Source organism: Xenopus laevis, chromosome 9_10L (assembly GCF_017654675.1).
Source record: "Xenopus laevis strain J_2021 chromosome 9_10L, Xenopus_laevis_v10.1, whole genome shotgun sequence".
Classification (NCBI taxonomy): domain Eukaryota; kingdom Metazoa; phylum Chordata; class Amphibia; order Anura; family Pipidae; genus Xenopus; species Xenopus laevis.
The window spans coordinates 77,233,885-77,348,884 of NC_054387.1; the positions used below are offsets into that span (position 1 = coordinate 77,233,885).

The window sequence follows — 115,000 nt, forward strand, 5'->3', positions numbered from 1 at the left end:
TATGATGCACCCTGGAGATAATAATAAAATTGTAGCTAGACTTAGTGGCCCCAAAAAGAAACCAACATAATAATATCCTTCCTGGTTGAGTATGTGATGTGCTATAGGTAACTGGGACTCACTAGTGCTATCATTGATGGATGGTAAAATGAAAACTTGCTGTACCCATAAAGAGGAAAATAAGCTAATGGCGGTCTGAAAAAGGACACTATCAGTAGTACCTTAATGGACCTGTTGTAAGTGCCTGTTAAGGAAGACACTCTAAATGGTACCCTAAGGACATAGGATAAGTGTGGGCCTTTGTGACCTGCTCGGTGACCTGCAGGTTGAAAATTGGTTGAGTGGGTTTGGGTTGAAATTCGGCCAATCATAGCGGGTTCAGGTTGGTTGCTGGTCAGACCGGGGAAGTACAATTGTCCTCGCCTCGCGAAGATTCCATGTTTTGGAACCAGAGGTACGCAAAGACGTAGCGTACAGAATGAGAAGACGTGGGTACAGGTCCAGTGTGGGTTCTACAATGGCAACATTTTGCAGGATAGGGTCGGGTGCAGGTTAAGATTTTGTGTGTTAGGGTTGGGTTCGGGTTGAGTTTTTCCTGACACTCACATCACTACTGGGGAGGACACTCTCAGTGTTATCTTATTGAGTCTGCTGTAAGTTCTGGTCTGAGGAGAGGTACTCTGAGTACAACCTTAAGGGCCTACTGTAAGTACCTGCCTGGGACGGAAAACTCTTAGGGGCAGATTTATCAAGGGTCGAATTTTGAATAAAAAAACTTTGAAGCAGTAAAAAAAGACCAACCGAAATTTATTTAAAAAATCAAAAAAAATTTCGGGTGAATAGGCCGTTCTCATTCAAATTCGAATCGTACTAATCGAAGTAACATCGTATTCGATTGAATTCTTCGATTTTTCAAAGTCCACCAATTGACTCCAAATGGGTTGTAGGAGGTCCCCCCATAGGCTAAAACAGCAATTGTGGAGCTTCTTATTAGTTTTCTACTAGTGACTTATAAAAATTTAGATGGTGAACGGTCAAAGTCAAATTTTTAAAGAGACAGTACATGATAAATTTCGATATTCGAATTTGAAAAATTCCCTAGTCGTACACAAAATTACACAAAAAATGGCTCGAAATTTTAATTTTTTTAATTCGAATTTTCACTTCGACCCTTGATAAATCTGCCCCATAATATTACCTAAAGGGACCAAAAAATGTGACTTTGAACGTTCACATCTAAATTTTTATAAGTCACTAGTAGAAAACTAATAAGAAGCTCCACAATTTCTGGAGCTTCAGCAACATGGTACATACTAACGATGGATGAATATCTTTTATATTTGAAATCTTTTTTTTATTGCTTTTAATACAAACAGTAACAAAAATATGGGAAAAAAATACATAAAGAAAAAAAAAACAGGTGGGCATGCATGGTTCATTGCTTTGTTTGTTTTTACACGCTGTTATCAATAAAAGGCACAATGAAGAATAGCATTGCAGTAGTAATAACAGTAAAATATCGGTCTTAATGTGGGATGTCCTCCAGGACATCTTAATTCCAACACCTGCTTAAATAGGATTTCTACTTTTGCCAAGCAAATCCCGTGATGAAGGGGCCCTATCAGTTTTTCTTCTTGTCCTTGAACCTATTCTTAAGTGTCTCCTTGTGTTTATATGTAGCTAGCCTAGTCCCTTGGTTTTGACCTTCAAATCTTTGTGAACAAACAAGGGCAGGAAAGAGGTTAATGTCCTTGGAAAATGAGGCATATAGATCTCCTCTGTTTCCCAATTGCTATTTGCTTATTGAAGGAGCAGCGTATGAAACTTGCTTCAATCAAGGCTAGCGGATACTAAGAAGATTTCTCTTTAAAGTAGTTAACTACCTTCTAGGTTATAACTGGCTCCTTGTTATCCTTGTGATTGCATTCCGTATGCTCTCTGTAATTTCAATTTTCCTTCATAAGTTTTTACCTGTGATCAGCGGTGAGCGAAGATACACAGCACTCATTTCAGCTACCAAAAAAAGACATGTCATTTAGTAGCTTAAAATATTCTATTGTGGATTTGGAGTCTCTTTTTTTTCCCCTTAAGGTATAGGTTTGTGTTTATTATCTCTCTCTCCTGCTAGACGAGTTTAGATTTAACACATAAATGAACATTTGAGCAGCTGACATTCAAAGAATAACCTTTAAATAAGTGCATTTGTTGGTAAAAACAGTAAATGATTTCTTAGAAATCATTCCAGTTTGGGAGTTTTAAGGGTGACATTTGCCTTTGTCACTGAAGAAAATGTAAATACAAAAAAAATTATCCTTTTCCCTGCACACTAATGGCAGCATTTAAAATGGAACTGTGTGTGTACATGTGTGTGTATGGATGTCAGTATATGACTGTGTTTGTTTCTTCATATGTATACGTGTATGCCTTAGAGTGACTGTGTGTGTGTATATTGGTGTATACTCAGCAGAGTACAGGTATCTGGAATTTCCAAAAGCCCTACTAACTCCCCTTTCCAAGGCAGTGAGATTCATAGACTTTCCCCAGACTTACAAATTCTGTTTGTTACATACCGGGGGAAATTGTAGCTCAAGCATGTACAAACATTGTGATGAAACGCGGCAGTGAAATCCCCCTCTCTGATTGCCTGTGGCTTGTGTGCGTTTATCAGATTTTCACAGGCATTTCTTTTTGAGCTCTTTACATTTTAACGTTACTATTTTTAACTGCTTTTATGCCATTTTTTTTCCCTGTTCAAGTTACACTTTCTCTTAAATGCATTTAAAGCAGTACATTTTGGGTGGAACAAAATTACTTCTGGCACAGGCTACATCTCTTATACTGTATGTTTGATTTTGTTTGTAAAAATTGCTAGTGACAAAATGTTGTATAAAATGACAATTAAAAGCTGCGATAATTATACTGACATATTTTGTTGATGCACATAAAACCCATCCTTCATTTCAGTGGGAATGGCATAAAATGTGTGTGCCAGATGCTTCAGTTAAGCTGCAGAGTAGGAGTTCTACATGGTACAGGTATAGGATCAGTTATCTGGAAACCGATAATCCAAAAATCTTAGAATTATAGAAAGGCCATCTCCCATAGACTCCATTTTATCCAAATTTTAAAAAGTGTTTCCTTTTTCTCTGTAATAATAAAACGGTGCCTTGAACTTGAGCCAAACTAAGATATTATCAATCCTTATTGGAAGCAAACCCAGCCTATTGGCTTTTTCTTAATGTTTGCATTAAGGTTTGAAGATTCAAATTATGGAAAGATCCGTTATCCAGAAAACCCTAAGTCCAGAGCATTCTGGATAACAGATCCCATACCTGTACAACAGCTACGGTGTCAATAAGTCCTCATTTCTCGCGTGTCTGTGTTCCAAAGGGACGAAGGAAAGACTTATATTGGCTGAATTATGGATATTAAAAGGTAGGTGATATTTAGTTATTATATTTGGGGAAGTTTGAGAGTCAAGAGTTTTCTACATGATTGTTATGCTGCAGGATGGTAGAAGGATCTTATGGTCTCTCTGAGGCTGAGCCACGCAGTTGTCCAAGTACACACAACAATTTATGGTGCACAGCCTACTAGAAATGACAAGGAAAGTTAGGAGGAACTGCACAATTCCAGAATATGAGGTTTAGGGTACATGGGGATAACTTACATCTCCAGTATAGCTTGCTGGCTGAAGATTATGTACAGTGTTATTGCAGTTCTTATCTTTAAGCATTGAGTATCTTTATAGCATTTCGAGTCATCTGTAATTCTATCAAGGCATATTCTAATTTATTCTACATATTATTCATATATAACAACCAGGTCTCACTACTGGCAATATTTCTGCTAAAATGGATGTCTGCAAACAACACATAAGTTATAGAAAGAATATTGTATCCACTATTGCATGTCATAGGGAAATTAGAAGTAGTGACCTACCAAAAAAGCAAGAATGTGGAGAAAGTGATTTTTTTCATCAAGAACTAATAAAACTGGCATTGGATACATCTTCCCATTAGTGTTCCTTTCCATTCTGTTGAAGGAATGACACATCAGATTCATTTGGAAAAATACTTTCCAGATAGGCAGTTGGATCTGCACATGCCATATATGTGTTTCACTTTGATCAGTTTATGTCTCTTCCTGCTTTAAATAGAAGCCATGCTGATTTAGACTTTATCATGAAAAGGAAAATGCTTTGTTGTTTGCTAATCAGCATACACAGTCCACCTTCCAAATTCAGCGCCTCTGTGACCCCACTTTGTTCTTCCACAGAGATGCTTATGTCAAGCCTATGATTTGGTGGTTAGACTATTTAAACTGATTCCCAATTGGCGCTGCACTCCAGCAACAGGGGAAAGGAAGAGTCCAACTTTGGGGATCATTTTCTTACATTAGGGAGAGGGTGTATTTATCAGAATACAAGGTGGAAGATATTAGAAACCCTTTATGGGCCTTTGCCAGGTACAGTTGTTAAACGGGTTGTTCACCTTTAAATTAACTTTTAGTATGTTGTAGAGAGGGATATTCTGAGACAATTTGCAATTGTTTTTTATTTATTTATTATATTTGAATAAGAGACTGGACTGTGAGTGGACCAGAATAGAAAAATAAGTAATAAATAGTAACAATAAGAATACATTTATAACCTTACAGAGAATTTGTTTTTAAATGGGGTCAGTGACCCCCATTTGAAAGGTGGAAAGAGACAGAAAAAAAAGGAAAATAATTAAAAAACTATAAAAAAAGAAAAAATGAAGGCCAATTGAAAAATTGCTTAGAATTAGCCATTCTGTAACATAAAAAAGTTAACTTAAAGATGAACCACCCCTTTAACACAATACTATATAAGGTTTCCAGTCCAACCTGGCCCCTACCCGTTTTGGTAATGGCATCATAAATAGGGACTTTTGTAATAATTTAGTTGAAGAAGGAAAATATGATCATGACAACATTATCATGTTGTGCATTTCATCCTGTTGTAAATAAAACTCCCTATGAAATTGCCCTGTGTGTTTGTGTATGGAAGAAATGCACCACTGGTGGGGCGCATGGTTTTTATCTATGACAAGTACTAGGGTGACAGGCCTGACCTTTCCAGCTTTCTGATACCCTCCTCCTAGAGGAATTAAGCTACAATATACATGATGTAGCTAAAACTATTCAACTACCCCATTTAATGAGTGGAATGGATTGTAAGCCAAACACATTGCTGATACTGCCATATAATTAATCATACAGCAATAAAACTTCAACTCTAAAATGGGTCTTGCTGAAGAATTCAATGACTTTCTATAGTTAGTATAGATATGGGTATATATCATTTATGTGCAGGTATGGAGGTGTGTGTGTAGGGATGCTGGGTTTCATTTGGAGAGGTTGAACTTGATGGACTTTGTCTTTTTTTAACCCAATTTAACTATGTAACTATGTATGGTGCCATCCTAGGATGTCATCTTTTTTAGCAAATCAGTTCTTTAAATTTCTGCCCTGTCAACTGTAAGTGAGGCTACTGTACAATGGAAGTGTCTAAGCTGTATATTCATAGAGAAATAAGACACCTGAGTTTGCAGAAGTATACAGGGTCAGATTGGGATCAGTGGGACACCAGGTAAAAACTTGTGGGCCCTGCTGTTTTAGACCCACGCCTTTCTGAGACCCATGATCCCCCACCCCCAGCCCTGATTGGGCCCACAACTAGAGAACAGGTACGTGCAGGTGTGGGGGGTCGGCTTGTGGCTGGGGCAAGAGGCAAGGAGCGAGCAATGAGGAACCCTGTAGGTGGGCCTTGGACCCTCCAATCCGATGCTGGATATATATCCAGTGTTGATATATGTTGTATGTAAAAATCATAAGTTTTTAGCTGAATCACTCAGTTTTATTGGTGGGCAGCCATACACCAGCCTGCCATCACAATGTGCAGTGCCAAGTGTTGATTGGAGTGGTTCAGTAGTCACTGCTGCTGTTGAACCTTGAAGCAGAACAAATGTATTTTGTAGAGTGACCATCTGGCTGTTTGATGCACACTGATTTGTTGGAACATGAACACTTTCTGTGTAATGGCAACAGTAAACTTCAGTGTAGGAGGAAAGAGTAATATAGACTGTAGCAATTGATGGATCTTGGTTTGTGGTTGTTTAAAGGGATACTGTCATGGGAAAAAAAAAATGTTCAAAATGAATCAGTTAATAGTGCTGCTCCAGCATAATTCTGCACTGGAATCCATTTCTCAAAAGAGCAAACAGATTTTTTTATATTCAATTTTGAAATCTGACATGGGGCTAGACATTTTGTCAATTACCCAGCTGCCCCAAGTCATGTGACTTGTGCTCTGATAAACTTCAATCACTCTTTACTGCTGTACTGCAAGTTGGAGTGATATCACCCCCTCCCTTTCCCCCCCCCCAGCAGCCAAACAAAAGAACAATGGGAAGGTAACCAGATAACAGCTCCCTAACACAAGATAACAGCTGCCTGGTAGATCTAAGAACAACACTCAATAGTAAAAACCCATGTCCCACTGAGACTCCTTCAGTTACATTGAGAAGGAAAAACAGCAGCCTGCCAGAAAGCATTTCTCTCCTAAAGTGCAGGCACAAGTCACATGACCAGGGGCAGCTGGGAAATTGACAAAATGTCTAGCCCCATTTCAGATTTCAAAATTGAATATAAAAAAATCTGTTTGCTCTTTTGAGAAATGGATTTCAGTGGAGAATTCTGCTGGAGCTGCACTATTATCTGATTTATTTTGAATTTTTTTTTTTTTCCCATGACAGTATCCCTTTAAGGAATGGTTAGGAGAATGTGGTAAATCTGGTATTCTTTAATGTATGGATACTTTTATTGTACTCTCATTTCTAATATTTTGCAAGCAAAAGTAATACTTTATTTTGTATAGTTGTGACCAGCCAGAAAAACAACATTTAAATGCCAGTAACACTATAATGTGAACTGTTTTAATTTCTATTGAACCCTTTATGTGCTGGCTGACTATGATCTTTGTCTGGTAACACACATCACAGTACTGATGAAAGAGAAACCCAGAAACGTAGAATCTGCAGTGCCGGCATGCTGGTAACATTCTATGATCCTTAGATCATAAAAGGTGTCTGTTTGCTCAGCCCCTGCAAATAAAATATTTATTGGCAGCAACAGTCTCATTTTATATGAGAAGGTGTTTCATGCTTCACGTGTGTGCAGAGCAATGTATGGCATTTTATTTCCTTTATCACTAACACCGTTACGGCTCATTTAACAACATAAAGGCTAACTTGTACAAGTGCAGTTGCTCATAATAACCAATCAGCAATTAGGTTTAATATATCTAGTATCAGAAAATTAAAGCAAAGGTATCATTGGTTGCAATGGGCAGCTGCACTTGTGCAAGTTACTGGCAATCTTTGTAAATCCGACCCCATATTTGTTATCCACTGTAAATGCGGATTCTTTTGGAGCTGAAACTGGCATTGATCATACTACACCCTGATGCTATTACTTTAAGCTCTGTGCTGCCATCTTAAAATCTATTAAAACGTTTCATATTTGTTTACCCACCAATGAGGGGATATGTAGATCAGTTTTTACCTATTGTTTAAAAAATGTTTCCTTTTACACTGACTTCATCTCTGGCACTCTGCAGGGTAGGATATCAAAGTGTTTTGTTCTGCTGTACTTACAAGTTAATTACCCGGTATGCCTGTATTCTCTCTATTCCAAAATCCTCTTTAATTATAATGTGTGAGGCCACTGGTGGCACCAAAGCAGGGAGTTTATGGTCCTTTTTTGTCCTGTAAAGGACACCTGGATATTCCTCCATAGATTTAGGGAGGCTTAATCTTTCCAAGAAATAGATCAACCACTATATGTTCGTATATCATTATGAATTCCCCAACCTTCCACATGAGTTCCAGCAATGATTCTGGACAATCCTGAAGGGGACATGAGAGAATCTATCTGCATTGTGTAATAAATATAATAACTTACCCATGTTGAACACATGTATAATTCAGCTCTAATATCTAGTACAGCCATCAGACAGTGTTTCTAGAAACAATCAACACCTTTAACTTGGAGTCCAAGATGGTCTGTCCTCAAATTGCCACTTCAGTAGCAATCACATGTAACTGCAAACAGTTGTACGAATCAATTCAAATCAATTTGTGAATCCATTTTAATATAGCAAATCACATTGATTCCTCCCTAATTCAAGTTTTACTGAAATCATTTGCTCATCTGTCATTATCACCTGACACTGTGTTTGTCCTCAGCTGATTTAACCTTAATAACGCTACAGCAGTGGCTCTAATAGAATTCCACGATGCATGGTGGTCCTTTATTCTGAGCTTGCACAATGACATTTTCATATATCATGCCCTGTACAGGAATATTTATGTGTGCAGTGACTCCTGTAACTTTATTTTTCATGTGTGTAACACAATGTAATAATTGTAGAAATTATGGAGAAAATGCAATGCTTTGAATTGGTCACAAAGGAAAAAAAATTGTGCCACATGGAGTTTCCATTTACACTTTACTCTCTAGCTACTATAGTACATTAATACAGGTTTGGGATCTGTTCTCCAGAAACCCATTAACATTTTCTCTGTAATAATAAAACAGTACCTTCTACTTGATCCAAACTAAGATATAATTAATCCTTATTGGAAGCAAAACCAGCCTATTCAGTTTATTTAAGTTTTACATGATTTTCTAGTAAACTTAAGGTATGTAGATCAAAATTACGTAAAGATCCGTTATCTGGAAAACCCCAGGTCCCAAGCATTCTAGATAACAGGTCCCATTTTATTGTGAAAAAGAACACATGCAAATTACCAATGTTCAAAAAAATAGCATTTGATTTTTTTAAACTTGAAATCAAATTAGTAAAAAAGTAAAAGTGCTGATTTACGAAAATTGTGATTTCTTTTATTCAGTTTTTTCTCTAAAAATAGTTTTTCTTTATTTCTTTAAAACTCAAAAAAAATTTCAGTGAAAAAACCATGAAAAACTCTAATGCAAAACTTTGCCAAGTAAAAGCAGCCGAGGTCCCATGGAAGTCAGTGGGAGCTGCGATTATCCTATTGGACTTTTTTAACCATTCACGCTTTCAGAGGTTTTCAGATTTTTTTTTTCCACTACTAATTGTCCAAAAAGGGGTTTTAGAGATCTTTATATTTGTTTCCAATCGTTCAGCATTGTTTTTCATTTGTGCTTTTTATATTAGGATCTTTTTATAACTTTCATGGCTTTTGTGGTTTTAGAGAAATAGGGGGAAATGCAAGAAAATTCTCAAAATGCAACACCTGCTCTGGAGTTTCGTTAAATATTATTTTGCAAAAAATGGTCTGCGATTGCAAAATGTTATTACCGTATATACTCGAGTATAAGCTGAGTTTTTCAGCCCCCAAAATATGCTGAAAAACTCTACCTCGGCTTATACTCGGGTCAAGCTCAAAAACGGTCGCCGGCGTCTAAGAATAGTCGCCGGCGCCTACGAATAGTCCAAGAATGGTCGCCGGCATCCAAAAACAAGATGCCGGCACCTCCGATGGGAGCAGAAACCCTCAATTTTTTGATTGAAACTTACCAGAAGCTGCTGCATTTCTCACCCTCGGCTTATACTCGAGTCAATAAGCTTTCCCAGTTTTTGGAGGTAAAATTAGGAACCTCGGTTTATACTAGGGACGGCTTATACTCCAGTATATACGGTACATACACTGCGCAAACTATAAAACTTGCAATCGCTATTCTATTGTCACATGAGAGGCAAAGTGTTTGCAAAGCCAAAATTTCCCACTCTAATACCACTAAAATTCGAACTTTACACACATGAAAGTTTGCCTGCTGTGTCTGCTTACCTTGTGTAAATTTAAAAGTTATCACTACAGAGATTAACTGGCCCCTGCATAGTTTACACCTCAAATTCAGATAAAATCCTGCATTGTTCATACGTGTAATCCCACTGCATTGTTCACACCTGTGACACATCTATTGTTCACACCACTAAAGCCCTGCACTGTTCACACCTCAGACACAGACTGAAAGTGCCCTCATTGTTCACCTGTTCACACCTCACACAAAATGCTGAAGCGGCACCAACACTGTGTCACTGTATGTAGTACCAGTGGCGGAACTACCGGGGGAGCAGGAGGTGCTAGCGGGCCAGGGCCCGCACCCCCTCAGGGCCCCCCAGCAGTCCGTACGCCAAATGCGGCCAAATGCGGTCGTACGGAGGGGGCGGGCCCGGTTGCGCGTCACGCACCAGGGCCTGCCCCCCTCTAGGATCGCTACTGTGTAGTACAGTATGAACTGTTCATCTTAGAGTTGTCCTGATAGGTTTCCCTGTCTCCTGCTCTATACATTCTTCCACATGCTCCCTGTGTGAGTGCCAGAATCTGCCTGCCCTATGCCCCCTGTGTGCCATATTCTGCCTGCCCTATGCTCCCTGTATGTGTTATACTCTGCCTGTCCTATGCTCTCAGTGTGCAATATTCTAGTAAGTAAGTAAGTAAAAGTTTATTTACATAGCACCTTTCAAAGCATATCTACAAAGTGCTTTACAACAAAATTAAAATATACACAGAGAAATAAACATCCAATACATTATAAAAACATCATTACATTCCCATAATCCATACCAACAACACTACATTGCAATCACCTTTCCCTTTCAATATTGTTCTAGGAATCTTCAAAAATCCTTGTCCAGAGGACCGTAGTGACCTACTGCAATTATAAACAGTCAACAACTCTGAAATATATTCTGGAGCCTTATTATGTAATGCTTGATAAGTTAATAGAAACATTTTAAAATCAATCCTAAACTTCACCGGAAGCCAGTGAAGGTCAGCCAATACTGGACTAATTTGATTAAATCGGCTGGATTTTGTTAATAGCTGAGCCGCTGCATTTTGAACTAGCTGCAGCCAAGCCAAAGATTTTTGACTCAAACACGTAAATAATGAATTACAATAATCTAGGCGAGAGGAAACAAAAGCATGAATAATCCTTTCTAAATCCTGGAAAGAAAGAGCATGTCTAATTTTTGCAATATTTCTTAGCTAGAAAAAACATGACTGAACTAGTTTATTTGTATGTAAACCAAAATCTAAATGTGAATCAAAAATAACACCCAGGTTCCTTACTGACATACTCACTCTAGATCCAGGAGACCAAGGTCCACATGCAGAGCATTAGAACGCTGTTCATGGCCAATGTCATCACCTCAGTTTTATTTCCATTTAAGATCAAAAAATTACAATCCATCCAGGTCTTAATAGCAGTTAAACATTAAACTAAATTATTTACTGTATAACATTCTGATCATTCCTCTTAAAAGACAGATAAAGCTGTGTATCATCTGCATAAAAGTGAAAAGCAATATTGAAACGTTGGATTAAAAAACCAAGGGGCAGCATATAAAATGAAAATAGATGTGGGCCAAGAATAGACCCCTGAGGAACCCCACAGGAAAGGTCATAAATTGATTGAGTATCATTGACTGGCATTAAAAATTTTCAGTATACTAAATAAGATTCAAACCAACCTATGGCCAACCCAGATAACCCCACCCAATTTCTCAATCTCTCTAATAGAATACCATGATCCAAATTATCAAACGCTTCTGTTAAATCCAGCAAAATTAAAACAGAGACATTTCCAGAGTCAGCCTCCATTAATAAATCATTTAAAATTCTCAAAAGAGCAGACTCAGTACTATGTTTGTGCCGAAAGCCTGATTGAAATTTTTCAAAAATATTATTATTCTCCAAGGCCTGCATCAATTGATTCAAAACTGCCTTCTCTACAATCTTTGACAAAAATGGTAGTTTTGAAATTGGTCTAAAATTATTAAGATTATTTGGGTGTCCTATGCTCCCTGATATTCTGCCTGCCCTATGCTCCCTGTGTGTGCCATACTCTGCCTGCCCTATGCTCCCTGTGTGCCATACTCTGCTGGCCCTATGCTCCCTGTGTGTGTCATACTCTGCCTGCCCTATGCTCCCTGTGTGCCATACTCTGCCTGCCCTATGTTCCCTGTGTGTGCCATACGCTGCCTGCCCTATGCTCCCTGTGTGCCATACTCTGCCTGCCCTATGCTCCCTGTGTGCCATACTCTGTCTGCCCTATGCTCCCTGTGTGCCATACTCTGCCTGCCCTATGCTGCCTGTGTGCCATACTCTGTCTGCCCTATGCTCCCTGTGTGCCATACTCTGCTTGCCCTATGCTTCCTATGTGCGCCATACTCTGCATGCCCTATGCTCCCTGTGTGTGCCCTACTCTGCCTGCCCTAAGCTCCCTATGTCCCTATGCTTCCACCATTAGTGTGGGCATGGTCTTAAAAGTTCTTGTGGTAACATGGGTGCAGTTTAAAGTAGGTGTGGTTTAAAAACAAGGAGTGGTCAACATTGGCTTCCATTATCGTCCCTCCTCCATGGAAACCAGAAAAATTCCATTGCTCGATATTACAGCAGTTGGACAACACTGGCCTAGGGCAAATGCTCATTAGTCCAGCCAAGTAAATGAATTGGAGACAATTTGATGGCATTTGTGCCTGGCTTAAAGGGGACAGAAATCCCCAAATGTTACCTGTGTAATTCATGCACATACTATTAGGCATTTACCTATACTGAAGAGTTGTTTAAAATAACTTTTTTTTTTTTATTTGGCAAAATTACATTTTTCAGTTTATATGCCCTTTATTGGTTCCTAAAAAGTAAAGTAAATCACCTGTATGTAAAACATTGTATTATCTTACAGAAGTAGCAGCAGATATAATAATACACGTGAGAAGGGGAGTTTGGGAGACTTAGAACCAGTACAGCCATGTACCATTATCATTAGGATATTTCTTTTTGATTAAATCTTTATTTTTTATTTATTAATTATTTTAAAGTTCTCTGTAAAATATAATTGTTGTTAAATAAAGAATACTTTTGACATGTATTTTCTGCACTGCTGGTTCTGACTACATGTACCATTGAAACAGCATAGAAGTAGGAAACTCTCCACCAGTCATAATTTATTTTTCCACAATATTTTGCACACTTCTGCTATTCTCATTCATTATAGGTCTGTGAATTACAAATTATAGTGGTGCTATTGTTGCCACCTTTTTTAGAATCATTTTACAGTGGGCATGCCATGATATCAATGAGAATGGCTATGATATCATAGGTTAGGGTGTGAGTCCATGACATCTGTCAAGCATAGGACTGTGACCTGAGTTTTATCAGATTGACTGCTGAATTAGAAAGTAGGGAGGGGAAAAATGGGTGAAATGGAGGCAGGCCGGGGGCAGATTTGAAGTGGGCCGGGAGAGGATTGAGTACTTATTTGAAATTAACTGGCTAATATATTGCCAGCTAGACCAGATAGCAACCCTTTGTGGTCCCCCAACTTATGGTGTATGTTCCCAGCTAGTTAAGCCACTGGCATTGTGGGAATTGGTGTCTGCAGAACAGAAGAAGGACAGCTCATTTAAAGCTGACCATACACGGGCAACTAAAAGCTACCAACCTGGCCCTTTCAGACTGAGTCAGCAACTTACTAGCTCATCTATGGGGGGCTCAGGTCTACCTGCTTGACCAATAACTGCCCCAAAATCAGCCAGCTATCTATCAGACAGACACAGAAAGAAATTGTCAGTGCTTGGTCTAACTCTTGTTGTGACGTTGACCAGCTGCCGTAGACACCATTGTCCCAGTGCTTGGTCTAACCCGCATTCTGGACCAGCTGCCAAAAACGATAAAAAGCCAATATTTGTACAAAAAGAGAACGAGAAAATTTGCCAGTGCTCGGTTTGCCTTTAAAAAATAATTACAAAAAATGAGGTGTTAGTACCACACTTTGGCCAAAATATGTAAGCTCACGTGCCATGTCAAGGCCCCTCATTGTACGAAATTGTGAAATAGCAAAGAGCTTTTTAGCCCCAACCAATTTGGCTGGGGCTAAAAAGCTCTTAGCTATTTCACTATAGCCCCTGAGTTAAGGGGAAGTGCAACAGGGTCTTATTACTCAGTCACATGTTTACTGGGGGACTTGATTTTTAAATGCACTACAAACGTATAATGCTCACAAACAGTGTAGGACTCATGTACAATGAGGGGCCTTGACGTGGCACGTGAGCTTACATATTTTGGCCAAAGTATGGTAATTACACCTCATTTTTTGTAATTAATTTTTTAAATGAAAACTGAGCACTGGCAAATATACTCTTTATCTATCAGACAGGTTTGAAAATCCCCTAGTGACCAAACAGAGTTACTAAAGGATTCTAGCATGCCAGAATGTGTTATTTATTAGATATATAGCTCTGTATCCAAGACTGTAGCTATAGGTTTGAAAATCCCATCACACAAGGACTGCCAAGTGCATTGGTCCTTATTTGATAGACCCTCATAGACCTGATGTGACTTGGTGGGAATGTGGCTGCTTGTTTCCTGATCAAGACAAGGTAGTGGGTCTGGTCTCCGCCTTAAACTTAATTTAAATGGCTCTGGTTTTTCAGCTTATGACTTGTTAAATGACTTGGCTATGAGCTGGAAATTCTGTACCAAAGAGCTTGTGGTCTAGTGGCAGAAGGTACAGTAAACTGTAATATAGGGTTGGTGTACCAATCTCTGCAGCAGACCTATATTAAGTCTCCCTGAGAGCCAAAATTGGGAGAAAGATTGATGGGCAAATAGGTTATATGAATCACGGGATCTGCTCCTCAATGTGTATGGAGATGGGGACAATGTGTTCACAATATATTATCTATCACGCAATAAAAGTGAGCCCACAGTGGGATATCTGCATAAGAAAGAGAGATCCTTTTAGCACCAGTCTGGGAGCCCAGCCCCTCCATCTGCATGTTAGCTTTCTAAATAGCTAAATGTCCACATTAATCAACTGCTCCTCTTGTTTACAGGAGTGATGAATGTATGAGCGAGTTCAGGCTGGCTTCTAGAACATTACAATGGGTGTTAGTGGGACTTTTCCTAGTCCAGTGCCATATAAATCATCTGTATTGTTTAAGGTACATTGATCAGTCTAATGGCTTGTAATAGGCTTCTAATTGCCTCTAGGAGAGGGCTGTAAACTGCCAATTCAATGTGAAATGCTTCATGGCCTGAGTTGAAAATCCCTTTAATCATGAGATCCCAATATCCTGTGGAAGTTAGAGATCAAGGTGGGGTCTGGTCGCTTTTCTTAAACTTTATGGATGAGACCTGTTGGTGTTGGACTTCTTCTAATATCCTAAAGTCAATATATATAATGATCTGGATGTGGTTTCGTTTCCTCAGACCTTATACATGAAACGTTTTGGACCTTGTCAAGATACTGTATCTATAAAGCTAGGTGTGGGTTGGTTTACTCAGACTGGATGCTGGACCATGTCTTATATCCTAATGTCAGGATAACTAGAGATGTAGTTGTGAGTTGGTGGCCTTAGACTTTATGCATTAGACCTGCTGGACTTTGTCAAATATCCAAATATCATGTTATCTTGAGTTAGTTCACTCTTCCCAAAACCACATAAAGAAACTGATTTTTCCCCAAGACTTTAGGTTCCATCTGTATTTGGATACTCGCCTTCTCTAATGTCACACATTTTCTGCAACAAGTGTAGGGGAGGGGAGTCACCTGGGCATGTTCAAAAAAAACACTTTATCAAATGAGCTCTTTCAGTGCCATGGAAGATGCATACTACTCAACTCAACTCAATTACTAACCTGATCCTTTATCTTTTTCCATGGAAGCCCTCATTGTTATTCTCCTGTTGTACAACTGCTCAAAACTTCCCTACAAAATGGCAGGTTTTGGAGATGTTGTGGTGGGGAAGAGTCAGAGAGAGCAGAAACATAGTCGGGAGAGACATTTTAGGGCAACGATACACAACTTTCCACACAAGGACACTTTGGGTAACTTGTTGCTTCATATGTAATAATCAGCTGCCATTAGAGATCCTATAATGTGACACTTGTATGGTTATGGTTGGCCTGAATTAATAATATCATTAGCAGGAGCTAACTGATAACATCAGAGAGTTCTGATACCCATACTGTACATCCTTGGGCTCCAGCACCACTGTCCCTGTATAACTATCCCAGTCATTTCTCCTGCTGTAACCAAATTCACCTGGGCTTTAGTTTCACTGTCACAACTTAACTATTCCAGTGATGGTAGCTCAATGGGTAGCAGTGCTGCCTTGACATGGGGTTCTGAGTTTGAATCCAGCCATGCCACTAATTGGGAGAATGTTTTGTGTGTTCTCACTGTGTCTGTGTGGATTTTCTCTGGGTACTCCACTTTCCTCCCACACTCCAAATACATACAGGCAGGTTAATTGTCTCCTGATAAAATAGCCCCTATTGTGTCTAAATGTGATGGAACAAATGATTGTAAGCACCACTGATGCAGGGACTGATATATTACCTCTGTAAATGACTGCAGATTTTTGTCAGAACTATATAAATGCTAGGAAAGAAATCCTGCTGTGGTCAAATTCCCAAACTTCCCAGGGCCCCAGCACCAATGATTCTCCTGCAATTATTTGATATGCTCCTCTGGGTTTGAGCCCCACTGTCCCAATATAACTTTCCCAGCCTGATTCCCCTGGGTTTTAGCTCCACTGTCACAATGTAACTATCTCAGTGATTCTTCTCCAATGTTCTGATACTGGCGAAGATTTTGGCTCCTCTGTCTCAGTAATTCACCTGCAATAATCTGATACCCATACTCCCCTATGCTCCAACTCCACTGTCACAATATTACTATCCCAGTGATTTCTCCTGCTGCTGAATGATTCCCCTGGGCACCAGTTGCACTGTCACCATATAACTATCTCAGTGATTCTTTTGCAATGGTCTGATACCCAGCAATGGTGTGGGCTCCAGCACCTCTATCCCAGTGACTCGCCTGCATTAATCTTATACCCTTACTCCCCTGGGCTCCAGCACTGTCACAGTGTAACTGCCCCAGTGTTCTGATGTTCTGGAAGATAAGATAAACTTTTTATTTTTTTAATTTTTTTATTCCTCTCCTAGAAAACAAGCTGAAAGCCTTCTCAATAATTGCAGTCATTAAAATCATCAAACACTGTGGATTTGCTATGTGTATATCTCCATATACAATTACAGTTTGTCTGTGTTTAAGATTACATTAGGCTGGATGCAGCTCATCCATTCGGGCTAAATATGCGAATCAACAAACTGTATCTGTGTGTGTAAATATGTCTGTGTAGGTAACTATATATATACATATAGTACAGATATATATATATATATAGATATATATATTTATATATATAGATAGATATAGATATATATATATATACTGTATATGTATATATATATATATATATATATATATATATATATATATATATATATATATATATATATATATATATATATATATATATTTATATATATATCTTTAAACAAGACAACAGAGGGGCGGTTAAGCCTTTATGAATTTACATTTTTGAATGTGAAATCAAATATGAATTTATTTTTTAATATTTCTATTTGGTGACATTTCGTTTAGGGACTATTTCCACTAACACCAGTAGAAGGGGGGAAATGATCACCGGTCCACAACATATTTAATATATAATCGGTAATTTCCATCTAAACAGTCCCTGAGAGATCTGAATAAACAGTCCCATCCGATTGTATTTAGAGATCCCCCTCCCTCCTTTTCCTACAGAGAAGGTACAGGGGCTGGCTCCCTTCCCTGAAGGTGTTATTTTATCAGCATCAGTTGATTTGATAATAACCAGTCGATTATATAAAATGTAAATGAATGTATAATTATAAAATATGGTGTCTTAAGGTGCCCTGCTGCTGATGAATGGCAGGATACTTATTATTGTTGCCTGATGTGACTCTGCCTTACGGACCCCAAACACCAGGCTCCTTCTGTCTGTTGCCTGAAACAAGATATTCTGTATGTTTCTTTCATTTTTAAAGAAGAACTTTGTTTTATTATACACATTTGCCGCCTTTATTCCACTGGGAAATAAACTGGACGAATATCTGCAAATGATCTGCTGTCCAGTGACAAGAGAACTGATACAATATTAACTTATCCCCAACAATGGCAACTGATTAGCCAGCACTAACAAATGCTAATTATTTTTACTTTTTTTTTTAAACTAGGAATTACAATTATTTAACCATCTGTGCGCCTGCAAGCACATATCCTCTGTCCAGGGATGTCATTCATACACGTATGAATATGTAGAACAAAACAACTTTTCATTCAATATTTAAAAAAAAAAGAAGAAAAAAAAAAGAATATGATGATTTTTCTCAATTGTTTCCATTAATATTATTTAACCGTTTGTGTGCCGGAAAGCATACATCCACTGGCAAATATACATCGATATCTGGTCTCGCACAATCTGAGAACAAAAAGGGAAACATTTAATTTAATATCAAAAAAAGATATAAAAAAAAAATAAATACATATAAAAGGAAAGGAAGGCGTGTTTCAATTGTTTCCAATTTGTTGCTGTAAAAGAAAAAGAAATCATTTCAACTCAGTAACTCACTAGAGGCTTTTTTTTTCTCCCCACATTCTCGTCTTAGTCAAATTTGTTTATGCAGAATCGACATTTAATAGGGCTAATTGCATTGCAGTTAAATTGCCCTGATTGCAGCAAAGGGAAGCAATTTGTGAGCTCTCTGTCTGGCTTTGCAAGAAATTGTTCTATATTCACCTCTTTATAAAGGAGTGGAGGTTTAAGGCACAGACTCAGGCACAAATTGCACTTGGCTTGACTGGTTGCATTCAGCTACTATAATAGAAGTATTATTTGACCGCTTTGAATAATGTAAAAACGTCGGATGAAAGCTATTCTCTCCCCCCAAATTGCTTTTAACTTTTAAAAGGACGATGATTCTCTCCAAACCAGGCTTTTGTTATGCTGTCATTATCCCCCAAATGTTTTAACAGCCATCTCCCCACTTTAGCATAATACCCCGAGCTTTGTTTTAGCAACTGCACTGGCAGACAGGGGAGAAATTCAGCTCAACCATCGACTTGCTTGGAATAGTCTTCCCCAATATTTCGTACAAAGCTCCTTCTAAAATGCGAATAAACGCGAAATAAAATTAGCAGTTAAGTGGCACAATTAATCCAGAGTTGAAGGCAACAAAATTACATTAAAAACTGTATACAGCAATGGGATGAATGAGAAAATATTCTAAATGATAAGCAGAGTAATGATATATTTAATAATATATATATAATAATATATATATAATATATATAATATATATATATAGATATAGATATATATATATAGATAGATAGATATATACACACACACACAATTATATATGCGCATAAATATTGTTAAAAAATGTGCAAATCTCTTTGTGTTAATAGATCCAGGGACCCTTAGGGCACCCCCCTGTTGGAAATAGGATTCGATTTTGTAACCAGATTCACCTGTTGTGGGCTGCTCAATTCCTCGCATTTAGATCACTGATATTTCGATTTATTTTCCTTCTTGACGACAAATACAGAAGGCTTTGTAATTTCCAGACTCGTCTGTGACAATTCCCCAGCACCTTACATGACAAGGGGCACCATTGTGATTTCAGTCTCCCCTGGGGATCTTTCAAGAGCGATTAGATATGAAGCTGGAACCTGTCAAAGAGAAAAATAAAACATTTGGAGTAGGGGAAAGCTTCAGAGAGGGGTGTAGAGAATTAACTTCTAAGAGATGACGCCTTCAAACGTAATGGGGAAAGCATAATCAAATATCCTGCAGGAAAGTGTCATCCCTGGTAGGTCTCCAGCCTGACTCTGCTCAGGTGGCAGTTGCACTCGGGGTGTTTTTTTGGGGTTAAAGTGGGATCTGTGAAACAAATGTGAAACCACCAGCCAGGCGTGCGATACCAGCTCTGCTCTCTTTTCGCTTATGCGGTTTCTCCATTAACTTGGACCTGCTAGAAAAAAAGTAGATTGTGACATCACTTTTTTTTCAGCTGCAAAACGTATTATTGATCGGCAATGGGATGGAGACAAATATTTATAACAAGCTCAGAAGAAAGAATTAAATTGACCAGCTACTGATTTGTAATTAACCGCCCCAGCCCCCCCCCCCTTCCCTTCTCCATCAGATCTGTCAGCACAGAAACTGCGCACAGTCAGGACATATCCCAATCAATCCCTATAGGTTTCACTGAGAAAGAAATGGCATCTTGATTTCAATGGGTTGCTGCCCTTTTTTGCAGCCACAGGAGCCCACAACGCATCTCCCTGCTGAGCATTGCAGGCCCCTTTGGCAGGGGAGGGGTGAAAGTCGGATTTCTGGAGCCCAAAGCAATAGAAATTCCAGACCCGTTCCCTGCCCTCAATGCACAGATGTCTTGCATCTCCTCCGTTCTGATTGGCTGCGACGCGCCTCCTGTCGGCGTTCCGTCCTACCTGATTGGTGGAGAGCTGCAGGCAGCGGTACTTCAAAGCAGCGGCTGGCAGGGTTTAGCGTTGAGTGGAGCAGCGCGTTGGAGGCAGTAGGAGGAACCTTAGTCTGCGCAAGTTGTGTGCGGAGACGGGAGCACCCTGCCTGGCAGCACCTCATCCCACCCAGGCACCCTGATCTCTGCCCAGGGCCAAGGGACGGGCTATGGCTACGTCTATACTTGGGGTAAGTTTGATTCCACTCTCTCCCAGTACAAGGGCAGCACAGCAGGAGCAGGATAGAAAGTTGCAGGGTATCCGAGAAGGGTCACAATCTTTTACATAATCTTTTTATTATCATTTTTGTATTGCTGTGACAGTTCTGCCATTATCCAAGTACCAAAATCAACTGTTGCATTACTCCTGCCATTTATCTGCTTGGCTGCATCTCTGCCATTCTGTTATTTCTTTTAGTCGATTCCCTAGGTGGATTGGCACTGCCAAAACTACCGCCATTACTTGGAATTGTCATTAAACCAGATAATACCATGCGCCCTACATACCGTTATACCGCCTGGTATTAACAGTGCCACAGCCTGTAATTATTTGCCTGGCACTTGTATAAACTTATATTGCCTAGAACTGCTGCTTATCCGGATCAAACCCCTACCCTGGTATTATAATAATGCTGTCATTGGGTGGAAGTTACAGTCATACTGCCTGACACTATCTCTAACACAGATATTGACTGGCACTACCAACATCTCCAATATTCACTGGTGAATTCATTGTAATTCTACTAAAACTCAGTTTGTTCTATTGGCATTGTCAATAATGCTGTTCTAGCTTGGCACTGCTATAAATACTTGTATTGCTTGGCATTGCCATTAACACGGGCATTGCCTGGCACTGTATGGTCTGGCACTAGCATGGGTATTGCCTGGCACTCCTGCCCATCTGTTTGGTATTTACATATAAGCGCCTGGTTTGAATTAGCCAAAGCCCCGAGCTGTCTCCTTCCTTCCCTTGTCCGCAAGTAGAAACATTTCGCTCTCAGTTTCATTGCAGCCACTTTGGCTAAAATCGCTTTTAGTTTGTGTCGCTAAAAATGTCTGAGCGTGGGAGGACAAATCGCTTTACTGCCTGGTTCCTTCCATAAAGACACAAATCACAGAGCAAACGAAAATATACGAAATAATCAATAATGTCAAGTTTCTCTTGAAACTGTTTTTTTGGAAGGAATTTATTGTAGTCGCTCCCTCGCTGCGATTAGATCGCTATCCTGAATAAATCGCTCAGTTTGGTTCGTTTTATTCAGAATTTATATGCAATCGGAAATTATAATCGAGTCTTTATTTTACACCTGAACCCAAAGAAAAGGGGAATCGCAGCCATTAAATGTTTTTATTGGCATTATAATTTCAAACATTATATTAGTGACTTTTTAGAATGGGTAATCTAACTCCTATTAACAAAAAAGGAGATTCCTGCCACAATGAACCCCATTTGCAAGAAATGGTATGTCAGCTGGCAGGATACCCAATACATACTCACTGACATTAGATTAGTCAGTAGATTAGACTATTGATTGGGACAGTCGGGCAACAGGAGTGCCAGTGAGGGATTCAGGATGGCAAATCCCTGTGCCCCTATTAATTATGGATCTCACCAGCAGGGTTAATTCTAAGGCTGGGAATATCACTCTTGGGGTGTGCGCTGGATGTGACATTGGTTCCAATCAGCAGGAATTGAGGGGGTTGAAATGGGCCCTAATTCTGTAATGATCACATGAAAGGTTTGGTGATGTGGAGGAGGGTATATCTGTGGCAGGTATCAGAATGCTATTAATTAAGAGTCAGGAGCTCGGATTATGGGTCACAGGTGAAGCTAAATTGGCTGAACTTGGAGGGGACGTTGGAGTCAGTAGATGTGGCAGTGATCACACATTGTGGAGTTTGTCCCACTGGGGTTGGGGTACTGAAGCACAGTTAAACGAGGTTTGGGGAGAATAAATAAGAGGCTTGGATGAGCCCAGTTTGAATGTCAGTTAGGGTCACACTTGGGATGTTTATTTAAGCTCCTGCATGTTCTGGAACTAGAAATGATGACATAGCAGAGATGTATCTGTAACTTTATGAGCTAAATGGGGATCCCGACTAAATGCTACATCTCAAAGAGGTTTAAATAAAGCAAGTCGGGCACCTGTAACGTGTTTATGAGTAACAGGGTGAGTCTTAGGGGGTTTAGATGTGGAGTACACCTGCTAATGATGATGATTTTTTTTGTCCTCTTCAGGAAGAACCGAGATTTGGTACCACTCCCCTAGCCATGTTGGCCGCCACCTGCAATAAGATCGGAAACACCAGCCCCCTGAGTAGTCTGCCAGAGTCCAGCGCCTTTGCCAAAGGGGGATTTCACCCCTGGAAACGCTCCTCATCCAGCTGCAGCCTGGGCTCCAGCCTCGGGGGATTCGCAGTAGCCACTAGCAGGGCCTCCAATGCCCTAACCGGAGGAACCGCCACAGCCAACAGCGCTTTCTGCCTGGCCTCCACCTCCCCAACCTCGTCTGCCTTCAGCAGTGACTACAGTGGACTCTTTTCCAGCGCCTCGGGGGTGTCCCCGCAGGAATCAGCCGGCCAGTCTGCTTTCATTTCCAAGGTGCACGCCTCTGCGGAAGGTCTGTACCCGCGCGTGGGTATGGCTCATCCCTATGAGTCCTGGTATAAGTCTGGCTTCCACTCAGATGTGTCTGGCGGGGCATCGGCCTGGTGGGACGTTCATGCTGCTGGTCCCAGCACTTGGCTGGAGGTGCAGAACACTCAAGGGGCCCTTCACTCTGGGGCTGCCGCACATGGGCAACTCGGAGCTTACAGCCCGGACTTCAGTTCTTTGACCCACTCGGCTTTCAGCTCCACCGGCGCCTCCCACCTGCTCCCAGGGGGTCAGCACCTACTCACCCAAGACGCCTTCAAGCCGGTGCTTCCCTCCTATGCTGACTCTGGGGCCCCCATGCTCTCCGGGGCAGCAGGGGCGGTAGCAGGGGGGTCAGGGCGCTCAGCCAGAAGGTACTCAGGCCGGGCCACCTGCGACTGCCCCAACTGCCAAGAGGCAGAAAGACTGGGACCAGCTGGGGCGAGCCTGAGGAGGAAGGGGCTGCACAGCTGTCATATCCCCGGCTGCGGGAAAGTTTACGGCAAAACGTCTCACCTGAAGGCACATCTGCGTTGGCACACCGGGGAGAGGCCCTTCGTCTGCAACTGGCTCTTCTGCGGCAAGCGATTCACTCGCTCCGACGAACTTCAGCGGCACCTGCGCACCCACACTGGAGAGAAGCGCTTTGCCTGCCCTGTCTGCAACAAACGCTTCATGCGCAGCGACCACCTGAGCAAACACATCAAGACGCACAATGGGGGCGGAGGTGGCAAAAAGGGAAGTGACAGCGACACAGACGCCAGCAACTTGGAGACCCCGAGATCTGAATCCCCCGAACTCATTCTGGAAGGGGTTAGGCCTGGAAAGGACGCTGGGAATGAGTCCTAGGAGGGGGACAGACACCCTTGGGGGCGCATAGACTTCATCCCGGGGGTGCAGCCTGCTTGTGGCGACTTAAACGCATAAGGACGCCTTAGAATTGCGATTGGTTTTTTGGGGGTTTCATAGTTACTTGTTGCTCGTGTGCACTGGACTCTTTGTACTGGCAAAGGCAAACTGAAACTAGAAAATATCGCACTTCGAACTTCTAGATTCAGAGCAATAGACGCAATTCTTGGGGCTCAGAGACTAGGCACCACCTTGTTCTTATTAAAAACACCAGAAAACCCTCCTGATTCCTTTGTGGATTACGACACTCAACCCCATCCACTGAAATCTAGTAACTGTTGTTTTTTTTATGATCCCAAATACCAATTCATCTTTAATGGCAGATTAAGGTGAGAGGATGAAAGAAACTGAGGGAAATATTTGGGACGATTTCTCTGCATTTCCTATACTCTGTATAAAAAAAACTAGACTTCAGCAAGGTCCTGTTGCTTTTTATTCATTTTATTTCCTCCCATTGTAAGCGTTTATGCCAATAGTTTATTTTCTGTGGATTCCTGAAATTCAGGATATTTTATTTTCCTTTCTTTTCTGATGCACTTTGTGAAAGTCAATATATATATATATGTAAGAGATATTTAAAATGTTGATTTAACATTTCACACGCGTAAATTAAAAAAAAAAAGAAAAAAAAGAAAAGAAAATCAAATCTAAATGCGTTTATCTGTATTATATAAAAAAAACAACAACAACAAAATCCTGGTAATATTTTGATTTTCGTATTAAAGACTTCTGATCATGAAATTCCTTGTTTTTTTTTTTTTAAATCTAATTATTCTGAAACATTATCAGGGACCTCTGTCAACCGAGATATTTGTAACACTATATATATCTATCTATCTATCTATCTATCTATATATATATATATATATATATATATATATATATATATATATATATATATAGATAGATAGATATATGAATATATATATCTATGAATATAGATATATATATGTGTGTGTGTATGTGTTTTGAACTAGAAACAACCGAGATATTTGTAACATTATATATATATATATATATATATATATATATATATATATATATATATATATATATATATATATATATATATAAATGTGTGTGTGTTTTGAACTAGAAACAATTTTCAGAGAACTGTACCTGAAACGAAATGTAACATTACAAATCCAGAATTGTTTCAATTGATACAAAAAAAAAAAGGGTAATAATAATTAGAAAATCTCGGTTTACAGATGATCCCAGTGGAAATCCTTACAATAAATACCCCACAGCAGACATTCCAAGCTCTAATAGAAATCTTGTTCCCTGTTATTAATTTTGACTTTGAACACAGAGCAACCCCATGTGTGTTGTATTCCCTCATTAGAGATTCATGTCTTATCAAATATCTAATTAATCTGCTAGACATCATTTGTCCTGACCAACTTTATCTCAGCTAGTCCAGGGGGAAAAAAAGGAAAATCTTCCCTGGGACAAAACAGCCCTTGAAGATCGCTTTTAATTGTCCAAATTAACTGCACACAATTTGCATGTCAAACGGTAAAGGGCAAGTGGAGATAAAATGTAAACGATTTGAAAGCTTCTAAAATAAGCACTTAATTTGATAACTGAGCCTTTTAATGCCAGGAAAGCACCCTCTGCCTTTTATTATTCTACTTTTCTTTTTATATATATATTTTTTTTTTCAAAGGCAAGCCATCTATGCAAATATTCTGTGGACGCTATTGAAAGGGTTCAAGGATATTCTGGACTTCTTTGTGATTATCCAGTGCAGCGTCTTATGCAGAGAGAGAGAGAGAGAGAGAGAGAGAGAGAGAGAGAAAGGAGTCAGGAATAATTAAAGTCTGTGGATCAGGCCTGGGAACACACTAGGAAGAGGAATCTCATTTAGACAGCTTCTTTCAAAATAAGGCACTGTTAAATTGACCAGAAGGCAATTATTGAAATGAAAATTATTTTAACTGGTGTTTGTCTTGTTTCCAGCCACTAAAGGGAAAAAAAATGCTAAATTAAAGTCATTTGGGTTTCTTAAAAAAAAAAAGAGAGACAGACATTGTGTGCTGGAGACAAGGCCAGTTGTTGAAGCCTAGCAAGAGAACAGATAAAGAAGGGAAAAGAAAAGGAGGTGACAGTTGTTCATTTCTGTACAAGTCGCAAATACACGTGCTTGGGGGGGGGTAATAATTAATATTGCATCCACACATTTACCCTAACACTTTAGATTTGCCTGTAAAGTGAAAACGTGGAAGTAACAAGAAGAGTTTCTATTTTGTCATGCTGATCATTAGCAATGCCTAAGTGTAATTGGCTTATTATTCATCGCTCATCCTTTAGTAAATATATGCCATTCATCCTTTTGACGTTTTTCTACTTGTTTTCGTCTCTGAGGTTTAGTTCCCTTTTTTAACCCCTTCAGTGCAGAAGAAGGGAAGGAAGAAATTCAGACTTGTGATGAGTTGTAGAAGCGCTGGAGAGAGTCGCAGCCTGCAGACTATGGGAATGACAGCTTGGGGGTATTAGTGGTGCCCATGGGTATAAGGCTGGGTATTTATCAAGTGAATCCTGGTGCTGGCTGGCTTGCAGTGACCTTTGTTCCTGTACAGAGAGGGAATGAATGAGATCAGGAGCTGTGACAGGCTTTGGGTGGCAGGACTCAGTTGAGTGATCAAGAAGAAACTGGGGAGGGGGGCAATAGCTCTGCCCCGGGGGTCAGACAAATGTCTATCAACGGAGCCTCCCCAGCAAAAAAGGAAAGGGGCTGGGCGTGTCCCAAAATAGAAGGTTTCAATAGTCAGCAATGAGTAACTCCATAAAGGGCTGTCATTAGGCCTACTAATACCCCCTGTAACTAGAGCTTAGCTCATCTGTCTGATCCTCGGATGCAACTAAATAATAGGCACTTGCAGAGAGAATGCAGAAGTAATGAACACACACGAGCATGGACTTGTGCCTGTACAAATACTTGTATATCTTGTCTTTATATATATACATATATATATATATATATATATATATATATATATATATATATATATATATATATATATATATATATATATATATATACATATATATATATATACATATATACATATATACATATATATATATATATATATATATATATATATATATATATATACAGCGCTTTTTCTTAGTGTTTTATGCCTAGAGTAGATCTTATGCATTATTCTTTCGCTCTCTCTTTAAATGCTTTGTACATCTTTATATGAAGAGTTACTTGGGCTTTAGGAAATACAGTAGGATCCCCATATTAAACTATTGGCTCTTTTCTGCCATCTTGCGGTCATGAGGGGCACTGCTTTGGTTTTCCTCAACACCATAATCACTGACTTGATCTCATTTCACTTCATACCAAATATTCGAATTCACAAACAGCCCCAATACCACGTTACTGATAGCGAATGTATCTTCTGTGTTCCCAGGGGAACTTTTCCTATTCTGCCATAAACCTTACCTACAGGGATTACGTTGTTTAGGAAAACATCTTCACTACTAAGTGGAACTGGCAGTTGGGTTATTATAGGAAGGCTAAGGCTAGACAGTCAGTCGGCTCTGGAGGTTTCCTGCTAAACCCTCTCTTGTTTCTGTTCAATGATTTGGCGACCTCCGCACCCCTCTGCTCTCTACTATACACACTGTGTATTATTCTTATGAGATGTACAGTTCTGTATTTATTAATCTGCCACTTGAATTTGACTCTCTCTCTCTATATATATATGTATGTTACTAACCGGGGTACTCTATGTTTTTTAAATACATATATTGATTGTATATCATTAATTCATCTATCTACCTTATTATAAGATCTATCTTTCTAATCTTTATATATCTTTTTATCTAACCTTTATATATCTAATCTATCTATTTTTCTTTCTTTCTTCATCATATAGCTCTCTCTCTCTGTGTTTCTGAAGTCTATTATCGAACAGTCACATTATTATTATGATCTGCAACATTCAACTTCCTACATATATAGGATATTTTGTTTTAAAATATATTTTTTATGACACAGATCCTATCTATCTATCTATCTATCTATCTATCTATCTATCTATCTATCTATCTATCTTTATATCGATCTATCTATTCTAATCTAATAAAATGAACTTGATTGGCAGGACTAAATATATTTAGAATTGCCAAAGCAGGTAGGGGGATTGGGGAGGGGCAGTTTATGGGAATAGGGGAAATAACTGTTTATCTCAGTCTCTTACATATTATGCTGCTATCTATCTATCTATCTATCTATCTATCTATCTATCTATCTATCTATCTATATATCATCTATCTATCTATCTATCTATCTATCTATCTATCTATCTATCTATCTATCTATCTATCTATCTATATATCATCTATCTATCTATCATCTATCTATCTATCTATCTATCTATCTATCTATCTATCTATCTATCTATCTATCTATCTATCTATCTATCTATCTCTGCGTGTGTTTGTGTCAAGCAATGGAGTTATAAGTGAGCGCGGGGTAGAATGCTGGGATAGGCTGGGAGTTCTATAGGAGCTTCTCTGTCGGAGTATTTTCAGCACCTCGGAGAGCAGTCGGTTGGTCCCAGATCCTGGCTCCGTCCATTGGTTGGCGCTGAACTGACCGACTATCCAATTTTTGGTATCAAGAACCCGCGTCAATTTAAGCCGCACCTGGGGGACTAGGACTGATTTTAATAAAGCGTTCGTGGCGTTTTGCTCTCTTACGAATTCACGTTTCTCTTTAAACATCATTATTAATGTTTAACAGGAATAAGCGGTGCAGCTACTGTGGGAACAAAGCGATGCTAAGAAATAACAAGGTGTAGTAGACTGAAGAGACAGAGGCAGACCCCGGCTTTTCATTTACACCCCCTGCGATTCCCTCAAAGCCAAATCTCTCCTCCTCACACCCAGGAGCCCTGGCCTTTTGTCTATAACGCAATGCGCTAATTAGCGGCAGCATTATCAGGGCAAGAAGCCCTTGTCCATTCCCCTCGCAAGGAGATGCTGCCTGGTAAATGGGAAATTGCCTTTCAGCCTAAAGCAGCCTTACCTGAACGTCATAATTATAGTAATTATACACATTCAAATTATATGCTAATTAAATTAGAATCAAATCGCTCTAAATCGAAACCAAATGAAGTAGTGAGGAATTAATCAATGACAACATAAATACAGAACTTAATAGATATTTATTTCTGAGGATCCTAAGGTCTATTTGAAGTTTTTCTTTTTACAAAAGTGCCTGTAAGGAAAGAGCAAGTGGGAATGAGCAGCCCCCCCGCGTTGTTCCAATTGGGATGAACTCAGGGATGCAGTTTCATTTTCGGCAAATGACAAATCAAGCAAGTTATTAACGAGCTGTAATGTTTTGATTACCATTTAAATAAATTAAATTCTGATGAATTAATTCCCAGTTTTCAGGGAGTTTTAGGGTTTGTGATCAAAGCTATCTGTAAGGGGGGATTGCCCTGGGCCCCACACATACCGGGGTCTCACAGCAACAGCTGTAATTGGAAAAGGTTTCAGAAAGTGCAGTGCAACTTATTCTCCCCTTTACTACCAGGAAGCTACACTATGACACCACTACAATAGCTCCTAGCAGCAGCATTATGGTCTCTGTGAAGGGACTGTGGCTGTGAGATAGCAGGTATAGTAGGGAGAGATGGTGCCTATAGTAGCAGTGGGGATAATAGTCTCTGGGAAGGGACTGTGACTGTGGGATAGCAGGTATAGTAGGGAGTGATGGTGCCTATAGTAGCAGTGGGGATAATAGTCTCTGGGAAGGGACTGTGACTGTGGGAAAGCAGGTATAGTAGGGAGTGATGGTGCCTATAGTAGCAGTGGGGATAATAGTCTCTGGGAAGGGATTGTGGCTGTGGGATAGCAGGTATAGTAGGGAGAGAATTTTATTAAAATATTAAACAATAACAACAGAAATACAATTACATTTCAATCAGATCAGAAGTAAGCAATAAATCAATAATATATCAAAAAGGTATATGAACATTCCTGCAAAGCATCATGTTTCCAACAGATTTCTCACTTTCCATTGTCTTAATGAAAAGCAGTTCATTCACAATAACTTTTGAGACATGTTCTGTGGGATCCTTTGTCTGTCCAAGAGTCCATTTGAATCTCATGTGCCAGAGATAATACTTTATCACCATTACAATTATATACAAGGTTTCCCTTTCCACACCATTTCCCTCCCTACACCCACCAGCCATAAACAAGATATAACATTCTGGTTATGGTCATAAAATGCATATAACTTTTGCCACTTGATCTTTTTACCTGAATCCTTACACCTGCCTCATTGCTTACCATCCCTCCTTCCTCCTCCAGTGACTCCCAATCTGCTTCCTGGGATTCAGAAGCCTCTTCCCTCTTACTCTTTTTCCTACTGGAGATCATCATCATCATTTATTTATATAGCGCCGACAAGATACGCAGTGCTTTGGAGATAAAAGAAGAGAGAATTTTCCTTTTTACATTTGCTTCCTCTTCCTCCATTCTCGCCTTTTCTTACTCTGCCAATTCCCACCATTATTTCCCCCCTGGCAAAACAAACCTATTTTTCATTTCAATGGTAATTACAGAAGGGCTCTTATTTTCCTTAACTTTCTTCTTTGATTTGATGCCCAACATTTTCCAATCATCCCTTCCTCCCCCTTCTCATGGGACATCAGAACCTTTGTCTTTTTATTCCCTTCATTCCTCCCCATGTCACTCTTCCTTCCATCTTTCTCTCTCTTCTTCCCTCTCACCTCTGTTTGGTGCCCCCTAGTGGTTTCTCTTACCCCTTCTGCCCTCCCCCCTTGTCTCAGTCTGTGGCAGCTTCTCCCCTGGCATTGGGGTGATCATCTCCTGTGCCAAATTCGGATACGCTCGCTGAATGTTACGCTAGGCTTCGGGCATGATCTATAAGCATGGCCTGACTTCATGCACAGGTTACATTTTATTGCTTAGACACATTCTTTGCTCGAGTGCCCAGTCTCCCCACACAACGCACATTTTTGTAAATTGCACTTCATAGCATAAATCCTGTTGGACCCACGTTTATAGCATAGTCTTGGCGGATCCATGTAGAAGCAGACAAATGAAAAAAGAATTTGGGTGACCAATCTCCCCGAACGCCTTCCCTCTTTCTTGCGCTGGCTAAAATGAAAAATCGACTGCGCTAAAGCACACGCGCCAATTCGTTTTCTGAAGTCCTCACGAGGAAACTTCGGATGACTTTGGAAAACAAATCTACGTATGTGCTTTAGCGCAGTCGATTTTTCATTTTAGCCAGCGCAAGAAAGAGGGAAGGTGTTCGGGGAGATTGGTCACCGCAAAGATAAGGCGATTAGTCACCAGGTCACCAAATCTCCAAGAATAGCCCAGTGTGCCCCTACCCTAAACGCCTCCCACTCATTGGCCTCTTTACTTTGATTATACCTTCTCCAAAATTCCTATAACCCTTGAGATAATTTAAAACTGACGTCAAATTCAGTATCTGTGACACGCAATAAAGCATAAATATCTTGTGGGGTGAAATCCAGCAACTGTTTTATTATGTTTCTGACAACAAACCTGTGCCCCGGGAAATCCTCTCTCTCATTCACCCACTTATTTTTAACTACATTTATTCTCTTATTAATCTGATCATCAGAGTCATCATTCCTTTCACATGCAAAGAACCTCCTCTCTTCCCAAACATTACCCCCAGCAGCCCCACCAACCCTCACACTCCCACCTTGCACATTGTTCTCCCCAGCAGAATGAACACCATTTTTTCCCATCCCCTCACTCACTTGCATTGCATCAACCACATGCACCTCTCAGCAACTTGCTCCACGCTGCCCCCAGCACTCACAGCATTCATTCCACTCACTCCTCCTCAGCCAAATCAGCCCCATCACTCAGATGAATTGCATTAATTGCACTCACCTGCACCACACTCACAGCAGCTGCACACACATTATCAGTATTGTGATTATCAGTATTTTTCTCAACACTATTACTCTGTGTAATGTCTGTAGCACTGCTACATTCAGCAACAGTTTTGAACCTTCAGTTTCTTTAAGAAGTTCAGCAACTTGTAGCAGTCTCTCGGCAGTCATTTTGCCTTCCTGCATCTCCTTAAACCTCTGCCGGTTGCCATATAGCTCCTTCCATGGCTCAATAACAGTCAGAATGTCTTTAATGTAAGTCTCTGTCTGCTCCAATTCCTTATTGAGGAAAGCCAACTCCCGTATAAGCTTTCCTCTCTCCTCAGCAGCTTCAGTTCTTTTATCAGTTCATCAATGTCTCTGTTTAAACGGTTCTGTTTATGTTCCAAACACCTCAGCTCCTTCAGTGCATTAATAATAGTGTCATACTGTATCACAGTCTCAGTCACTTTGTGAACATTCCCTTCACTAACTTCTGCCTTCCCCATCGAGGCCACAGCCATTACCTGCTTTGTCTTCAGAGCCACACAGCTTCCATTCTCCTCACTGGCAGCAGCCATTTCAAGGTCACTCAGAGCACTTTCTGCAAACTCCAGGGCCACACTGCACTCAGGCACCTCACTGTCTGTAGCCATCTCCTGGTTAGTCAGGGCACTTTCTATAAATTTTCAGGGCCACACTGCTCCCAGGTTCCTCACTGTCAGGAGTCACCAGACTCTGCTCTCTCCTCCTGGCTTGCCTCTGTTGTAGCTCTGCAACTCCCTGCAGTCACCCCAACACCAGCCTCCAGTTCCACAGAGTCAGAGTCACTCTCCATGCCATATGGAATATGCTTATGGAACAACTTTTACATTTCTTTTTATTTCCTTTAATGAAGCAGATAACATTGCCCTTTGCTGCACGCTCAACAGTCACCACCATGCTAGCATACCTCCCAACTGTCCCGTTTTTAGAGGGACAGTCCCTCTTTTGACAGCTCAACCTGCAGTCCCTCATTTATACTGGAAAGTCCCGTTTTTCTCTGCACTGAACAGCCAGAAAAAGAAACGTTTCTAACTTAATTGGCTTTTGGCAGAGAGCCCAGAACAGCCAAAACAGAAGATAAAATACATTTGTAACAATTCAAATGTATGTAGACGAGCAAATAAGTAATTGTAACAATATAAGATAACAGGTCCCTTGGAAAAAGTTAGGCTCACAGCTTAAATTCATCTTCATTAGCAAAACTGTAATAACTGAAAAAAAACACAGAAATATATTCAAACTTTTATAACCTGCGAAATTTTGTAAAATTAACATGGTAATTATGGGGTGTGGCCACAAAAATGGGGGTGGTCAAAAAAAATTTGTCACGCTACGGTGGCAACTTTTTTGTCCCTCTTTTCATTTTCAAAATGTTGGGAGGTATGTGCTAGGGCCAGTTTCCCTCCTGCTGCCATCTAAACTGGTCTTTACTGCATGACTTGCAGGCATGATCACTTTCTTCCCCATGGAGTGGGGAGAGGCAATAAAAATAAAACAAAAGTGTCCACAAAACTAACCCCCAGACCCAGTCAGCCCTGGCAGAAAGTCAGAACTCCACAGAGCTCTCGAAACACATCCTTGCAGTATTGATTAGGAAATGGCCTCTGGGAATGGGTATGGCTGTTGGATAGCAGGTATAGTAGGGAGAGATGTTTATAGTAGTAGTGGGGATAAAAGTCTCTGGGATAGGACTGTGGCTGTGGAATAGCAGGTGTAGTAGGGAGAGATGATATCTATAGTAGCAGTGAGATAAGAGACTCTGGAAAGGGATAGCAGGTATAGAAGTGAGAAATGGTGCATATAGTAGCAGTGGGGATAATTTTCTCTGGGAAGGGACTGGGGCTGTTGGATAGCAGATATAGTAGGGAGAGATGGAGCACCATTAAAGAGGATCTTAACCAAACCATGAATCAGTCCCACTGTGCCCATAATTGCCGCAAGATGAAAGATTTTATTATACATGCAGAATTCTACTGACCAAAAACGAAATAAAGAGACACAGAAGAATTCACCAATAAGAACACTGATTCACAGCACTACGAGAGGCATCTTGCTGTTTTCTTACATTCAGTGCTTAGTATGTCATTTTTGACTACAGCTTTCAGTATGATTTAACCTTGAAAATATATAAATTTATTCTTGGATTTGTAGTGCAACAACAACGGTGTAATTTGTAGTTCATTGAGCAGTGCAGGGCAGCAGTGTTAAGATCCCTTTAAGAATCCTGACAATGAGGACTACACTACTAAGCTTCTGTAAAAGCTCAGAGAAAAATATTCTAAGGGCGGTGGCAGTCAGGGAAATTAGAAAATTCTCCTCTACTGCAGGTGACTAATCTCTCCAAATGCCTTCCCGCTGGCAAGAATACGAATCACTGGCGAGATTGCCTTCAGTTTTCAGAAGTCGCCCGAAGATTCCTAGTGAGGCAACTTTGTAGGACTTCAGAAAACGGAGCGATCCAAATGCCATCTTTCTGGAGGGAAGGCATTTTGGAGAGATTAGTCGCCCACGGTAGAGGAGATTTGTCGCTGGGCTACTAATCTCTCTGCCACCACTCTAAGGTGTCAAGTGTCTGCAGAGAATCACCCAACTGCCAAGGACCAAAAAAAAAGTTCCAGGAAATTGAAAGACTTTGACAAATAATCTTAATTTTGGGTACCTGTGCTTTAATGGTTGATAATATGTTGGAGTTGGACTTGTGGGACACCAGGAAAAAACCCAGTAGGCCCCATGCCTGGGGGACACCTCAGTCTGACACTGAGTTTGTTGGAATATGTAGTCCAGCAATAATTGGATAATGTATGGTTAAGCTTTAACTCCTGATGTTGGAGAAGGCTGTTGCAGTACAGTAACACTTACCTGGAGCAACACGTGGTTGCACTGGATGCATACTGTAGCACTGTCAGGTTCATAAAGAAATGCAGATGTCAGAAATAACATTCATTTCAAACACCTACAGATGATTACGGCATGTATCCAGTACCTTGTAGGTACGTTGCAACCTTCTGCCTTGCATGAATTAAGCAATTAATCTCTAGGCCTTTAGTCAACTTGATGATATCAGCCAAACATCTATACTGGAAACTGTATACAGGTATAGCGGAGTGTTTTTCTGATGTCGTTTTCTGCCTGAACAGAGTGAAGGTTAAAAAGCCCTGAGAGCCATTAAATGTTGGATGAAGCATAAAGAAAAATAAAGATAAAACACATTTGGGCTCATTTATAAACAGTGGGCAAATTTGCACCTGGGCAATAACCCATAGCAACATATCAGGGATTAGCTATTTACAGCCAGCTACAATTTAAGCTCTTCAAAGCGATTATCTGATTGGTTGCTATGGGTTACTGCCCAGAAGCACATTTGCCCACTGTTTATAAATGAGCCCCAATGAGTTTTATCTTTATTTTACTACAATGACCCTCATTGAATCGTGGAACTGGAGTGCTGGTTCTTTTCTCTATTTTATATATATACGTCTATTAATCGTGCACCCAGGAACCAAAGAGTTAAAGTGCGGACGATTCTCACTATATATATAAATAAATATATATATATCTATATATATATATATATCAGAGACATCATTAGTTAACCTTTTCTTTATGGTGCCACCGACGTGCTATGCTAACCTTGTTATAGAAAACGTAGGTGCCGATCTATAGAACATACAATCTAAACAAAATGTGTCAATGAAAAACACTTTTCTTATTTTAATTTGCTGAATAAGGTCTGATGGAAGAATGTAACACTCAGATCTATGAAACTTATCAGCCCATTGCGAAGAGAATGGATGCAGCATCATATCGTCAGGGAGGTAAGAGAAGTACATTCATTAAACAACAGCGACTCCTACTGGAAGATCTACAGTATTGGCAAAATTGCTTATCTGTGGTGCAACTGCAATTCAAATGTATAGTGGCACAACAGGGAAAATGTATATACTAAAATGTTTGGGAAAAACTGTACAATTATCCAAAAATACCTAATCAGGGCTCAATTGGATAATGATCTGGCCATAAAGAATATTCTGTCGGTCTCAGCAGCTGTGGATGTGAATTTGGTTGATTGCTCTAAACCAACATCCCTTGTAATCTGAATGTTGGCCTGATGAGTGAACTAACAGATCAACCCTAATTCAGCTAAAGGAGAAGCAACGGTGCTGCTCTATTGTGTCTTTCCACCATTTTGCTCAGAGGTCCCCATTCTGTACTAGCAGGGGATGCCTGGAACACTGAAACAAGAGGAGTAACACTTTTTAAAAGTACTGTGGGCTGGCACAACTTTTGAAGAAGAGGAGTACCAGCTGGGGGAAGTGTGTGTGTGTGTGTGTGTGGAGGGGGGGGGTTGTTTTGGTAACAACTTGGTATCTCCCAGTGTTCTTTCATTTCTCTCTCCTTTATGCTGGGTGGCCATTCTGGGCAAAAATCTATTTTTTTCTGGCAATGTTTCCAATGGACTGAACTGTATGGCCAACTTAAGGCCAATGCTCTCATACCAACTGCAGATGGACCAACTCGAGCAGTCAATAGCATCGCAATGCATGGAATCATAACTTGTGAAAACTGACTTTATTGAATATGAAATATAATTGTTTAAACGAGCAGTATCCCCCCTTATTCAACTGAGGGCAATGAATAGGGCTTGTGCTGGACATACTTTTTGCCTATTGCTATAATAACAAAATATCTATGGTTTTTGTTTCTTGAACTGAAGTTGGTCCATGTTCCATGTTTGAGAGGTATTTAATTAGGTTACCAGTATACATCCCTCCCATCATTCTTTGTTGTTACCGTTTTGTCAGGAGTCCATTAAGCAGGGGATTATCTGTGCACTGGTGATCTAATTACTAATTATTTTCCTATTTAGCCCAAGTAATAACAGGGCTAAGCAGTATAACAATATGCAAACATTTTGTTCAGCACTCCGTTAAATAAGGGGAATACTGGCCCTTCAAAGTCCAACATGGACTAAATCCAGTTTGGACCAAGGCTACAACATCCAGCACATCTGGGACCTTAGTTTTTGCTGCACCTGAACTCTCCTCCATTGACTTATATGGCATTCTATAACTCAGCACAAGTCAGTGGATGAAAAGAAAGCACATATTTAATGGTTATTTCATAATATATTACAGTACATCCATAATAGGAGAACAAATTACAATGCACATAATTATCATCATAAATACCAGATTAGTCAAGTGTCCCAGCTGGAGTGTTTTATGCCAGCAATAGCACACATTGTGACAAAAGTGTTCTACAATGCCATCATTTTCTCTCCTGTTTTCCCATTAATGAATAAAGGTATTTAAGGATGAGGTGTATAATTAAAATATCGGCCATTTATTAGTCATTGGGAGATTTCTTACTTTCCTTTTGGCTAAACCGAGTTTTTCATATTGTCCATGGCTGGAACAGGCATCAGCATCTGTGCATTAGGCATTGTATTAAATCAGAAATGATCATTGTGTTACTGTCTGTAAATGATGCTGCTTGTAGTGAATAGATCCCCGAGTGTCGCACTGCTTACTCCCCGCCTTTGTATCTGGGCCCGGAGAGCAAAGAGTTACACTGCTAATGAGTCTTGGAAATATTTTACATTATGTTTTCTGTGCGCTGGAAGAAGTGACATCCAGTGGCTTTGAACAAAGCTTGTGATCAGGGTAAAAAGTAAAAAGCAATTTGTAAAATTATATATGTTTTTCCAGACGGAGGAGAGAAGAAAAAAAAAAAAAAAAAAAAAGAGGGTTGAGGCTTAAAACATGTTGCTATTTCTGCTTGGTGTTAATTGGCTCTATGACAGCATAATGAACGGCTTCTCAGCTTTGCTCAGATCAGAGATCCTACCAGGAAATATTAGAAGAATGTACTGAATACATTATAATGAAATGTTCTCCCATCCAATGAACGTGTCCAGCACTCAATGGCCGGGGCTGTTGTGGCTGAATTTGACTTGTCCACCAACACACACAGTGATGCTTGAGACCATTACAAAGAGTGGGATAAATAGCCACTAGACGGAACTAATTCACAATAAAAATAAAATATTAAGGGGTTAGCGCACTGTGTAATTATGATGTGAAAAAAACCTCTTGCCTGCATTTCCATGTAACTACTTACAGCAGTATTCACCCTGGTGGAAAAGAAGTCACCAAGTGAGACCCCAGTCCCTGATGTCTTTGGGTTGCAGATAGTAGCGAGAAACACTTTAATGTTGGAGGAGTTTCATTCTTCAGTGATCAATGGCAGTCCTTTGGGAAGCCACTTTTATAGGACTATAAGCCTCTCAGCTGCAGTACATTTTGGAGCAAAATAAATAGAATTAAATAGATCCTGCCTATTCTTTGCACTAAAAGAAAATTTGTTAATATGCCTATTTTCTCCCATCCATATGTGCTGTGCTCCGCTAGGCCTTCTAGCACAAAACAGAAGCAAGCTCCATTTCTATAAAAAAGTGACGGTAATAAGGATTGTTGAATGCTGGCTGCAGTTCAATAGCATAGAGGGAGTTTCCCACCTTTTCTTCCTAAATGCAACAAGATTTTTTTCTCTATAGTCAAGCATTACATGGCATCAATACTGAATCCATATTGCTGCTTTAGCTCAGCAGAATATGCTGGTGTACTTTCTACACCCTGGGATTGTAAACTTTTGATGAGACCAAGAAAAAAAAAGTTAAAATGACTCACTAACCATCGGAATGAATGACCAGTGTCAACATTTTTCCACATCATTACACCGACGCACCTCAAATCATTGTGTGAAAGAAGGGCTTTAAGCAGAACAAGCTGCATAGAATGCTTTTATTTATCATGTTACATGTTTCAAGCCAGGGGGCTCAAGTCACTTGCAGCACCTTCTTTCTCACAACCTATACTATGTATAGGTCATTAAAAACAACCTACTGTTCATTACAATTGCTAGAATCCTTTAAACTATACATTCTGCCTCTTTCATTAGACAGCATTCACAAGATTGGCCCAGATTGCATTCATTGTGACAGAAAAGGGCAAGGAGATATACTTTAATTCCAAAAAGAAGCATATACAATGCTAAAATCCCAAGTTACATAAGGAATATGAATATCGTACAAGGATTTCTAGCAGGCAACTGAAGTGAGTCCTTTATAAAATACTATTTCCTTTTATGATCTCGGTCTCGATGGCTCCTGTCCCTGTCCTGGTCCCTATCCCGGCTCCTGTCCTGGCCCCTCCTATCCCTTTCCCGGCTCCTGTCCCTGTCCTGGCCCCTTTCCCGGCTTCTATCTCTTTCCCGGTCCCTTCTATCCCATTCCCGGCTGATGTCCCTGTCCTGGCCCCTATCCCTTTCCCGGCTCCTTTCCTGGCCCCTATCCCTTTCCCAGATCCTGGCCCTGTCCTGGCCCCTATCCCTTTCCGGGCTCCGGTCTACGCTCCTGCTCCTCCTTTCCTTGCTTCTTGCTTTATCTTTGCCTTTTTTACCATTATATTCCTTTTTCTCATAGTTATTTCTGCTCCTACTCCTGCTTCTACTCTTACTTCGTTGCCCATTGTTTCTTGGTTGTTCATTGCTGGAGATACTGCTGGATCTAGCTCTATAATTCCTGTGGCTTTTCTGGGACTTCTCAGTCTGTTTGACACTGCCATCAGTTTCACTAGTGTGATGAACTCTCCTTTCTTCCTGTGATGCCTTCTGGATACTTCTGTTGGAGTTACAGTCAGGATTCACTAGATCTTTCTTACTTTTTCTCCGTTCACTCATCATTTGCTCTGAAGAGTTGGGTTTTCTTGTCTTGTGTTTTTCATCAGAGTCATTGCTGCTTTGGTTGGATTCCTTAGCATGTTTCTCTTTTCTGCTCTCCTTCTTCTTGTGTCTGCGTTCAGCCTCACTCTCGGACTCACTGTCACTACTACTAGATGTGTCACTGGAGGAGCTGCTGCTTTTGTGCTTCTTATGCTTACTCTTGCTTTTCTTTTTCTGGGATCTTTTCTGTTTCTTTTCTTTCTTCTTTTTCTTCTTTTCCAGACGATCTAGCTTTCTATTTTAGAAAGAAATGGCAAAGATAACAAGAACAAAAGAAACATTTCTTATTACCCAATAATAGCACGTAGTAAAGTCTAGGAAATTTTATCCTAGACTTTTATTAGAATTACAACTTTAAATGTAAACATTCAATTATAACATGAGAATACAATGAAAATACATGATGCCAAGTGTCCTGTTTCATAGTGTAGTTTTTTCATAGTTTTTTTAACCTAAATCAAGTTTTTACCTCTTCCCATTCAACTGCCTTCATTTCTGTACAGTAACAGACTGTAGTAATATGTATATGATATTACTATGGGCAGTAAGCAAGTAGATAATCATGACTATTAGGTGGTTTACCAATTCATGAAAGAGGAAAAATTCTAGCAGAGGTATACATGTAAAAAGTAAGCGATGTGCAAGAGAGTGAATTCTCATGCCAATAGATTCCACTAATTCTGGCAACACCGAGTGAGATGGTCAGGCCTCTGTGACCAATCCATCCTGTTTCTCTCCACCATTTGGAAGAATAACATCGCCCATCAACCTTTGTAAATGACCATCAGTCAACTTAAAGTTGAATACCTCTTTGCGATCCAATCAGGTAAATTTGGATCTCCATGTAGCTATAATTATATACACACACACACTTAAAAATATGTAGTAGATGATATTCAGAAGCACTCAGATGTAACCATAAGTGAATTTTATTGATGTTCACAAAATCCCCAACAATATATATATATATACACACACACATATATATATATATATATATATACACACACACACACACCTACTAAATTGTCTGAAAGACAATGAACATGTATGACCAAATTTGTCTCAATATAAGAGAAGCCTAATGGAAATCCCTTATGTATCTAAAGCCTCCTTAGTATTACAGGCCAATTTCCCCCTAAAAAAAAAATATATACCTTGCTGAACATAGCTATTATTTCATTTAGAAACAGTATAAGGCATGGTACAAAATAGCTGTTTTTCTCTTTTGAAACCATGTGAAATTTTACCACGTATCTGTACTTAACATAATACTAGCATCCCTGCTGGAGATGAAAATGTATCCAAAGGGGAAAACTATACAACAACTCACAATCTAAATCCTATAATTCATTTTCTTCTCATTGTGGAATATTTTCCTTCAACGGACAATTCAATTACAGTATGCATTACAGCTGTACAAATACAAACCATGCTGTTAAGACAGAATTAGGTTTTTGAAAATAGAACAGTTTACGCCTTCATGGATTGGGTTTTATGTGCGGGGATATTCATTTCCATGAAACCACAAACGCTAAATATCTCAATATCGTTTTAAAACAAAACATGTATTCTGCTACAGTTGGTTCTACAATGTCCAACTGTTTATCAATGTGTTTACTGAGCCTATGGGCAGAATGGTTGGCACAGACCTCTCGAGAGTCAAGCAAGCACCTCATCTCAAAGATAATTCACACGAGTCTGTTGGCCAAATACACTGGGCTACATTGATTGATTTAAGCCAGATTGTAGTGCAATTTCTCAGTTTGTGGGAGCAATTACTTTGCAGAGTAAATTTGGGCAAAATCTAGGAAACAAAATCAAATTTTATTTCAGTGGTTGCACCCATTCATGGACTAAAAACCTTTTGAGATGACAAGGTCACACCAAAAAGCCCAAGGAGATTTTGTAAGGCTCGTGGTTATAACATTCACTGGCAATATCTGACACCCAGAGAGGCAGAGGATATTGTTGCACATTTTACTTTTTTTTGTTGTTTTTTTTAAATGGAAACATAAAATATATGTCAACATTCAACATAAACTCAATAAATAGAGATAGTGTTTAAAACATACAGTATACCCATTAAATGGATTCAGATGCATCATACTTGATGCTGTGTGTGTGCGTATGTGTGTATTTCTAAATAGCACATTTTTATTCAATTTGACCATTCTTTTGGTAGTACATTAAAATCATGTTGAATTTAAATTTGGTGGTAGATAGTAAAAATGAAACAGCAGCACTCTAGTAGTACAATGCAAATATCCAGTGTAATATGTTAGTTAAGCTGGCAAACTCCTAATCATTTAAATCTATTGATGGAGCGTTATGACAGTTTGAGTTTCTTTACCAGCATAGGTGCAAATGCCAAAACAACACTAGCCCTAAAAGCCAATTAAAAATAAACTTCTTTTACTCTAGTATGATCAAAGTCCCCAATCCCCTGCTACGCCTAATCCACTTGAGCAATTTTACACCTATGCTAGTAAACAGCATATACACCATGGGGTTTACCTCAGAAGCTTCTGTTTTTGCTTAGTTGTGAGAGATTTTAGAAATTCAACTTCCGGATCATCTTCCTCCTCTGCATCACTTACAACATAGACCTTGACAAAGAAGCAGGAGAACAAACACATAAGCAAGGGCTCTGACAAACAGACCAAATACAAAAAGACGGCTACCTGGGGTTATCATGTTGCACAAATGTACATTTCTTTTAGCAATAGGTTATGTCTTTAAGCTCTTTCAACTTTCAATTTAGAAGGGGCAGTATACCCCCTTCCCTTTTTCATATTTTAAATTAAGTTAGTTCAAAAGAAATTAGCAGTCCAATGAGAAGTCCTCTGTATAAACAAAACTCTTCCTTCTACCCCAGCTTTTGTTAGGCTGTGAGATAAAGAGCAGCTCATTATACAGAGGCTTCTCATGCTCACGTGTAAGCATTCCTCTTCACATTCTCCATTTCATAATCAACGGATATTGTCTAAGCTCCTGATACTCTTTTGCTACAACCGGACGACCTATATCAACAACCCCAATTGTGTTTTGGTTGTAGAAATTCAGAACTGTTCCAAGCCACCTATTACTGTCCAGGATGCAGGATGTGGTGTTAGGGTCTCTTACCTCATAAAAAGTGTGGGGTAACAGATTATATTTAAATGCATGGATAACCCTTTCATTTTTGGTGTAACTAGCCTGTTATGAAGTGTGAATTTGTCTACAGTTGCCCCATGTGATTATGTCCTTTCCTTAGACATCCATTCCAATAACAACATAGACATTATTCTATGTGAAGCATGGGCACTCTTCACTCCTGCAAATCAACCAAAGTCACAACCTAGACCAGTGATCCCCAACCAGTAGCTCGTGAGCAACATGTTGCTCTCCGACCCCTTGGCTGTTGCTCCCAGTGGCCTCAAAGCAGGTCATATTATTGGATTCCAGGCTTGGAGGCAAGTTTTGGTTGTATAAAAACCAGTTGTACTGCTATACAGAGCCTCAATGTAGGTTGACAATCCACATAGGGGCTACAAAATTGCCAATCACAGCCCTTATTTGGCACCCCAAGAACATTTTTCATGCTTGTGTTGCTCCCCAACTCCTTTTACATCTGAATGTTGCTCACAGGTTCAAAAGGTTGGGGATCCCTGACCTAGACAATGTAGCAAATATATAAGCGAATTTGGCTTACAGGAACTTTTATACATGACCTCAAGCATGAAGGAAGTGGTAACTTTATCAAATGTTTTACCACCAAACTTATATGGAAGTACCTGCTTCTAAACATTCTGTTACTAATTGTTGGCAGTTAACTGTATCACCAAGTCTTCAGTTATTCCCTATTGTGCAGCATAATGCATGGGGAAACCATTACAATAACAGAAAGACATGGATCCTGAATGTGGTGGGTAAGGAACACACTGTACCAAGTTTTATACCAGTGTCCTTTACAAACAGCTATAATATGTTTCGGTTTGTTCAGTACAGGGCTTTGTCTGCTTTCAAAGGCTCTTGACAAATCCATCACTGAAAGTGCCTGCGAATAGATTGCTTGGAGAAAAAGCTTTATAGAGTGGCCATCAGTAAGCGACGGCGTTACTCTCAGGTATGTTGTTGCTGTGGAGATGTCTGTCTTTTTTATTATGAATATTCAATTACAGCAATCTCTTGGTGCCAGGATGATGGGAATCTAATGTAGCCAGTTTTTATCCTGCACTATCGAGTCAATGTGGAGTACTGCCATCCCTGATTGTGTCCATCTAGAAACAAATTCCTTTCTATTCTTCCTATTCAGAGCCACTCCGGGACCAGCCAGCAGGTATCACAAAACCAACAATGTGCTGGGAGATGATGGTTATTACTCAGGTTTCACTCTTTGCTGCCTGGGGAACTGGTTCAATTTATGCAAAAAGGCACAGATGAAATGAACACAAAAAAAAAAAAAAAAAATCAGTAAATGGTTTCCTCTTTGATACTTCAGCAATATTGTGAAACACGCGACTTCATGAGCTATTTCAATGCCCTTTCTCTCGTTCCTACATATATGCATATTGCTGAATGCTAAGTAGCAATTTCCAGGCAATCAGATGCAGATTCATAGAGATTTTCAGCTTACCGATAAAAAGATCATTACCTGTGATGGATCATTTACGGTCAAGTTTCTCCCCAGCACATTTTGTTTCAGCGCAAACCCACTGCTTCTCATCTCCGCCATTAACTCCGAGGGGTGCATTGATGGCCCTGCGAACAGAAATCTCAGTCTGAACATATCATTGATATTTCCCTTTAGCTTTATCCCGGCTCCGCGGCAGGAACACGTTTGAAGCTTTGTTAAGTAAAATCACAGCTAAATCAAACTCAATAATCTTCTGCTGGGAAAAGCATCATATATGATTTTGTAAAACAGCAGCCGAGAGATTTGGAATACAAAATAATTGCATTTGTATTTAAGTGTTATGGGGGGGGGGCAGAATTCTTATGTTACAAATACGAAAAACAATATACTAGTATATTGCCAAACGGAATGCTTCTCATTATGGAACAATGCAGGAAAGGATCTGGGTATTATAATACATTAAGCTAAGGACCTCTCAGAGGCCACAAGCAAGAACAAAGCACCTATAAAGTAGAGCGACACTTCCAAGAAGCCATAAACTTTCATGTTCACAGCACAATGAAGTATCGTTTGCACTTAAATTCCAGCTACTACTAATGACCATTATTCCACTTAGTGACAGACGCCCAGGGATCGCTTAGCTTCTCAGCAAATGTAATATTTCTGCTATACAAAATTCCTGCAGAGACAGGCAGTATTAAAGGAGCAGAGACATTTGCTTCTTAGTGAAATAATTAGGATCCGTTTGAAAACCACAGACTCTGGCAACTTTACTTTGTGTAATGGGGTTTAAAAAAAAAAAAGAAAATACAAATGAAAGTCTGCAACTCTGCCGCTTAGTGCATGTGAAATACTTTCAACACGTTGTTGGTTAAATTATCAAAATAAAATAATTTCATTTTTTAAAATTTATACCATCTTGTCCAGGTAATAATGTTTCCGTTTCCGAACACCAAAAACAAAATTTGACCCAACAAATTACATCCTGTGCATATTTGTTAACAGCTCTGTTGTGTTCAGCCATCTTTTACCTGCCCAGTCTACTGAGTGCAATGGAACTTTAGAGAGCACTTATTTGGGAATAGTCCCCAAAAGCCATATCAGAAAACTACAGGTATTCATCTTGCTTTTTAGAAAACACTGCTGAATTTTTAAATGCGCACCAAGTAAAAAAACAAAAACATTTTCAATTCCTGATGTGAATGGCAATTTATAGAATGTGAAAATAATAACTAGTTTTGGGGGAAAAGGTCACTTTTTGTGCTTACATAGGGAGAGTATTTCCTGGTACCAGAGAGACAGTCTATACTCCTTTCCTAGAGTAACAAAACAAAAAAAGGGTCCTCTATGGCTTTAGTATAATTCACCCAAAATCAGAGCACATCTTATAGACAGCGTTTACATATATCACTAAGTAGATCGGGGCATGTGGATAGGGGTGACTTGACTAGAAAAGGAGCAAAGATTAAAATGCTACATGTACACCGAGCCTTAACATGTAGCACAGGGTAGTTTAGCTACAGCAGATAAACCACAGAACTGGTAAAACACTTGAGCACTTTAGAATACAGGAAAAAAAATATGCCTTTAGAAAAAAAAATATTACATGATTTAAAAAGTATATTTATATGAATACAATGTCTTTAAAAACCCTAACTTGTGATGACGGAGATCAGTGCTAACATAGTTGCATCTTCATTAGTTCATTTTGCCATCAGTTTAAATGGGAAAACTATTTATTTATTTTTTTTACACAAAAACATAACTTAAGCTTTTTGAAAAGAAAACATAATTTCAAGCAACTTTCCATATTTATTAATTGATGTATATTGCAGACTTCTCATGATTTTTAATGGTTTGGAACAGTTCCCTAATCCTAGCCCCCTGCTTTTCTGCTGATCTGACAGACTACTTTGCTGAGCTGGCTGACTACAGTTACTTTGTATCAAAAGCCAGCTGTCCTCAGCCTGCATCCTCCAAACCCCACAATTCACTGCACACGTGATTTCAATAAGGAACAGAACATCATAGTGCAATGCATTGTGGGTTATGTAGTTCCTGCATGCTGTCTGTAAACTGTGGAGAAGTTGTTACAATTTGTAGTAAACGGCATTTATGAATATGTTTTGAAGAAACAGGTAACGGTGATGGGTATATTAGGGGTTTCTGTGTTATGTGGGCCTCTTTATCAAATTTTGGTTTGGAAGCCAGAGTTTGCCTTTAAGTTTAGGAGACACTACTAGGGTTTCAGAATTAGGTTATAAGTCCCCTCTCAGTGCTAAATATGTATTTAAAAGAACAATTTCACCCTTTTATCAGACTCCCTTATTGTTAGCAGCTGATTAAAACGGTTCATTTTAGGTTACTTTTTCTACCCCTTGTTTCCAGGGATAGAGCTTATGAATAAAACATTATTTAATGCAGTACTAAATAGCAATGATGGACCACTGATGATGACACAAATAGCAATGGACTAAAATTCATACACAGCACAGTATAGAAACTGTTAGGGACAAAGGTCTGCTAAAAGGTATGGCATATCTTGCAGAGGATACAGCTTTCCCCATGGCAACAAATCAATTATACTCATGAAGATGATCCACCATGAACAGCAGGGATCAGAGATTGCATGTGGGTCACTGACCTTAGCAATATCTGGGTCAATGCTCTTTGCAATACCCATCTCAATTTCTACTCTGTGGCTGTGACATCTGTTTTGTCATTATTGCCTGGAGATTTCCTCCAGCCTTAGCTATGCTGCTGACCTCTATCATACAGACAGGAACAACAACAAAAAAAAACAACCCACTACATATAAGTTCTTGCTGTCCAACATGACGTGAATTTAGCTTTCTCTGATGTCTGAACTTCTCTATGGCCAAACTGCCATGCAGTGTTTCCCAGTGAACCCTTTTCATCATAGAATATCTATGGATTTTTGTTTCTATAAGGATTCAAGGTAGGCTTCATCACGAGGGACTCTGCAGCAACTCTTCTTACTGTTAGGTCAGGACCTTAGCAACGTCGAGATGTATTTTTAGACTCAACCTATTGTGATCATACTGTTCACTTCTACAGTCTGTGTAATCAAAAGAAGCAGTTTGTTCAGACCTGTATTAAAACAAAATGAACCTGCAGGGAAAGCTCAGGATACACACGCTTCAAGGTTACTGATGCTCCTCTCAAGAACACAAGGGTATACAAAGCTTTAACAGGACACTGATCCAAAAGTGTTGGAAAGACAACTGTATATAAATAAATTGTAAATTAAACTATAAACAACTTTCTAAAAGTGGTATTCTAAAAGACGTACAAACCCTGCACCAGTATTCAGCTCTGGTTTCATTGAACAACAAGTACCTTTGTGGTAAAATACAGGTCTTGTAACCCATAGAAACCTTAACTGTCCTAGAAATGTCTGAAAAATAAATGCACACATGCAGAGAGGGGAGCACTGCTGAATAAGCAGCCACTGAATAATAACCTTAATCTATGTGTAAGGTACTGACATTTGTTTGAGGTTTGCCAACCATGAGGTGTATCTACTGTATACATAGGGGCAGATTTATCAAAGGTCGAGGTGAATTTTCGAATGAAAAAATTTTCGAATTTCGAGCTATTTTTTGTGTACTTCGACTAGGAAATAGTCCAAATTCGATTTGAATTTGAAAAAAAATTTGAATATCGAAATTAATCATGTACTGTCTCTTTAAAAATTCGACCAACCATTCGCCATCTAAAACCTGCCGAATTGCTGTTTTAGCCTATGGGGGACCTCCTAGAACCCATTTGGAGTCAATTGGGGGACTTTGGAAAAAAAACTGACCTATTCGACCCAAAAAAAACAACTTAATTTCGGTTGGTCTTTTTGAATTTCGAAGTTTTTTCAATTTGAAATTCGACCCTTGATAAATATGCCCCATAAAATAAGAGATTTCTCACGTGCAACAGCATCTGTGCTGCACTCAATGCTAGTCTAGGGGGATGTGTTGAAAATTCACCTGAAAGTTTGGGGACCTCTACCACAGACAGCAAGAGATTGGCTCTATATAACAGATAGGTGTGCTTTCCTTGCAGTCTGTCTGCCATATGTCAGGGGGAGTCCATAATCTCTTATTCTTAATTATATGCACACAGAGAAAGACCAGTGCACATAGAAAACCCTCACCATAATACTTTAATTTGTTTAAAGGGGAACAAAATATAGACACTATTATGAATACTATTCCACCTTTAATCTTTAAGAGCTAGGTTTAATCCTTGATATAACTTATGTGACCCCATTTTTCTGCCTGCTAAATACTTTTTGGAAAGGCAATATTAAACACAATGTTTCCTGCTATATCTATTTTACAACTAAATACCATAAAATTATGACGGTGTTCCACAAAATTGGTATACAACTTCAAATATTTTTGTGACCCCCACCCGCCACTTTTTAAACCATTCCCCCATCTTGTAGATTGCTTAGACTGGTTCGCTCTTCTGCATTGTATTTAGTAACTGAACTACTAGGGGCATACCCTGGACACATTAATGGGTGCAGAAGAGAGAGAGAAAACACACTGTTTTGTACACTGGCATGTTTGCATGCATTTTTGCAACCCAGCACTGCAACCACTAATGGCAGAATCGGCCCACATAGTACTGACTGCTCAATACAGAAAGTCTATGCATAAGGTATATTGTTTTGGTGGCAATATAGTAGATTTTAAGATTTAAAACATGATGCTTATATACACGTAAAAGTAACTAATTGCATCTTCTAACTAATTACACTTCCTCTGGCACGCTTAAAAAAACCAAAAAACAAACAGTCTGTTCATCAAAATCTATGATTTCACGAAAAACGAATTGAGGGTTGGTCTGAATATGTATATTATAACACAATGACTGGTCTGAAACAATAACATAAAAGATTAACAATTTAAAAAATGTACAATGAATTCAGTAAATGATGTCACGGTATATGGTGCTTACCTGATCCATCAGTGGTGACTGAGCTGGCATTGATACCAGAGAGACCAAACAAAGGGCATTCTCGATCGGTGTTGACATGTCCCCATTTGTGACATTTTATACACCGCACATTTCGAACCTGTGATAGGTTTAGAGAAGAAAGATGTCACAGGACTGCATCATGGGAAGAGTACCTCAGCAATGTACTAATACAAGAAAAATATGCCCTAACTGTGCCTCTGCTGCATAACATTGTCCAAGGACTGGTGTTATTGAAGGAACCTCTATACAATCAGCTTCACAAAATCAAAACAAGTGAACAGAAGTTAATCACACACATATAATAATTGCATATTTTTGTTACAGCATAGTTGACACTACTGCCTCTTAGCACAAGAGTCAAAGACAGGGTTGATGCTGTACTTTCAATGATCACAGCCAACCTTCTAAATTGTGATTAGCTAGCTGCAGGAGAGGAAGGAGCAGACCTGCTTCTATGGGTACCAATATATTTTGGCAGCCCTCTTGTTATACCCACAAAAACTGTTCACACTATATATAACGGAAAGAAAATGCTGGTGAATCTGATCTGAGTGTGCAACCTTTCTTATGTGCGGTACCAGTACTGTTATTGTAGCATTATATTAAAAGTCATGGACAATTTGGACACTAAATGAATCAGTCATTTAGAATTACTGTATGCTTGCCAGTATAAATCACTTTATTCTGTGAAATTGTTGAAGGCATTGAGAAAACACTGCATGTGCAATGTTTTGGGGACACTCCCCTTTGTCAAGCATGATGCTTGACAAAGGGGAATGTCCCTGAAACGATGCATATTGCATTAATAAAACTGCAAGGGCTTGCCCTGCTAAAGCACGTCTTGTGTGCCAGTGAATTTATTTGTATCCTGTAAGCGAGGTGGCCGACTCCATTGGGCACCAAGAGAAGTTACCTGGGTATGTAAGGTGTGTGGTTTTCTCCAACCTTGTTTGGAAAACACTGCATGTCATTTGCATAGTGAAACAAAGTAGTTTCCCCCAATCTCCCTCAATACACTATATTGTTCATGTTTGTTGGATGAATGCCCTGTAAAATTCTGCATTTTAACATGGCTGCAGGTGGGCGCTACATTATATCAAGGGAATTTATCTCTGTAGTAGCAGCAATAAGCCAGTTCTCACTAACGTTCATTTAAAAAAAAAAAAAAGTCGAAATAAGCCACAGCAAAAATATCCCAAGTCCCTTGGGAAGCCATTTTTTAGAAAGGGCCAGATATTGTACATGAATGAAAGTTTTGAAAAGTCTTATGACACAGAGAGTAATTAGCACATTAAGTAAGCAAAGACTATCATTTGCAATTCATAGGTTATAAAGATCAGTACTGTCTAAACGTTTCTTCTATAGTGGGCCTATTAGACTGCATACTACATGTTTTTCTGGCCATATTACATCAAAATGATCATCTGCTGAATATACACAGGTATTCTTCCTCTATCACTTTGCTGCTGTACCTTAGTTTCCTAGGTGGCTTGGCTGGACATCATTCCTACAATCATGTAGAAATGATAAAGCAGAATAGGCTTTACTTCCATATAGTTTTCCTGCACTTTGTCTCTTATTTAAAGGGATGTAAACCCCCAAAAAATGAATTCTTATTCAGAGTACTGAGAACTTTGTTAGTTTATAAACACACATAACTTTTAATGAAAATATTACTACAATATCCACCACTTAAAATCAAGCAATTCACCACCCTCCAACTGCTTTTTGTGTGGTATGGGACACAGCCCCTAAAACAATTAAAAATTGTTTTTATTAGTGGATCCGTGTCCCATTACAGTATGCAAATTGAATTAAAGTCCCATGGGCATAACGCCCTCTTATACAGATGCCATCAAACTCCCTTTCTCAATTGACAGTTATGTTTAAACTGCCTGTCTATGTTGGGACTGGTGGGGCTAATCCCACAGACACATCCACCTATGCAGCCCTACGCATCTAACTGCACATGCGGTTTTGGGATATCTCTGTGGAATTAGCCCTACCAGTCCAAACGTTTTGTTTGTGTATGCGGGTGTGAAACAGCCTCATCTATAAAGTGGTTTCGGAAGATATACAGCAAGTATTGTTTTTAAAGAGTTATACACTGCCAGGCAGGATTCAGATCAACAGCTTGTTGAAGGCCCAATGAGTCAGCGACTCTAGCTGTCGATGCACTTTCTAAGCACTTTTCATGTACTTCCTGGATTCAGTTAACTTTTGGGTTGTTGACTTTCAATTGAGCTAAAAAGACAGCAATTAGCAGTCTAAATATTTAAATATCTCAAAATAGAAAGTTACTAAACATGGCAAAACTGCTCAGAGAACACCTGTTTACATCAATTCATGTTTTTGGGCTCAAATCCCCTTTAAGTGACAGACTGTCTTGTGCAATGGACGTAGCACTACAGGAGTTTAGGAATTCCTGAAACGTTGAATTGACTAAAGTCAGTCTGTGGCTTAATGGATTCCTCATCGAAATGATCATGCAGTACACCACAGTATAGAGTCCACAGTCAAAAATCACAAATTGGTTCACCTGCCTACCACTAATTTCAAGAAATGCATGAACTGCAATTTGCCAATTGTAACTGCCACGAGTGCAGTCTATATTGTTTTTTATGTTTAGCTATTTAACTGTGTGAATGTGAAGTCAACTTAAAAAAAAAAAAAAAAAAAAGCAACAAATGATATAAAAACAATATAAATTTTACATACCTGAATGCCAAAAGGCTGATCTCTGATATTCATGTCATCCTTAGCATACCTAAAATAAAACAGCCATAACTGTTCAAGGCAAACATTCCATGCTACTGAATTATGTTCTATGTCACTGGTTCTCAATCTTATCTATTAAATACACCACTTTTTCATGATGTCCTAATATAGACACAGCAAAGTACCATTAAATTGAAAAGTAACACAGTGTATGCTCACTAACCCCCTGGAAATGTTTTGGAAAACTGGTGTTTTGTTTACAATCAGTGTTTAAAAGCAAACATAGCCTTTCTAGTTGCATTTGAAAATATATTTTATTATTGCCTTTTGCCAGTGACAGGATTGGAGCTGTCCGTATTACATGATCAAAAACACTAGTCATTGCTTTGATCATAAATTTGCAACTAAAACCCCGTTTTTTGTTTTTTTTAAAGTATATGCACTTGCATATATACTAAATTACTAGTGAAACAGGGCACCATTCTATGTGCATTGAACTAACGCCTCTCTTTTGTATGTTTGTAGTTAACTTGACCAGATCAGTCGCACTTCCACTATACTTGTGTATGGAGTATAGTCTTGGAGTGCTCCCACAACACCCTTTTTGTATATTTTTGTACTTTAGCAGAGTTGCGCTGTAGGATGAATGTCCAAACTTCCACGTGGTTGTAGCACCCTTACATGTCCCTTTAAAGGAGTTGCTCACCTTCCAAAACTTTGTCAGGTCAGTTTTTTCAGATTGTTGACCGGAAATAGAGTTTTTTCAATTACTTTCAATGTTTTATTTTTGACCATTTTTTTTTACATTTAAATTTAAAGATTAATGTTCCCGCCCCTGGTGTTTTAGTCTGTCCACTCAGTAATTCAGACCTAGTAATCCAGATTCTGAACTGTTAGAATTTGTGACATCAGCCTATACATTTCTCAGCATCATCTGTGGAAAATTAGCAGCTATTTTATCAATTATAACACATATAAAGTAATTGAAATAGGTAGAAATAGAAAATAAAATGTAATTGAATTAATATTTATTTTTGGGAACAATCTGAAAACAACTGAACTGAACAAGTGTTGGAAGATGAACAACCCCTTTAATGGTGGTTGTATGCCTTTAAAAATGGGTGGTGGTCTGGGCAATTTCTCTCTCTTAAAAGCTGCAAGTGGGGAAGAATTAAAGTTATGAAACCAATGGTTATGTTCTTGGCAGTCTCTCTCCTTAAAAATCTAATGGTAGGGAAGGATTAAGCCCTGAGAGACAGCCCCTTGGTCAGGAGACACTTATCACAAGAAATGCTACCATGCAGGAAGGTGCCATCTTACGAAAAATGACCAGAGGTAAATAGTTAGGATTACCATATGGGGTTTACCATTACGTGTTATGGTAACTTGTCAATTTTATGATTGTAACTAAACCCCCCTTGTTTTTCAAAGTATACTCCCTTGAACAGATGCTAAATTACTACAGGAGGCCAGAGAATGTGCATTGATCAATCCCCTCTATCTTGTATGTTTATCATTAAATTATGTGCCACAAAGCACACAACTGTGTTTTACTTTCCTCTGTCAAGCACTACCAACCAACAAGAGCTTTCAGGCTTCATTTAATTCTGCAAATTTCAAAAAAAATATCTACCACCCCATTAACAATCAGCCAAGTTGTGATTATTTATATTTAATAAAGAGAAAGCATAGATTGGAGTGCACACAGAATATCTCACAGGATTCCTTTCTCTTTGATTTGTATTGCCTGGTTGCTCTAAATTGAGTGAGACAGGTAGCAGTGCAGGCATGAACTATTTATGGTCTGAATCAGTCAGCTTCAGCAATATTCATGTAATGGTAATTATCAGGGAATATTTGTAGGGAACTTACTTTTCTCTAGGTGCTGTTTTCTGCCACTCAAATTTGTACTCTGTTGTTTCTCCCTCTTGCTAGAAAAGAAACACAAAACAAAAAAAAAAAAATCGCATTAAGTTAGTTGTTTTCAATTTCTTAGGTGGTTTCATTCTTTTCATTAATGTGTGTTCTTTATCACAAGCCAAGTTGTATTTCATGGTGCCTTATAACTGGCTCATTACCATGTTATTCTATGATTTAGCAATTTGGCCACACATGCCGATTGGCTGATTGTACTAGTTCACAACAGAAGTCTGGACCTTTGCATTTCCAGATCACCCACAATTTAATTTAAAACAATTAAAATAAATGTTAACAATGTTGCCAAGGCAGCTTTTGTCTTGTGATTGGCATCCTCTGATGACAACCACACTATGAGCTACCCACTCCCTTTTTGAAAAGAAAAAAACACCCTGTTTAGCTCTAAGATTGTGTGGGTGAGAAAAATGGATTGCTCTCTGCTGGCAGGGACGAGTCTCCAAGATGTTGCTACTCTGATAATTCTGATGAATTTGTGTCTGGCTGTGGTAATGTGAATGGAAGCAACCTAAATGGCTGCTTAGATGCACCTGAAACTTTCCACAGACATTTGGTTCATAAGCATGCTTTCCTCTGCTTAATCACCTAGAGAGAGAGAGAGAGAACAATGCCCACGTATGCCCTTAGTAAGAAATATAAACCCTTATGGCAGGTACGGACAAAATTGACTGCAGGGACTGCCATTATTAGGAAATGATGCCAAGTACACGTGAGCCTGTAGCTTTAAGTAATTATGTGCTCCGGACAACATTTCTGATGTAAAATTTGTTTTAAATTGTTTGGCTACTCTCAATATGTTCAACATGGTTTGCTGTAGAAATTCAGTTACCTCTTTTATTTCTTCATTGATGATCCAAGGAGGAAAAAAAAAAAGAAATTACTGCAAATTGGACAATCACAGATACACAGAAAAAAATGCTAGCATTAAAGTTAGAGTATAAAAGAATATAAACTACACATTTATAATGGTACAACTGGACACATTTAGGAGGATGATAAATAGTGTTATGGTGATACAGCTGTATACAGGATTACTGAATGAAGAATCAGTACCCTTAGGGTTAGCAGCAAGAAAACATTTCTCTTACATAAAACTGATCATAGCAATGCTCTTAAAGGAATATGCACTGTAGCAGTAAAAAAGAAAATTCTAGTAATCAAAAACAAGGTACACATATTTGTTGTTTGCTATGAAGAATACAATCTACATTTAAAGTGCTCTACTCTTTAACCCCTTGCCTGTCAGTGGCTCATGTATCTTGCCAAGAATCATAAGGACAAACAATCCAGACCTTTTGTTTAGGGACAAACATAATTGTACTATGTAAACATGCATCTTATTTTATAAATGAGCACAAAATATCTATTTTAGTTTTTCAAAATAAGGTTAATATATGTGTATATGTTTATGTGTGTATACATACAATCAATCTGTTCTTGGAAGGAATTTAGGGTATGAAAAACAAAACTTAAAAATGAAATAATTTATAGATTAGAGATTAAATTCATTTTTAAACCATGGGGCAACTTATCCTGCACAAGGAGAGTTCATTATATTAATATTTATCAGTATTCATATTAGTGAGAACGACAATGATTGCTTTGGTAAGGTAACATCATCCACAGATGGTAATAAAAAATGCCCATTATCAGGCCCAATTATCAGGGAAAAAGTGTAATGCTTGTTTTGAACTATGCATCTCTTAGGCAGGGTTTTACAGAAAAGGGATTGTTTTTAACATTTTCATTGGGTTATTATTCTGTAATGTTTAAATACCCTTTTCAGCTCCTGGTGGTGCTTCATACATGAAATTAAGCCCATTCTTCACTCGTTCATCCCCTAGAAGCACTCTGCAAAGATAATAAGTCAAATGAAATACTTCAGACATATTTTAAGTGTATAATAGTTTTATGCTAACCCTTTTTCAAAATTGTTGCTTTGATATCTGACCAATAAGCAGTAATTAGAAGAAACTACATTTGAAGAGCCAAGGTACAAGCCAAGTAACTGTGATGCACGACACAGTCCCCTGCTCATGTCTAATATGCTGCTGACTGCGCAACAAATGCCAGTAAAGAAAATACACAAACAGAACAACCATCACTCATTGCTCGGCTCACTTTTACAGTGTACTTTTAATTCCAAATGAACTGTAACGAAAAAAACCTGTGTAGTGCCTGTTGGCTGCCATGTTAAAAGGGACTTGTCACCCAAAAAAATATTCTGAATCATATTTAATCACATCAAGCAAAATAACTATATAAATTATAATTACACTATATATATTATTTGAATCTTGTTTCCTTCGGTATGAGAATTCAGAATTATAGCAAGCATTGATTTAAAGTTAAGAAATTAAAAAAAAAAAAAAATTGTCTCATATGGCGATATATATATATATATATATATATATATATATATATATATATATATATATATATATATATATATATATAGATATATAGATATATAGATATATATAGTGTCAAAACACCCTGTGTGCTATAGCCCTACTTACACTTCAAATAATACATTTTAACAAACAAGATAAAATAGTAACTGATATTCTAATGAACATTAATCATTTTCAGTGTTTACTGCTATTTTTGGTTACAGGCCATAGGAAAATACCTTGAGCCAGTATATGTTACCAGTACTGCTACACTAACCTTCCTAGTGAATGTTTATTTCTTCATAGCTAGTCTACAGATGAACGGTACTGACCTGTTGTTGTAGGAATCTTGCTCTTTCACATATTGTTGCATTAAATCATCTTGTTTTTTCTTTTCATAAGAAATCTTTTGTTCTGCCATCCATACCTAAAACATGGGTGAGGGGAGAAATGAGAAATCATTTATACACAAAAATGTTGCTATGACTAGAAAAGCAAAAGTGATAAGGTCAAATATGACATTTACTCAGGGTTCAGCAACAGGTCATTCAACTGCAATAGCTATTCTACTATGTACAGTTCTACTATGTATCCGTTATCCAAAAAGCTCCAAATTACGGGATGGCCTGTAGACTCCATGCTAATCAAATAATCTACATTTTTAAATTGATACCAAAATACAGAGCAATTCAATTGAAATATACATTCTTCAATGGCATCTCCAATTAGAATAAATAGGTAAAAGTCTGCTCCTAACATGACACTAGCAACTTTGCAAGACTGTAAGCAGGTCTGACCAGAGATTCAAAATAGGCCCTGGAATTTCTAGTACACAGAGGCCCAAAACAGCCCCAGTCAGCACAATAAATAGTGACTGTTGATGGCAACTTACAGCAGCCCCCAATTGTTATTCTGGACCTGACTGGAAGAATCCATAGTAAAAAATTACATGCACAAAATCAAGTTTGCACTTTTAATTCCATTTACTGAAAAATAATAATGTGGAAACAGTATAGCTTACTCCAAACAAACATTCCAGAATTTCCACCGCGAGATGGTTTAACACTCACACACTTTTACATAATCCCATGGCATTGGTCTCTTGAATGCATGATGGGTATCGCCATAAAGCTGTATTTTTTTTATCTATCTTTTTAGCAGCTGGCTTCTGCTACATGGTTTCAAAAGTCATAGAAACGATGGAAAGGGAGAGATCAATACTACTGTATTAAATGGATAGTCCAAAGACTATGCGGAGTTTAGGATAGATACACACAATTACTGAATAGCGGTAACATTAGGTGGGTAAACCAGGGACTCTGCAACTGTTCCATTTCCTGACTCTAGATGTCATACCCACACAAAGATCCCTTTAAAAAAATAGCAATAACACCACAACATTAAATGGTTTATTTGCATTGCATCTGTTCACCCACAAGCTGCAGATAAAATATGATGTAGCAGCAAGAGTTCAACACTTTCCATCAATGCTGATCTGAAGCAGCAACAGATTTTAATGCTATGCTAGTTTTGCACACAGGCAGGTTTCAGAGCAGAAATGAACAGTGGAATGTTTTCAGAACAAAATCCACCCGTGTATGTAGTGAGAGGTGCATCCCAGTGATTGGCTTCACCCGTTGCTACACAGTGTTATGTATAAAGACCAAACTAGCAAGATTTTTTTTTTTTTTTAAAGGACCAGTAACCAAATTTTTAAAAAAAAAATAAGTTAGTTTAAAGCGAAATAAAAACACCAAGACAAATTAAACTTTAAAATAGCGAAGCCTGTATTAAGAAATAACCTACAGAAACTCCACTTCCTGTCCTCTTCAGAAAAGGCGATGACAATCCATAGTGCGGCGCTCGATTTCTTCTTCCATGTACATGTGTTCATGTACCGTAAGGGACTGCCACAGAGGAAGGCGATGTCGGTGGGCTCCCCATTAGCTTCCACAGAAGGCAGCCAAAGAAATCAAGAAACTTTCCCTACACGCTGCTCCCACCGGACTCCTCACTGCTCCTGCCCCAGTAACTAGCCCACAGTGCACATGCACCATTAGGACAGAGCTATGGGGCTCTGGGCTACAGCTCCAGCCAACAGCAGCACCATGGTTCTCCGTTCTCAGCTGCAGTCGCAGTGGCTGCCGCTTCATCCGGTGTCCTAGGGGCACTGGGATCCCTGGTGAAATCTGAACCCAGTGTCGGTCCCCCAGTGAGTAGTATATATCTTCTCCGATATAGTACATCCAATGTACCTGCCAGGGCCAAGAACTGCTGTTTTGTACCTGTGAGAGATTGATGTGTGCATTGAGTGGGGGCACAGGCTGAATTGCATGGGTATTGAGCTGCTGTCATTGGATCGAAGTGTGCCAAAGACGCTCCGCTGTTCATCTCTTTTTTGTGCTCGATGTAGATGATCCGCATACTTCAGTCTTTCCAAGAATGCAGCGGCGACAGCAGCAACTAGCAATTGCGCAAGGCAATGCTAGTTGGTGCGCAAATAAGATAACAGGGCGCTGTGAAGCAGAGAAGCAACATGTACACTGCCGCCGCCGCAGCTGCCGGATCCCTGACTTCCCCCCCGGTAGGCAAGTACATGCTGATCATCTCCCGCAAATCTCCGGAACAGGTTGGTTGGTTGTGGGAACCTCCTCCACTCACTGGGGGACCGACACTGGGTTCGGATTTCACCAGGGATCCCAGTGCCCCTAGGGCACCGGGTGAAGCGGCGGAGGCAGCCACTGCAACCGAGAACGGAGAACCCTGATGCTGCCGTTGGCTGGAGCCCAGAGCACCATAGCTGTCGTAACAGTGCATGTGCACTGTGGGCTAGTTACTGGGGCAGGAGCAGTGAGGAGTCCGGTGGGAGCAGTGTGTAGGGAAAGTTTCTTGATTTCTGTGGCCGCCTTCTGTGGAAACTAATGGAGAGCCCGTCGACATAGCCTTCCTCTGTGGCAGTCCCTTACGGTACATGAACACACACGCTGTCAGTACAATGTGGAAGAAGAAATCGAGCACCGCACAATGGATTGTCGTCGCCCTGTTGCCTTTTCTGAAGAGGACAGGAAGTGGAGTTTCTGTAAGTTATTTCTTATTATTTCTTATTTCTAAACTAACACATTTTTTAAAAAATTGTTTTTATGTTACTGGTCCTTTAACAGTACATACAAACAGGTCTGGACTGAGAATCAAAGACAACCCCCTGTCCCTTTTGTTGTGCCTAGCACATTCATGTTTTTTCCATACCATTGGTCTCATCATTTATCCCACTCATAAAACCACACTGACCTTTTTTATATTGGACTTGGACGCAGGATGAAAATCCTTTTTGCACATGAAGTTGGCGAAGGACTTCCCCATTGTTGCCGGTGGATTCCAGGCAGCGCCCCAGACACCAGCTACAAAATCACCCCAAACTACCCCTACTCTGCCAGCTCACAGGCAGCCCAATACAACAACAACAACCCTTTCGTAGATACACAACTTCCTTTCTGTTCCAGAACCCGGAAAAAGCGTCACATGTTGTGCGTCGTACAATTGCAAAATTACCACTTCCTGTTAACTTGGTTCTCCCAGATATGACACGTGATGATAAAAAAAATATAAGGTTACTTCCGAATGTTTCATTTATCGTTGAGGTTTATGCATTACTAGGATCTTGCTATAACTACATTGTTTGGCTGTGGCAAAAGGTTAAAAAACAATGCAGCCAAAATTTGTCTGCACGGGGAACGCCTCTCGAGAGCTCCACGATTGGTTGGCGGTAGCAATTTTTGCCAACCAAAACATGGCAGCTGTGACGTACTTCTGTATGCTTTAATACTTGTCAGGCCGAAGAAATTGGTATATTTGTGATTTGCATTGACTTGTGATTTGCATTGACTTGTGTGCATGGCCTATAGTAGGAGCTGGTAATTATTGTAGCAGTAAACGTGGTTTGAGAGAGGGGCCTAGTCCCACTATACCAGGGCTGCGCATAAACAGGTGCTTGAGATAGTGATAGATTTGCAGGTGTCTGTGTTGTACTTTACTCTTATAGATCCATAGGAATCATTGTAATCGCACCAGTATTAACCAGGAAACAGGATACTTTAAAATATTGTCGTTTTTTTAATCCTTAACCGCATATAGTCTTGAAATGAGAGATTAACCCGAAAGCACAATTTTGCTCTATGAAAGATTCTAATTCTCAGCAAATTTCCAATGTACTTTTCATTTTCAATGGATTTGAAGTTATTTGTAAATGTAACTGCAACTTTGCGTCCCTTTCTGTTCCCTGGTGTCTCTGACTTTAGGAACAGTGTAGCAGAATCCTGCTGATGAACAGCTACATTGTTTCAAGATAAGAAAGCAGCAGTGCAGGCAGGGACTGCAATATACAGTACTGCTTTTAATGGAGAAGAAAAGTAATTTTAACTTGGAGGTGCCAAAAGTTAGACACCCCCCAAGTGGTTATATTTACTGACACCCTGGGCCGGTGCGACTATCAGCAGAAAACTGCACCGACCTGGGGTTCTGCCAGTGACCACCATGGAGCTATTTTCTTTGCTTCTTTGGTCTTCAAATTTCCCAGGGCAGACGGATGCGCAGATAACTTTAAAAGCACTGGCTTTTTAAATGAATATATGTTGGAAAATTGCTTAATGTTACATTTCCTTTTATTAGGCAACATGTTATTTTATGGTTGCTTCCCCTTTAAATAATAAGAATAATTGCTTGCCTCCTAAGGGAAAAGGGTGCCCCATGTATACACCTGTAAGTGGGATGGGAAGCGCTGTATACAATATAAGTTCATTTTGAATAGATCACATCCCAGAGGTTAGTAAGATTTTGCTAGAAGCAATGTGCTGCCCCTGTATTTGATGCTTTAGAGTAAATACTATTATTGCCTCATTAAAGGACCACTTTGTGGCTTAATTTTCACCTGCTCATGTTGCAGCAAAATCCTATTGTATTACAGCTGCGTTTCTATGTAGGATAATGTCACAGACTTATTGGCCAGAGCAGAGCATGTGTCTCAAAAGCAAACCAGTTCCTGCAGCAGTAGTGCCATACAATAAGCGCTTGTTTGTGCTGCTGGGGCACATGGTAGGGGAAGCACTTAAAACTACACTGAAGATTTTGAGGGTCAGATTTTATCTGATCTTGCCATGCAACACCACACAATAGCATGAGATTTGTAGGATACTATGAAATCTTATCCCCCTATAACTAGGGTTGCCACCTGGCCGGTATTTTACCGGCCTGGCCGGTAAAAATGATGGTTGATCCTAATGTTATTAATAGGGAAAAAAGATAAATATATAGGAAGGCCGGTATTTTTTTCTGGAAAAGGTGGCAACCCTACCTATAACTAGAATGTAAAGTTGGATCAGATAAAGACAGTTGGTGTAGTTTGTTTCAATGAAAAAAAGTCAGACATCAGATTTTGTCTCGGATGAAGGCACAACATGCAGAGTTCTCCTCTGACAGTGTTGCGCTAGATCAAATATACATCAAATCAAATATACATACGAACATCCTACTTGTAGGATGCGTTTTGTCGATCCGACACCACCTACAAAATATTAGCAATTAGCTTAGAACAGCCTACTACAAGTTAGAAAATAAAAGCAAATAACTTGTTGCCATTGGTAACTTCACTGGGGTAATTTAGCATCGGTCTTCATAAATCAGCTCATAACGTGTAATAGAAGACCTAGAAAGGTTATGCACGCTGAATGTGCTGTCATAAACTGAGATGGGCTAAACTTACCCGTTTCACCGATCTGCGTACCAGTGAAAATTCACCAAAATGCATTGAAGTCAATGGGCGACAGTTTTTTTGACATGTGACAAATATATATTTTGACGCGCAACATTGGAGTCTATGGGCGTCATGGTACTATAGAACATATTTATAAGCGCTGCGAAATATGTTGACGCTCTAAAAATACGTCAATAATTAATGTTAGAAGGAATTTAAAACACAAAGCAAGATAATAATCAAGATGCTTATATAAATTGCTATGTTGCATTTTGGTCCCTTTTAGATATCACGTGTAGATATGAGTGTACTGTTTACCAGATGCATGTATTAAGGTATGTTACATTTCATACATAGTGTCTATCAGTGAGTGAGATTAAGGTTCACCACAGTTGCTAATCTCAGTATTCACTTGTATAGCGTTTTCATGGGCATATTTTTCAGTGATGATAGAGAGGACACGGATGAAATGATGTATAGCCTCTTTGCCAACACCAGGTGGCACTGTGTGACAATGTTTTCGTTTTAGAGAAAACAAGCAAAAGATTCAATGGAACTGCACACACAAAATTATGCAGGCAGGGAATTTACTCCTTTTACATCAGTGCACTGGTGGTCATAATAAAAGTTCACCTCCTGTATAATTTGTGTGTGTGGCTCTTTTAAAACTTTTGCTTCCATTCTGTGCCTACCATTTAAGGAGTTTATACTATTATGTCTTTCTTGGGATTTATATAGTGCAAAAACATTTCCATTGTGCTTTACTGAGATTAAATATCATTTACTGCCCCAGCGGAGCTATCACATTCACACACACTATAGTCAGTTTTATCTGGAGACAATTAACCTGCCTGTATGTTTTTGGAGTGTGGAAGGAAATTGTAATACCTGTAGGAAACTCACACAAACACAGGGGGAACATACATGATCCTGGCAGATAAGTGTCCTGGCTGGAATTAGTATCCCAGTGCTGCAAGGCAGCAGTGTGACCAACGTAGCCACTGTGCTGCCCATTATTTTTGCAAGAGTATTACGTGGGCAGAGGTTTTATACTGAGAGTTGCAGTTTTACACAGGCATTCATAAATGAGCCTACTTAACTGTTATGTCTCCTTTAACCATATTACTTATGTTTGTAGATCTTTCTGAGTCACTATGGAACCTTGCTCATGTGACACATTTGTTGCCCTTCCTCCTGCAACTGTTGGCAACAGAATTATCTTTGGGAAGAATTCCGATCGACCCGATGACGAAGTGCAAGAAATTGTTTACTTTCCAGGAAAATGTTATGAGGCTGGGGAGAAATTAGAGGTAGGAAAATATACTCTTATTTTTGATCAGAAAAATGTAGGGATGCGCTGAATCCACTATTTTGGATTCAGCCGAACCCCCGAATCCTTTGCGAAAGACGTGTCCGAATACCGAACCCAATCTGAATCCTTATTTACATATACAAATTAGGGGTGGGAAAGGGAAAACATTTTTTACTTCCTTGTTTTGTGACAAAAAGTCACGCGATTTCCCTCCCCGCCTCTAATGGTTCCGCCGGGCAGAAGGATTCGGCCGAATCTGAATCCTGCTGAAAAAAGCCGAACCCTGAACCGAATCCAGGATTCGGTGCATCCCTAGAAAAATGTAGAGTCAAGTATATGATGATGCCATTTAAAAAATGTCTGTGCAACCCTTGGGCAGTCTGGACTGGGGACCATAAAAGTGCATTGGAGGACTACATCTGTACATTTAGACTTGAGTAGTATATGTGTTGCCATTCTGCTTAAGAGATGGGATAACCGGTAGCTCAATCTCACAGGAGCCTGCAGCTTTCTTTAGACAGAGGAGAAACTGCACACAGACACCATGATCTCATTCTTCAAGAAGACATAACTTTATGCATTAGCAGACAAAGATCATGTCACATGACACTGTATCATTATCAGATCAGTATGGGATCTGTATGAGAGCGCACAAATTAATACATATCTTAACAATATGCATAGTATTAACTTTGACAGAGGTATTTTCCATAGACTACAGAGCAGAAATATTTGGAAGGTTTTTAAATAGAAAGCACCATGGACTGTAACCTTTAACATTATGATGAAAATATAGAGCATACACTGTATCTTGCTTACGGTTCTGTTATGTGCTTATTACCAGTGCACCTACATTGAAATAGAACAGGTGAAACAAACATTTGCAGTGGTTCTAAGTCGACCATCCTGGCTATGGGGGGCTGAGATGGGAGCGAATGAGTTTGGCGTTTGCATTGGAAATGAAGCTGTGTGGGGAAAAGAGGACATTGGTAACGAAGAGGCTCTACTGGGCATGGATCTCGTCAGGTTGTGAACTCATTTCACACACACATATATGTCTATTTATATGATGTAATATTGCATGATAGTTCCATTTTTTTTAGGCTTGGACTGGAAAGAGGTAGGACAGCAGAAGAAGCAGTGGATGTGATTGTTAGCTTGTTAGACCAATATGGCCAAGGAGGAAATTGCAACGAGGACACAGCACAATTTTTGTATCACAATAGTTTCCTCATTGCTGACAGAAAGGAAGCTTGGATATTAGAAACTGCTGGCAAGTTTTGGGCTGCTGAGAAAGTTGAAGGTAATGTTACATGCCATGAACAAATTCTCTAAATGTACAGTATGTCTTCATATTGTAAGAACCACATACCTTAACTGGGGGTAAGTGCAGTAACATTCTGCTAATATAGTGGACTCAACACATCCCTTTCATAAATATAACCTGTGATCCAGTTATCAGTATATCACATCATAGTGATCTTCCTCAGGGAAAAAAAACCAAACAAGTGCAAACCCTTAAGAACCCTCCCTCTGTGCAGAAAATGACACTAAAAACAGGAATCCCATTAATTACCATAGGAACCAGAAGTGGGTGTAAAAACAAAGGAAAAACAGCCTAATAAAAAATAATATATAAAATAAAAGCAAGATTTAATTGTAAATATGGCAAGCTCTGGAAAGTCATTTAGATCAAGCAGCTGTTGTGGGATTATTCAAAAAATACAATGGAAAAAAGTATCTGGTCCAGTTCCTTGGGTATAGCCAAAGAACCAAGTGAGGCATATAAGATTATCTAGAGACTGCATAGCAGGTTGAGGATTGTTGCCCAGGCACAGGATCAAAAATAGTAAACAAGATAGGGCAGAAGGGTCTTATCCAGAATCTAAAACAGAGTCCAATCTCTAAAACAGCCCCAACCCAAACTAGTAGAGAGGACAATACTGGAGTAACACACAAGAGATATAAAAAAGAAAACATTTCTCTCTCCTTTTTTCTCTATTAGTTTGGGTTGAGGCTGTCCTTGTGTGGCTAACATACTGGATCCAATTGCGCCACAGGTAACTAGGTGCCATAATCATGTATTTACTCTCATGTGTTCCCATAATTGGCCGGCAATGAAAAACTGTCTGTGTCAGTTTTCCATTAATTTTGTCGAGCGGTCTGACGATTTGCCAGGGTTCACGTTTAATCAACCTTATTGCTCCAAATCATTTGTGTTTGCCCCACATAAATACCCTGCATCAATTTTTACAATATTTTTGGTGCAGAGAGGTATAGTTCAAGCAATTCCTTTTCTTTTGTTGTGTTTAAGAAGCCTGACCTATAGTGGCTACAATGCTTATGTTACTTTTTTTCCCTGATATGTGATTCCTGCACTTCTCTAGCTACATATGATAAGGGCCTCTTATTTCAGATCCTTACACATTTCTATCACTTTCCTGTTTGGGTTGTGCAGTCCATTGTGGCCATTTTGATAGTTTTGCACTTTTTTTTTGTGTTCTGTTTTACATTCCAGATAAGATCTTTCTGCCCTATCTTATTTACTATTTCTGCCAATTTTTGACCCAGTGCCTGGGCAACAATCCTCAACCTGTATGCACTCTCTAGATAACCTTATATGGCTCACTTGATTCTATGGTTATCCCCAAGGAAATGGACCAGCTCCTCTGTTCCATTGTATTTTGTTATGAATAATCCCACAACAGCTGCTTGATCTAAATGACTTTCCATAGCTTGCCATATCTACAATTGACGCTTACTTTTAATTTATTATTTTTTGTTTTGTTTTCCTTTTTACAACCATTTCTGGTTTCTATGGTGATGAATGGGATTCCTGTTTTTGGCAATATTTTCTGCACAGGGGGAGGGTTTGCACTGCTTACAGTCATTTGTTTTTTTTCCCTTTCAGCCATATGTCCAAGAATATGAAGAACAGCAGGAGTATGTAGGAGAGCAAATAGGCATTGTGCTGATACCATACATAAACTGGCCAGGCCCCTAGCCTCTGAAGAATATTAAGGGGTGGTTCACCTTAAAGTTAACTTAGTATGTTATACAAAGGCCAATTCTAAGCAAATTCTTATTTATTTTTTACAGTTTTTGAATGAGTTGCTTTCTTCTTCTGACTCTTTCCAGCTTTCAAATGGGGGGAGGTCACTGACCGCATCTAAAAACAAATGCTTTGCAGGGCTGCACATTTATTGTTATTGCTACTTTTTATTACTCCTCTTTCTATTCAGGCCTCTCCTATTGATTTTCCAGTCTCTTATTCAAATCAATGCATGTTTGCTAGGGTAATTTGGACCCTTGTTACCAGATTGCTGAAATTGCAAACTGGAGAGCAGCTGAATAAAAAACTAAATAACTCAAAAACCACAAATAATAATAAAATGAAAACCAATTGCAAATTGTCTTAGAATATCACTTTCTACATCATACTAAAAGTTAACTCAAAGGTGAACATCCCATTTAATCCTACAGCTATAAGTTAGTATAACAGTGTTTTTTCTGTCTTTAATAATTTCTTTTAAAATGTTTGGGTCATTTAGGCCTTTTCTGTACTGGTTCATGCTGCATTCAATGGTCAAATCTATTGTGTCTTTTCACTGGGGCTGAGGAGGGAAATCCTCAGATGACCTTGTTTCCCTGAAGCTTAGATAATGTTAGAACATTGCCTGCTGAGACAACCAGTGTGACCACTGAATGTAGCCTGAAAAGTGATGTCAAGTCACTTCTCAAGTCTTCTTAACTTATTGCATAGGGTGTACTGCATTGCTATGGCCATGGATACCCGTTGAATAGCTGTTATTCAAGTACTGTTCTTTATTCTGCCTTAAAGGAATAGTTCAGTGTGAAAATAAAAACTGTGTAAATAGATAGGCTGTGCAAAATAAAAAATGTTTCTAATATAGTTAGTTAGCCAAAAATGTAATATATAAAGGCTGGAGTGAACAGATAACTAATAAAACAGCCAGAATCCAACTTCCTGCTTTTCAGCTCTATAACTCTGAGTTAGTCAGCGACTTGAAGGGGTACAGTTCTGTTCAGTGAGTTTGTAATTGACCCTCAGCATTCAGCTCAGATTCAAAAGCAACAGATATGACCCATGTGGCCCCCACTCAAGTCTCTGATTGGTTACTGCCTGGTAACCAGGGTAACTAGTCAGTGTAAACCAAGAGAGCTGAAAAGCAGGAAGTAGTGATATGACTGACATGTTATGTATATGTCAAATCACTCCAGCCTTTATACATTACATTTTTGGCTAACTAACTATATTAGAAACATTTTTTATTTTGCACGGCCAATCTATTTACCCAGTTTTTATTTTTACACTGAACAATTCCTTTAAGGCTTAACTGTATTTTTTAAAACTAGGGGGCAGATTTACATAGGGTCGAATATCGAGGGTTAATTAACCCTCGATATTCGACTGCCGAATGTTAATCCTTCGACTATCGAAGTCGAAAGATTTTGTGCAAAATAGTTCGGTCGAACGTAAAATCGTTCGATCGAGCGATTAAATCCTTTGAATCGAATCGTACGATTCGAAGGATTTTAATCCATCGAATGAACGATTTTTCTTCGACCTAAAAAACATTAGAAAGCCTATGGGGACCTTCCCCATAGGCTAACATTGACTTCGGTAGTTTTTAGGTGGCGAAATAGGGGGTCAAAGTTTTTTTTTTTTAAAGAGACAGTACTTCGAATGGTCGAACGATTTTTAGTTTGAATCGTTCAATTCAAAGTCGTAGTCGAAGGTTGAAGTAGCCAAAAAAAAACAATTCGAAATTCTACGTTTTTTTTTTTTTATTCTATTCCTTCACTCGAGCTAAGTAAATGGGCCCCTAAGTATCCAGATACCCAAGGAGTGCTCGTTTAAATTAGACCTATACTTTTGGGCACCTGTAAATATACTTTTATAAATGTGATTACTTGCAGCCTTTTTGCAGAAGAATTTTCAGTGTTTTTTATTCCTCTTTCCAACAGAAGGCATAAGGAATATCTCCAACAGCCTTTCTATTACCACGAAGATTGATCGTGAACACCCCAAGACAAGACTCGGACAGCAGTGTTGAATACAAAATTCAGGCTTTATTCCATACACACAGAAAAGTGATTAAGCGGTGGGTAGGTGTACACGCTGACTTACGCGTTTCTTGCCGGATCCACCGGCACTTCCTCAGAGACTCTGAGGAAGTGCCGGTGGATCCGGCAAGAAACGCGTAAGTCAGCGTGTACACCTACCCACCGCTTAATCACTTTTCTGTGTGTATGGAATAAAGCCTGAATTTTGTATTCAACACTGCTGTCCGAGTTTTGTCCAGGATCAGCGCCGCAAACACGGGGATACGATGATTATAGGAGTGGAAACCGGTATGAAGTAACCGGCAACTCGTGAAGGCTGCGACTGGATGGACACAGATAAACCCGGGTGAGCTCAGATGCGAACTGCATCCCCTTTCTTTATTCTGTTGAACCCCAAGACAAGACCCCATGCCAGGAACAATAGTTGGTGGGATGGAGTTCAGGAATTTAATTTTGCAGGAGCATATTCATGGCACTACCCATCTAAATCATCATCTCATGGAGACAGATACTGCGAAGGCTATAAGCTGCTCAAGAAGCACAATGGTATATTTCTTTTATGTGACAAAATGTAATTTCTTGTACACCTTTCTGATTTAAACCTAGACTTTCTCATGCCTCCAACTGTTGTTAAAGAGATACTGACACCAGAAATTAAACTCCTTTTTACATCTATCATAATAATGCCTTTGAAAGCTACTTATAACTTTGCCATAAAGTATTTGCCCAATGCTTTTTCATTACCTTTCTGACTCACTGTGTTCAACTATGAGGAGGCTGCCATATTTGTGCAGCAGGAGACCGTTAGCATTAGAAACTGTAACTGACAGGCTGAGATGGGACAGTCAAGTTGGCAAAACAGTCAGGTTTAGAAACTTCAAATAACAATTGCTTACAAAAACAAACCTCTCAGCAAAAGAAACGATCAACATGACCTATAGGTAAATTTTAATGTACATTCATACATTTTAAAATGTACTTTTTTAGTGTCAGTATCACTTTAAAGTACAACACCCAGAATCCCACTGCAGGTTTGCCATCCCTCTAGAAATCAGATAAAGCTACGATTTATTGCATTACTACATTATAGGAAATATGACGGCTGAAGCAATGATGGAAATCCTTTCTAACAAGAGAAGCGGTATTAATATGGAAGGATCATTCAGGACAACAGGAAGCATGGTGTCCATTCTGTCACAGGACCCCAACCAACCGTGCTGTCACTTCTTCACTGGCACACCAGATCCTTCCAGGTACATTGGCTATAGAAACACACTCAAAGCTATAACACACTGGCACTTGGGGAGATCCTTATTTACCCATGATCCACATTCAAATGAGGAGAAAAAGTTGAGTGACACAAGCATGCAAAAAGCCAAATATGGGCTGTGATTGGCTATTGGTAGCCTCTATGTGGACTGATAGCCGATAGGAGGCTCTGTCAGGCAGTACATGTGGTTTTTATGCAATGAAGACCTTTCTTTAAGCCAGGAATTGCAAAATAAGTACCCGATTTAAGGGCCACTGGGAGCAACATCCAATGGGTTGGTGAGCAACATTTTACTCATGAGCGACTGGTCTAAAACATTAATAAATAACAAGCCCAAAAAAAGGAGCAAAGAAGAAGAAACTAGTGAGTTTTGTTGACCGTTTACTTGTTCAGCAGAAAGGGTTCCCTCAACAGGGTCAAAGTGCACTAGGTCCACATAGCAGGATTATAACTGAAGGGACAAAAGGTCACTTTTAAGGATAATGTGACATTTGGTGTCTCCCCAGTGCCAATTAGGCATCTGCTTACTCCATTAGCAGCACGTGTGATGTTCACTTTTGATTTTCATCAGCATTTAACATGTGGCATTGCAGCATCTTGAGGACTGCTGGTTTTTGATGCCTGTCTTTTATGTTCACTGGCACATACAGGTTAGTTACAGAAAAAAGTTAATTTAAAGGTATTTACTAGCTTGTCATTGGATCACGTGAGTTGCATTATACAGTAATTCTGGTAAATTTGCAGTGTTTCATGTTTATTTTTCCAGTAAATAACACATTCTTTAATTTTGTTTTTCAATTGATTTTGGTGAAATGTGTGCCAAGTCCATGACCTTGCATATGTTTAGTAGTCCTTCTCCAGGAAGTCAAATCCAAGATGGAACAATAAGATGCGTGGGCTAATGCTCATGCATTTTTACTGGTATGAAGAGCAGTAGGTGACCTACTGTGGGAAAGGTTTGAAAGGTTACTTTTGGGGCACCACCAGATGAATCAGGCACTGGTTGAATGAAATTAAAACTAGTTATGTACTAGTGCAGGTATAACATACTTTTTTCTTTTTTCCCTAGATCTGTTTTTAAGCCATTCATATTTGCACCACAGATCCAGCAGCTTCTAAAAACAGCATCACCATCTTTTGGTTTAGATGACCCTGTCAAGCAAATTCCAAGATTTCAAACCAGGCCTGACAGGAGGCATGAGCTATGGAGGAAACATGAATCTGTCCTGGAAAACATGGTAAATAATACATTAGGGTAATTTATCAACACTGGGCAAATTTGCCCATGGGCAGTAACCCATGGCAACCAATGAAATTGCTGCATTCATTGTTGTACTTGCAGCTGGCTTCAAAAAGCTAATCACTAATTGGTTGCTATACGTAACTGCCCATGGGCAAATTTGCCCAGTGTTGATAAATGAGCCCCAGTATTCAATACAGTTGAAATAAAATCCGTTCCCATAAGTAGAGGAGGATACAGATGAGTCATAACGGAAATCTACTTCTCCAAAATATGCTTGTAATGACCATTAGTGGAGTTCTCACCATATTGTCTAGACTCTAGACAAAGGTCTGCAGTTTAACTTTTCCACAAGAAATATGGTACTGTAGCTCCTCATGTATATGCAAATATAATTAGTTAGCACTCAAAAAACATTTTTTTATTTCCAATTTAAAAAAAATGGAAACAACCCCAATGTAGTAGTTTTTCCCCTTTATATAATAATACTGCACAAAAAAACTGTGAAAAATGTATGATACAATTACACGCATGTCCAAAATGTAGTCCCCTATACATATGTTGTTATTAACTAATTAATATTTGTATTAAAACATAGTTTCTGCTGACATCCTATGCCCTACACCCCCATGTGTTGGGGATGTCCCCACTCCCCTCCTTCCATGTATTCTGCTGGACAGGGCTATCCTCTTGATGTCCTTTTTTCCTCACTGTCAAATTGTGTATAAAATCATACAAAGCCTTGTATCCCTTGAAAATATCTCTACATGTATGGCCGGATTAAGGCTAAAATCACTTTGCATGCAAAATGTACACCCACAACAGCTTTTGCATGTACCTTACAGATCATTACTTCTTCCAGGGAAAAGAGATGTTAGGGAAGATGAAGAATCTGGAAAAACAGAAGCTTAAAGAAGTGGAAATTATATTAAATGGTGATGTGGATCTAGCATCATTGGCGCTGCTCTTTCCCAACAGTGTGGAAGAGGAGATAAAGATTTATGGATAAAGTATTGAGAGGCTCTGCATGCAGCTTTGGTTTTGTTTTGAAAGAAAGTTATATGATCTAGACAAAAGGAGCACAGCTCAATGATGTAGTACATCTAACTGCCCTACACAACAAACTACTCCAACATAAAGCCTGCATGTAGACAGTATAATTGCTGAAATGGGGGTATAGTGCAGAGTAACTTGAGTATTTTAAAAATGGTATGGTTTGTAAAATGATCATTTAAAGTTGTATTCCATTGCATAGTTTTATGATAGCTCCTCTTTGAACATTTTTGTTTTTCAGTTAGCAATGTTGTTTATCATTTTTGCACTGAAACCATTTTGGAGTTGTGTCTATCATTTATTAAAAGAATCCCCATAACATTCACTCTACATGAACAACAACTCATGCAGTGAATAAATCTAGCCCCTTCAGACCGTGATTGATATCTGGCTGAAAAAGTGTTAATGTAGTAATGTAGTCTTCTTCATCAATCATTATCTATAAATGAGCTAATCTTACCATCAGGGATGGGTGAATTTTTTTGCCTCGTTTCGCCGAAAAAATGACGCCCATAGACTTGTATGGCAGCGTGCGTCAAAAAAAAAAAAGACGCGCGTCAAAACAATTTCGCTGCGCAACAAATTTTTTTGACGCCCATAGACTTTAATGGGCTAAATTTCGCCAGCGGCAAATTTTTGGCGAAGTGGATCAAATTCGCCCATCCCTACTTACCATATATGGCCATCTTAAGAGTAATGTTGATTATCATGCCATTCTAATCCTCCAGTTCCTAAATAAGGGCTATACTTCATTATTCTACGCTTGTCTAAACCCCTATGTTAAACTAGCTATGCAAGCCCTATGTATGTCTGCTAGGTTTATGGGTGCAAGATCTGTCAATTAACCATAGAGACTAAATATTATTTAAGCCATTGATCTTCCTATTAAAACTGAGCACCAAGAAAAACACAAACATTGCTTGGAAATATCGTCTGCTATGGCTACAAAAATAATTCTGCATATGCATTATTTCTATTGTAATAAAAGATTTGTAATTATGTCTGTTGTAGAATTATAAATGATGCTGCAAGCAGTGGTTCTTTTTGTAATTTACCCTAGTAAATGGCATTGAGAATGAATACTAAGGATTTTGAGTGACATAGGAAATAAGACATGAATGTTGGGTTGGGTTATAATGGGGCTTAAGAACAGGAAACTAGAACTTGAGAATGCTGGTACCAGAGAATGGAGATTAGCAATGGAGAGTATAAGATGGGGTGTGTGGTAGTGAGTGAGTCATTGAAAGCAGAGTGCCTGGCTTTCCATCTCAATTATACACAGAAAAGAATATTTAGTTCCTTTACAGACAATACTTACAAGAGCATAATGGCAGTCTTGAAGCAGTAGCCCTGAATTACAAAAGTTGAGCTAATCTTCTTTATCCCTGTACATGGAGTCTTTTGGTAAAAGGCCATAATAAAAGCATGAGAAAAAAAATACTAGTTCTGTGCTGTTATCCCTAGGAACAAAGGATCATCTCCAGAATTCTCAAGAAAATCTAGCTTTTTTTTTTATCACATTAGACTTTGCTTCAATTGTTCCCTTAAAGGGGTAATTCACCTTTAAAATAACTTCAAATATGATGTAGACATTGATATTCAGTTTTCAATTGGTCTTCAATTTCTTATGGTTTTTCAGTTATTTTGCTTTTTGTTAAGCAGCAATCTGGTTGCTGGGGTCACATTTAGCCTAGTAACCAGGCAGTGGTTTGAATGAGAGGTGGGAATATGAATATTTGACAGGCTGCATAGAAAGTTGAGCAATACAAAGTAACAATAACAAAATTGTAGCCTTTACAGAACAATCGTTTTTGGCTGCTGGGGTAAATGACCCCCATTTGAAAGCTGGAAAGAGGCAGAAGAGAAAGGCAAATAATTTAAAAACTTAAAAAAAAAATAATGAAACAAAAAGCAAAGTTGCTAGGAACAGGCAATTTTAGAACATACTAAAATGTAAAGGTGATCCACCCCTTCCACCAAGTTTATAAATGTAACTGCCTTTAACTAACCTCTAGCAGCTCCCAAGCAGTTCTTAAGGGGGTGGTTCACCTTTAAGGTAACTTTTCGTATGTTATAGAATTCTAAGCAACTTTTTAATTGGTTTTCATTATTTATTTTTTGTAGTTTTATAGTTATTTGCCTTTTTCGTTGGACTTTTTGCAGCTTTGAAATGGGCGTCGCCGACCCCTTTTAAAAAACAAATGCTCTGTAAGTCTACAAATGTATTGTTATTACTACTTTTTTATTTACACATCCTTCCTTTCAGGCCACTCTTTTATATGCCAGTCTCTTATTCAAATCAATACATGGTTGCTAGGGTCATTACTCCTGAAAACACAACTACATACTGCTGTACCTTGTGTCTCACCCTATAAGAAGCAAGGGAAAGTTGTGCTCACCACTAGTTTTTAAAATCATTAGGCGGGGGTGCAATGAGGCTGTGACCACAAAAAACATATAGACAAATACAAGATTCCTCTGCACTCAACCCATTATCAATATATTTAAGACAGCGACATTTTGTGCATACTGCTACTGAAAAATGCCTTACCCTTTTAACAAAACAGGGATTGTTTGTCCATATATTGCAATATATTCAAGCTGGCCAACTACGTCAAAGTCATCCCATATCTGGCCAGTCCTATGCTCAATTTTCATCTGATTCATTAAGAATTCTATGGTTTAATTATACATTTTATAAAAGGGACGAATACGTTTTACCTGCAACTTACTAGCTGCTTTCAAAGTAAAACTCCCAAACCCTTTTATAAAATGTATAATTAAACCATAGAATTCTTAAAAGGAGAAGGAACCCCCAGGGCGCTAAACCCCTCCCCCCCTCCCCTGTGCTGCCCCCCCTCCCTCCTCCCCCCTGGCCTACCTGTCCCCCTGGGCAAAAGCCCCTAACTTTTTACTCACCCCTCTGCGCAGGTCCTGTCCCACGGAGTACGCAGTCGCCATCTTCTCCCACGCGCGTCTTCTTCCTGCTCTGATCGGCGTTTTCTGGCGCATGCGCAGTAGGAACAGGTACCGGTACGGCTCTACTGCGCATGCGCCGAATGTCACTGAAATCGGAAAACTTCGTGACATTCGGCGCATGCGCAGTAGAGCCGTACCGGTACCTGTTCCTACTGCGCATGCGCCAGAAAACGCCGATCAGAGCAGGAAGAAGACGCGCGTGGGAGAAGATGGCGACTGCGTACTCCGTGGACAGGACCTGCGCAGAGGGGTGAGTAAAAAGTTAGGGGCATTTGCCCAGGGGGACAGGTAGGCCAGGGGGAGGAGGGAGGGGGGCAGCACAGGGAGGGGGGGAGGGGTTTAGCGCCCTGGGGGTTTCCTTCTCCTTTAATGAATCAGATGAAAATTGAGCATAGGACTGGCCAGATATGGGATGACTTTGACGTAGTTGGCCAGCTTGAATATATTGCAATATATGGACAAACAATCCCTGTTTTGTTTAAAGGGTAAGGCATTTTTCAGTAGCAGTATGCACAAAATGTCGCTGTCTTAAATATATTGATAATGGGTTGAGTGCAGAGGAATCTTGTATTTGTCTATATGTTTTTTGTGGTCACACCCTCATTGCACCCCCGCCTAATGATTTTAAAAACTAGTGGTGAGCACAACTTTCCCTTGTTTGTTATAGTTATACAGGAGTAGTGACCAGCTCCATGTTGTAGCTCCCACCCCCTCCAACTATAGTCAGGTGATCCCACTGGTGTCTAATAAAAGGGCAGCCAAGTTTGGGAGTTTTACTTTGAAAGCAGCTAGTAAGTTGCAGGTAAAACGTATTCGTCCCTTTTATAAAATGTATAATTAAACCATAGAATTCTTAATGAATCAGATTAAAATTGAGCATAGGACTGGCCAGATATGGGATGACTTTGACGTAGTTGGCCAGCTTGAATATATTGCAATATATGGACAAACAATCCCTGTTTTGTTTAAAGGGTAAGGCATTTTTCAGTAGCAGTATGCACAAAATGTCGCTGTCTTAAATATATTGATAATGGGTTGAGTGCAGAGGAATCTTGTATTTATCACCCTATAAGAAGGGCACATCATTGACTCACAGGCACACCGATCCAGGACAAAGTATATGGCAGGGCCTTCATTTACTACTGCCTGTAGTAAAGCTTTGGCTTCTTCAATCAACAATTCTTGAAAAAAATAATAAGGAAGAAATAAAGTGCAACTAATCCATGTGAAATTAAATTGGTGTTTAATGTAACAGCATGAAAAAGATATTTTAGTTGCATATAATATGGGGAGTGTACAGACACAGTGCAATACACAAACAATATTGATGGTCAGTTCCAAAAACTTCTGGCTTTTCACCCCCTCTCACACAGAAAATTAGCAGCTCATATTATGAACAGTGCAAAGTAATAACACAGGTATTTGTTTCATGACAGGCATCAGTTCAACACTTTTCTTCGGGAAACAGGATTGTAGGGATGTCAGGTGACAACAACACATGTTAATGCTAAAGTGTGACTGGTTGGTGATATCTTCGGGCTCGGAGTCTGATATTTTCATTTTCAAACATGCTATTGATGATATTGCACTAAATATGTTGCACTGCAGAACATCCCCTCTACAGCTGACTTCAGGTTTCTAGTAGTCAAAGCTAAACAGCCACAGAGCTGGTCACCAGCAGGCCTGACTGCTTAATGGCATCACATACAAAACATGCTAGAACTTAATAACTCAATCACAATATTAGGGCAGAGTTTGAAAACACGTGATTTAAAGTATTACATCACATAGAGTGCAAGAATCCTGACATATCTGCTAGTTTTATAAATATACAGGAGAAAAAAAACAACAAAACACAAAAGCAAATACAATTGATTTTTGCCACTTTTCTCCAGTACAACATCACTTTAAAGAAGAACTAAATCTTAATTTTTTTATTTAAAACATATATTTTATTTAACAGCCTTACATTTCCCTTCCTATAGAAAGTTTTTGAATATACAGCGATTAAATTAACCTTTAGTATGATGTAGACAGTGATATTAAGAGAGCTTTTGCAACTGCTCCTCTTTTTTTTTATGGTCTTTGTATTGTTTAGCTTTTTGTTCAGCAGCTTCCCAGTTTGGAATTTTAGCAATTATCAAGTTGCTAGGGCCCAATTTACTCTAGCAACTAGGCAGTGGCTTGAAAAAGATGAATAGATGAGGGCCTGAATAGTAAGTAACAATGATAGAAATAGTTATTTTGGCTGGGGGGCAGTTACCCCCATTTTATAGATGGGAAGAGGCAGAAGAGAATTACACATCTCTGCTGGTGTAGGTGATTCTTGGTACAAAAATGTTGGCATTAGCAATGGAAAACAACCTGCACCAGTGGTTGAATTTCCATAAGTGTCTATGGGTGGTGCCACTGGGAATATGCCTGGTATAGATAAGTACCGTATATACTCGAGTATAAGCCGACCAGAGTATAAGCCGAGGTACCTAATTTTACCTACGAAAACTGGGAAAACTTATTGACTCTAGTATAAGCCTAGACACAACTACAGCCCTGTCTCCCAGCAGCGCACATTCTGCCAAAGCGACCCCCCCAGCGATCAACCGGACTTCATTGCAAAGTTGATGGTGACACAGAATTGCCAAACGGATTACTGTGTGCATTGTCCCACTACCATGTGCAGAGGGTGCTGTTTGATATTGCCATCACTGTTAATCTTTCGTATAACCAACAGAGGGCGCTGTGTGATATTGCAGTCACTGTTAATCCTTCATATAACCAACAGAGGGTGCTGTGTGATATTGCAGTCACTGTTATTCTTTCATATAACCAACAGAGGGCGCACTGTTATTCTTTCATATAACCAACAGAGGGCATTGTGGGAGATTACAGTCTCTCCCCAAGTGAACTGTTGGTATAGGAATGATTAAAAGTGACTGCAATCTCAGCTACTGCCCGCTGACCCGAGTATAAGCCGAGGTAGACTTTTTCAGCACATTTTGGATGCAGAAAAACTCGGCTTATACTGGAGTATATACGGTAGTAACCAGAATGCTTCAAACAAAATATTGCATAAGCTAAACATGCATAGTGTTCATACAAACCTACGGCTCAGACAGAGACACCTCTTTGTTGACACTTTGATAACGGTCATGTGTTCATGGACAGACCCCGTTACCCAAACTCAGACAGTAACTGGTGGCACCTTCCATAAAAGATACAGGGAATCATTAATATCTAGCAACACCAAATTACAAAATGCAGGTCTCAAATGTTTTATTTTAAAAGATTGATCTAAACAAAAAATGGCCTTCAAAGGGCTAAAGTTTGTCCTGTGTTGCAGCTGTCTGGATACAAGTTCAAATGTTTTTGCAGGGTAAATAGAAAGGGTGATTGTGTCTGGCTAGATTCGCCTTGAATGCATTATTGGAAAGTACCTTTGTGCTTTTATAGCAATGAGTAACATTAGGTCCTATTTGTAGGAGTCACAACCGAACAGGAATTAATAGTCATTTTCATGAAGTTTCTATAAAAGACTAAACCAGAATGCTTATCTAAAGGTGAAGAACAGCTATAATCACTGAAAATGGCACCAGCCTGAGGTACTACTTTAGGAGCACTACATCACCATCTTCTTCTTCTTTCTGGATCTTCTCTACATGTCCCAGGTACACATGCACAATAAAGTAAAAAGCCAAACTCAGAAGCAAAAAAGCTGGCTTCTCAATCAACTACTCGTGCACCACCAGCCCAAGGATCAAAGAAGCAGAACAACATCTCGATGTGGTGCTTCTACAGTAGAACTACAGGCCAGTACCGTTTTCTGCATACAGGAGACTGGCCCAGGGTATGAGCTATGCAATTATAATCACTAGGTGGTGCTTAACATTTATCAACCCTCCAGTGATTATATCTTTCATTCACCTCAAAAGGTGCTCTTTTAAAGTGAATGAATATATGGTGATATGGGACGGGATACACCTATCAGCAACAAACAAAGTGCCACTTATTAATAATATGAATACTTTGTCAGCAGCATTTGCACAAACAGTAAAATAATCTATTTGTGTATGTCTGAAGCAATGCAATATATTGGGCTCTTCAAATGCAACAAGGCCTTTAGTAGATTATCTGGCCTTCATAAACCTTGAAATTATATTTTACTGGCATGATCACACTAAAAACATCTCAATACACTGTTAAAGGCACACTAGCAACCTCTTTCATCTAATCTAACTCCTGGCTGCAAACCTAAGCCTCATCCTCCCAACACAATGGCTAGTAGTGTAATGCGAAGGCACTGGGTTGTATCCGGATCTATAGAATAGCTGTTTGCAGGAAAAACAAAAATGTAACCTGTTTAGCCAAAACAGAGAAATAAGCCACCACACCATATGCCCTTCCCTTCATTTCCCAGGTTAGTGTATTTTTAAAGAAACAGTTCAGTGTAAAAGTAAAAGTTGTGTAAATAGATAGGCTGTGCAAAATCAAAAAAATTCTAGTATAGTTAGTTAGCCAAAAATGTAATGTATAAAGTGACTGGGTGTCTAACAGCCAGAATCCAACTTGCTGATTTGCAGCTTTCTAACACTGAGGGGGGCCACATGGGACATAACTGTTCAGTGAGTTTGCAACTAATCCTCAGCATTCAGCTCAGATTCAAAAGCAACAGTTATGACCCATGTGCCTTGGTTACTGCCTGGCAACCAATCAGTGGAAACCAAGAGAGCTGCAAAGCAGGAAGTAGTGTTCTGGATATTATGTTACATATCCAGTCACTCCAGTCTTTATACATTACATGTTTGACAAACTGTATTAGAAACATGTTTTATTTTGCGCAGCCTATTTACCCAGTTTTTCTTTTCATACTGAACATTCTACCCCTCTTCAGTGGTAAGATAATGGTCAGTTATTGTGTTTATAAAACATTCCTGAAATGTCAAGCAGAAGAATCTAGAAACTGGACAAAACATGGATAATTGCAATAATAAATGTATAAGAGAAGGGTTAATTAAAGACACAGACATTTATGGCCTCTTACCTCAGTTGCACAATACTGAAGAGTTTCCCAATCTATACATAGAGTAGGTTCATGAGATAAATCCCTATATAACAAAAAACTGTCTGAATAAATGGCTTATGTTAAAACATGGTCCTGCCACTAATACCAGTACCTGAATTTTATAATCTAGATAATAATATATGCATTTTTCAAGTGTAGCTTAGCCAGGCACGTTCTGGGCATTTCAAGTGCAGTTTTGTAAAAATGCTTGGCAAAACGGCATTGAACTTTGACATGTCAAGCTTATTTAATAAGAACATGGATGATACTGTACTGGCTGGTAAAACGCTCTCACAAGTCAGCCTGTACAGCTATAAAAGGACATTAGGAATAACTCCCAGTTCCCAGTCACTTTTAGCTGCTTTGGATCGGGACTCTTCTCTTATTCAGCATGCGATAGTAGAAGTTTTCATCCCTAAACTCATATTCGTTTGTTATGTGCTGGATGACACCTCCTTTGAGCAGCCTCTCTCCGTACTTCACAGCTTCGCCTCGATCAGGAGCAAGTCCCACCTCTAGAAGCCAGCTCACCAGATCAGAACCCCAGAAGACCCCTGGGGAGATCCTTGCACCACACCTGCATGTCAAAGGAAGGATTCACCCATATGTTCTGTAATTCTTGTACCAGCACTGCATAATGGTCAGCGGGTAAAGAGGAACAGAGAGGAAGACAGAAAAGACAGCATAATAAAAGATATATTAGGTTAGGAACAAAAGAGTGTTAAAGTGACAGTAATGCAAAAAAATAATGAGATAACAGGCAAAGACTGATGTTGTTGGTCTTGCTCTCTCAATCTCCCACTTACAACCTGACCATGAGCCTTTACCCCAACAGGCAGAGTGTACAAGACTGAATTAACCCCAGTCTTGTGTCTGACTGACATCACTAAGGCTCTAACAATCTCTGCATCCTGGTTAGTAATTGTTTGTCGATTTCATGTATAGACAAATCTGCTGCCCATATCCTACAATCATATGGAAATGAGTCCCGGAGTAAAATGTATAATGAAGCAATAGAATTCTTAATGAACCAGATGAATGTTGGGTGTAAGGACTGGCCAGATCAGGGATGACTTTGACGTAGTTGGCCAGGTTAAATATATTGCAATATATGGACAAACAATGCCTGTTTTATTTAAAGGGTAAGGCATTTTTAGTAGCTTAAAGGGCCAGTGCAGTGTGAAAATAAAAACTGTGTAAATAGATAGGCTGTGCAAAATAAAAAATGTTTCTAATATAGTAAGTCAGCCAAAAATGTAATGTATAAAGGCTGGAGTGACTGGATGTCTAACATAATAGCCAGAACTTCTTCTTTGCAGCTCTCTAACCTGTAAGTTAGTCAGCGACTTGAAGGGGGGTCACATGGGATATATCTGTTCAGTGAGTTTGCAATGATCCTCAGCATTCAGCTCAGATTCAAAAGCAACAGATATGACCCACGTGGCCCCCAATCAAGTCTCTGATTGGTTACTGCCTGGTAACCAGTCAGTGTAAACCAAAAGAGCTGAAAAGCAGGAAGTAGTGTTCTGGCTATTATGTTAGATATCCAGTCATTCCAGCCTTTATACATTACATTTTTGCCTAACGAACTATATTAGAAACATTTTTTATTTTGAACAGCCTATTTATTTACCCAGTTTTTATTTTTACACTTAACAATTCCTTTAATGCACAAAATGTCTTAATATGTACTTAATATATTGATAATGGGTTGAGTGTGGAGGACCCCTTGTATTTTTCTCTCTCAATGTACCTCCTATTAATCATGAGGATTGTCTGCAGCTTACAAATAATACCATGCAAAACCAAATCCTGTTTCCCTTAAGCAACCCTTAAACTTTTTATCCTGGTGGACTGAGACTGTAGAAATGGGACAATAACGTTTTTTAGCTCTTGTGCGTTTCATCTACTATATTCTATTGTTAGCCCAGTTAGGTAACTGCACACGTACCTTCTCCCCTTGACTATATTCTGGATACACAGATCTTTGTGGTACTGTACAAACTGATGACATGTCATTCGTATATCTTCAGGCAGGCTTGCTTCTTCAGCAATCACATTGGATTCCCTGCCGTTCCAGAGGAACTCAAGTCTGGAAAACCAAACAGAAAAAAATGGAGACATTAAAGGGATACTGACACTAAAAAACTACTTTTTAAAATATGAATGTTCATTAAAAGTTACCTATAGGTCAAGTTTAATGGTTGCAACCCCTGCCAGCCATACTTATTACACTGTAAAGAATTTCTGCTTCCAGCGCACAAGTATGAATCACAAGAGGCCACACTGATCAAAAACCTCCATTTAGATGTTTGCACAAGCTGAGAAGAACCATCTGAGGGAACTTTATGGACATCCAAAGTAAATAAAGCAAATACTTGTCTTAGCAGTGGGCTATGGTCAGATTAACGGTCACAAATTCCCTATGGTTTTGAGAAAGGATGCAAACAAACCTTTTCTTGCATGGAAGAATAATCAAATGTTTGTCCAGTCCAAAAATTGCAAATGAAATTAAACCCTATAAAATAAAAAAGGAAAAACAAATGTTGTGTGGTAATATTACAGTATCTCATATTTCGTGTATCTTCATCCTCATCTCTGATCTACAGAATCATCTAAAACAAACTTTAAAATTGATTACTAAAATGGTGGAAACTCTCCATTCATAAATGTCTCCAATACCTGCTAAATTCAGCATGATATGGACCTTTACAATGGCTAATTTACTACTTTGCATATTTCAAAATTAACACTATGAACTCTTCCCAAGAAACAGAAGACATCATATGAAAATGCTCAACTCTGATTTACAAATCCTCACTACCAAATACAAATACATAAAATTGTACTGAGGATTAAAAACAAGAATCAGAAAATAAAAAAGGAGATTCATACCTGACCAAAGTTAAATACAGCACAGAAGAACTGAAGCTCAACATAGAGTCTCCCTGGTTCTACGTTACAAAGCCACCAGAAACAGCTAGAAACATTCTGAGAGAGACAACAATAGATTTTACCAACTGCATTATGATATCTTCATTTTAACAGGCTGAAAAAGAGACTTACGGCAAGGAGGCCGACAACAAGAAATAAGCAGAGTAAGACATGTCTGGCCATTTGTGCATCTCCGCTGTTGATCTGTTGTTCCTCTTGGGATAATACACATCTCTGAGTGTTGCAGCGGGTGAGGCATTCATGCACTTAAAAAGTATAAAACAAATTGAAGTTAAGATGACTCCTTTCCAAAATAATTTTAGGACAACAATATTAATCTTTAGGGAGGCAAAAACCTATTTCTCGGTTTACAATTTTAATAAAGAAAGGTGACTCCAGGACTATTGGCACCAATGCGCAGTAAAGTAAAATTGAACATTTTTATTATAAGGATTATGCACTTTGGTGCATTTTTTACTGATGAAGAAAATTTAGAGATTGAATTCATGGGGAGTTCCTTAAATTTTGATACCCTCCAGTGAGTTACCTTCAGGGACGTAACTACAGTGGAACAGACCCTGCAGTGGCAGGAGTTATAGGGACCCCATGAAGTCCTAATGCATATACAATTTCAATAAATATTGGCAAAACAGGTCAACCTCTAGACATTTTGGGGGCCTAAAAAATAATTTGCTGTGGGATCTATTAATATCAAGTTACACCACTGGTTACCTTTGTGCAGAAACATGACATTTTGGACAGAACACTCAGCAGGCATCATGCTAACAAGGACACTGTACCTTCCTCGATGCTTGGAGGCGAATTTATGTTCAGTGCAGCTGCCGACTCCACAGAAGGACACAAGTCTCCATTCTCCTTGTTGCAAGAACAGAAATCTGCAGAAAGAACACCTGTACACTATAATGCAGTAAGTATAGGGAATTATTTACAAACTTTTACAAACTATTTTACAGAAATGATGGTGCAACTAAAAGAAAGGAAACCGTAGGCACTCCGTCAGCATAATTCCTACAGCTGGACTGAGACTGGTTCAACATTCTGGCATGTGGTTTATATAATTTTATATTTACTAGATAATGTAATCTCAAACAATGGGTGTTGGGTGTTACCCTCTGAGCACATTTGCAATTTGCGTAAATATAAACCAGTGGTTCTGGATGCATAAGGGATCCTGTCATTGGAAAACATGTTTTTTTCAAAACGCATCAGTTAATAGTGCTACTCCCGCAGAATTCTGCACTTATATCCATTTCTCAAAAGAGCAAACAAATTTTTGAAATTTTGCAATCTGACATGGGGCTAGACATTTTGTCAATTTCCCAGCTGCCCCCAGTCATGTGACTTGTGCCTGCACTTTAGCAGAGAAATGCTTTCTGGCAGGCTGCTGTTTTACCCTCTTAATGTAACTGAATGTGTCTCAGTGGGACATGGGTTTTTACTATTGAGTGTTGTTCTTAGATCTACCAGGCAGCTGTTATCTTGTGTTAGGGAGCTGCTATCTGGTTACCTTCCCATTGTTCTTTTGTTTGGCTGCTGGGGGGGAAAAGGGAGGGGGTGATATCACTCTAAATTGCAGTACAGCAGTAAAGAGTGATTGAAGTTTATCAGAGCACAAGTCACATGACTTGAGGCAGCTGGGAAATTGACAATATGTCTAGCCCCATGTCAGATTTCAAAATTGAATATTAAAAAATCTGTTTGCTCTTTTGAGAAATTTTTTTTCCCCATGACTGTATCCCTATAGTTGACCAAAGGGACATAAAGGAATGATTTGCATTTCTCCGCCCATAATGCCTTATGTGAGAGTTAAATTTTCATTGTTGGTATTAAAGAACCAGTAACATCAAAAAATTTAATTGTTTTAAAGTAATACAAATATAATGCAGTGTTGCTCTGCACTAGTAAAACTGCTGTGTTTACATCAGAAACACTACTATTTATATAAATAAGCACCTGTGTAGCCATGGGGGCAGCTATTCAAAGGAGAAAAGGCTCAGGTTACACAGCGGATAGCAGATAAGCTCTGTAGAACATAATGATATCTGCTATTCACTATTTAACCTGTGCCATATAGCCTTTATTTCAATTTCCACCTTTGCTACACAGCAGTTTGTTTAACTATAGTATTGTTTCTGAACCAAACAGATCAGTTTTACCAGTGCAGGGCAACAGTACATGTTATTTTCATTACTTTAAAACACTTACATTTTTTGTTGTTACTGTTACTTTAAGGCAGTGTTATGTATATGGCAGGAGGCAAGTAAATACCTTCTGTTTTCAGAAGGCTTTATGCTGCATAAATATACTGTACACTAAAAATAGAAAATAAATATTAATTAAAAAAAATTACAAAATATTCAGCAGGCAATTCAATTCCATTTTCTATTTCTAGTGGTTTGAGTTTTTAAACTACTAATACCTGTACCAGGTTTTTGCTCAACTGACACAGCAACCCTAGAGTTAACTGAATACAGAATGTGCATAGAAAGCACAGTTTAAATAATAACAGACAACTTCTGAGCCAAAAAGCCTGCAATTAGTGGTCTAAAACTGCTAAAATACACTAAATATAGAACATTTATGTAAATTGCAAAAGTGCTCACAAGGCCAATCATCAATTCATTTCTTTCAGCCCCTTTTGCATGAATATCAATGTCTTCCACAGTGTGCCAAATATCATACAGTATTTAATGTTTGACAGAAGAGAAATATTAAAATAATGATGCCATACAAAGGAATCTATGGAGTTTTTAAAACCTAATAATCCTATTTATTAAAACGCTTGGATTTTTTTTTGTATTACCTCTTTCTGTTGAAAGTGAAGAACTACTGGCCAAAGCAGGACTGTCTGGCTTTGAATCCTCCATGTTGTTGACTGATCTGTTGCTGTTGTTTTGGGAAGACTGAAGCAACACATGGTAGTCCCCATCCTGGCCACTTCGACTCATACACATAAGAGAGATGCCTGACAACAATATGCTGCAGGACAAGATCACTGCTGTGCAGATAATCTAGAGCATGCGAGAAAATAAGAAAGGGGTTTCAGTAATAAACTTTAACACAACTGAAGTACATTTTTCATTTACACGCAGGCTGGGCCTACCCTCATCTTTTCGCTGATCTGTTACCTGCACTGCATTCTGTAGCTTTGCAAAATGCGTGGCACCACCATGATTCCAATGCCAAAGTGTGCCACCATGAGCCCCATACTACTACTTTTTATTCTACAAGTATTGTACAAGTGAACTTTAAGCTTACCTGGGATGTTCCATAGAAAAAAGCAGAGTCAATATTGTCTAGGTCACGCTCCCCAGCACTTAGTAGTACACACACAACTAGCACAGGGACACTGGGTGGGAAAAAGCAAAGCATATATTAAATTGTTGCGTTAAAGAGGTGGTTCACCTTTAAAGGAGAATTAACCCTAAATTTAAAAAAACCCTACTCCCCCCCAGCCTAGCTGCTAAGTCTTTCCTTACACCTTCATGCAGATTCTGTCCAGTGCAGTTCACGACAGTCATTTGCTTCTCTTCGGAATTAGACAGGCGTAGCGGCGCATGCGCAGTTAGAGAACGATTTTCTGTTTTGCGACAACTGCACATGTGCTGAACCTTACAAAACTTGCCGAAGCGCCTGTCTCATTCCGAAGATTACACCTGTGAACTCCGCTGGACAGAATCTGCACAGAGGGGTAAGTAAAGGCTTAGGGGCATTTGCAAGGGTAGCAGCTAGACTCAACAACTTTTCAATTGCACTTCATTATTTATTTTTTATAGTTGCATTCCAGGTAACTTGTATGGCATTTAGATATTGTGATGGAAATTGTCAAAAACAAGTTGGCTACCCTTTTGTTTTTGGTTTCTGTAGTTAATCGCTTGTGTTGGAATGGTGATGTGGAACTTTATCATACAAGAAACGTGGTGGGGCAGATCCTAGTGTTTGTAATTTTATACAGTGCCCTCTACAGCTCTTATTTTTGGACAGGTATTTGCATATGTGTGTGTTTTAATTAATCTCTGATTGCAAATGATCTTTAAGGTTTAACAGAAAACATCTGGGGTGGGTCACAAGTGGCATTTTATTAAATGTATTTGTTGGTATGGGATGTATATATTTGCCTTAAAGGGGTGGTTTACCAATAAGTTAACTTTTAGTATGTTATAGAGTGGCCAATTATAACCAACTTTTTAATTGGTCTTTATTATTTATGTTTTACAGTTTATAAATATTTGCCTTTTTTTCTTCTGACTCTTTCCACCTGTCAAATGGGGGTCACTGACCCAATCTAGGCTCCAAATTTATTGTGATTGCTACTTTTTATTACTCATCTTTCTATTCAGACCCTCTCCTATTCATAATCCAGTGTTTATTCAAAACAATGCATGGTTGCTAGCGTAATGTGGACCCTAGCAAAGAGATGGCTGAAATTTCAAACTGTATAGCTGATGAATAAAAAGCGAAATAACACAAACATTGCAAATAATAAAAAAATCTAAATCAATTGCAAATTGTCTCAGAATATCACTGTCTACATCATACTAAAAGTTAACTCAAAGATGAACAACCACTTAGGGAAACTTACATCTCCTCAATGTGAGAAAGGTTCTACTGAGAAAAAACTGCTTTTCCACTGCAACCCTCAATTACTTTTACTTCTATAATTGCTGCTGATAAAACCACTTGGTACTACCTGAACCTACAGAGAGTACCTGAATCACTCTACATTTTGTGTACTCAACAGTTTTGCTGTTCAGTTGTAGCCTGATCTGGTTACATAGTGTTATTGCAGCAAAAAATTCTCGCAACTCATGTTTAAAGTGTATTAAACAGAATACCATTTTGCTATTTAAAGCACCCATTATACCATACAATGAAAGAGCCTTATAAACATTTAAATATAATTGTGTTCTTCTGCACTTGTAAAAATTCTCTGTTTGATTCAGAAGATATTGAAGTTTCCATTCTATTCCTGCAACCACTAGAAGAACCACTGGAATGTCTCCATTGTTAACTGAATTAGCGTAGAGTTGTCTGCCTACTTCAGATCACATCACTGATTATGACATTCCATGTCCATAGTTTTCTATGCACAGAAATGCAAACACTTACCCCCATCCAACCAACACTAGAAAAACAACTGGAACTTTCCCATCTCTTTTTTTTAACAAAACCAAAGACAGAGAGAGGAGGCCTGCAATGCAAAAAAATGAGAAGTTGGGTTAAAGGACACTAGCATCGGATTTCATTTTTCAACTTTTCTCTATTTTTTTCTTTATATAGTAAAGGTTTTTTTTATATAGTAAAGTATATATTTTTGTATAGTAGTATATAGTAGTCATTTACTATCTGAAAGGCAGGATGCAAAAAAAATAAAATAAAAAAACAGGCACTGGCCACCATGTTATTAGCACTTTGCACCCTGCCTTCCAGGTAGAAGAATTGCAGCAGGTCTCTGTGCTCTGTTTCGGAGTGCAGAGACCTATGATTGCCTTATCAGTACACTACTGCCTGTATGTTGTCAGCATCCTATTCATGAGGCCATGGCAGTAGGAGGCAATTAGACATTCCAGATTTTTTCATCTGGTGTGTAGTTCAAAGCACAGAAAGACCCTGGACAGAAGTGCTCTTTGAATAAGCACCAGTGATTCTGAGCAGTGAGTGTACTCTTAAAGGGTTTGTTCACGCTTGATGTAGAGATGTAGTGATAGTCTGAGAAAATTTGCAATCGGTTTTCATTTTTTATTATTTGTGGTTTTTGAATTATTTATCTTTTTATTCAGCAGCAATCAAGTTTGTAGTTTCAACCATCTGGTTACTAGGGTCCAAATTACCCTAGCCAACATTGACTGGTTTGAAAAAAGACTGGAATATGAATATGAGAGGGACTGAATAGAAATAGGAGTAATAAAAAGTAGCAATGACATTACATTTGTTGCATACATTTGTTTTGTTTTTTTTAAGAAAAGAGTCAGAAGAAGCAGGCAAATAATTAAAAAACTATAAAAAAAATAAATAATGAAGACCAATTGAAAAGTTGCTTATTATTGACCACTCTATAACATACTAAAAGTTAACTTATAGGTGAACCACCCCTTTAAGGCAAATATATACTTCCTAGACCAAAAAATACATTTATTAAAATGCCACTTGTGACCCACCACCAAATGTTTTCTGTTAAACCTTAAAGATCATTTGCAATCAGAGATTAATTAGATTAATTAAAAAACACACATGCAAATACCTGTCCAAAAATAAGAGCTGTAGAGGGCACTGTATAGAATTACAAAGACTAGGATCTGCCCCACCACGTTTCTCTCTTGTATGATAAAGTTCCACATCACCATTCCAACACAAGCGATTAACTAAAGAAACCAAAAACAAAAGGGTAGCCAAAGTGTTTTTGCCAATTTCCATCACTATATCTAAATGCCATACAAGTTACCTGGAATGCAACACACGACAGATGCCTATTCCTCAATGACTTATAGGGTTATTTATCAAAGGTCGAGGTTTGTGAGGTTTTTTTTATACCTCAAATGAACTCACAACTTAAATGTTTTCTGATTTAAGAAAAAACTTGAATGGGAAAAATTTGAATCCGAGAAATCGGGGTGAAAAACCCAAAAACTCAAATTAATTGATTTTCAGCGAAAACAAAACTTGAATTGCTCGAATTAACAGAGTTTTTGAGTAAAACTCACTGAAAAAAAACCCGAACATCATGAAGCTACAAACATTTCCAAATGGTTGAAGGGACCTCTGCCATTGATTTCTACATGACTTTGGTTTTAGCGGAAGTATTTTTGGATTCAAGCTATTTCCAGGTTCAGGGTATACTTGAAAAATTCGAGTTTTTTTTTTAAAAAAAGATTCAAGTTGCTTTTTTAACCTGAAAATTTGAGTTTTGATTGAAAAATACCTCAAAAACAATTGAAGGTTAGTTGATGCTATTACTGCAACCAAGCTCAGGCCCAAGAGCACACTCAGGACAGCCATAATATCAAGAAATGTGCTGCAGAGCCATCTGGGAGCTATGTTATATGCTGCAGGTACACATGTGACAGCATGAGGGGTGTGGCTATCGCATTGTCCAATAAGGTTCTGTGCACTGTATTGAAGAGGTACTGAGTTGTACAATACACAAAACAAGAATGGATGACACATGTACAGTAGGAGCATGGAAGGCTATTTAGTTTCCTGCAAGATCACAGTAAGCTGTGCAGAGTTTTGAAAGTCTGTCCAATTTTGCATGGAAACGGTCAAGGTGGGTCGGTGCAATGTATTGAAGGAGCATTATGGGAATCTGTGCAGTACATTACAGAACCCCCAGGGTTGGTATTGCATAGTGACCTGTGACTGAGCTACATATAGGGGAAGCTTCCAAGGGCTATAAGATCTGGCTGGATGGGTTAGGGTATGCCTAAAGCTCTGAGTGCTATTTCTACAAATTATATACAGTATATAAAAAAAGAAAGCCACAAACCTGAGAAAGAAGCAAATTGGAAGTAAGTAGATGAGGAAGCCGTTTGTATTTCTTGCTCAAAAGCAAGACAGCAAGGGACCAGATCTATGAAGAGAAAGCACATTCTATGTAAATAGTAGTGTTCATTCAGAATTCAAGATACAGTCACTGCAATATAGCTTTTACTTTGTTTTCATCTCCTACTGCTCTGTGTGCTTATGCTGACCCATTTAACCGAAAGAGGTAATAAACAGCCATTCATTTATATACTGGTTACTTGTAGCTGCCGCAAAATCTCATTATTCATCTCAAATCTTATTATTTTCTATTGGTCAAATAACATTAACTACAAAGGGGAGAACATTATCCAACACCCTACAGATTCATATTTACCCTACAACATATTAAGCTGGCTAAATCACCATGCCAATCCAGAGTTATGGCTAAAATACCCTGCAAGTTAGTAGAAAGCCCTCTCTTGTTTTTAACATCACACATGTTGACGGCTCCTGTATTTGTAAAGTTGCTTTAATCAGTAATTAATGTAATTAATGTATAACACATACTGGCGAGAAAAAAAAACACCCATTCTAACTGGGTTCCACAGATGTATGGCCCTCAATGTCTGTTTACAGAAAACACATGCTATCGACAGTACCGGCATTGACTTGCCCTAAGCAAAAAGGAGCTGCCCTAAAAGTTGTACCAAAGCCTTCCTAATTCAGATGCAGAATCTAAGTTATGATTAATTTTTATGATTGCTATTCCTTTTCCAGCAAAGAACATGCCAGTTTACTAAATATCTGATATAAACGTGATATAATGTAGGATTACTAAGCGTATAAAACCATGAAATAACCATCAACTTAATGAAATGTGTTTCAGCAGAAAAATCTACACAAATTAAAGGTAAGGTTTTTCAAAAAAAAAAACTTCATTTAGGTATGTCATTATGAAAAATCTTTAAATTAGTGAATTTTGAGAAAAGAATGCTGCACGAGCAAAATCCTGTCTTAGTTTCCTAACTCATGCAGGGTTTTCTTCTGGGCCAAAAAAAACCTTGACAATGTTCATAATTTTACCAAAACTCATGTGGGCGTTTTCTTAAATAGGCCTCCAGACCTGGGGAGATGTTACCCAAACTCAAGCCTGTCTTGCCCAACCATCAGATGATGGAACAAGTCAGGAGAATTTAAAATTGTTTAGATACAGAAAACTTTTTCTTTGAATACTTCAACATGGCAGCATCAATAGGTGCACTGAACTAGCAAAAGGAATATATCCCAACATCTATTTTAAATAAAGCAGGTCTGATTAAGGTACTTATTATTCCAATTTAGAGTAGTAGCATGTACTGTGATCTCCAGCTAACTCACCAAGGAAAGTATGCTCAAGATGCTAATATCAAAGCTGACATTTTGTAGGGCAGAAACTAGACGTTTGGGATCCATTGAGGGTATAGTCAACAGCCAGGCAGAGACATACATGATTGGAGCAGACACAAAGGTACTGATTACCATACCAGGCGTAATCTGTTGAGAAGAAAGATTTTAGGTTACATTTTAATATCAGGTTTAGTTTTAAAATTGTGCTGCCAGCAATAACAGGATCACATAAAAATAATTACCAAATCTTTCAGGTTCAGCCCCCTCTTTGAGACTCAACATTTGGCTGGGCTCCCACTTAGCTCATAGCTAAACATATGTAAACATTACTGTATCAGACATTCAGGCATTTTTCCAAGAATATCTAGGCCCCCATAGAATTATTCACCACCAAATCTTACCATAATTGACTTGAGCTGGGCTTTTCAAAAGTATACAAACTAGAAAAGGGCCATTCTTCCCAAATCTGTCCTAACTGGCCTTAAAGGAGACCTATTGTGTGAAAATGTACCAGTGCATTAAACTCTTAAATATAGAAGGAATGTGCTTAAATAAGTAGGGTTTTGGGTTGATTTATTGAAAATTTCTGCAAAACCCTACAAGCCCTGCCTATCTGTTCCACTTCCTGTTGCCTCCTTTCCCAGGCTGTGCAGGGGAGCCGGCGGCACTCTGCACTGTAGGATAGGAACCAGCAGCTAGGCTGACCGGATAGGGAACTGAAGCCTGCAGTATCCTAACTATTTTGCTGTACAAAAATCCCTCCTCTGCAGGCACTTGTACTGTATATGTAAAAATATGTGTGTGTGCCATGACTCGCGAGCGCATGCATGTCAAAGCTCCCGATGAGGTATGCGGGTAGGGAACAGGGCTGGAATGCGTGCCGGGGGCCCTTCCAAATTTGTTTTTGCTGTGGGACCCAGCGACTGCTTGTTACACCACTGGAAGCTTTTTGCTTGAGTGACTGCAGGACTGTGATTGGCTATACCCCTCCAATAATGCTCTGAGCTGCTCTAAGTTCCTATTGTATTTGGCAGAAACAGTTCTTGTGTTTTGGAGGTTTGGAGGGCAAATTTGAAGCCATTCTTTGTTTTAGGACTTCTGTACAAACAGGCTGGCATGGCATTACACGGCATAAAATGTTCACCCCACCCCCCAAAAAAACAAGAGAAAAGGATGCCAATGTATAAATAGTATATATGATATATGTAAGCAATGCCCCCCCAACAATACGTACAATCTCCAATTCCATGTTGAACTGGCTGGCGAAGATTGCAACACCCGGGGCCACTGGAAACACTCCATAGAGAAATGCATAGTTAGCTAAACTTGTGTGGTTAACCACATCACCAGTCTTATCCAAGAGCTCCACCAGTTCCCTACAGATAAGTGGCAAAACCAGCCTGAAAGAAAAGAAGGCAACATGAAATGTTTTTCTTTTTAAATCAGCTTTATATATCTGTAGCTCAGCTGAAATACAATTCCTAGTAATATACCTACAGGATGAAGGGAGGTGTAGATAAGACATCTAGATTGTCCCCGGTTGCCCAACCTTGATACAAAAAAAAGTCTTTTAGGTACAACTAAATGTACCATCCAAATCATATTTGACTGATTTTATAGAAAATGGAATCCCAGGGAGTTACACTATGCAGCAAAAATGATTTTCTATGTATAGTAGGAATGCTGCTTAGAATGGAGAAGGGTAAGTATTGCTCTTAAACTAGAAGGTAAATAACATGGCTCCTATTCCTTTTTGTAAAATCAAACTATCCCACCATCATAATAGGAGTCATTGTTTCAAGATTTTCCCCAGCCCCCATAGCAAGAAAGGAGAGATGCCTATCCATTTCAGGAACTAAGGGAGATATGGGTATCAATGAAAAAGCTCCAAATTTTTGTCATTTCTTCTGGTGCACATGGGGGCACAATCCTGGACATACAGATGCTCTATTGTTTGAAAGGATCCTGATAGAGTAAGGGCAAGCCAACTGCATCTGGATGGGAGTACAGGTATGGGGTCTGTTATACAGAATTCTCGGGACCTGGGGTTTTATGGAGAATGGATCTTTCTGTAATTTGGTTCTTCTTCTTTTGGATGCCTGCTTAAAAATCATTTAAACATTACAAAAACCCAATAGGCTGATTTTGCTTCTAGTAAGTATTAATTATATCTTAGTTTGGATAAAGTACAAGGAACTGGTTTACAATTACAGAGAAAAAGGAAATATTTTTTTACATTTTGGATTTTTTGGATAAAATGGAGTCTATGGAAGATGTCTTTCCGTAATTTGGATAACGGATCCCATACCTGTACCAGCTGGCTGCTGAAATTGATTCTTATATTAAAGCATGTTCTCATTTCCAAACCTCAAAATGTGTGTAGTACTTGATAAAGTAGCTTAGCCGCGCCAAAGTTGGAATCACACTCATATGGATGTAAGAATCATAGTTCCATTATGCATGACAACTTCCGTTGATTCCTGTAGGGCTTTAGGCTTATAGCACATCAGCCAATGTCTTTTTAGGCTAGTATAACATGATGCAAGGGATCCACCTATGAGTGCACATGGGGCAAATAACAAATATGCCCCTAAATTGTTTTGGCGATTTTCCCTTTAATGTTTTCCCCTCCAGCCAGAGGGAACACTATGAAACCGCTTTTTTTTAGATTTTCTTATTGACTTTAATATAACCCAGGAATTTATTGCCACATACATTGCAACTTACAAAATGTTAATCCCCGAATTTTTTACCATTTGCTGTCCTACTGATGCACATTCCTTCAAGGTAAATTTGTATTTATACAATTGTGAGCTGCCATATTGTTTGACTTGCAAATGTGCTCCTACATTGTCTATAGATAAACTATTACTGTACCATTAACCAAAGAGTGATGTTCCATACATGGCTTAGTTTTGGTGTAAAATATATCATCTGTCTAAATGGAATTTCTAATCTAGCTGAATGGTTTAGCCTAAGAATGAAGTTATTTCAGAGCTATAAAAACCTAGACTTTTAACAGCCCATATATCCTACTTACAGCTTTGCTGTGATAAGCAGTAGCAGTGCAACAAACGAGGACTTCTCAAGTTTTCCAGTCTGACCGACCATGGTAAGGCCAAGGTAAAACAAAGCAGCACCAGAGAATGAGCTTGCCAGGCCATCCAAGAAGTTTTCCAAGTAAACTGGGATCTTCTGGCCAAGTACAAAGTTAAAGGCAATGCCTATAAATACCATAAATACTATAGGGTTCTGGAAGACACGGAGAAGAGCAAGTCCCAATATCTTGAATTTGCTTTGGGAAGCATTTGGATTTTCCCTCCATTTCTGTATCTCACACAATACAAAGCCCAAAGGGTTCAGCATCATTAGGGAGACCGGAGCCACCAAGTAAATGTACTGAAGGTACTTGGGGTAAGTGGTTTTGTACAAGGCTTCAACTACAAAATGAGAAAGATAAAAAACAAATATTATTTTAGTTATATTTTCTTATAAGTATACAAGTATCTACAGGTATGTCAGACATTACTATAAGTAACATTTTGTTTCAGTAAACTGTTGGGTCCCCCATTTATTGTATAGTCTGCATTTCTTCTATCTGCATGTATACATAGGAAAGGAAGTTGGCAACCAATATTAGTTTCCCGAGAAATAACTATCATAAATGATATAACTCGAAGATGCCAGACACTGGGCTATGGTGAACTGGTAATGCCAGCATCCACAGTCATTTGTCACGGGGAATTGATTAGAAAAAAATGTACTTGGGCATCGACATCAACAATACACACCTGATTCTGATGCAGTGCCAGTCAAATAACTGACACATATTTTGAATGTCCCTTATATAAGAACCTTAATTGCGCTGTATTCAGCAACATAGGAAAAAGCTAAATGACTTTGGCTGCATTCCACATTTACTTCTTGCCATGGTAGATTAAGGACTCCAGGAATCAAGGAGTGCAAACAAAATTCCTTCTTCCAGTTGGTAGCACAGCAGAATAATAAGCAGTTTGAATAAAAGCATGGAAGCATTTAATTTTATCTTTGTCAGTGTCACAACATTGTGGAAAACTGTTTGGACAAGTGAATAAGTGCTCACAGTTAAAGATGCATAACTGCAACAACAATTTACTGATACAAATCTATAGATGTATTAGAATTAAAAAATGTATATTGTGTGTATAATGTAACAATGACACAAATACAACTTAAAAGTAATGTAAAGCCTACATTTTCCTACCATGTATCTATACTGGGCACATCTGCCCCACCCAAATGGCCTCATTTGTACAGCATATACCCCCTCCATTTGCCAGCGCCATCACATTTTCCTAAAACAAGCAGCTTCACATGGAGGCCATTTTCCCCTCTAACACATCATCAGGGACGTTTGCATAAACTTTACAGCACATATGTGCAGTTAGCAGATGTAGTCAAAAATGCACACTTACACCGGAGGAGACAAAATAGTAACAGACAGCTGCCAGCCTTAGGGAGGTTGTGAAATGGCTCCTACGAGTCGGACAGAGACAACCATGGTTTCCTTTCAATCTCTGACACCATGTATGTCATGTATGTCTCCATTTATACTTACTTTCAGCAGTTCAAATTTTTATTTTTATTATTTTAATGTTTATGTGCCTCTTCTACATAAGCCCAACTGAATGAGCTCCAAAATAAGCAGTGTATTTCTCTTTATTTGTATAATTAAATTGTAAATGTTTTTCATTTAGTGTTCAGGGCAGCAATTATCAGCTGTACTTATCCAGGTACCTAATGAGCTTAACCTGAAGAAATATCACAAAAAAACCCCACTATAACTTACTTACCTGTAAGATACAAATCTACTAATGTAATAAAAAAGGCATCTGCACACCAACGAAAGAGTTGTGGATTTGATGCAAAACCTACTGCATTGTACAATACAGATATTTGCTGAAATAATAGAAGCTGTGCCACTGAAACGGATACTCTTTCACAACCGTTATCGATTACGTAATTGTTGCTCTCAGTTTAAAATGGTTAACTTACCTATGGGATAACCAAGTGCAAAATCATTACTCTGAGTAGCAAATATAGGGAAAAGTCCAGCTTTACTGAATCGAGTCTGTGGATTAGCCACTAATAATGTAAGCACGCAGACTACTATGAACACAGAAGCTTTGGCAATGAGGATGCTGTAGAGAAAAGACCAGTTGACGTTGGAGAAATCTAGAACCACCATGTTCTTGAACAGCAAAGCAGGAAGAGCAAAACGGGAGACATAGTTGCCCAGTCCTTTGGCTTGCGTTGCACTTATGACATTTGCTCTTCCAGCAATGTAGCCACACATGATGATGCCAAAACATTCCAGCAGAGCAGGGAACAGCCTGTTTATAGACATAGAAGCAGATCCACCAGTGGTATTAGTCTGATCAGCACTGTCTCCAAGCATATTGATGCCAGAAGAGAAGTTCTTCCACGTTGTCCCTGAGGCAATGTCCATGATATCTCTTTTTTAAATGTTTATCAAATCAAGTATGAGACCTGTATGGGGAAAATGTAGAGTAAATAAAAATAAAATGTTAATAGGACTCACTGTGCAGAAAAACAACCAACCAAAATAATTTTACTACTCATTAGTAGATATTAGTACTTGTTACATGCCACAGGCCTAAGACTCATGGCTCAAATTATGTATTCCATCAGTATTTTTCCTCCAGGAGAGAAGTGTCCAAACCGGATACTACAGTAGCCTGTATATCTACATTTATGGAATCTCTGTACTTTATTTTCGATAGTGACAGGGGGACTCCATGAAAGGGGTAGAACCTCTCTCACATTGAGGAGACGTTTCCCCTATTAAAGAGGTTGAGTTAACTTTTAGTATGACTGAGAGAGTGATATTCTGGGACAATTTGCAATTGGTATTCATTGGGATTTCATTTTTTATTATTTGTGGTTTTTGATTTATTTAGCTTTTTATTCAGCAGCTCTCCAGTTTGCAGTTTCAATCATCTGATTGCTAGGGTCCAAATTACCTTAGCAACCATTCACTGGTTTGAATAAAAGACTGGAATATGAATACGAGAGGGCCTGAATAGATAGAGGAGTCATAAAAAGTAGCAGTGACATTATATTTGCTGCATTCATTTGTTTTTTATATGAAGTTAATCATTTGGCAGCTTCAGAAGAAGCAGGCAAATAATTGAAAAAACTATAAAAACACATTTGAGTGACCCCCATTTGAGAGCTGGAAAGTGTCAGAAGAAGAAGGCAAATGATTATGAAAAACGATAAAAATGAAAAATTAATGTCAATTGAAAAGTTGCTTAAAATTAGCCATTCTATAACAAACTAAAAAAAGTTAACTGAAAAGTGAACCACCCTTTAATGAAAATGAAAGGCAGCAATGTCTGGGGGTCCTCGTGACACGAGCTTAATATAAATTAATGCAAAATTATCTTATTTTCTAAACTACTCTTTATATACTCCCACGCAAATGTGAATATTGTAGCAAAAATCAAATAATTGCATATGCAAGAGGATATTGGTAAACTATGCAAAATTGGCAGCAGTAAATATTCTAAAACGCTGATAAAAAAAAAAAAACCAAATAACTCAAAGAGATTTCTTTTTTCAGTGAAGCTATCGAGTGGTATGAATCACTCGGCAGTGACTCAATAGATAACGCAACGGTTGTACATTTTCAGTGAATTACAGAGTATGTGCCAATACTGATGTACTAAAGAGAAGTTTGAGGTCACCCAGTGGGCATGAGGGATCATATGAACTTGGGTATTTTTATCATTGCAAAAGCCAATGTCATGTGCAACCCATATGTCCAATAAAAAAAAAATATTACTGGGCAAGCCAGCATTTTATTTTTTAAAGGGAGATTCCACAATTATATATCCCAAACATGCAACACATACACAAATAAAAATACCATATGCTACAAACTTGGCCTACAAAGAAGAAACATTGATTTTGCAAGTGAAAGAGTCCTTGCAACTGAAAACACGTGAGAAAGAATCTTTTGTTACAGCATAATACTCTTGCCACCATTTTTGGTTCATTTTAATGGAATAAGTTGGTTGAATTTTTGTCTGAAGAGCCAATGACAAATATTAAAAGTAAGAGTTTATTGAATGAATGCATATAGATGGAAAGGGCAATGGTTCACATGACTCGCCTAAGGAAACAAGAAATACAAATGCCAATCCTCAAGAAAGGGTAAGTGCAAGGAATGGCACATTAAGAACAAAGAACACCCTTGAATGTCAATTGTTTCCTATCTGTTTTGATTGTAAACTCTTACTATCAGGATGATCTGATCTGTTGCTATTGCAAAACCATTGATTGTTTAATAATTGTAAGAGCCCTATTTATGAAAGCACTGCACATCTTGTTGATACAAATACAATTGATGATGATAATGCTAGACAAAAGACTTTTTGGAGATGGAAAGCAAAAACATATCAGAGGTAGGTTGGTGGTGCATGGCAAATCAAATAGTAGGTTTTTTAGGACCAGAGTATATAATTCTAGGAGGTCCAAAGCCAATAGAGATACAGGATGGGGTAGGGCAGCTCAGTTGATTGATTTCAGATAGTTCACCAGAAATAAAGATTACTTTCTATTTTCTATGTGTGACCATTTTTATAATATTGAAGTTTAAAGTTTAATTTTTTACCTTCTAAAGCAGCTCGGGGGGGGGCGTCGCCAACCCTGTAACTGTTCGAAATTGATACATTTAGTTGATACATTTCTTATCTTTGTCCATGCTGACCAGAATTCCTGAATTTCTCATTAAAGGCAGCTTTTACAATTGACACAATAGTTGCCAATACTCTAGAGATGCTGTTGAAAAATGTATCAATTAAATATTGCAAACTTGTAACAGTTTAATCTGCGCCTGAATTACTGAGCTGCCAGACTCAGCTGGCCATAGATGCAAAGATCCGATCGTAGGAATCATCGTACGATCGGACTTTCCCATCTCCCGACCCGCCACTAACCATTCAGATCAAAGTTTTACCAGTCAGATTAGTTAAAGAACAGATCAGCAATGTTCTGCCCCTGACAGCAATCGTACGATATCTATGTCCAACCAAAGCTAGTGACAGTCTCCCACTGAACATCGTACGATCGGCAATACACGCAGAGATATTATCGGCAGCTGACAGAAATTTTCTAACCTGTTCGATCGACCAAACGACCGATCTCCGCCGGACGAAAAATGTCGGGACACACGGTTCGAAAATCGTACGAATCCTCGATTCGTACGATCAGATCTTTGCGTCTATGGCCAGCTTTAGATTTTGGAAAAACAGTAGAAAATGGAAAGTAATTGAAAAAAGACCTCATTTCTGGTGAACAATCTGAAAACAATTGTTTAAAAAAAAAAAGTGTTTGTAAGGTGAACAAACCTTTTAAGCTTTCATTTTATAATTATCTTAAAAGCTCAGATTAGAGATCTTTTTTGATAACCAATAAAGCTTTTATTTCATACCCAGTTGTTTCTGGTCAGGGGGTCAGAAACAACTACAGAAGGCTTGTCATTCACAGAACAAACAGTCCATGGACAATATAGCCTTTTCAACATTGGCTTTTTCAAAGTCAGAAATGAAGTGCAAAATTTTGGGTTCTGCACCTGTCTTGACAATGAGTACAGGATCTATTTTCCTGAATGTTTGGGACCTGGGGATTTCCAGATAAGGGATCGCCATACCTTAAATCCACTAAAAATCATTAAAACATTAAATAAACTCTTGTCGGATTGTTTTGCCACCAATATGGATTCATGCAGCTTAGTTACCATTAAGTACATGGTTCTGTTTCATTATCACAGAGAAAAAGGAATTATTTGCTTAAAATGCACTCTATGGGAGATGGCCTTCTCATAATTCAGAGATTTTTGGATAATGGGTTTGCAATAGACGTGAAGAAACACATACCATGATATGTAAATCTAATGTAACCATTTTTCTCTTCCTGTATCATTGGAAAGAATAAAGGGAGGATGGCGGATTAAGATTTAAGGTTTCAAACATATTTGCACATTCTTGCTACAATAAAGTAGCGATCTGAAGATGGAACCGCTCCTTACATATGTATTAATCATACATATTCTGTGCAGTTTAGCCACGGCACCGTCTGGTTGCAGACAAGTCCAACAAGAAGATCAGGCGCTGTTGCTAATTTAGTGCTCTAGTGATAAATCACAACACTGTCGGCTGTGTGATGCACTCACACATACAAATTATGTTAAATAGCTCTTTTGGGGGGGGTTGGAATATAACAACTGAAATATAATACTAAAACAGCAAAGAAAGCAACAGCCTTTTTCTGGGGTTTATAAATGACCCCATGTGACATTTCTTTTCTTACACTGTTTCACTGCAGTCAGTCGGTGGATGTAATCATTTACTGTACATTCATCATACAGTGTGCATTGTGGTTATGACATTCTCTTTGAAATATGAGCATTGTTTTTTTTAACAGACAGCTAGCATCACATTTGTACAAACTATGCACATCATTACACTCCAGAGCTCATGGCCTGGGGGAACAAAGAGGCCTTTTAAGTCTGCTTAAACACATAGTGCACCTTTAAATTAACTTTAAGTAGGATGCAGATAGTGTTACTCAGACACTATTTTATAGTTTTTAAGCAGCTCTTTAGTCTGGAATTTCTGCATTTTCTGGTTGCTAGGGTCCACTTTACCCCAGTAACCAGACCATGAATAAGACTGGATAGATGAATAGAAGAGTGCCTTAATATAAACATAAGTAATATAAAGTAATAACACTGCAATAAAACTGAAGCCTTAAGATGGCTTCTTAAAGATACACTTGTTTGGCAGGGTGAATAAACCAGCAAATCTCTCCCCCATGTGCGGGACCAGTGAGGCTGATCCCACTGTACTGAGGGACCAATTAAGCAAGAACTGCATTAACACATAAGCATTTGCAGTGCTGGGGTCTTGAGTTCATCGGTAGCCAAGATCTGCAAAAGGTTTGCATTTTCTTTCTTTTCTCCTGAGAAAATTGGCCCAGTGTGTGAATATAAAGGGGACCTTAGCCCTCAGTTGGGGCAGCAACTAATGTGAATGATGCATAATCTTTGTAAATAACTGCAGAATATGTCAGCGCTATATAATACCAGTAAATGAATAAATTCTGCTTTTATGCTAAAAAAAAAAAGTGTGAGTGTTTACTTGATAAGTTATGATCACTCTGTCTAAAGGTCACATAACAAAAGTTCACACAAGGGCAGCCCAAGAAGATACCCAGTGAATCTCCAACTAGTGCACAGCTGTCTCACATGGACATTTATAAAGAAGATGTCTGGATGGAGATATTGCAGAGCTCAGAAATCTCTATTGAGCCCCCATCACAAAAAATGCATTCTTTTCACACAGGGCCAGGATAACCCACTTTACCTTTTTGCAAGCAGCAACACAACAATAACTAGGTGCCTATTTTATATACAGCAAATCAGCACCACATCAAAAATGTCCACAGTTCCAATGGTTTTAACATTTTTCTGTAAATATAACTGCAATTTAGAGCTGTACTTTTTCTGTCCATTTCTCCATTGCTGGTTCAGTATCTTGAAACAATGTAGCAGTAGCCAGGCTTGCATGCTTCTTCACAGGTCTCTCTGCTACAAAGTCAGAACCACCAGTGCAATAGAATAGGAAGGGAAAGAGAGAGGGGGCTTTCAACAACAGCCTTATGTATAAACAGATTTGAAACCATTGAAAATGGGCAATGAATGAATGCATATTAGAAAGTTAATTTCCTTTCACTGGGCTTGATTTTATTTTTGAGTTTGCCTCCCCTTGAAATAAAGCGTGAGCTCAGCAACCTTCTCTCCCCCACGGTTTACAATGACAGAAGGCAGTTAAAGAGACAAAAACACATTCACCTTTTAAACACAAATATATAAGATTTTATTATCGGAGACAGACTATCAGTTAACTTAAAAAAATGACCTTGACCATAAAGAAAATAAGACGGTCACATGCCCATATCTACCATTCCAGTTGTTGTTGTAGCCCTCACCCCCCATATCCAAACATGGTATGATCCTGCCTGAAAGCTACAGATCAGCAACACAGCTGAGCACCCTCCTGTGTTTGCCAAGTAGGTTGTATTAGTCATGTGGTTATAGGGTGTCCTGTCAGTGGTTCTATTAAAAACTCACAGACATTGTGGCAATTTACAACTCTCACCGTGTAACAGCTCTCTGGCGGTTCCGTCCTCGCTTCCATCACTCGGGTCTAGCAGGCGCTCCAACTACAGTCCCTCACTGCAGTGACAGCTCGTTCTAGTGTTGCTGCTAGTTCCAAGTGGCAATTCGTTCTCTCGCGACGTTTCTCGCACGTGATGCACGACGTCATCGTCACATGGTGTATTTTAAAACTAAAAGCGGGAGCGGTGAAAGGGCTAAATCAGTGTATCATGGGTTGTTTCGCTGCTGTTATTTTTGGGGCTGTGTTGGGGCAGTTTTTGTGCGCTTGGGGGGTTGCCGAAGGCTGTATATATATATATATATATATATATATATATATATATATATACATATATATATATACATATATATATATACATATACATATATATATACATATATATATATATACATATACATAGAAATATTTTCAAACTTTGATAACCTGCCAAATTTTGTAAAACAAACATGCTAATTAGGGGGTGTGGCCACAGAAAGGGGAGGGGTCAAAAAAATTGCTAAATGCAAATTTTTTGTCCCTCTTTTTACTTCCAAAATGTTGGGAGGTATATATATATATATATTAGGGTTGCCACCTTTCCCTGTGGCTCCAGCCGGACAGGGGGTGGTCCCGTGACGTCAGTGGGCGTTCCCGTGACGTCAGTGGGCGTTCCCGTGACGTCAGTGGGCGGTCACGGGGCGGAGCTATGACGTCGCGATCGCCGATTGGCCGATCGCGGCGTCAATCAAGTTAATCCCGCCCGGTTTTCCTTATTTGGAAAACCGGGCAGGAAGCATTGAACCGGGCAGCCCTTCAAAATACCGGGCTGTCCGGTTCAAAACCGGACAGGTGGCAACCCTAATATATATAGTGAATAAAGTACCCCATTTTGTAAATTATAAGGATATTATAAGTTACCGAGGAGTTTCATGCCCATATAAAAACACAAGGTTTATAAGGGTATAATTTACAAGATATTCATAGCTTTTGTGTATTATATAGTGAATAAAGTACCCCCTCTTGTAAAATATAAGGATATTATAAGTTACCGAGGAGTTTCATGACCATATAAAAACACGAGGCCGAAGGCAGAGTGTTTTTATACAGGTCATGGAACTCCGAGGTAACTTCTAATATCCTCATATTTTACAACTGGGGGTACTTTATTTATTATAATACACAAATTTTAGTGAGTCATGTGACAGAAATGACATCACTACTCACCGTTTATAACTGATGACATCAGAACTCACCGTTTATAAGGATATAATTTACAGGATATTCATGGCTTTTGTGTATTATAAAGATATATTTGTTATCCTTGAGAAAGGGCACAGTTGGTGTTCGAAACAATGGATTTTTTCAATAAAATTTGAAATTTTGTAACTATGTTACTTTATTTACCTTGTTTACCAGCACCCGGGCAAGTTGCTAACCAAGTTTAGGGTGTGCTCCTCCATAAATTGCAAAAAGCTATTTTCAAAGACACATTCCTTCTATTTTTTGTGGTGGATAATGTTGTATTAGAATCAAATTGGGAGCAGGAACAGTAAACATTACTGGTATGCATGCCGGAGACCTCTAGTGACCAAACAGAGGTAAAACCATAAACTCAATAATTTCTCCAAGGCATGCTAGTAAGTAAAAAAATATACTTTATTTACATCAATAGTTAAAAAACATGAAAAGTATCCCCTCTAACGCCTGACGCGTTTCATGCTTACCCAGCACAGATAGATTCTGCCTATGACTGGGTGCTGGGTAAGCATGAAACGCGTCAGGCGTTAGAGGGGATACTTTTCATGTTTTTTAACTATTGATGTAAATAAAGTATATTTTTTTACTTACTAGCATGCCTTGGAGAAATTATTGAGTTTGTGGATAATGTTGTGCCAGTATTAATCCTTCTTGACGCTATATGTTCACTTCAAAGATGACCCACTTCAGAAATTACCTTGACATATAAGGCCAAACTAGGTTTGCCAACTGGCCAGTAAAAATTCTGCTTGGTGACAATGTTATTAATAAGGAAAAACCATAAAAATATTGGATGGTCGGTAATACAAAGACCACTGCCTTGTGAGCTGGCGAATCAGCCAACATCCAATATGCTAAATGTGTATTAGGATCATTCAATCTAATCTTTTAAGTTGTTCCATAATTTCCAGTACTGTTGTCCATGCTGGTCTAAGTGACAGTGTCCAGGTCTAATGCAACTCATTTACTAAGTGCAGGGCAGAATACAAAGTGCAAGAGATGAGTGTAAAAAATGGGTGTCTTTTGCACTTTTCTCCTAAGGCACAGCTTTTTGCGCTCCCAGAATCAAGCACAAGGAGTTGATTCTGCAGCACTATATTCATAAAGGGGGGGGGGGCGGTAATGGGAGCATATGGGTTTCCTCTTGGACACCCCCTAGCTTGTACATTATTCAGATTTGCAAGTAAGGAGTGATATGGGGCATAAGGTACACAGCATTGCATTCACTCTGCATAAAGCACCATTAAGTACAGGGTTGCCTTGCAGGTAAAAGCGCTACACTCTGTACCTTGAGATGGACTGTGTATATAGGGTTGCCACTTGTTGTGTAAAAAAATACCGGCCTTCCTATATATTTATTATTTTTCCCTATTAATAACATTGGGATCAACCATCATTTTTACTGGCCAGGCCAGTAAAATACTGGCCAGGTGGCAACCCTATGTGTAGATGGATCCAGTTTTGCATACGTTAGGGATTTATGCAACAGTGAGATCAGTGATTGAGTCCCTCTGGTCTTCATTTTTTAATCCTTGTGATTTGTAAATATGTTTAACTTATTGCTCGTCAGCAGTCCAGTTTTGAATTTAAACTGCTTTTAAAAATCACAGCGTGGTTGCTAGGGTCTGTGGTTGCTAGGGTCTGTGGTCATAGGTCTGTAGCTTTGGTCTACGCCCCTGAGTATTCATTGGGTCAGTATTTCAATTAATAAAACACAAAGAAACAATTCAGAATTTCCAAAAGGCTTGTAAAGATTTATTTAAATACAAAATGATAATAGGATAATTATTGCATCTTCCACATCTTTGGTAACATTTGCACTTGTTCTTCAGAATGCATAGATTTGTCTATTAACCCTGTCTCTGTCAGCTCCGCTGGCATCGTAAGGTATAATTACTTTTTTTTAAACCCCCCCCCCACCAACACATATATACACAATTACATTTATTAAAATAAGATGAATATTTCCTGTGAATTGTATAGGTCAGGGATAGGGAGTCTATGCTGCTCTACATGTTACTGTAGTTCAACGTCTAGAACCCCCTGACAGCCTTTGCTAAAAAGCCCTGGTGTTAGGTGGTAAATATGGGAACATCAGTACATTTTCTTTTCATAATGAGGTACCATACTCTTATATTTCGTGCCACCATAATCAGGGCTGGTCCTATCAAATGTGGGGCCCAATTGGGACCATGTTGGCGGGGCCCCTAGACAAAGTGTTGCTGGCTACTGACACACCAAGTATTTAGGAAAATAAGGGCATACAGGCACAAAATAGAAAGGAAAGGGGCAGACAAGGTAACATAATAGGGGCACACAGGGTAAGAGAGAGAGGGAGGAAATAGGAGAGTGGACTGGGCCAATTAGTTTGGGGCTGGGCCGATTCAGCTTGGGAGCAGGCTTGGTTGGATTGGGGGCAGGCAGGGCCTATCAAGGTTGGAGGAAAGCTGGGCCTATGAGAGTTGGGGGCAGGCTAGACCTATGGATTTGGGGATGGGCTGGACTCTCAAAGTTGGGGGCAGGCCAGGCAGCATCATGTGCTGAGGGAAATATTATCTGTGCTGCCCTGTGGTGCGGGGCCCCCCAGAGGTGCGGGGCCCAATTGGGCCCAATTGGTCCAATTGGCCTAAGGCCGGCCCTGACCATAATCCCTAGAAGCTGACATACAGGGGGTGATTTAATAAAAGTCCAAAGTTTGCTCCAGGCCTGGTAACCCCAATTAGGCATTTGGACTACTAAATTCTACCTGCTGATTGGTTGATAGGTTCGTTATTAAAACTGCATCCCATTTATTTTCAAAGAAATTTGTTCAAGTTATAAAGTTGATTACATATTGTTGGCTTATAGTTGGCATATTGTGGATGGCTTCTATTTTAACCCCTTTCTGACGACAACACAAACCACCATGGTGCACAAGCAAAACCTATTCTACCAACGTACATTGTGATCGAACACTTTCAGACTCTGTGTGCAGGCACAAAAGAGTTCAATGTAGTTTCCCTTTCATTGAATGTAATGGTATAAACATAACACAATCGGAAGGAATGTCACAGAAGTGCAGCTTTTTATATTGTCCACAAACTTTGAGTTTTTAAGCCACACAAAACACTGCATGATATACAATAACATTAATGGTAACAATATAGTACAATGCTGAATTACACAGGCATTAGTCGGGTAATGGCACACAGGGAAATTTGTTGCTAGCAGTTAAATCTTTGCTACCATGGGCAACAGATCTCTGGAAAAAGATTTACCCTATTATAACAATAAGATTGCCACAAGTAAAACCTATTATTCACTTCTTATTTCCCAGGTTAAGCCAGTAATAGGTTTTACTTGCAGTGATCTTACTCTTCTGCTAGGCAAAGTCTTTTTTGGGAGATTTGACTCCAGCGGTAGCGAAGATTTAACAGGGACAACAAAACTTCCCGTGTGTCATGGCCCTTACAGTCAATGCCAGAGAAGATCAGTAGCTACAGTTGCTGCCTTCTCTGTAAGTAAAAACACTGGCCTATCTATCCCTGTTATCTTAAAGGAATTGTTCAGTGTAAAAATAAAAACTGGGTAAATAGATAGGCTGTGCAAAATAAAAAATGTTTCTAATATAGTTAGTTAGCCAAACATGTAATGTATAAAGGCTGGAGTGATTTGATGTATAACATGTGAGTCAGAACACTACTTCCTGCTTTTCAGTTCTCTTGGTTTACACTGACTGGTTACCAGCCAGTAACCAATCAGAGACTCGAGGGGGGGCCACATGGGTCGTATCTGTTGCTTTTGAATCTGAGCTGAATGCGGAGGATCAATTGCAAACTCACTGAACAGAAATGTACCATGTGGCCCCCCTTCAAGTCGCTGACTAACTCAGAGTTATAGAGCTGAAAAGCAGGAAGTTGGGTTTTGGCTGTTTTATTAGACATCTGTTCACTCCAGCCTTTATACATTACATTTTTGTAACTATATTAGAAACATTTTTTATTTTGCACAGCCTATCTATTTACACAGTTTTTAGTTCACACGGAACTATTCCTTTAACGTCCCTATTATCATTGGCATCAAGTAACATTTTTATGAGCCAAGTGGCAAATTATCTGCAGCAGTAACATGAATGAATTAAAAACAATTACAGAAAGCCAGAATAAAAAACTATTTACCTTATCATCTCTGATTTTAGCTAAATTAGTTATGTTGTACCAACAATACTGCAACAATGGGTATTAAGTGATCATAATTTGCAGGCAGTACCACATGACTAAAAAAGCTGTAAGCCTTTAAATGATGTAAAGTTCAGTCACTTCCCAGAGGCTATTATCTCCACTGCTACTATATGCACCATCTGTCCCTACTATACCTGTTATCCCACTTCCCAGTATAGTATGGACCATCTGTCCCTACTATACCTGATATCCCACAGCTACAGTTCCTTCCTAGAGACTATTATCCCACTGTTACTATAGGCACCATCTCTTCCTACTATACCAGCTATCCCACAGTCACAGTCCCTTCCCAGAGACTATTATCCCCACTGCTACTATAGACACCATCTCTCCTTACAATACCTGCTATCCCACAGACACAGTCCCTTCCCAGAAGCTATTATCCCCACTGCTACTATAGACATAATGTGATCGAAACATTGGACTTTCTTTTGTTTTTCTATTAAAATCAGTTACTCTAACTGAGCCTGTTGAGTGCGGTATTTTTTGCTATTTTGTACACATTTTACCTGCACCCAGGCATGCTGTGTTTTTGTTTGGTATGGGTATATATATATATATATATATATATATATATATATATATATATATATATATATGGACATTTAGTTATCCCCTGACTAAAACACCAGTACACCCATACATATCAGATGCAGGGTGTACCAGAGCCACGGTGTGATCTTCACAATAGTGGACAGTTGAATTTATTCTTAATACAAGGGCCATCTTCAGTGCAAATATTTATACTCTTGCAAGCACAGACAGTCATGCTAGATCCACCGGTGCTAATAATTTGTTGGGTGCCCATGTATACATATGTAGTAATCAAGAGCAGTACTACGAGGGTCCTTTAGAACATGTGTCTGGACCCTCTAACATACCTGAAAACAAAAACAATAGGGCTCATGTACATCTGCAAAAACAGCTACAGTCTGCATGGTCAGTTGTGCATAGCATCACTTTCATTAAGGTACTTGCATTAAAATGTGCTCTTTGCACTTCCATATAGTTGTGCTCAGTGCAATCAGTCCTTACTGCCTTCTGTTCTGAAACAAGTCCACTGTGCCTATTGACGCATGGGAACCCTGGAGCTACCTCCAGACTACCATGCAATTTCATCAACAACATCGTCCCTTCACAACCGCAATGGCACTTGAATTCTGGTAAAATCCGCTGCATTCATTGTGATTGTGTTTGAAATTGCATTTTGCTCACTGCACTTGCAGATGTACATGTGTCATAATATCTTTGATAATTTTTTGGAAAACAAGTTCACACCTTTGATCAAACTGACATTTTGCAAATGACAAGACCAAAACCATCAACTTCCATATGTAATTGAGACCTATTTAAGTATCCCCAGGCCAGGCAAAAGAATCAGCCAAGGACTGCATTTGGCCATGGATTTCTTCTACAGCATCTGTTCTGCAAAGGCTCCCCATGTAATCCATTGGTTGGCCCAGGGAACAAATGTTAGGATTACACAAAGATCTGTAGGTTCAGTGACCAAGTACTGTACTGCCAGCTTTAATTTATCACTGGTTTTCTAGTCGTAGATAGGTCAGGATTTGTCACTTCAGAGAAGGCTCAAAGCTTGGTCCTTACAAGGCACCCAGATCTAATAATTTCAGCACCAAAGCAACATAATACTAGTGGTCAGTTTTGAGACCTCAGAAAGGACAGTATTTCACTTCTTAATTAGCTGAACAACCAGGCTGTCATTACAATCAAACAAAGGTCGTACAATACTTTAAATGAAAAATGCATAATTTGATCAATGAGCTTGAGAATCCCATGACATCTGTGCTCATTAACAGCTCTGAACATACTTCACACTGCAGGAGAACAGGAAACTCACTGTAATGTTCTATTATTGAATATGCTAGCTAGCTACAAAACACACACACACACACACACACACACATATATATATATATATATATATATATATATATATATATATATATATATACACACACATATACATATGTGCATATTTTCATACACATAGATTCCATCACATACATATATTGTGCTTCCAAGTTAAGTACAACCACAGTGAATACACTAGAAATTACTAACTGACATAATCCAATAACACATTTCATCCTATATTATCTTGGAGCAATGATGGACACCGTACCCCCAGATGTTGTCAGACTACAATTACTAGTCCGACTGACATTCTTTGGCAATGGTAGGACATTAGGAGCTGCAGGTTATATACAAAGCCTTGTACCCCCAAAAAATTCAAGCTATTTTATAAAACATTGGTATGTTTTAACTGAGCATTAATAATGGTAATAAAAAAAATACCAGCAAAGATATTTAATTTGGTGGGGAGTTTAGCACTAACACTGAACTCTAGCACCCTATAGCACAAATTAAATCGCAAAATATTTTCAAGAAAGTATAGTTAAGTGTGATAAAATTACAGCTGCTAGGAAGAGAATCTCCTCAAAATCACCCTTTATGTTACAAACATATTTTGTGCACACAACCATTTCAGTGTATATAATATTACTTTTGAGATGGTCTCTGCGCTCTAGGTTGTTGAAGCAGAATGATTGTAATACTTGTATGTAACTTGTGCCACTGACCAGTACTTTCTGCACTTTACACAGTTCATAATCAGCTCTGTATGAATTGTGCATAGATTGTAGTTGACACAAACCAGTCACTTTAGTCCCATGCGTAGCTGACAATGCTATGTTTCTAGTAACCGATATGGCCCTAATGTAACAGAAGCATAGAACTCAGCGCTGTTTGTGTCATTGCAATTTGTCACAACAACTATGTGACCCCTGTCACACCTAGCATTTTAACGCAAAGTCATTGCACACTATCAACAAAACACATAGTATCTGCAGATCCCAAATATGAAGCATAAACATTATTTTATAACCCTTTAATATCATAAAATCTCAGCCACTACCAATTTGGTTTCACCTTAATGTTTTACATGTGTATTAAAACATGAGGAAGGTCCTTTTTTTCATGCGGCAATTGTTATAAACAGTGCAATCTCCTGATAAGGTATAGGGCCCAAAACATAATATCACTCTTTTTTTCTGGCTTTGTAATAGTTTTTAATGCTCTCAATAACAGCAGGGTTTTGGCTGTTATTAATGGCAATTCATTGATGCAGTTCCATTTGAATTGGTGGCTTCAGAATATCTATACGGTTCCTTGCTGTTTATGCCTGTTTTAGGATAAGATTCCAACATATTCAGCACCTGAAAAATATCAGATAACCCAAAGCAGGTATCTGTTGGATGATAAAAGCCAGTTCACCTCGGTATGGGAGGTAAAGGAGGGGCCCCTCTTTCTTTCCTGACAGATCCACCTAAGAATCAAGAAAAAAAAAAATAATGTTACCTAAAACAGTATCTTCCATTATTATGGTTAAAGTGGTAGTCTACCTGCATATATATATCACCTACTGATGGCTGGGTTGGAGAGATCTGATGTCAGAAAATGCTCTTGAACCTGACCCAATACAGGTAATAAATATGCCACCACAGAATGATGTAAACAGCAATATTCTAAAAGAATAATTCAGCTTTTTGTTCGGTAGCTCTTCAGTTTGGAAAGTCAGCATCTGGTTGCTAGTGTCTAACTTACCCTAGCAACAAGGCAGTGGTTTCAATAAAAGATTAGAAGATGAATAGAAGAAGGCCTAAAGAGAACACATAGTAATACAACGTAACAATACCATTAATATTGTAGCCTCATAGTGTAATAGTATTTGACTGTCAGGGTCAGTGACCCCTGTTTGAAAGTAGATAGAGGCAGAAGAGGAAATAAAATAATTCAAAAAATAAAAATGAAGACCAGTCGAATAATTACTAAGAATAGACTATTCTATAACATACAAAACGTTAACTTAAAGTGGACCCCTCACCCAGACATAAAAATCTGTATAATAAAAGTCCTTTTTAAATTAAACATGAAATCCAATTTCTTTTTTTTATTAAAGCATTCATAGCTGTTGTAAACTGATTTAAAAATATCAGCTGTCAATCAAATATTGCCTACCCTGCCTCTATGCCTAGACAAGCAATTACTTTCACTTTCCATTCAGCACTTCCTAGATGTCACCGCTCTCCCCACATTCCCCCAGCTCTCTTAATGATTTAATTGTGTAACCAGTGCATGGGGGTGGACATTGGGTCCCTGTCCCCTGGTGCACAAACAAGATTCTGAGATGATGCAAGGCTTGCCTTAATAACAGTGTCCACAAAATGGCTCCTTCCTGGTTGCTATAATTATGAGTTCCCAGACTGATGGAAACAATATTCAAATAATTTATACAGTGTAATTAAAGTTCATTTTGCTTGACTAACATGATAAAATAGGATTTGGAATAATTTTGTTTGGGTGACGGGTCCCCTTTAAAGGTGGATTTTAAGGTTAAAGTCTCTATGCACTATATAAATGTCTATAAAGTACATGCTGTATGTATGTGTATACAGTATATATATATATATATATATATATATATATATATATATATATATATATATATATATATATATATAAACAGTGCCCAGGAACAAAAGGTGTAAAAAGCAAAGAGGCTCTGGATTAATCTTTATTTGGAGAACAAACTCACCCCAACATAGAATTATTTGAAAAAAAATATGCTGTCTTTTGGTTTACTTAAGTTAATGTATACCTGGAAAAAGTTCTTAGATTGTCTAAATCCTAAAACGAATGGCAGATACATCTTTAGTATAAAGATTAAATGGTGTCACTTGTAGATCAGTTCTACACTGGATTCCCGGTCAGTTACACCCAAGTTTAAGCCTTGTGTGTGGCTCATTTTCTAACGCTACATGTCAGAGGCTGTTTGGATCAGAAAGTGAGCACTATAAAGGAAGCAGGGTACTGTGGATGGCAGAACACAGTCCAATAAATGATACACCAAAAATTAGACACTGGCAGGACAGGCAGCAAACAATATCAGAAGAAGGCTGAAGAGTCAATAAAGAAGAGATTCAGGTAGTCATGATTTCACCAGGGTGATAAATACAATTTGGCTTGATTTGCAAAGCAGCATGAGTACTTAAAGGCTATTTAGTGACATTATGGTTCCAACATACCCATTGTCATGGTGCCAGTGTGAGGACACCATAAAACTGGGCATGCTTCTGCCACAGTGTCACTCATTAGCCTTTAAATACTTATGATGCTTTGCAAATCATTCCAATTCTCATGTTGCCAGTGTAATGATGTCCTCCGGAGACACCTGTGCCAGCACACCTTATAGCACCTTTCCAGGCTAAAATATCTGTGATCAAAAAAATATATTCTTTAGAACATGTATACTCACTTCTGCTTTCTCCTCTAACAAGGGCACTGGGGTATGTTTTATGTGATGGCACAAAAGGCTCTGGTGGTGGTAAATCAGACAATGGATGGAAGGAGAATCGTCTCTCCCAATCATCTATGTAAAAAAAAAAACAATAATATATTAGAACTACTCATCATTTTGCTAAATGATTGGCATAAATACTACTGTCAGAAGGAAATGTTTTAGCAATGCACAAAATCAATTTACAGGAATACTATCATCACCAATTTTTGTATCTATACAGTAACCCTAATACATTTTTATGTGCTTCTAATTCATGCTGGACATTGACCTGTTACTTAATATTTCCAATATTCATGGAATTGGTTTAAAATTGCAATAGGTTTGTTTTCTTTTCTAAACTTTCTCACTCCAATAATTTTGATTATTGATCGTGTTAAAGATTTAAACACCTGTAATAATATAAAGAGTGTATGTTGCTTAACCAGATGCAAGTGCACTCAGGTTCTTGCACACCAGTGTGCGGGCACCCAGGTCGGCACTTCCACGGTTACGTACATGTGCGCATGTGACAATTCCAGTGCTTGTGAAAACTAATTCTACCCTTGAGTAAGTAAACCTTATACAGTGGGTTTCAGATAGGATCTTTTGTTGTATGAATGCTTTAATTCATAAAGTGTCCAAATGGACACTAAGGTCCAACTGGAGATCAACAGGCTGGATGTGGCACTCAGGGGCTTTTTATGGTCCACTCAAAGGCTCCACAGACTTCTATTTACATCATGATTATTTTAATATGATCTGTTCCTCAGATATATGATATAAGTAATAACACCACTTACTATTTTATTAAACATTCTACATTGAATTCAAGAACAAACACAAACATGGGCTTCAAGACTTCAAAAGCACAAGATCGCATTAAAACCCACTTAAAAAATGTATGTCACATTTAAATTATCACTAGATAATACCTTATTAAAAGGGGCATAAACTCAAGGCAATGAATTATAACCAATGACATAAC

The 115,000-nt window shown here is 38.8% G+C and overlaps 5 protein-coding genes and 1 long non-coding RNA gene across 16 annotated transcripts in view; 2 read left to right on the forward strand and 4 right to left on the reverse strand.

The window, feature by feature from the left end:
• Nucleotides 1–17,525: 17,525 nt before the first annotated feature.
• LOC121398173 lies at nt 17,526–23,747 on the reverse strand. Its single transcript, XR_005964148.1, has 3 exons — nt 23,611–23,747; nt 19,447–19,647; nt 17,526–18,394 (listed from the first exon to the last, which is right to left on the reverse strand). It is a non-coding gene; the product is annotated as an uncharacterized LOC121398173 (long non-coding RNA).
• On the forward strand, nt 20,501–24,744 carry sp9.L (Sp9 transcription factor L homeolog). The gene is made up of 2 exons (XM_018235922.2): nt 20,501–20,650; nt 22,699–24,744. Exons 1-2 carry the CDS (start codon nt 20,630–20,632, stop codon nt 23,941–23,943), a joined length of 1,266 nt encoding a protein of 421 aa, XP_018091411.1. The 5' UTR covers nt 20,501–20,629; the 3' UTR covers nt 23,944–24,744.
• Nucleotides 24,745–38,967: 14,223 nt separating this feature from the next.
• cir1.L (corepressor interacting with RBPJ, 1 L homeolog) lies at nt 38,968–59,903 on the reverse strand. Its single transcript, XM_018235923.2, has 10 exons — nt 59,694–59,903; nt 56,738–56,832; nt 55,790–55,863; nt 54,842–54,852; nt 53,950–54,008; nt 52,078–52,126; nt 49,339–49,456; nt 44,377–44,483; nt 42,258–42,349; nt 38,968–39,975 (listed from the first exon to the last, which is right to left on the reverse strand). Exons 1-10 carry the CDS (start codon nt 59,763–59,765, stop codon nt 39,093–39,095), a joined length of 1,560 nt encoding a protein of 519 aa, XP_018091412.1. The 5' UTR covers nt 59,766–59,903; the 3' UTR covers nt 38,968–39,092.
• On the forward strand, nt 59,464–73,113 carry scrn3.L (secernin 3 L homeolog). 7 transcript variants are annotated; one of them, XM_018233915.2, is made up of 10 exons: nt 60,155–60,248; nt 62,438–62,486; nt 63,290–63,461; nt 64,308–64,489; nt 64,567–64,766; nt 68,453–68,509; nt 68,942–69,097; nt 69,642–69,804; nt 70,891–71,059; nt 71,924–73,113. In XM_018233915.2, the coding sequence occupies exons 3-10, from the start codon at nt 63,306–63,308 to the stop codon at nt 72,068–72,070; spliced, it is 1,230 nt and encodes a 409-aa protein (XP_018089404.1). In that variant the 5' UTR covers nt 60,155–60,248; nt 62,438–62,486; nt 63,290–63,305; the 3' UTR covers nt 72,071–73,113. The 7 variants fall into 7 exon arrangements, with proteins under 7 accessions (XP_041432807.1, XP_018089402.1, XP_018089400.1 ...); XM_041576873.1 differs by lacking the exons at nt 60,155–60,248; nt 62,438–62,486 and adding an exon at nt 59,464–59,484; XM_018233913.2 differs by lacking the exons at nt 60,155–60,248; nt 62,438–62,486 and adding an exon at nt 59,907–60,012.
• Nucleotides 73,114–79,224: 6,111 nt separating this feature from the next.
• Nucleotides 79,225–103,417, reverse strand: gpr155.L (G protein-coupled receptor 155 L homeolog). Of its 3 annotated transcripts, none has more exons than XM_018235924.2 (16): nt 103,180–103,417; nt 96,989–97,483; nt 94,995–95,394; nt 93,189–93,354; nt 91,946–92,101; nt 90,591–90,674; nt 89,349–89,469; nt 88,217–88,298; nt 86,366–86,456; nt 85,911–86,118; nt 83,887–83,997; nt 83,219–83,352; nt 83,048–83,143; nt 82,606–82,670; nt 82,104–82,244; nt 79,225–80,729 (listed from the first exon to the last, which is right to left on the reverse strand). In XM_018235924.2, the coding sequence occupies exons 2-16, from the start codon at nt 97,440–97,442 to the stop codon at nt 80,507–80,509; spliced, it is 2,532 nt and encodes an 843-aa protein (XP_018091413.1). In that variant the 5' UTR covers nt 97,443–97,483; nt 103,180–103,417; the 3' UTR covers nt 79,225–80,506. The 3 variants fall into 3 exon arrangements, with proteins under 3 accessions (XP_018091413.1, XP_018091414.1, XP_018091415.1); XM_018235925.2 differs by having other exon boundaries at nt 83,887–83,982; nt 103,180–103,415; XM_018235926.2 differs by having other exon boundaries at nt 80,586–80,782.
• An 8,132-nt stretch (nt 103,418–111,549) lies between these two features.
• wipf1.L (WAS/WASL interacting protein family member 1 L homeolog) overlaps nt 111,550–115,000 on the reverse strand; it is a 37,374-nt gene continuing 33,923 nt past the window's right edge. For all 3 annotated transcript variants that reach the window (XM_018235927.2, XM_018235928.2, XM_041576251.1), the window contains exons 7-8: nt 113,992–114,105; nt 111,550–112,002 (exon numbers count right to left, since the gene is read on the reverse strand). In XM_018235927.2, the coding sequence (XP_018091416.1) occupies nt 111,947–112,002; nt 113,992–114,105 (170 nt within the window). In that variant the 3' untranslated portion in view covers nt 111,550–111,946. The remainder of the gene's footprint in view (nt 112,003–113,991; nt 114,106–115,000) is intronic.

Coding starts and splice junctions, on each gene's coding strand:
- sp9.L (XM_018235922.2), top strand. CDS start 20,630: ATGGCTACGTCTATACTTGGG. Junction 20,651..22,698: donor TGGCTACGTCTATACTTGGG/GTAAGTTTGATT, acceptor TGTCCTCTTCAG/GAAGAACCGAGATTTGGTAC.
- scrn3.L (XM_041576873.1), top strand. CDS start 63,306: ATGGAACCTTGCTCATGTGACACATTTGTTGCCCTTCCTCCTGCAACT. Junction 64,767..68,452: donor GGCTGCTGAGAAAGTTGAAG/GTAATGTTACAT, acceptor TCTTTCCAACAG/AAGGCATAAGGAATATCTCC. Junction 71,060..71,923: donor AATCTGTCCTGGAAAACATG/GTAAATAATACA, acceptor TACTTCTTCCAG/GGAAAAGAGATGTTAGGGAA.
- gpr155.L (XM_018235924.2), bottom strand. CDS start 97,442: ATGGACATTGCCTCAGGGACAACGTGGAAGAACTTCTCTTCTGGCATC. Junction 95,395..96,988: donor TGCACTTGGTTATCCCATAG/GTAAGTTAACCA, acceptor CTCATTTTGTAG/TTGAAGCCTTGTACAAAACC. Junction 86,457..88,216: donor CTAGTGTTGGTTGGATGGGG/GTAAGTGTTTGC, acceptor TTTCCCACCCAG/TGTCCCTGTGCTAGTTGTGT.
- cir1.L (XM_018235923.2), bottom strand. CDS start 59,765: ATGGGGAAGTCCTTCGCCAACTTCATGTGCAAAAAGGATTTTCATCCT. Junction 49,457..52,077: donor ATCAGCCTTTTGGCATTCAG/GTATGTAAAATT, acceptor AACCTATCACAG/GTTCGAAATGTGCGGTGTAT. Junction 44,484..49,338: donor AGTCACCACTGATGGATCAG/GTAAGCACCATA, acceptor TTCTGTTCGCAG/GGCCATCAATGCACCCCTCG.